Source organism: Harpia harpyja, chromosome 18, assembly GCF_026419915.1.
Source record: "Harpia harpyja isolate bHarHar1 chromosome 18, bHarHar1 primary haplotype, whole genome shotgun sequence".
Classification (NCBI taxonomy): Eukaryota; Metazoa; Chordata; class Aves; order Accipitriformes; family Accipitridae; genus Harpia; species Harpia harpyja.
The window spans coordinates 12,674,565-12,813,762 of NC_068957.1; the positions used below are offsets into that span (position 1 = coordinate 12,674,565).

The 139,198-nt window shown below is 50.6% G+C and overlaps 5 protein-coding genes and 2 long non-coding RNA genes across 11 annotated transcripts; 3 read left to right on the forward strand and 4 right to left on the reverse strand.

The window, feature by feature from the left end:
• Positions 1 to 4,909: 4,909 nt before the first annotated feature.
• MORC4 (MORC family CW-type zinc finger 4) lies at positions 4,910 to 20,502 on the reverse strand. Its single transcript, XM_052814108.1, is given in 17 exon segments — positions 4,910 to 5,181; positions 5,273 to 5,291; positions 5,384 to 5,491; positions 5,583 to 5,740; positions 9,702 to 9,762; positions 11,592 to 12,067; positions 12,139 to 12,193; positions 12,912 to 12,973; positions 12,975 to 13,004; positions 13,704 to 13,739; positions 13,741 to 13,824; positions 15,659 to 15,880; positions 16,059 to 16,218; positions 16,756 to 16,903; positions 17,686 to 17,861; positions 18,416 to 18,548; positions 19,892 to 20,502. Coding segments are annotated over 17 exon segments (2,199 nt in total). The 5' UTR covers positions 19,953 to 20,502; the 3' UTR covers positions 4,910 to 4,971.
• A 104-nt stretch (positions 20,503 to 20,606) lies between these two features.
• RBM41 (RNA binding motif protein 41) lies at positions 20,607 to 29,434 on the reverse strand. Of its 2 annotated transcripts, none has more exons than XM_052813910.1 (7): positions 29,326 to 29,434; positions 28,138 to 28,254; positions 27,364 to 27,556; positions 23,912 to 24,116; positions 22,156 to 22,523; positions 21,420 to 21,567; positions 20,607 to 21,054 (listed from the first exon to the last, which is right to left on the reverse strand). In XM_052813910.1, exons 1-7 carry the CDS (start codon positions 29,331 to 29,333, stop codon positions 20,897 to 20,899), a joined length of 1,197 nt encoding a protein of 398 aa, XP_052669870.1. In that variant the 5' UTR covers positions 29,334 to 29,434; the 3' UTR covers positions 20,607 to 20,896. The 2 variants fall into 2 exon arrangements, with proteins under 2 accessions (XP_052669870.1, XP_052669871.1); XM_052813911.1 differs by lacking the exon at positions 29,326 to 29,434 and adding an exon at positions 29,200 to 29,231.
• Positions 29,435 to 30,624: 1,190 nt separating this feature from the next.
• LOC128153931 (nuclear pore glycoprotein p62-like) lies at positions 30,625 to 41,441 on the reverse strand. 2 transcript variants are annotated; one of them, XM_052813903.1, is made up of 13 exons: positions 41,066 to 41,441; positions 39,820 to 40,211; positions 38,998 to 39,108; positions 38,407 to 38,535; positions 36,890 to 36,985; positions 35,875 to 35,983; positions 35,579 to 35,723; positions 35,115 to 35,164; positions 34,857 to 34,991; positions 34,048 to 34,159; positions 33,511 to 33,577; positions 33,104 to 33,172; positions 30,625 to 30,843 (listed from the first exon to the last, which is right to left on the reverse strand). In XM_052813903.1, the coding sequence occupies exons 1-13, from the start codon at positions 41,344 to 41,346 to the stop codon at positions 30,752 to 30,754; spliced, it is 1,788 nt and encodes a 595-aa protein (XP_052669863.1). In that variant the 5' UTR covers positions 41,347 to 41,441; the 3' UTR covers positions 30,625 to 30,751. The 2 variants fall into 2 exon arrangements, with proteins under 2 accessions (XP_052669863.1, XP_052669864.1); XM_052813904.1 differs by lacking the exon at positions 33,104 to 33,172 and having other exon boundaries at positions 41,066 to 41,440.
• Positions 41,442 to 42,993: 1,552 nt separating this feature from the next.
• LOC128153932 (nuclear pore glycoprotein p62-like) lies at positions 42,994 to 58,527 on the reverse strand. 2 transcript variants are annotated; one of them, XM_052813905.1, is made up of 13 exons: positions 58,151 to 58,527; positions 56,905 to 57,296; positions 56,083 to 56,193; positions 55,492 to 55,620; positions 53,975 to 54,070; positions 52,961 to 53,069; positions 52,665 to 52,809; positions 52,201 to 52,250; positions 51,943 to 52,077; positions 51,134 to 51,245; positions 50,597 to 50,663; positions 50,190 to 50,258; positions 42,994 to 43,212 (listed from the first exon to the last, which is right to left on the reverse strand). In XM_052813905.1, the coding sequence occupies exons 1-13, from the start codon at positions 58,429 to 58,431 to the stop codon at positions 43,121 to 43,123; spliced, it is 1,788 nt and encodes a 595-aa protein (XP_052669865.1). In that variant the 5' UTR covers positions 58,432 to 58,527; the 3' UTR covers positions 42,994 to 43,120. The 2 variants fall into 2 exon arrangements, with proteins under 2 accessions (XP_052669865.1, XP_052669866.1); XM_052813906.1 differs by lacking the exon at positions 50,190 to 50,258 and having other exon boundaries at positions 58,151 to 58,525.
• A 343-nt stretch (positions 58,528 to 58,870) lies between these two features.
• On the forward strand, positions 58,871 to 69,629 carry DNAAF6 (dynein axonemal assembly factor 6). Its single transcript, XM_052813927.1, has 7 exons — positions 58,871 to 59,051; positions 59,513 to 59,627; positions 61,357 to 61,420; positions 62,904 to 63,009; positions 65,471 to 65,567; positions 66,360 to 66,445; positions 68,867 to 69,629. Exons 2-7 carry the CDS (start codon positions 59,532 to 59,534, stop codon positions 68,994 to 68,996), a joined length of 579 nt encoding a protein of 192 aa, XP_052669887.1. The 5' UTR covers positions 58,871 to 59,051; positions 59,513 to 59,531; the 3' UTR covers positions 68,997 to 69,629.
• Positions 69,630 to 79,707: 10,078 nt separating this feature from the next.
• Positions 79,708 to 92,242, forward strand: LOC128153948 (uncharacterized). Its single transcript, XR_008239162.1, has 2 exons — positions 79,708 to 80,157; positions 91,538 to 92,242. It is a non-coding gene; the product is annotated as an uncharacterized LOC128153948 (long non-coding RNA).
• Positions 92,243 to 107,907: 15,665 nt separating this feature from the next.
• Positions 107,908 to 134,307, forward strand: LOC128153947 (uncharacterized). 2 transcript variants are annotated; one of them, XR_008239160.1, is made up of 3 exons: positions 107,908 to 108,037; positions 133,313 to 133,431; positions 134,157 to 134,307. It is a non-coding gene; the product is annotated as an uncharacterized LOC128153947 (long non-coding RNA). The 2 variants fall into 2 exon arrangements; XR_008239161.1 differs by lacking the exon at positions 107,908 to 108,037 and adding an exon at positions 113,278 to 113,366.
• Positions 134,308 to 139,198: the final 4,891 nt, after the last annotated feature.

Below are 139,198 nucleotides of genomic sequence, written 5' to 3' on the forward strand. Positions count from 1 at the left end.
TTACATGGACAAACTAAACTGCAACCACATTAGCCAGTCTGCAGAGTCATCCCAAGCAATCCAGTCTATCAGTCTGTTGTCTCCTGCTCAGGGTACACTTGAGGGCACCAACATTTCAGCAGCTGATAACCTAGGTTCATACCTAGAAGATGCTCAGACCCCAGACAGACACAGCAGAGCCCCTCCAAGCTCTCTGCTGTGCACCAGGAGTCTGGAAGAAGCAAGTCAACCCATAAGCGCAGAAACCAGGGAGGCTTCACTGGCTCTGGGGTTGCCTCTTATCTCCACTCAGGAGGTGTGCTTTGATGAAGCTTTTCCCACACCAGAGAACTAATCTTTCCTCAAGACAGGTGCCTTTTTTCACAGAACTTACAACACCCTCTATTTCTGGGATGTCCAGCCTGCTAAAAAAGGCTAAAAGCAGGACAAGACCCATGTCATAAACAGCGTGATTGCCTTGAACTCACTTTCCTAGAAAAGCTGTCTCTCTAGGTTTCTCAGGTCACTGAAGCAAAGTCCCACACCACTGGCTATACCTGGCAGGTCCTCCCAAGATTTCTGCGACAGATGCATTTTCATTACCCAAATTTTTAGCCCTTTTCTTTTGCGGGGGGTGGGAGCAATTCCAGCCTTCGGTATTTTCCAAGGTATAGAGAAGCCCAGGAAGTCTGCAGACATTACAGAGCTAAGGGCAGACCGCAGCCATCTGTGTCTCCATGACCATGATGCTCCTGTGCCCTTTGAGCTATTCCAGTGCACTTTTACAGGAACGAGGGTGCTGCCCTTTGCCTCCGGATTTTCCCTCGGCTGCAGCAGAGGCCAGGCACCGCATCTCGCAGAGCATGGGTAGGCAAGGGGGCAATTAACCTCTGATCTCCCCCATGACTGAATGCTTCCCCATTGGTCTTCTGCTCTTCCCAACCTATCTTTATTTTAATGGTGTTTCCAGATTGCAAACTGGCAGGTTGTTTCACCCCAGGCCTGGCCGCTGGCCTGTGCAAGGCTGCTCTCTCCATCTCTGTGCAGGCAGAGAAGGCACAGGCTGCCTGTGCCCAGGGAGGCCAGCAGGTAAGAGACAGCAGGTGGAAAAAACAATTAGCTCCTTGTTTTCAAGGCAAGGGGAGTAAGCACTTCAGAAGTGGGGATGTTCCTCAGTGAGGGGAAGGATCTCTCTGCTGCAAAGCAAAGCCCGTGGAAGGGGAAAGTAGGTCCCAGCACAAAGTCCCCATAGCTCAGCCCCAGGGAGAGAGACATGAAAAACCACTGCTGCCAGGAGCCTGCTAACACACGTTAAACTTCCACCTCCCCAGGAAGAGCTGGCTACAGCAGACCTGTAGCTGACGTCCCAGGGCCTGCTCACAAACAAGACTCTTGCTGTGAGTTATGGCCTCCTTCCCAAAACCAAAACATCCCCTCTCACAGATGTGCTAGGGTAACTAGCATCCCACCTAAGTTCCATGGGCTGATTTCTGGCTTGTAAGTCTGCAGTTGAAAATAGGTAAGTTCTACCACACAGGTCACAGGCAGATGCAGCTAATCCACCTAACTTCACTACTTCTGGCTGAGTAAAAGCCTCAGGGGAAAAAAAAAAAGAAATAATCAGGGCAGAATACACTGTAAAGGCAGCTCAGTCTTACACAAAGAGACAAGTTTATCCTCAGCTGTCCCTGAGCACAGCTACCCTTTCCAATGGGAGATCTTTGCAAAGCAGAGGGGAGCTGCCCACCAAATACAGCACTAAAGCTCCCAGCTCACTAGTGGGATGAAGAGAGCCGCACCACCCGCGGCACCATGAGCCAAGGGGAAATGCGGTGCGGCTCTTCCCTGGCTCCTCGCACTGCCTGCCTGCTCCTGCATGCGTCTCATGCAGCGCTGGGAAGCACGGACAGGAACAGGCTGGGTGTCCCCCGCTGAGCCTTGCCAGGGCTGCCGGCTACAGCCCCAGGACTTCACGGGGCACAACATGGTACCAACAGGGAGGATGCAGAGAAGTCTGGGAGGAGAAAGCTTTGCCAAACAGCCTTATCTTTGAGATGCTTTTCTGACCTCCTCACCTGCAATAAGTATTTATCTTCACTACACAACTTAATCCCCCCAAATTACTATGGCATCAACCTTCTGGCACAGGCACTGTTGAGTGAGCTTCAAAAGATGCAGGAGAGAAGTGCCAAGTTTGAAAACCAGGTACTTGTGATACCAGCTTATCTAAGGAAAATTAATAGCTGCACTGTTTGCCAAGTTACATCCATTTAGGAAACACTCCATCACAGAACCACTTTGTGTGTTATTTCTTTACACTGAGGAAAACAAATCAGCTCAAGAAATGTCAAAAGACCCATATATTGCTGTAAGGAGCACATATTTTGCCTTGCTGGCAATGAGAGACACAGAGAGGTGAGAGTATGAAGCCTGCTAACTATTCGCAAGCTGTTAAACACTTCCATAGGCTCATGGATCTCTGCTGATTGATGCTTGCACCAAAGCTGCCCTTTGCTTACCACCTCCTCATTCAGCAAAGCCCATTCCTATCACCAGCGCATGAGTGTCTGTTTTCTGTACATCACGCAAACACGTTCTCCTTTCCCGGGGTGGCAGGAATTAACCAGGAAGAGCTCCGAGTTGTGCAGGCTGTACCACAGCTCCCTCCCGGAGATAGGGTCTAACCCAGGGGCTCCGCACATGACATGACAAACATCGGGGATGTCTGTGAATAATCTTCTAAAATATAAGGTCAAGTAGTATTAGGAATAAAGTTCAGATCCCAGAGCTAGTTATAATGGGATGGAATAAACAAGATGTAAAGAGGAGCAGCAGCAGCTAAGATTACTAGCTCAACACGTATGTGCTGTGAAGAGCATTGACATCAAGCCTGAAGGAGGTGTAGACATTTCCTGCTTTAGAAGCAGCTTTGGAGAAGAAAATAAAGATCTGTTTCTTCCCCTGCCCAGGGTAGATGCTTCAAAGCATGACTGGCTTTTGGGATAAAACTTCCTAACATCATCAGAAGCATGACAGCTCCCCAAGATCGCTGGCTACTTTGCACCTCAGAAACCATATTTCATGCAATCATAAAAACAAATGCAAGTCTCCCAAACACTGTGAAAGGAAAACTTCGACTCATTGGGATGCCCTGGTGCAGATTCAATCTCCTCAACAGCTCTATTGAAAATTAAACGCAAGGAGGGCGTAGTCCTGTGGTTTGAGGACCAGCTAGTGAGATGTCAAAAGCAAAAAACCAAACATGAATGGAGGTAAGAATGCTACTTTCAAACCATGAATGGAGGCAGATAAGGAAGCTACCTTCAAGCTTAAATGTTACCACCCACCATACTGACCTGAAAACACAGTAAACAGCACAATCTGACAATGTCAAGAGAGGTCACAGAAACAGCTCTGAGATCTAGAAACACGAGCTGAGAACGAAACAGGATTCAACCAGACAGGAAGTCAGGAACAGCAGACACAGAGACAGCACCTACACACTGCAGAAAAAACACAGTTGTATAGACACGTCCTTTCTATCTCCACTAGCAACAGTGAAAGTAATTTATGCGGTAATGTGTGTAAGTCCAGCCATGGGGGGAAGGACGTGGCAAAGTCCTTACCACGCAGGATGGGGCACTCTCTGCCCACATAGCTGTGTTGCTCAACACTGACTTTCAGGCAACACATACTACACGTTTGGTGATACCACCTAAGCCACTGGTTTCTGCCACATGGTCTCGTGCTTTTCCAGGATAAAGGAAGTGTTTGAGTCAAAGAAGCAATGCTGTGCTGGCCACACACGCACCCTCCTCTCCTTCACACCCACCATCTGGGCAAGAAAACCCAGTTCAGAAAGGACAGCGAATGCATGACTGTAAGGCGGGTTTCTCCTCAGCTCCTTTAAGCCAGTCATTTTATACCTGGAGGAAACCATGTTTGTTTCAGGAAGCTTCTGAGCTGGAAATAAGTACAGGCTTGAACAATATTGAACTATATGCACTTGCCCTTGCCCTTAGTATGCTGGAGGCAGGACAGGGAGCTGCAGCATCCTTTGGTCTGAGTGCAATTGTTCCCCTGTGTCATGTCTGGCTGCTCTTGAACCCCATGTCTTCCTCCAAACACCCCATCATCCTCAACATTTCATAGGTTAGAAGGATGGTCATGCTGCTGGCTAAAGAAGAGTCTGAGAAAATAAGCCTAAAAAGAAGGTTTAAAGGCAAAGCTCCTATGCAGGAAAGCATGTGTTGAAAGAAGCTGGGCAGAGCCACATTAGCCCAGAGCCTTGCGGCAGATCTGACTGCAAGCCCCAGCATCACCATACCACCTACTGTTCCCATAGCTACACAGGAAGATAAATTTAGTTCAAGGAACCTTGTGTTGCTACATTATTTAACAAACAGACGCACTCAAGAGGAAAACACAGGCAGGGACCCAGTTTAGCTGCTGCATGGACTGATCAGACCTATGGACTCGACACTGCTTCCCAGAGTGAAAGAGCCCAAATCCTGAACCTCAGCACTATGCTGCTCTAGGCCAAGCCAGTCAGCTCTGTTAGCCACAAGAAGACTCCAGCACGGCCACAGAGGAGTGCCCGGGTTGCACTCTCCTGGGATACTTCCTGCACCAGGAGCCAGGCAGCCACTGCCAGCGTCTCCCTGCCCCTCTGCTACTCAACCCAGACTGCTAAGGAGCGCAGCAAAGAGGCCGTCTGGGGTGTCCGCTGGCCAGGCATGACCCAGCCTGGCTGTGCTCGGAGCCATGTCCATGCTGCAATCCCCTCTGCTCACACCACCTCTGGGTTTCCACTGCCTGGAGAACCCCAGCACCCAGCAATAGGGAGCAGAAGAGCCACGCTGGTCCTGCAAGACCAGAGGAAGATGAGGAGAACCCCCTGCCCCACCAGAATGATGACCTAGACCACCAGTAAAGAAAATAGGGGTTTATTAATGATCATGTGCAAAAGGCACAGTGGCAGGAGAGAGGAGACTACTCCAACATGAGGTTCGTCTCCTCCAGTATGGTCTGCAAGATCTCATCTACCTGATCCAACTCGAAGTTAATATCCTGGAGCTCCAAGTGGGTGAGGATGAACGAGAGAAGCCAGCTCACATTCATAAGCAGGTTCTTAAGTTTCTCTATAACACGGTGGGCAAGAGGGCAAAAGCCAAGAGGAGAGTCAGTAGTGAAAGCCCGGATCTGTTATCTCCCATCACACCCCCAGCTGCTATCCCCCTTCTTACCAGGAGTACAATGTGCACTGGGGTTCCTTCCTCTACTCCATTCTTACCTCCATTACAGACCCAACACTGTGCGAGAGATCCAGCAACAAGGTGCCGCAGTATAGGATAGACAAAGTATGGACAAAGCACCTTTCCACGGGGCATCTTTGAAGCCGGATCAATTATTTGGATTCATCTGGTGATTCCACCTCCTCACAACAGCTGGATCCTCACTTACAACCCAGTTACCTATACAGCAGGGTGATGGATACCAGGGAAGCAGTGTCCTATGGAAACAGCAGCCCACGATGACTCCTGCCCTCTCCCCCCACCTTAGGGATGACAGGGACTGCCAACCAGCCAACCCACAGCTCTGACCTCTTCAGGTCTTCTTTCTCTGGGCCTCTGCAGGAAACCTGTGCCTCCCTCAGCACCCTTAAGTGCATCTCTGTATTCTTGAGACTCTCTGTCAGTTCAGCCTTCTCCTCTGCAGACCTCGCCAGCTTTGCTTTCTGCTTCTGCCACACAGCTTGGCACTAACACGTGTATTTCTTGCTGCAGGGCAAGCCTTCTATCTTCTGAGCTCTGAGCAGTGCCAGTTCCTGTTGGCATTTCAAGAACTCTGTTTTCAGGCAACACTTTTCATGCTCAATTTTCTCCACCTGAAATGGAAGGAGGGTGCATGCACAGGAATTATATCAATCAGCAAGATAAAAAGAGCTTTGCCAGGCCTGAAGAAGTTAAGAGTCAGCAGATAAGGAAGAAGCCCACTACATTCTTTATAAAGAAGTGATTCCTCCTCAACCCACTTTGACCTGCTCTCTCCAAAACCCTCCAAACCAGCAGGGATGCACAGCCACAAATTCATTACCTTGCACTGGAGCACATCCCACACTGCTGAAATAGTCTTCAGTTCCACAAAGAGATTCTACACTGGCCTTTTCACATTCTCCCACTCCATTATGTCCTCCTGCTCCTGCTTGTCAAAGACCTGCAATTCTCTTCCTCCTCTGTCTCCACTGCTGAGGCATGGGGCTTTCTTCACCTTTGATCTGTCAAGTAGAATCAGAATATCTTGAGTTGAAAGGGACCCACAAGGATCATCAAGTCCAACTCGCTGCTCCTCACAGGACTACCTAAATCTAAACCATATGACTAAGAGCATTGTCCAGACGTGCCTTGAACTCTGACAGGCTGGGTGCCATGACCACTTCCCTGGAGAGCCTGTTCCAGTGAATGACCACGTCTTATTTTTCTCCTAATGTCCCATCTGAACTTCCCCTGATGCAGTTTCACTCCATTTCCTATTGCTGGTCACCAGAGAGAGGAGATCAGCACCTCCCCCTCCACTGCCCACCATGAGGAAGTTGTAGACTGGGATGAGGTCCACCCTCAGCCTTCTCTTCTCCAGGCTGAACAAGCCAAGTGAACTGAGCTGCTCCTCCTAAGTCTTGCCCTGAAGGCCTTTCACCATCTTGGTCGCCCTCCTCTGGACACACTCTAATAGTTTCATGTCCTTCTTACATTGAGGCGCCCAAAACTGCACACAGTACTCGAGGTGGGGCCACACCAGTGCGGTGTGGAATGGGGCAATCGCCTCCCTTGACCGGCTAGCTATGCTGTGCTTGATGGACCCAGGACACAGTTGGCCCTTTTGGCTGCCAGGGCACACTGTTGACTCATATTCAACTTGCCCAAACCAAACCCCCAGATCTCTTTCCATAGGGCTGCTCTCCAGCCTCACATCCCCCAGTTTGCATGTATAACCAGGATTACCCCATCCCAGGTGCAGAATCCGACACTTGCTCTTGTTAAACTTCGTATGATTGGTGATTGCCCAGCTCTCTAGTCTATCCAGATCTCTCTAAGGCCTCTCTGCCCTCAGGGTAGTCCACAGCTCCTCCTAGTTTAGTATCGTTGGCAAACTTACTTAAGTACGTTCAATTCCTGCATCCAGATCATTTATAAAAACATTGAAGAGCACTGGCCCTAAAATTGAGCCCTGGGGAACACCACTGGTGACTGGCCGCCAGCCTGATGTAACCCCATTTACTATAATCCTTTGAGCCTGACCTGTCAGTCAATTGTTCACCCATCATATTATGGACTTGTCTAGCTGTGTGTTGGACATTTTGTCCAGAAGGATACTGTGAGAGACAGTATCAAAAGCTTTGCTAAAATCCAAAAATCCCACATCTACTGACTTTCCTTGGTCAACTAGATGGGTGACCTTGTCATAAAAGGAAATGAAGTTCATTAAACAGGACTTTCCCCTCATGAATCCATGCTGGCTATGACCAATGACTGCATTGTCTCTCAAGTGTTTTTCAATAACTCCCAGAATAATAACTCTCCATAATTTTACCAGGCACTGAAGTAAGACTGAGAGGCCTGTAATTACCAGGGTTTTCCTTCTTACCCTTCTTGAAAATTAGGACAACATTTGCCAGCTTCCAGTTGACTGGGACCTCTCCAGACTCACAAGATGGTTGAAAAATAATGGAAAGAGGTCCCATGATGACGTCGTCCAGTTCTTTCAGTACCCTGGGATTAATCCCAATGGGCCCCATAGACTTATGTGCATCCAGCTGGAGGAGCAAGTCTCAAACAAGTTCAGGTTTGGCTGCGAGTTTATCATCTCCTCAGCCATGGTCTTCCAACACAGGGCTCTGGGGGTCCTAGGGCCCATCACTGGAGTTGAAGACAGAGGTGAAGAAGGCATTGAAGGTCTCTGCTTTGTCTGCGTCCCTATTTGTGAGGTGACTGACCTTGTCAAGTAACGGACCAATGTTATCTCTGATCCTCCTTTTGCTGTTAACATATTTAAAAAAACCCCTTTTTGTTGTCCTTCACAGTACTGGCCAGCCTGAACTCTATTCGAGCTTTGGCCACATGAATTTTCTCCCTACAATGGCGAAGAGCATCTCTGTAGTCCTCCTGTCTTGCCTGTCCTTGCTTCCAATGTCCATACACTTTCCTTCTCCACCTAAGTTCTAGCAGAAGATCCCTGCTCATCCAAGCCGGCCTTCTGCCCCACCTTCTTGACTTTCAACACTTCTGAATTGCCTGGTTCTGTGCTCTTAAGGGATGGCTCTTAAAAAGTGACCAGCATTCATGGACTCCAGTACATTCAAAAGCAGATTCCCAAGGGACCTTACTAACTGGTCAGCATATTGGACCTTCAGAAGAGGGTCTCCTATGACAATAACCTGTCTTTTTTTCTTAATGGAAGCAATTTTGATATGGAGCACAGGCCGACTTGACCTTGGCAAAACCTCTAACCTCGATGGACCATCGTCCTCATCACTGTGGTTCCACTTGCAGAGCCTCTTACCTGTTATGCAAGGGCACCTGAGAAGGTGGGGTAGTCATGGAGGAAATGTGCCTGCTGCGTGAGGCAGGAACTTGTTGCCATTCCCCCCGTCCCTTAAGTCACCACATTCTGCCAGGTGGAGAGAGGATAGGGAATCCTCCAGATCATGTGTCCTGTCTGCCCGACAGGCCTGTCCCAGGAAAGGTAGGGTGTGGTTCCAGTAATCTCTCTCTCTCTTGGACTCCCCGATATTCCTCAACCTAATCACCTCCTCCCGGAGCTCTGCCACTAAGCTGAGGAGTTCCTCTGCTGGGGCGCACCTCCCACAGGTGTACTCACTGCAGCCATCCAGTACTGGTGTAAGAGTAGGGCACGCTCTGCAGCCTGGCACCTGGGAAGGGGTTTCCTTTATAGCTGTGGGGGCTTAGCCATGGCTGCTCCTGGCACCACCCAGGTCTCATCAGCTGCTCTCGCATGAGCTGCCAGCTCCTAGTGGGTCTCTCCGTTACCGCAAGGTTTCCCCAGATCACAAAACCCCCTGGTACACTGTGCCAAAGAGTTCCACTACAGGTCATGCCAGCACTGGAGCTGCTTGCCTCATCTCACCTTCATTCCAAAAGGGAAGAGCCAAATGGGAGCTTCACAATTTGCAGCAGTCTTTGAAACACCAACTGCCACGAAGAGTTCCTTGCTGCAGTGTCACAGAGCTCCCTGAAGAACCCATCCTGGGCAGCCATGTCCAGAAGACACTTCTCCTAAAAATTCAAAACATCAGAGTCTTTAATATAATCAGTTAACCTGAAAATGGGGAAAGAGGCCACACAGGACCAGTGCTGCAACCCCAAGAGAGGAAACATACAGCTCCCTGCATCCTCTTCTAGCCAGGAGAGGCAGGAAGGAACACATTAGGACTAGGCAGGACAGGGTAAGATTGAGTGCAGGGACTGGAACTGCCCTGACCCCTGTTACTGTTAAGAGTTTTAAGCACATCCAAGCTGTACACAAATAAGAATCAAAGTCTCATTTTATATGATGCTCTGACACCTTCACATGTTGGCATCTCTCTTGACAGGAGGGAACATGAATAACAGTGAGGCAGGACTGAGAACCTGCCAAGCCCTCCAGCATCAAGCGTCAAGACTTTCCCTGTGCCAACTCCTGCAGCCTTCTCCCTCCTGCCTCACTTGCTGTTCCACACTCTCCCCAGACGATAACAATCTCCTCTTCCTCTCTCCGTCCAGCTCCCTAGACCAACAAAAGGGGAAAAAAAGAGCAGGTTTCTCCTTGCTGTCTTACCAAGGGGTAAAATGTTCTTTCACCTGGAGAACAACAGGTCAACAAGAGAAAAGCAGCAGACATCTCCTGCATGCAGGACACCCAACGCCTCTCTTTCCCCCATCCTTGCTCCAGGTAGCTGAGCTGCAAACTGGAACTGGATATACTCACCCCTTCTGGCATTTCTGTCTGTACCTGGGTCTCTTCTCCTCATCACTGTATTCCTGCTCCTAGGGTGTCAAACAGCTCCTGCAACAAGACCAGTCAACCATGCCTAAGTGTGTGAAAGAACAGTTTGACTCCTCTCTTCCACCAAAAATCTCCATGGTTTGGACACCTATGCAATGTCTCTAATCCTTCAGGATTTCAGATAAAAGAAGATCAAGAGAACAGCCGAAGAATCAAACTTAGCTTAAGTTTCCCTTTAGCTTAAGGGCTAAAGGGAAAAAGAGCTACTTGAATCCCAAAATAACAGACAAAATGAAGTACAGACTATGAGACAGAGTTCAGCACACCACTTATAATGCCAGTCATTTCTGCTTCAGTTTTGAGTTGACAGAGAAATGCATCGTAACCCATGTGGGCAGCATAGACCATTAATACCAGCTGCTTCAAAGGAAAGGAACTGTCACAGTCATGAGTTATGTGGAAACAGTCTATTGGAAAAGTTGCCTCTAAGTACCACTATACATTTGCAGTGATGTCCTGAAACACAAGATAAAAATCCTGCATATACAGGTTTAAAACAGAAATGTAACTGTTACTTTTCTGGCAGCCACAAGTACTGCATAGATGTTTTCACTGAACTGTCCAACACATTCTTAGGTCTCCATCCTCAGATGATACTGCTAACTGAAATTATCTGTACACCTAGGCAATTCTAATTACTCCTTCTACAGTACCTTACTTGCTTGCTCTGGTCTGCCACCACCTTGCTGATTGCTCAGTTGAACCAGGTCAGTCTGAAGGTACTCAGGAATCCCACAGTCTGTTTGTCTGGCTTGACAAAGAACTGTCTCCCATCTGTAATCTGTGCTGCTTCCTCTGCCAGATCACTCACTTTTAATGTATCAAAGAGCTTTAAATGGAGGCAGTCCTGTATTAGCTTCCTCCTCTGTTGAAAAGTGTCTTTATTATCTAGTTTCTAGGCTATAAAAACTTACTACTCAGCCTCCAGAGCCAACTGATTTCCTTAATAGTTTATCATGAAGGCTATCTTATCTATCTTTGTGGAATGCTGAACCTCAACAAATAACAGCAATTCAGCCGTATAAACTGGTTGCACCCTGGAATTTGTTGATCAGAGAAAAGGAATTTCCTTCAGTAATGTCCTGACAGTTGGTCTCAGTCCCAACTCTACCAGTTCTTTCTGCTTAGCATTTAAGCTGATATTCTTGGTAAGGAAATAAAGCTTTTTTATTCTCCAACAGGTCAGGAGATCTCAACAAGAAACTGTATTTTGTTATTAGCAGTTTTGCCATTTGACTGTAATTCAATCAGCACATTTAACTAAAACCCATCCAATCCTTCAGAAGCACTATAATTTAAATGGCCAGATTCCTCTAGATCAAAAGCTGTTATTTTAAAGGCATCAGGAGAAAAGGGGTCAGGCAGTGACCAAAGCAAGCATACTGTAACATGTTCCTATTTTAACATCGCCTATTTTAATGAAGATCTACATTCACAGGTATGTGGAAGGAAAGCAGGAAGTCAAGCATTTGACAGAAACCATTTATATTTCAAGGATGTGAGATGGCATGGAAAAAAGTCATCCAGGACTCAGTTCATGAGTCTCCCACCTGTATCTGGGAAGGGGATAGAGACGACAAAACCAGCTTTCTGGTAACAATGTAGAGTCAATCTGGTCAGGGAGCTTCCTCCACTTCAGACACTCTTCACATTGTACCCCTGTCTGGTCTGGTCTCTCTCTGCAAAAACCAATGCTCAGTCTGAGTATTTCAAGCGTGGAGTAAACACCAGACAAAAAAGGCTGTTCAGAACAAGCGCTGTCACCTGACCCCAAATCAATCCCAGCCCATTTGGCACAGGACATGGGATGGTCCGGGGCAGCCAACATGTCTCTGCTCTCCCAGGGACACCCAGCCCATGGTGTGGCATCCCTCCCAGTAACCACCAGGCCAAATTCCACAGGTTCAAATCTCAATTCCCTATAGGAAGGAGTCCAGTCATCCCTCGGCAGCCTCTGCTCCTCGTGGTACACTGCCACCTCACCTTGGCCAAGGGAAAGCCCCCGGGCTTTTAACGCTGGCAAAGATCAGAGCAGCAGCAAAATGATTCCTATGCTATCATGCAAGCTGCATCCACATTTCCCAAATTCATCTGTGCCATCTTCACTTTCCAATAGCTGTTGATTTTCTGTCCCAGCACAGCGATCGTCTGTCTGGAAGGAAGAACTCCGTAAGAAGGTGCTAACTTTGGGCAACTCCTACTGGTGGAACAGGCAGCACAAGGAACAACCAGGGCAAACACAAACCACTTCCCCAAGAACTTGACTTAGACTTGTGATTGAAGGTTTTAGGTTGGCACCTTAGCAGCCCTTCTGTATCACCCACCCCACAGCTGCAAAAAATGGGCCAATAATGTCACAAAAACATTCAGTCTACAGGCCTCTTTCCCCAAGTACAGCCTTTCCCAAAGTGTGGAGTGCTGCATCCCCAGGAGAGCAGGCGCTAGTGCCTGAAGGGAGGACATTGGCTGCTTCTGCTGTACCCCTTAACTGGAGGCTCCACGTGAGCGTTCGACTTTTTCTTTTGGCTTTATAGGTGTGTTCCCAGTTCAGGCGGCTCTGCCAAAGCATACATGAACACAGGCTCCATTTTATTTCAGAGGAGTCTGCTCAGGGCTGGAGTCTTGTGAGGGAATGAGCTGAAGGAACACAGAGAATGTGTCCTTTCCTCAGCCCAAGGCTATATGTTTGCACCAGACTTTCAGGACAAAATTCTCCATGCTCTCTAGGGGCACTAGAGGAGGAAAAAACAGGCCAATCTGGGGCTACTTCACAATAAACAGACCTAAGAACATGTGCAGTGCTCAGAACAAAGGCTGTATCACAGCAAAACCCTCTCCAAGCAGCAGCCTTGGGCACAGGTCTCTCTTACTGGCACTCTTTGCCTTCTTCAAACTCCTCTTTGTTGTGTGCTCGATTCAGGAAGTTGCATTCTAATTATACCAATCACACCTATACCACCTCCCTGCACCAGGGTCCAGAAATGAAGGGAGAGAGCTGCTTTAGCCAATTCTGCTCAGAACAAAAAAGAAGTAGTCCTTCGGGGAGCGCTGACACCCCAAACCCCTGGTACAAAGGTTGATGGCAACACCATGGCCTGTGCATTGCATGCCAACAGCACATATGAGGTACAAACACCTGGCAAACTCCCCTGCAAAGGTATTTTGGGCATATTATACTGAAGCTTTTTCTTCCAGAAAGCAGAGCACAGGCTGGCTTAACTAACAGACCAGAATTATCTGTGGCAAAGATGGTCACCTCTAAAGTATGCCATAGCTCTGAGATGCTGCTGCACGATAACACCTAGAGGCAAATGCTTCAGCGATGGCTTCCCAACAGAGTCCAGGCTATCCTGCCAGAGTGGATCCTCTTCTGGAAATCACCCTGGAGGAGAGGCAGGCTGCCCATCCTCTGCTAGCACCTCCAGCCAGAGCAATATTGAACAGTAGCTGGCCATCTCTAGCTACCCAAAACCTGGACAGGCACCCATTGTGCAGATGCACACACTGATCTGATCCTAGGGACATACCAGGTCTCCTTGTTCAACTGGACACCGTGCAATGTGCACGGTGAAGCAAGGACCTAAGACAAGGCTGCTCTTTGCAAAGCCCCATTCTCCCCTCTCAGAGTTAAAAAGGGGTAACAGACAAGTCCAATTACCCACCTTCCTTTGACAGCCCACCTTCTCATAGGATCTGATTGAGCCGGTTGTTGTGGTACATCATGATCCCCTAGTGGCTTTTGTTCTTGCAGGTGAATCCAAAGATGATCTTTACCCTTTTGCTCTAAGGAAAAATGTGTCAAGAAAGAAATAAACAACAAGCTCCAGAGGAGGAGTGGGGGAGATGCGCGAGTTCCACAGAAAGGAGTGACACACTCCAGAGAAGCCACAGCATCAAGCAACCCACGCTGTGTTCCTCAGCACACCACCTTCCCTCTTCAGCACAGAAAAAGTGCTCAGCCTTGGCCTGCTAACAACAACCCCATGCACGCAGCCAGCAATCACAGATAAGAACACGCATAACTGACTGAAGGGGAGTTGGATACAGCTGTACTGAGCGGAGCCAGTCTGTCACTGCCAAGTCAAAATATGCCTTGGTGATAGCTTTAATAAAAACTCTGATATGCATTTATATTACCCTGATAATAGAACAGGCAAGATCTGGCCAAAGAAAACTGCCTTGGACTATATCACAAATGAGATAACTCATGACTAAAAATTCTACTTGTAATTAAAAGATAAATGACCAATGTTTACAAAACCAAATCAAGCACATCCAGTCAGGGCTGAAGAAATCTTAACAACTAATGACAACACTAAGGTCCATCAAAGAAGAGCAAGCTCTCCTTCAGCAGACTCCAGTTTCACAAATTCCGTGCTAGACAGACCACTATTAGATGGGGAGCTGTGGGTTTAGAAGTAAAGTATTTCATTAACTACTTTTTGTCTAAATATATTTTAATTTGCTTACTTCTTAAGAGTCAGAGCTCATATGTTTGCAATGTACGTAGTCATCACGTGCTTTCCAATACCACGCTACTTTATCTGTACACTATAGGTGCTAAACTCCAAATCTCAAGGATCTGTCATTTTATGCACACCCACTAGGCAAGGCCAAAGCACCTATGAAAGCAAGTGGAAAACCACTACTGCTTGGGCACTACCACTACAGGTTTCTAACCTGCTGCATTTCTGCAAATCATGTCAAAACACAGTGGCTGTGCAATCCCTGGAGAGAGCATTAGCACACAGATGGAAACTACTGTGAAGCTACAAAAGCAGGAAAGCAGCTTTGTTGGTTCTCCAATTCCTAAGTACATAGGTATAGAATTTAAGTAACACCTTTTCATCTTTGGTCAATCTTTTCATATTAACGTAAGCACAGAAATTCACAATACAAAATGACCTTTAAAGCACGTAGGAGGAGGGGGAATAAAAGATGCTCAGGTGTAGTTTGAAACAGCTTAAGCAAAGTTTTTTCTGGAAGAGATTTAAAGGGTATATTGTTCTTTGCACTTGGCTTTACTTGGAGATACTGCTTTCTGCTCTGTGGACACTGCTCTCCAAAAGCACGTCAGCAGGTAAGCCAAAAAAGTCATCTTACTCCCAAAGAGCTGGGGTGGCCTAGGAGTGGCTGTTGGGAATGAGAATCAACGTGCTCCAGGAACTCAAATGACCAACTTCTAGTCAACTGGGAAAAGTCAGCAACCAACTGCTGATGAACAGGACAGAGGAGAAGAAAGGCTTTTCTGGTCTCATTATACATTTTGATAAAGTGTTTTTTCCACTGAATTGAATAATGCTGTCATTTAAAATACATTTCAGCAGATATTTTCCCAAGCAAAACTGACCAGTCAGCAAAAGCCTCAAGCCTTTGTCCACCTCATTCTCCCCTGACACAGCCCATTGGCCTTGGGGTATGGGAGAAACTGCCTTGTGTACAAGGTGAGCCCTGAGCCCTATCACCCACTGCTCCAGCAGAAACAGCTTTGAGGGCTCCCTCCTAAGCTTCATATCAGGATTTGGCTTCTCAAAGGTGACCAGAAGACAGGATGGAGAAGATAATTCAGCCTCTCTATTCATTTAAATCCTGGGTTTCTTTATGCATCAGACCAGACGGGCCTAAGCCCAGCTGTGAGGTTGGTCTGGAACCCCGCAGTGTGCTGAGGCTGCTGTGGGAACAGAGTGTCAAGAGGTAGCAGGAAGGATATGATGAATCTTGGCTTGTAAAAATCATATTCAACATTGGCCAGGCTCTTGGTGATCAGCTGAGTGTTCACCTTCTTCTGTTGCAGGACAATCTGCATGCAAGGCTTTAGGTACAAGATACTGCAGTATGCCTGGGAAAGCATAACAGATGGCACAACAGAAGAGGCAGGAGAATTCTAGTTGCATGTAGTCTTTTCCAGGTGAACCCAAAATCTATTTTGGATTTAAAGTCTTTCATCCCTGTAAGTCATGCACAAAACAAAGCTGGGGAAGGGCTATCCTGCTCCCTTTCAGCCCTTGTCAACTTACCTGTAATGAGCACTCCATTTCTGGGCCAGGAAACTCTGGAACCATCTTCTGAGAGTGCAGAACCTTTGTGCTGGGAATCTCCCCATCATCTGCAAGGAAGTCTGCTATCCAAATATGCTCGTCCGTATCAAAATCCAGCTCCAGCTTCCCATCTTTATTTCTGAAAAACACCAAACACAAAAATAAAGACAGTCTCCTACAATCATCAGCACCCCGGTCTGCTCTTCTGTATCAGGACCCCAAGGGAACTTCCAGAGGAGCAGATAAAACAGCATATTTCACACACTTCATGGATCTCATTAGTCAGTCATTTAATTACAGGTATTTCTGTGCAGAACACCAAAGGAGCAGAACACTTCAGAACAGTCTTAATATTTGGAAATTATTTGGAAATATGGAAGTTCCATTGCACAGATGGGAAAAGGAAGTAAATGTATTAATTGGTTTCCCCTGAAGAAAAGAGCACACCTGCGACAGACAGAACTAGACTGATCTCTTAACTTCCAGCATGGCACCCCAAGCACTCAGTCATACAGAGGGAAGCGGGAGAAATCCCCGCATTTGTTCCTCCAGTGGCCAGGCTGGATGACAGCAGGCTTAGACCACCCAGGCCAGGCGCTGTCCTGAAGCTGTCTCTGCTTTTAGCTCTTCCCCATCCTCGGGCACTGCCACCTCGTCACATGTCCCAGCCCTGTACCTGTGAATGTTCCCAATGAGGATATGTGTGCCCTTTTTGCCTGGAATGGCACTGAACTGTGCCAGCAGCTCCTCCCTGGTGTTGAAGACGGTATGCTCCAGGATGGCCTCCAGGCTAGGCACAGAGCCTTCAGTAACAGTCATTTTCTCTAAAAGCCACAGTCGAGGAGAACAGGGTTGCCCAGTCCATCTACCCCCCTTTTGCCACAGGGCACAAAAAAAATCCAGCTGCTAAGACTTGGCCACAGGCCTGACACTGCAGGGAAGTGTGACACAGGAGAGACTACAGGAGGGTGGTCTCAGAGAAAGACTGAGCCAGGACAGACATGACAGTAGGATGCTTTGAGGAAAAACATTTAAAAGTACCAAGCCAAGTCGAGGGCAGCAATGTCATACCAGCTGATAATCTACAAGCAGTGCTGGGGAGCTGTACGTTCTCAGCTCCCTTTGGCATAAAGGAAACACAGCCTGGAAGTATCCCAGCATGCCCGGTTGGCACCAAAGGCCATTACAGGTGCAGAAAAGTAGCAGAGAGCATAGCTCCTGGGCAGGGGATGTGTACATGAGTCTGCATGGTGGGGGGAAAGGGACAGAAACAGGTAGCCCATAGGTCGGTGGCATGACTGCAAAGGCTTTCCAGGAGCGAGGTTTGCAGCAGACACCCCCAAGCAGACGCATGACAAGTTCTAGCCCAAGGAAAAAGGAATAATGCTGCACGGCAGTGTGTTAACAGCAAGGCCTGCCGCAGGGACTCTCCAGGTGCAGCACTGATTACATTCATTCTCACCCTCTCCAAACATTGTGCTGTGCACACATGGCCAAGGGACAGCCACTGGCAGCCTGTGCCCTCAGCATCGTGGCAGTGCCACTGGTCCCCCATGTCCCTTTGGAGGAAGGTAAGCAGCTCAGCCACTCAGCCAAGAGAAGATACCATTCTGCTGGTTGACTGACACCAGTGGGATAATCACTGTCTCACCATGGACACAGTCCATGGAGGTCTGGGAAAGCTGCCCTACACTGAGAACCCTTCCTGTCTTGGTGAAGATGATGGCATCCTTCCCCAGCCGCATGGAGCCAGACTTCACAGCCTTCTCCGTGAACCCAAAGCTGAATCTCTTGCCATTAGCCTGCCCCGTTCTCTCTCATTGCTATAGAAAAATACTTCACATAGAAAGATGAACATGATGTAAACATATCCACTAAAGCCATAACTCATTTCAGCATCCACAGGGTAAGACAGACAAGAGGGGAAACTCATCCATAACATAAGCCTACAGAAAAGGACTCTTGGTTTGACTTCAGGCACATATGTTCAGTTTTATGCAGACATTCTCTATGTCCCAGCACAGAAGTACCACCTCTGCTTATTACACATTTTGCACACCAAGGAGCCAAATGGTTTATGTTAGGGTGGTTAATGACAAGCAAAAAGTTTGCTACAAGTCCCTAGACCACCCATTACACATTGAGGCAGACTGTGTACACATGTAAGAGCAGTTATTTTGCACCTCTACATACTGGGAAGGCAAGGAAGAAGCAGTGAGAGGTGTATACATTAATGCTGGATGCTTACGATAGGAAGCCAAAGGGCAGTGGCAATGCTTGCAGGAGAGGAGAATCCAGCCCAACAGCTGGATGTGGGAAGGCTCATAGCTCATTACCTGAGTGTGCGGTAGAGTCTGCGAGGAGTCATTCCTGTCTTGTTATCCATAAAAGTTAGACAAAGGTGACCCCTGAGCTCCACAACGTCAATGCAGAAAAGCTTAGCTGTCATGCTGTGATGCGAAGCATTGTCTACGGAAAGAAGAAATTTGGGCAGTAAGAAATAACGGTATTTCACCCTTGCTCCCTCCCAAACCCTCTTTGCCCTCAAGTCAGTTCCAAGGAGCAAAAGCAGTTTCCCAAACCTCCTCTCTTCCAAACGGGAGGTTGTGTCTGGGAAGGGAGGTGGCACGCTGGCTAAACCTCCAGGCGGCAGGGAACATCCTTCTCAGCGGTGAGGCGGGGCGGCTGTGCTGGAGCCAGGCCGCACAAAGCACGCGGGGACAGCCGCGACGCCGACAATCGGGAACCGCTGCCACGGGGCTGAGGGCGAGCTGTACAAATCCAGCCAGCAATCACTGCAGCAACTACGAATAAAATCTCCGTGATCTCCACATCCCCTCGGTGCATCACGCGCATTACGGAGAGGCTGCTTAGTAAATCCGCGTGGATTTTTTTTTACAAACACACCACATCTTGTGGCACCCCGGCCAGCCTGGGGTCGGGGCTGAAGGCCAGGCGCAGGCCATGGGCTTTCTGTCAGGGTGCACCAAGCCCTGTCCGGGGGCAAGGCCGGTGGGGCCCTGCTGGGGCCCCTCTCCCCTCGGTGCCCGGTGCTTTCCGAGCTGCTCGGCCACGGCGCTGAAGGGCCGCGGTGCTGCAGCTCTGCAAGTAGCGGGGGCAGAGACAGCGACAGCGGCGTCAGCGCCGGCGGGGCGGGCCCGGCCCGGCCCGGCCCGACCCGCACTTACGGCGCGGAGGCAGATGCCCGCCCCGGTGCCGGCCTGGCTGGCCACAGCACGGCAGCCCCTGCGTGGCGGCGCCCGGGCGGGCGGGCGGGCGGGCTGCTGAAAGCGTTAGCGCTCCGCCCGCCGGGCGCGGCGACATGGCGGCGCCCGGTGCCGTACAAGAAGATGGCGGCGCCCGGTGCCGAGCCGCAGCTGGGGCGCTCCGGCAGCACCGGGGGAAGGCGCGGGGAGGTCCCAGTGGTCAGGCCGGGCTGGCAGGGGTTGTGCCAGCACACCCCAGCCTGGGCAGGTGGCCGGCAGGAGCATCAGCCCAGGGCACGGACCTCCAGGGGCATGTGGGTCCGGACAGGCCTGGCCCTTGGCCTGGGCAACTCTCCCGGGGCTGGGGGTGAAAGCAGCGCCGGGAGCCTACCTCTGCCACGGCCCTGCTCTCCCGTGGGGACAGGGCGGGCGGGCAGACGGCGGTCTGTTTACAGCTCTGGGGTGCTGGGGCCCAGAACCACCCCGCGGCAACGCCAGCTCCTCTGGAGCTTGTACAAAAGCCTGCTGGCCCTAGGGCAAAGCTGGCGGCTCAGCAACACCACAGCCCCTCTTCTAATTTTTCACTTTGCTCTGAACCAGAATCACCTCCTTGTAGATCCGGTGCAGCCTCGGCCAGATCGGTATATCTGTGTTGCTTCAAGTGCATTTACCACAAGGACAGTTGTTAGGGGAGTCGTGCAGCCTGGAGGAGGAGATGGCAGCAGGAAGAAAAACAACAGCTTGTGGGAACATCTCTCTTCTCCACATGGCTATGTTTAGGTACGCAGAGGAAGCCTGCAACTTGGCTCAGCTGGGAAAGCTTGGGTTCCCTCAGCCACCATCACCAAGAGCTTGGATGTCGCTCTCCCAGGAGCGCTGGGATACTGTGGAAAGCATATGACATTAGCTTGCCTTGTTCACCAAAAGCGCTAAAACAGGTCAGCACATAAACCATTGCGTCTACCACAATGGTACCCCACCAGAACAACCATCCTCCACACCACAGGGCTTTATGGGGATCAACAGTGAGGAGCCAAGACATACTTGCAATCATAAAAGACCTGTGTAATTAGATACCTGTGCAGCCAAAGTGTCTGGAAGAAAAGGGGCAGCCTTTTTTCTTGTCCTAAAGCAACGTATCTGCTGCCACCAGAGACGGGGCAGCAGCCCCACCAGTCCTTGCACCAGTCAGGTACTCCAGCTCCCAGCACAGAGGCCAGGACTGAACTCTGCTGACACAGTCCTGCATCAGCAGAGTGCAGCACACTTGGTTCTAGAAGACTTGCAGAGGACAAAGTTGAATAAACACACACTAAGGCAATACCATAATAAATACATTTATTTACAGAGCTTCCTCCCTCCCTCCTTGCCATAAAGGGCTGAGAAGGCAGACACACATGTAGAACAGGAAGAAAAAGCCAGTACACCCCAACAGTGTAAAGACAGTGCCCATCTCTCTCAAGGAAGAGCCTAGTCCCCAGCTTGTTCTCTTCCCCACTTTGAGATTTATGAACCTGCATGTTAACTCCCAACAGTCCTTCACTGTCCCAGTTACAACCAAGGAGTTCCCATGGCCCATGCAAATGCACAAGGTTCCTGGTTATCCATCCCTTACTTGGCAGGGAGGTTCTCTCCAGCAGAGGAGGAGGGGATGGCAGAGTCAGCGTCTGTTGAATGCCCCTTGCTCTTCCCAAATTCAATCACCAGCGGCTTCCCCTGCAGATTGTACCCATTCACCAACAGCATGGCATCCTGGGCTGACTGAATATCTGCAACAAGAGAGCAAAATGGGTGCAGGTCACATGGCAAGTTCTGGCACAGACACATGGTGTTCACACAGATGTTCCTGGCTCATGGACCCTCAGCCTGCACCGCAATACAGTGCAGCACTGGGATACTCCAGCCAGAGTGACATGCTGAATATAAATACAGCACGTAACAGACTGCATCCCTTCTGTTTTGATTAATCCTCTTCCAATCCAGCGAAAAGATTATGACGTGATAGGAAGAAGAGGGAGTGAACTCCCTGCCTTCTCCTTGGAGAGCAGGCTTGGTGCCAGCCCAGTGTCCTGCGGGAAGATGTGGCACCTTCGTGGGCTGGGGAAGAACTGAGAGGCATGAGGCAGCAACTCACCAGGGAAGGTGATGAAAGCCTGACCCCTCATCCGACCACTCAGGAGGCGGAACTGGATCGGTGGGCTGTCCTCCTTCTGGAACCGAGCAAACAAGGACACTAGGTCCTTCACTGTCACTCGAGGGCCCAGATTCTTCAAATACAGCACCTGTTCCAGAGACACAGAGGGTCAGCTGGCCTGTGCCATGCTAACATACACTTTTCAGCCTGGTCCCAAGTCCGTACACCTCAAAGGTATGAAATAGTTCAGTCCCTCTTCCATCTCAGAGCCCTTCTACCTGCATGCTAACGGTGGAGTTTGGAGGACATGTGGGTGTACGGCAAAAGGCAGCTCTGGACTCAAGGCATCATCATGCGTGCCTGCGCCAAGTGCTGATAGCACCAGTTATTTATAAAACGCAACAAGCTCCAGCTACCAGTTAAACACAGTTTGAGTAAAGTCACAGCTGGTCTCAGTCAGGCTCAAACAGGGAGAGCACATCTTGACTAATGACCTGCCAAAGCCAGGAAGGGCTGAGGTCTGAAGTACTCGCCAGTTGCGAGTTGCCCAGGCTGGGCAACATCCCACTAGAGCCAAAGGTCCCCCTTCCCTCCCAGAGCGGAGGCTGCTCTTCATTGGCTGGGGAAGGATCAACCAAGCACCCTCCAGGCAACAGCAAAGAGGAGCCTTTGCCTGCTGAAGCAGCTTCAGGGCATGCTCGTGAGGAAGAAGAAATCCTGGTTCATCTCAATGTACCTTGTTGGGATCCCCAGGATGGTAGGAGGAGAACCTGGGTATTTTCTGGAGTTCTTCCTCTGAGAGACGGTTTTTGCAGATCTCCTCTTCTGGGACAAACTCCACAGGCTCTTTGATAACCACAAGACTTGGAGGGGAATGGTGGGGCCTTGTTGCAGGAAGACTGGGACTTCTTGCCTGTTCTTCCTGGTCTGGAAGCGATGACTCCTCAGCCACAGGCCCCTGAGGGGCCAGGGAAGGGCACGAGCATGGGTCATTCTTGGTAGGCTGGACTTCTTCAGGCCACTTCTTGCTCAGCAGCTCTTGGTAGACACTCTCCAGGTGAACCATGGGGTCCTTTTCATCTGTTACCCGCTTCTGAGTGTCATCTAATCCACAATGGAGAAACACGGTAATGTGACTACCACCAAGAACCTAGAAAAAGCACAGACTGCAGGAAGAGACACAGGAGAAACCCTGTTCCAACCCAGCCTCCATGCATCTGCCAACCAAGCACTGCAGGTTATTTAAAACAAGAAGAGCCCCAGCAGCCAGCAAGTGCTGGTGTCCCAGCTCAGGATGAATCTGCAGAGAGCAGCAGCTCCACCAGTGCTTTGTACAGAGCGCATTTCTCCCAGAGATGTCCTCGCAAGCTTATCCGCAGCCACATTTCAGCACATTCTAGTGACTCCTTCAACACAACTTCCTCAACCTGCATGCAGGTCCAGGATGTGCCATGCTGCCTTTCTACACCACTACGTGGAATAAAAACTTTTTGCTTCCAGGGACATCAGATTAAACTCCTGGCTTTAAAGAAGGTCCATGGCATGGACTGACCAATGATAACTCCTTTACTCTATTTAATGGAAATGAGGACAGAAGTGAGAGGGGAATCTCCCAGTCTACAAGCCTCAACCTTGCTACCTCTTGGTTTTGCTAAATGCTAGAACACTAACACCAAAGGAGGAAGCAGAGGCCAGAGGATACTGGGTCAGCTGGACATTATAGCCTGAACAGCATCAACACTGATCAAAGTGGTGTTTTAGGAGTTAGAAGTTTAGAAGTTCCTCCTCATCTTCTATTTAATACTGTCTTACAAAAATCAGTCTGGCCTGGAGCTTCATGCCCACACATTATCCAGCTAAAGCAGACTGGAGTAGTTTTTGCCATCTCTGGACAACACTTGACTCTCCATCCAGAAAAGTCACATTAAGCCACAGGCTCAGGGACAACACTGCTGGGGCGAGAAGTGCTGTCATCCTGTGGACACAGTACTGGGAATCAGCAGCTGGGCTCCAATTCCACTTCGGCTACTGGAGGAGCCTTTAACAAGTCACTCCTACTCTTTCCTGCTCTGTGCCTTTGCTTCCCTCCCACTCTTGTTAAGACTGCAGTTAAATCAGGGAAGGGACAATCTCTAGCCCCACACAGACACCTCGTGTCACTTGGTGCAGCTCAGTGGAGACCTCTGGGCTCTACCAAAGCATAATCCTGGCTGCTCTTCCACATACCGAGCTGGGCTCTGCAGTACATACAGCACGTCAACGAGATCCATGCTCTCCAAACAGAGATGGACTTTACAAGCCTCTATATTAAACCCTTCAGAAAGCACACTCTCTGTCGGCTCGTGTAAGAGAGGAAAATATCTCCTCCCACACAGTGCCAAAACAGAACCATGTCTTCAGGGACAAAAGGCCAGACAGAAATGTGTTAGACTCCCCCACACCCCGGCTCTCTGTGCTGAAGCAAAGGCAGGAACAGCCTTGAGCCCACAAACCTTCGTGGTAGAGCGCACGGAGGAAGGAGTGGCGGTCTGTTCCCTGAAAGAGGGCATTTTCAATCTCCATCTCCCGCCGGCTCAGCTGCTTGCTGCCAGCAAACCTCTGGGGCAGAGCGAGTATGCGCTGACGCTCTTCCATCTTCTCCTGGATGGCATGGAGTCGGTCCTGCGTGGCCTCCGGGGCTGCTCCCAGCCCAGAGCCCTGGAAGACAGGCACAGCTTTGCTCAGATACAGCACATGCCTCCTTTTCAGAGACTCGGCCAGCAGTCAAATTTCACATCCTCCAGCCCTGGAGTGGGTGCAATTAGGAACCACCCCCCAAAGAGCAGGTCACCAAGAGGTCCTGTTACTGCAAGGGTAGAACAGAAATACAACCACTCAGCAATCCTCAGTTCTTGAGAGAAGTGGAGAAACAGCCCCTTTCTCCTGACCTTTCTGTGCTGCTTTCCTTTCCCTGGCCTCACTGTCTGACGGCGCCTGTGTCCCTCTGTCCCAGAAGTCCCTGCCTCTGCCAGCTATAGCCATTTTCTAAGGCCACTGTTTTGGGTTTGTGTGGTGGGGTTTTAGTAGTGGGGGAGGGGCTGCAGGGGTGGCTCCTGTGAGAAGCTGCTAGAAGCTTCCCCGGCTCCAAGTTGGACCCACTGCCGGCCAAGGCCGAGCCCATCAGCGATGGTGGTAGTGCCTTTGGGAGAACAGATTTGAGAAGGGGAACCTGCAGCAGGCGAGGAGATGGGAATGTGAGAGAAACCCCTGTGCAGATACCAAGGTCAGTGAGGAAGGAGGGGAGGAGGAGCGGAGGAGGAGGGGATGCCCCTGCAGCCCGTGGGGAGACGGCAGGCTGTCCCCCCCCAGGCCATGGAGGGGAGCAGGGGAGCAAATGCTCACCTGCAGCCCGGGGAGGACCCCACGCCAGAGCAGGGGGATGCCCCTGAAGATGGCCGGGACTCCGTGGGAGAGCCAGCGCTGGAGCAGTCTGTGCCTGAATATCGGCCCGCGGAAAGGACCCACACTGGAGCAGTTCATGAAGAACTGCAGCCCGTGGAAAGGACTCACGTTGGAGAAGTTCATGGAGGACTGTCTCCCGTGGGAGAGACCCCATGCTGGAGCAGGGGATGAGTGAGGAGTCCTGCCCCTGAGGAGGAAGGAGTGGCAGAGACAACGTGTGATGAACTGACCCCAATGCCCATTCCCCATCCCCCTGTGCCGCTGGGGGGGAGGAGGGAGAGAAAATCGGAGTGCAGTTGAGCCAGGAAGGAGGGGGGAAGCTGTTTTAAGATTTGGTTTTACTTCTCATTATGCTTGTTTTGATTTGTAGTAAATTAAATTGATTTTGTTTTTTCCACAGGTTGAGTCTGGTTTTCACCCATGATCATAATTGGTGATTGTGTCGACCCACAAGCTTTTCTCTGTATTTTCTCCTCCCCATCCCATGGTGGGGAGGAACGAGCAAGCGGCCTTGCGGTGCTTTGTTGCCAGCTGGGCTTAAACCACGACAGCCACCTACAGTAACTGCACAAACAACCTTCAGCATTTCTTTTGACATGCCTATAGCATCCTTGAGCTCAAGTTTCCACCAAGCTTTTGGTCTATGACCCTGACGTCACTGAGAGAACCTTATTTGCTGAAAAGTGGACCCCAAGCTGCTGTTTGGCACCCGAGGGTAGGTTTATGCTGAGGACTAAACACCTGACCAGCTTCACATGAGCCAGCTCCCAGAAACCACCCAGCTACTGCAGCACAGACCTCATAGCTAACCTGGCTACAAGCAAGCATTCCTGTATAAATAAACCTCACTGCACAGGGCCAGGACACTGCTAAGATTCACCAGACTTGTGCTGCCAAAGCACAAAGACATACCCCAACTTCTGGAGGGGCATTTCTGTTCCCCCATCCACCTCTATCAGAATCCAGAGAACACACTTTTATGGGGCTGTAGGTGGATTTTCTCTCCTCAAATTCAGTTCGAGAATTACTGTGGCAGATCCTTCTGCCTCAGGCAAGAAACCAGCTTTTCTCCCTACACTGAGCACAATCTAACAAAGACGCTCCCACGAGTACCTCTCCCTTCCCGCCTGACTCCATGGGCCCACATCTGCACAGCTTCCATTCACCATTTCACGGCTTCCCTGGGGCACAAAAGGCTGTTTATATGGAAGACCAATTCTGGGAAATCATTTGTAGCACTTTGTTTTCAGAAAAGCTGCAACTTAGCAGCTGAAAATAACAGAAGCCTGCACTCAGTACTTTGCCAAGAGCTCCACAGGCAATCTGAAGTCTTCTCTGTCTCAGCTGATTCCTCCTTGGTGGAATCTTTCACTCAGTGCCTCCACATACAAAGCTGCACATTGCTACCTGACTTGGGCTTTCTCTCTAAATATTCTTCTCTCACAAGCTGTAGAAGATGTACCCTAATGTTACTGGTTCTTTCTGTCAGAGTAGTGTTTTCCATGCTAATCTTTATTTCTAAACATCCCAGAACTGATTTCATACCAAATACAACAGCTAGTACTATTTACATTAATTTTCATTCTTAAATTAACACCACCCCTCTCTAAACCAAGCTTTAATACAGGCCACACCAGGGCTGGGTTTGCACTTAAACAGCAAAGCAAGTAATGACTTCAGCTGACAAGATGCAAACCCACGACTACCACAGTTGGCTTCCTCCTGCACACAGCTATTGCTCAGTAAGAGGAGGAGACAGAGGGAAGCCAAGAGTCAGCCCAAGTCCTGTTTTGCACCTTCTGGTTTACCAAATTAAGAGTAGGACGCTCCAGTGCACCTGACACAGGACAACCCCGAAAACCCCTTGTCTCTGGAACGTGAAAAAAAAAGGTGAAGGTAGGGGAAGAGGAGAAACCCGCTTTGGCACAGCTCTACTGCAAACGGCACCCAAAGAGGAGCATGTAATTGCAATCACACACTTGGTTTAACAGCTCTGCACTGCTATTTTTACTTGGCTGTTTCAAGTCCCCTGAAACATCTGCAAGCCCCTGAGGAGAATGTACAAAACCCTCCCTACGGACAGCTATCCCAAGGCAGCCATGGGATCCAGGAAGATGTCAGAATACAGAAAGGTGGAGGTTGAGGCGCTTTGAAATGTTTCTTCCTTTTTTCTCCTCCAGGCTTTAAATCCTTCTTACACAGGTATAAACAGGTGAAATTATTTGCTTGAGACCATCAAGGCAGAGGCAGGAATATAGTCAGGTCCTGCTGTGTTCCAAAGGACCAACTCTTCTCTCCATGACAGCTGTGAGCACAAACCAGTCCACCAAAGAAAACAGGCCAGAAGAAATGCAGGATCATGCTGGCCTAAAGGCAAGAGATACATGGAGCGGCCATTCTTTACCAGAGGGCTTACAAAGGACTTGAATTTTCTACCAGGGTGCCACAGGCCATGGGGTTAGAGGGACTTGGCCATGTTCACATCAGAGCAGAGCATGCCTACCTTCCCCGTTGAAGCCTGGTTCTTCCAGAGCAGGATCTCTGAGTCGGAAAGCCCCAGTTCCCGGAGTGAGGCAGTTTCTTTGTTGCTCTCCTGCAGGGCCTGGAACTGCGACAAGGTCAAAGCCCCCGCAGCCTCTTCTCCAAAAGGCTTGTAAAAAGCTGCAGGGGCGAAGCATCTCCGCTTTGACTTGCACCTGTAACCCAAAGCAACAGAACAGCAGAAACAACTTAGCACTGAGAAACTGGGGGAATAGGAGCGGGCTGGCCTCTGCCCCCAACCATGCTTGGTCCTGCTGCATGTAGGCAGAGAAACAGTGTTTCCAAAACATGGCTGAGCCACACTCTCCCGACCCTTTTCCAAGCCCGTGAGATCCCACAGGGCAGGAAGCTGCCCCGAGAGGGGCAGGAGGCACATGGTGACAAAGTAACACCAAACACCCTGCAGGTACAAACGCAGGCCAGCCTGGTGGGGAGGAGCTCTCTAGCCTAGAAACTCACCCCTGTGTCTGGCCCAGGCAAACGGGTTATTTTCACCTAACAGGTGAAAAGAAGTTACAGCCAGCGTTTGCTCCAGGAGACAAGGAGTGCTTATCTCCTGCTGGGGTGTTTGGGCAGGAGACACAGCAAAGGTCTGCATGGCACAACAACAGCCTGTGCCAAACATCTCCCCAGGGAGTAGGCCCCAGTGAGGCAACACTGCTGCTGCCCCTAACGTGGCCAGACTCTGCTCACCAGCCACTTTGGCAACCCCTCCAGGGGCCAGACCAGGACTTACTGCTCGATGGAAGCGGTGGTATCGAGCTGGTGGTGAAGGAGGCTCTTCAGCTGCCTCTCTCCTTCCGTCTCCAAGTCTTCTAGGAGGACCTCATCGCTGGACAGGCTGCTATTGACCCTGAGGCACACATGCACAGCACAGAGGTGGTCAGTAAGGCAATGGGGAAAACACTGCTCAAAACGCACCACTACTACAGCCTCTCTACCTCCTTGACTGTTTTTACAGGATTTAAAGCACAACAAGGAACGAAAACTACCTGACCAAAGCTCCCACTAATGTAAACTAGAAACACAAACAGATTTGGGACTGCTTTGAGAACATTAAAAATACCCCAGGGAGGCTGTTTTTGTTTTTCTTTTTGTTTTTAAATCACATGCAATCTTATTTTTATTGCTGGAAAGTTGTTTTGTATCAGTCTCTACACAGACACTGCTAGTTTCAAATGAGCCAAGAAAGAAAGAAAACTGCGAGGGCAAAGAGAAACAGTGAATTTGAGCAGCACTCTATGGAAAGCTCTCTTTTTCCTTTCTGGGGTCACCTGTTTCCACGCAGACAGACACCGCATCCATCGTCACCCCGCAGACAGCGCGCATTTTGGCATGGCAGTGGGGGCCCAGCTGACCCCTCTTTTGCAAACGCCGCTGCTTCAGCGTGGGCTTCTGCCGAGCCCTCGGCTGCCGCAGGACCGGGCCACTGGCACCAGCTCGGCTCAGCCGTTGCGTGGGCTGGCAGGGGACGCCCACGCCTGTCCCGGGAAGCCGTTTCGGGCCGACTCTGCACCGGCGAGGGGCGGGCACGCGGCCCAGCTCCAGCTGAAAGCTCTCGCTGCCGCTTTTGGGACCACGGCAGCTCCACGAGGGTTTGACGCCCCCGGCGGACCCCCCCAAAAAGCAGCCTTCCGAGGCATCGCCGTCCCCACAGGAACGTCGTGCCGGGCGAGGCGCCGGATGAATCCCCAGGCCGCGCTGTCACCCGGAGGAAGGTCTGACGCGAGCCCCACGCTGGCTGTCCCGAAACAGGAGGAAACCTCGCCCGCAGCCGGCGGAGCGCGGCCCCGCTCACCTCCGCATGGCCGCGGCCCTCCCCGCTGCCCGCCCCGCTCACCTCCGCATGGCCGCGGCCCTCCCCGCTGCCCGCCCCGCTCACCTCCGCATGGCCGCGGCCCTCCCCGCTGCCCGCCCCGCTCACCTCCGCATGGCCGCGGCCCGCCCCGGCCTTCGCCGCCGCCCGCGACTCCAACCCCCAGCAGCGCCCGCGAGCGCCGCCCGGCCGCGGCGCAGGGGCCGCTGGGAGGCGGAGCGCGGCGGGGCCGAGCGGGAGCGGCCCCGCGCGCCCGCGGCGGCCGGGGAACGCCGCCGCCGAGCGCGCCCGGCCCGGCCACCCTCCGGCTCCCTGCAGGCCTCCTGGTTAGAATGCGGTTGCTCCTGGCAGCGGCTGAGGCAGGCAAACGGCTGGCTCCCAGGTGAAACCCCATAGCGAACGGCCTGGAGCCCTGGGCAAGGCGTTGCCACGCGTCCCTCAACACCCTCCTCTACAGCATGTGAGACTCCCCTCCCTCTCCTTTACAGCCCATCAAACCCGCACGCAGGAAAAGTCAGCGAGCAACTGACAAGTCTCACCTCACCTTAAAGTCAGTAAATGACTCCAGTAAGCCGGCCCTGCCCTCGCTTCCAGGGGACGATATAGAACCCAAGGCAGATGGGGTGCAGGCAGAGAAAGGGAAACATGAAGGAAAGCCCATTACGCGCTATTTGCACCCCTTCAGCATTTCGCAGAACGGAACCATAAACTGCAGAGGAGAATTGAGTACGAGGGCAGTTCTGCGACATACGTGATCATTCGCTTCCCTCTATTAGTGAAGATGCATCGGAACGTGCGTTGTAATCACACTTGATCAAAAAGCAGCGATGGGACTCTGCCTTTTTAAAAGTCCTCCCAGCAGACTTGCTGACCACGTTCTTTCCTGCACCCTTGTGACTGCACAAGCTGCGCTACACCAAATCACCACACAAGTACCATTTTTCTACTGGCACATCTACCAATTTTTAATTGCGTAGAAATTCTCCTTACAGGTACCAGCACAAAAGCAGTTTCTTGCCAAAAGTACAGAAAACAAGGCCCACTTTCAGAAGTGGAAGCATACCCAATTTAAACACAAACTCCAGCTACCGACAGGAGGAATCTGAGTCTCTCCAGCTGCTGCAGCTCCTTCTGAGGACAGCTCTTCATTAAACCACCTCTGTAAGGACCCGAGTACAAGCTTATGAGGTCCCAACTGAACACAGTCCAGCTACATTCAAGTACTGGAGAGCTCAGCCGCGGAGTCACATACTGCTTAAATCCCTCAAGGACAGCATTTGTGTATCTCGCCAGTCTGCATGCAGTTGTGAAGAACAGAGACACACACAGCACATACTTTCAGCACAAACTTCATGCGGTCTCTCAGACTGCAGCGGGTGAATTCCGGTCAGACACTGCAAAGACTGCTTTGGAACAAGCAACAAATTTTATTGCAAGAAAAGAAACAAACCCAGGTCATGATTTGAGACCTACATCCCCAACAACCTCTGTTTTCTGTGGAGATTTTAGGTTAATCCTTTAAACTTTGAGTCATTCAATCAAATGTGATCCGAAAACTGCGCTCTTGCTCCTTGCGGCGGCTCTCGCAAACCTTTGTCACCTCTTCTACCTTTCTCTGCAACACGGCTGTGGGAGAAACAAGGGGTTAATCTTACAATCACCCTAAAACACAACCTGCACAGTTCAGCCTGCAGAAGGAGAAAGAAAAACATTTTAACTTTGACGGTCACTCAGATCTGACAGCGCACAAAGGAGGATGAAAACCCAACACAAAGCACTGCTAACACTCCAAGGCAAAGAAAGAACATTGTCTAAAAAGTATTCTGAGGCATTCAGGGACTCGCAGGCAGAATCGGAAGAATCCTGGGACGTATTGTTGACGCTGTTTGCCATGCCAGTTTGTTGTAGTTTCGGGGCACTGCATCAGAGAGCAGAGCAAACCCTCCCTGAACAGGAACCGCTGGTCTGCAGCTTGAGGGAAAGCATTGGCTCTATAAACCAGTTTCCCCTACCCACCCCCCGCTAAACTCGCTTTGAATTACCCACATTACAGGTGAACCACACAATCAGTTAGAAGTATATACATATTTTCTTACAGCATTATCACACAGCCATAACAAGCTTTTAACTGTAAATACACAAAAGACAGTGCAATCACACAGAAGAGCTGCAGAGCACTTGCAGCCGCAACACAGATCATCTGTTATTTGCAGATCACTGATTTGGAAATACGTAAGCCACTGATTGATCACCAACTTTGAACGCAGCAGGCATCACAATACACAAAAACTCTTGGCACAAGCTAAAGCAGTTTCTAATTTCATTCCATGAAAGCTTATCAGAAGCTATTCAACAGGGCTACGACATTATGTCAGCCTGTGGCCTGGAGATAGATAGTCCAGGTCAGGTTTTATCTCGTACAGCACGCCAAATCCAGAATCTTCCAGTAACACACTAAGCAACACACTTCAGTTTGTCACTTTTCAAAAATTCACCATGCAAAAATAATTATGACATAAAATGGCAGTCTGCTTCACTGTCTCACAGATCTCTCTCGCCCAACTCAGAATTCAGTTGTCACTACGAAACAGAAGACCTGCTGGTTCTCTCGGGAAGAGGCAGGAGGTCAGAACAAGGCTTTGTCCAAACACTCCTTTCACTTGTGGAAGTAGCACCACCCCACATCCTTGTTCAGCAAGTCTATTTAATTGTGGCAGGATAGGTTAACAGTTGCACATAACTGTTTATCAAGTCAGACACGTTTACAGCTGCTGTGTATGTGTATGCCTAGGAAAGATCACTGGCTGTCGTGAAACACTGCTGGAGGTATCCCACAGGAAGCAAAACTGGTAACATTACCTACAGCACAGATGTCCTAGTTTTGCTTTGCAGGTTGTTGGTTTTTTTTTTTTTATATCGAAAAAGAATGTTAAGGAATGTGTTCTTCCCAGGCCCAGTCAATTTACTAATAGCAAGGGCTATGTGAAGGCTTACTTCAAAATTGCATCGTTTTCCCACTGTACCACTTTTAAGTACACAGTAGTAACAGGAATTCTTCTCCTTGCTAAGGACCCCACAGAAACAGAGAGGTACATTAACCTTTTTTAAAAACTGCAATTTCTTGGGCTTACTGCCTTTCTTGTTTGAAGGTGAACGGAAGAGGAACTGTTTCTTTAGATGTACATTTCCCAGCAAAGAGAATGAATCATTATTAACTGATAAGACAATTTCTTCAGTACTGAATGACAGAGGAAAAAAATGGGTCTCCCTTCTAGGAAAATTTAAAGGAAACAGGTTGCTATTTTCACACACATTCTGTAAAGTCAGAATTCTGATGCCACAGGAGCTGCACCAGATTTCCCAATACAGGCATGTTTGCAATGCGGAAGTTAGCACCTATGTTCCGGAAGAAAAAGCCAAATTAAATCCTGACCTAAGCCAATAATACTAGTTAAACATGGATAGCAGTATGCCTGCTTTCACCCAAGAAGTACACCAGGTGTAAGCACTTTCACAGCACTGCAGCCAGACAGTGCAACTGGGTGCTGGTGAGAGCAGCACTGCTTTATTCTGCCATGCCCCCGTGTGGCTGCTAACATCAGTTAAAATCAAAACCTGTGGAATGCAGAATTCTTGAATCCCTCACAAGGAGGCACTCCCTGCAAGAAAAGTTCCTTTTCTCTGCTTGTTTTTAGTATGGCACCATGGTATACTCGTTAAGGGCAAATCCAACACAAGAAACAACAGTAACTACACTATCAAGTTTTCACTGTCGAGTGCACCTGCTGCTCTGCACTACAGCTCAAGTTACTGCTACTGTGAAATTTCCACACTATGACTCCAGAGTTACCATGCCTGCAGATAAATGCATGCTGCTCAGGCTTACCTGGATGTGGCTTTTCTGTTGTGGCGGGCGGGATGATAACATTAAACACATACACCCTCACCAATTTTCCTATTCCAAAGGGAAACCCCACAACATTTTAGAAGTTGAAATATTTAACCTTAGTCTGATAGAACAAAGCATAAGGTTTTCAAGTCCTCTGCTTTGCACTGATGCATTTCAAGCACTGCTTTTTTGTCAAACATTAGCAGTTGCCCAGAATTACTTCTCAGCAGAGGCCTTTAATGCACATCAGGAGAATTCAAGCACAGAAGGGACTGTACCAATGAAGGTGATGAGGAGAAGATTCCTCAGGGATCTTCAGGAATTCAGTTACGTTCAAAACACACTTGCACACACACTACATGCTTTCTCTTTACACTCCCCAAAAGCTGCAAGATGACACTCACCTGAGTTCTGGTCAATCCACTGCAGCGAATCCATGTGCGCATTCAAAATTTTACAGATCTGCTGAAGCTGAGTAGACAGAGAAGGAGCAAGTCATTTGTTACACTACATAAAAACTAAGCGCGGTAAAAGACAGCCTGCCTGTCCCTGCCTTTGGAAAACAATGCATTCAAATTTCGCATACGTACAGCTCCACTAACTTAGCAGCCACTTTACAAGGGAAGTCTGTGCAGCAACTCTGTTGCTTTGCTTCTCTTTACCATTAGAAAACAAGCATATAACCAGAGTTCATAGGAAAATGAGATACTTTGAAAACCATTGAGAGAACTGCAGAGTAAGTACATAGGTCAGGCTGGCTTGTGCTGTGTTACAACACAAGTTTTACCAGAAGAGAACCAACACAAGGACAAAACAAAACACCCTTCCAAGCTTGAAACTACGGGCAGCGAAGTATCCATGACTGGACAAATGAAGAGTTAGAACTGTTTAAATATCCTTTGTCTCTTACCAACGCACAACAAAATAAAGCTTGGATTTACCGGGTCACTTGTATCTGCTGGGCCTCTTGATGTATTCAAGTGCTCAGTGATGTCCTTCAGATCTTGTGCCATGTGCTTCAACTGAGCATCTATGTTTTCAGCCAGTTTATAGCTGCAAAACGCATGGGAACCAACGTCAGAATATTTAAAGCAAACTTCAGAAGACCTGCTCCCAGTCACACCAACTTTGGGCAATCAGAATTAGCTTCCACGCCTTTCAACCAAGGCTGGCAGATAGGTGGGAACAGCACCATGACAGGCATTCTATCACACAGATGAAGTAACTCCTAACCTCTTTCTCTCTTCATAGATACATGGAGACAGACAGGCGATAGTGTGGAGGGCTTTCTGGAAGGTTTTGTCAGAACTGAAGGAACCAGCTAGCCCAGATTCTTCAAGACTCACATCTCTTGAACCAGACAAACACTCCTTTTAATTACCCTGCTACGAGTCAACACTTAAGGCTTACAAGGATGCCTGAGCCACACATAGTGCATTCTGCTCTCATCACTTCCATCGCTAAATAATCATTGATTTTTAGAGATTATGCCAAAATTAGTAACCTTTTCCCAGACAGCTGATTAGAACAACATCCAAAGAGCTTTTCATGCTCGTTCAAGGGCTTCCTGTCGCAATTCCCCTCTTTCTAATGCATGAAATCTAAGTTGCCGTGCATAAAACAGGATTACATATTTGAAAAAGGCCATAGAGAGTTCAATATTGTCATGCATCCCAACTCTACTTCTTGCTGATTGATCATCACCACATTAGCCTGCTCATCACATGTTCCAAGCAGATCTTTGTCTTACGTCCTCTCCCGTTCTTCATCTGCATGCTGCAAGTAGATAGTCCCGCTCTGTTCCTTCACAGACTCCTCCAGAGGGGTCAACAAGTCTTCAAGCTCCTTCTGCTGTGACAGAATGAAGTCTAGTTCCTGATCCAGTCTGGAAAGAGAAAATGTTAGCTACTCACCTTAGATGTTATATACATTCTACATCTGCCATACCACAACCCAAGAAGATTTTCTTTCTTTTCTTGCATCATTTCAAGCGTTCATAGTTTCGTACCTCTTCTGATCAAGCTTCACTTTCTCTACTTCTCTGTGTAATGAAGTAATCTGGAAACAGAAGACACTTAATTATACTACAAAAATTCAAAACTCAATTCATAAAAGAAGAGTGGCGGAACTGAGAAAGCCAGCACCATACAAACGTCTACTAGAAACAAGAAACAGTTACATAAAGATTTACAAACCAAAAACTGAATAATGGAGGTTTGGCTTTGAAAGCTCCACCCTAAGATAACTTGTGTAGTTAACAGTGTAAACTCACAGAACACATTTCCAAGCTTCCATGCCTAAAGGCCAGAATAGACATACAGTGAGTGAGTCTTTTACAAGCATCCAGATAAAATTCACATCTATTTTTTTTACAGGTAGAAAGTCCCACTAAATGGCTTGCTGCATCTCTAACACTGAAGGCCTTTAAGGATCTAAGCAAGCAAAATCAGGTTACGCTGCATGTCACCGTACCTTCTCTCCATTCTCTATCAGCATCCGATCCCAGGCATTAACTTGCGTAGCTTGATGGAGAAAGTGTTTCTCTTGGTCCTCCAGTTCCAGACTCCACTTGTTTATCAAACTCTCCAGCTGGGCATAAGTCATCACTGGAGGCGCACTGAGAGGAAGCATGAGACAGTACAGAACACAAGATCAAAACCCAAAATATAAACACGACAACACTCACTTCCCCTTCCTCCACCAGATACCAGCATTAATACTGCCTCTTGCCCCAATCGGGAGATAGCTGGTTATAACACAACACTCACCTGGTGGCGGTGGTTGAGGTTATGGCAGCTGTAGCAGTCACAGCTCCAATCGCACCAGTTGTAGTTAATGGCTTAAGATTCAAAGCAAAGCCAGAAGCAGAAGTAGTGCCTGAAAGAAGAGATGCAAGTCACACAACAGAAGAGGACACTTCTGCTATCTAACAAATCGAGAACAGGTCCAATAAACACTTCACCTGCACTTCACCTGGGCATTGTTCAAAGAAACACAGCCCTACACCACACACCCCTCTTGGTCTCCTTGTGTTTTAAGATTAGGCTTTAAGATTTAACTACCAGCACACCCAGTTCCTCTGCTGTGTCTTTGCAGGACACGCCACTTCCATGTTTTCACAAAACTAAGGGCATCTATCACATGGTACTGGCAGCCACTTACACAGCACTTCTAGGCATTGAGCTCAAATTCTTCACAGACGCTCCAGAAACAAGCTTTAGAAAGACCTTGAGAGCTGAGCAGCATCCATGTTACTACACTGAAAACTGACTGATAACTGCATCCGGAAAAGGATGTTCAGTCCTGAATCCCAACACTGTGCAGCAGCAAATTCCACTGCAGATTTTCACAGGAGGGTTGCCACTTAAATACAGCACTCATCTAAACTTTTTTTTTTTTTTTTTTGAAGAAAAGTTAATGAAATCCTACACTTTGAAACTTACGATATGGAAGAAACAGATTAATGGGGCAGAACTGAAACATAAAACATCTCTCCCTAGTGCTCCCTGCAAGTCTTTGGCCTCTCCCTTCCCCCATCGGGACACCTCGCCCTCACCCCTTAGAGCAATTCTGCACATACACAGGCAGGCTAGAGAAGGAGCAGCTAAGCTATTCACTTTACTTGCTCCAGACTAGAACGTCAAAGCCTACAGGCCTCCCTTCACCCAAAGTCCCTTTGCCGTGGACAGGCTCTCAGAAGTCATGAGTAACTGTGCGCTTGGGGAGATGGAAAAGAAGGATCGCAGAAAGAAATACTGTGTTATTTCAGCATCTAGTTCTTACTAGTGGCAGTGCTTGTTGCGGCAGCTGTTGTTCCAGGAGCTTTTAATCCAAACCCAAGCGTTCCAAGACTGGCTGTCCCAGTGGAAGGGGCACCAACTGTAAACCAAAGACAACATTAAGAGCTTGCATAACCTATTAAATACATTGCCCCTTTGAAAAGCTCTACCCTGCCTGCTCACCCATCTCCACCTGCTCTTTACTTGTATTAACCAGGATCACTGCTCAGGTGAAGGATCACCCAGACGCAACACTGAAAAAGGCAGGCTGAAGCTATAAAACAGCCAAAATGCTCTGCGCTTCTTCCGGGAAGCTTGATCAACCCAGGTGCCAAGCTACTGTCACTTCTCTTTACCTCCTTTGAATTATATAACATTTAACTGTTATCAAATGCTAAAATAAGCAACGGGTACTGGACACTGGCAGGCAGGAAATGCAATCTCTGCATGAGCCTGCTTGCTAAAGCAATACGGTTGCACATAGTACAGGAAACACGCTGGTCACATCTTGGTTGCCTGGAAACAACCCACCTATCGTCATCTAAGCACAAGGATTCAGACATCCTCATGAACAGAGAATGCCCATTAGCTTAAAAGCATTCTGTAACACTAAGGTTAAGGTCAGCTTTGGAACTCGAGTAGCAGGGCAAGCATTGTAGAGCTACTAAAAATACAAGTTGTTAGGCTGGTATATATGGCATCTACAAATTGCAGCTCATCAGTTAAAAGTAACCAGTGCGGCTTTAACATAAAACTTGTGAAGGTCCCTGGGAGCAGCTGCCTAAATTTTCAGAGGTAGGTGTCAGACAGCAGTACCTATGGAATAGTTGCATTAGCTCTGGTAAACATTGACTGTAGCTAGTCTCCATAACCAAAGGAAACTGAAGCGTTAACATCTCATTGCAGGTTCAGAAAGCAAGCTGTTAGGACCATCTTCAAACCTGGGCTACTGCCTTAAAGCTATCAGAAAACAGACACTATTTCCTGCCATAAAAATAGTTTTGGCAAGAGGAAACTTGCCAGTTATTACCAGAGGAACTTGGAAACATACAGCTGTGTGAATACCTGTTTTTAGCACACTGCATCTCCACTGTCACTAGACCGCTGTTCTTAAAGAAGTGCCAACACCTAATGCAAGAGTCAAAGGCAGATGCAACCAGACTCAAGGCACTGGCGTCTGGAGAAGACAGCAGCTAAAACATCACTAGAAAGCTCAGTTGTGGCAACGCTACCCAGACAGAGAAACAAAAAATTCACATACAGCTAAAACTGACCCATGCTGCTTGCGCACTCTGAATCTAAAGAGTGCTTTGGTTTGAACAAAACCCTCCATGCCTCACCATTGAAGACAGTTTGCCAGAAATCACAAAGAAGGAAGGTGGCAAAGAGAAGCGAGAAGAGCTGGCCTTTTCAATTCTCCCATATTACCCCAGCGTCTGCAGCTCCACTACTGACAGGCAGCACCAACCACGCCGCTCATTTATTCCCCACAACAGATAAAAGCTGTATATTGTATCTTACGCGAGAGGCCCGTGGTGGTAGACGACGTCGGTGCTGAAGAACTCGCTATAGACGCAAACAACGTAGGCCCCGTTGAACCAAGAATGGAGGTTGTGGTGGTAGAGGCAGTTGTAGCAGCTGTGGATGGTACTACAAACAGAAAAAGCGTCCACCTTGTACAACCAGACCGCATCAAGCTCTCGCCCACTTCAGAAGAATCATGCTGAGAATGGGACACAAATCTGCCCATCTACACCAGGTTTTTTATGGATGTGTATTGGGCTTATGTAAGAATTTTAAAATATTTCTCCTCTTATTCACCCTCAGCTCCATCTCGTTTCCAATTTCCAATGTACCCTTTAAACCCGCGGCTCCCTTCCACTACGCTCCAGCAACAACTACAGAACAGAACTTGGCACGTGGGACGCAACAAAAAATACAGGATACCAAGTTCAACGGCTGTATGACCTGTCACAGATTACTGAGGCCATTGCAAATTCACAGTAACAAGCGCTTGTAGCCCATTTCCAGACTCCGGGTCAGAAAACCGTTCCCAGAAGGACAGCAGATTCATAAAGTCTTGAGTAATTATTTCCCAGAATCACTTCCTACCTCCAAGTTTGGTTCCAAAGGACAGAGCGGGTCCCTGGCTGGTACTAGCGGTCAGCGTTGCTGTGGGTGCACTAGTGGCTGCTGTTGACGGCAACGACCCAAAGTTTAGACCTGGAACAAGTAGCATAAGTAAAAGGAAAAGACGGACCTTTTACTACAGAGACGCTGTAGTTTCCGCTGATCACAGCGACAGTCAAGTTAGAAGCAGTAAGAGTATCAGAAAAACATTAACATTCAATGTAACAAGTACTCCGCGTTAGCCAGGAAATGAACTAGAGCTAACAAAGCTCATTACCTAAAAAGACTTGCAAGAACAATTCTAACACAGATGAACATCACCCTCACCCCAGAGCTCACGACCTTTCCTCCGAGGACTGCACTGTCACCAACAAGTAAATCAAAAGCTGAAAACTCAGCTTTTGCCAGACTCTGCGGGAGGGCGCAGGTTCCTGCCGTCAGGGAGGTGAACGGTGGGACAGGCACATCCTGCGGCTCACCCTCCCCACCGCGCCCAGCCCTTTCCCTCTGCACCAGCAAACCCACCAAAAACAGTTTAAAAGCGCTTCAAATGCAGCTGGCACTTCCACGCCCACTGGCAAAATTATTTCAGCCTCACTCTCCAAACCCAAAGGCTAAATAGCAATTGTTACTCGTCACTGAAGACCCTGGACGGGCATATCAGAAAAACCACTGATTCCAGCCACTCGCTTCATTTCACACCACCAGAAGCAGGAGGCTGCACAACCTCCACACCATCCCCAGCTGCTCTCTGTGCCGACAGGCTTCCTGACTACAGCTGCCATTTCAAGCCCAGCCACGCACCTGAGGACTGCCCCCCAAGGCTGAAGGGGGTTGTTGGCTGGGCTGCAGCTCCTAAGGTGGCAGCAGTGGTGGCAGCAGCTGCAGGTGCTGTTCCAAAGGTCAACCCTGTGGGCGCTGCTTGCGGAGCTGCAGTGCCGATGTTGAAGCTGGCTGTCCCGGCCTGAGTTGTGGTACCACTGGAAAAAGTAAACCCTCCGGTCGTCCCAGACTGAGCGGTGGTGGCGGCGGTGGTGGCGGCGGTGCCAGCAGATCCAAACACAAAGCCAGAAGGGGCTGCTGCTTGACTTGAGGGCACGCTGGTTGGTACAGAGCTACCAAATCCAAAGCCCCCTGTGATTCCAGTAGCTTGAGTTGCAGTACTGCCTCCAAAGTTTAACTTTGGTGCATTTGCCCTAGAGAAGGAAAGAAAAGTAAAAAGAAAAGAAAAGAAGCCAATCTCTTTGACACCTACATCCAGTCAAGTTTCTTACAGACCATTTGCTGACAGCAGAAACCACCTTGCAAAACGGCACGCGCTTGACCAGGCTTACGTTTCAATGTTGACGAAGACTGTATCGCAGCTCCTGGCACCCGCGATCCTCTGTTAAGTCTCTTCATACTGACTCCCCCTTAACTACCCTCCACCCATCCAGGCACCAGAAGACATTTTGGCAGCGTAAGCGGAGTTGCTTATTCTCTCAGCTCCCAAGCGCCTTTTTCATCTCCCCTACACAAGACTATTTTTTTCAACTTTTACTGCTAGTCCCCACTTGAGCTCCCTTCCCACTGCTCCCATCTGGCAAGCCTCTTACACAACAGCAGTTCTGACAAATCACCTCAAAGCTTACAGCCTTTCCTAAGGACAAAACGGTCCCGCTTGGCTGAAGAAACAGGCCGAGCGCTCCGGATTCGGATCAGAAAGGACACGACATCTCACGCTCGGACGCAAAGTTTTATCGCTGCTTCACGCAAGCATCGGTACCTCAGTTACGGAGCGCAGCGTGGAACACCTTGCCCGTCTCAATGCCCGTCTGAAAAAGTCGGCATCGACAAGGACCAGGTCTCGCCGAACGCTTTTCCGGATGTGCTACAGCACAGCGGGAGCTCTAAGGCACAGGAGCAACAGGTTCGCTCCCTTGAGAGCTGCTTGCAAAGCACCTCCAAAGCAACGAGGAGGGCATCGCCCACTCGTGCTCCCCCGTGGCCGGGGCCGCTCAGCAAAGCCAACGCGCCCACCCCGGCTCCGGCCGACCCCCGGGCCTCTCACCCCAGCGGGAACACGTTTGCTGCCGGAGTCGCGGTGGCCGTGGCCGGCGTCCCGAAGCTGAAGCTGGCCGGCTGCGCGGCGGCGCCCGGCCTGCTGAAGGAGAAGAGCCCGGCGGGCTGGCTGCCGGCAGGCGCCTGGGCCGCGCTCCCGAAGCTGAAGCCCCCCGAGGCGGCGGCCGTGGAGAAGGAGAAGCCGGTCGTGGCCGTGGTGGCGGCCGTCTTCGGCGTGCCCAGAGTGAAGCCGCCTCCCGCCGCGCCCGACCCGAAGCTGAACTGGTTCATGGCGGCGGCGGCCTTGCGGGAAGAGGGACGGCCACCGTCAGGAGACCCAGACCCAGACCCAGACCCGGGCGGGGACGGCGGCGACGACGACGGCGGCGGCCCGGCGCCCGCAGCCCGCAGCCCGCAGCCCGCAGCCCCCCGCCTCCGCCGGACAGCCGACCCGCCGACCCGCTCGGCGCACCGACACCGGCGGCCGCGCCCGCCCCCAGCCGCCAGGCGCCGCGCGCGCGCAGCGATGACGCACGTTACCGCCGCTCCGCACCCGCCCCTCTCCGCCGCCTCCCAACCACCGGCCGGGCCTTCCCGCCCTCAGCAGCTATTGGCTAGTCCCGCCGCCGCTCGTGGGCGGGCCGGCCGGATTGGCTCGCGAGGCTACCGGAGGCGGGCGGAGCGGGGGGGGGGGGGGCGTTCGGGCTGCCCGTTGCCGTAGTGACGGGGGACGCGGCCGGCGGCGGCACCGGGGCGTCCGGGCGGGCCAGAGCGGCTGCTCGCTGCCGCTGGAGACCCGGCCGCCCCAGGCCGGGCCGGGCCGGGCCTGGGGCGTCTGTGGGAGGGTGGGCTGCCCCGGCGCCCGTGCCGCGGGGTCGGGAGCCGCTGTGCAGCCTCAAAGCGGCGCCGTGGTGAGGGCGGGTTTCCCCGACACCGCGTTTCCATTCGCCCTCAGCTGGGGCCTGGAGCTGGGGCTGTCCTAAGCCTGCCTGGAGCAGGGCCGCCGCGCAGAGAACCTCTGCGAACACTTCTGCCCTAAGCCAGGTCAGCGAGCAACTGACAAGTCTCACCTCACCTTAAAGTCAGTAAATGACTCCAGTAAGCCGGCCCTGCCCTCGCTTCCAGGGGACGATATAGAACCCAAGGCAGATGGGGTGCAGGCAGAGAAAGGGAAACATGAAGGAAAGCCCATTACGCGCTATTTGCACCCCTTCAGCATTTCGCAGAACGGAACCATAAACTGCAGAGGAGAATTGAGTACGAGGGCAGTTCTGCGACATACGTGATCATTCGCTTCCCTCTATTAGTGAAGATGCATCGGAACGTGCGTTGTAATCACACTTGATCAAAAAGCAGCGATGGGACTCTGCCTTTTTAAAAGTCCTCCCAGCAGACTTGCTGACCACGTTCTTTCCTGCACCCTTGTGACTGCACAAGCTGCGCTACACCAAATCACCACACAAGTACCATTTTTCTACTGGCACATCTACCAATTTTTAATTGCGTAGAAATTCTCCTTACAGGTACCAGCACAAAAGCAGTTTCTTGCCAAAAGTACAGAAAACAAGGCCCACTTTCAGAAGTGGAAGCATACCCAATTTAAACACAAACTCCAGCTACCGACAGGAGGAATCTGAGTCTCTCCAGCTGCTGCAGCTCCTTCTGAGGACAGCTCTTCATTAAACCACCTCTGTAAGGACCCGAGTACAAGCTTATGAGGTCCCAACTGAACACAGTCCAGCTACATTCAAGTACTGGAGAGCTCAGCTGCGGAGTCACATACTGCTTAAATCCCTCAAGGACAGCATTTGTGTATCTCGCCAGTCTGCATGCAGTTGTGAAGAACAGAGACACACACAGCACATACTTTCAGCACAAACTTCATGCGGTCTCTCAGACTGCAGCGGGTGAATTCCGGTCAGACACTGCAAAGACTGCTTTGGAACAAGCAACAAATTTTATTGCAAGAAAAGAAACAAACCCAGGTCATGATTTGAGACCTACATCCCCAACAACCTCTGTTTTCTGTGGAGATTTTAGGTTAATCCTTTAAACTTTGAGTCATTCAATCAAATGTGATCCGAAAACTGCGCTCTTGCTCCTTGCGGCGGCTCTCGCAAACCTTTGTCACCTCTTCTACCTTTCTCTGCAACACGGCTGTGGGAGAAACAAGGGGTTAATCTTACAATCACCCTAAAACACAACCTGCACAGTTCAGCCTGCAGAAGGAGAAAGAAAAACATTTTAACTTTGACGGTCACTCAGATCTGACAGCGCACAAAGGAGGATGAAAACCCAACACAAAGCACTGCTAACACTCCAAGGCAAAGAAAGAACATTGTCTAAAAAGTATTCTGAGGCATTCAGGGACTCGCAGGCAGAATCGGAAGAATCCTGGGACGTATTGTTGACGCTGTTTGCCATGCCAGTTTGTTGTAGTTTCGGGGCACTGCATCAGAGAGCAGAGCAAACCCTCCCTGAACAGGAACCGCTGGTCTGCAGCTTGAGGGAAAGCATTGGCTCTATAAACCAGTTTCCCCTACCCACCCCCCGCTAAACTCGCTTTGAATTACCCACATTACAGGTGAACCACACAATCAGTTAGAAGTATATACATATTTTCTTACAGCATTATCACACAGCCATAACAAGCTTTTAACTGTAAATACACAAAAGACAGTGCAATCACACAGAAGAGCTGCAGAGCACTTGCAGCCGCAACACAGATCATCTGTTATTTGCAGATCACTGATTTGGAAATACGTAAGCCACTGATTGATCACCAACTTTGAACGCAGCAGGCATCACAATACACAAAAACTCTTGGCACAAGCTAAAGCAGTTTCTAATTTCATTCCATGAAAGCTTATCAGAAGCTATTCAACAGGGCTACGACATTATGTCAGCCTGTGGCCTGGAGATAGATAGTCCAGGTCAGGTTTTATCTCGTACAGCACGCCAAATCCAGAATCTTCCAGTAACACACTAAGCAACACACTTCAGTTTGTCACTTTTCAAAAATTCACCATGCAAAAATAATTATGACATAAAATGGCAGTCTGCTTCACTGTCTCACAGATCTCTCTCGCCCAACTCAGAATTCAGTTGTCACTACGAAACAGAAGACCTGCTGGTTCTCTTGGGAAGAGGCAGGAGGTCAGAACAAGGCTTTGTCCAAACACTCCTTTCACTTGTGGAAGCAGCACCACCCCACATCCTTGTTCAGCAAGTCTATTTAATTGTGGCAGGATAGGTTGTTAAGAATATTAGTTGTTCAGCTTAAATAAGTAAGTTTTAAAGGGAATGAATCACTTAGACTTGTAATGTTGTGGGATTTCGTATGCTGTTCACCTTCTTGGCTTGAGTAGCTAGATTTGCCGAAGGATCAGCCTGCAAGCTGCAAACTTTCACGCAGATTTGCTGAACTTGTACTGAATTTATATCTATTCAAGCAAGACAAGGCCTTCAGAGGCAGCACGAACCAGACAACAAGGAGGGAACAACTGTCAATAGCAGCTGCAACTAGACAAGATAACAGCCTGCCTGGCAACAGTGAAGGAATCCAAGGAGTCGGAAGATCTCAGGCCAGAATCACTATTGGACCAAAGGGCACGTGAAAGGGGTGTGGAGGTCGCACAAAGGGCAAATGCATAGTCTGTAAGGGTATAATGGCCCAGGGATTTCTTTGTTCAGGGTCCCTCCCTGGAGGTACCCAGCTTGAGCTGATCCTGCTGCTGTACCACTCTATCCAATTATTTATTTTTATGAGATTCGATGCCCAACTCTCTGCTTTGGGAAACCTAGGGTCTGAACTGCAGAGCGACTAATACCGGATGCCTGCACCGAACTGCACTTCTCTAACAAGGTTAACGGTAATCAAATGATGCAAATTACAGGTGAACCACACAAGCTGTTAGAAGTATATACATATTTTCTTGCACCATATCACACAGCCATAACAAGCTTTTAACTGTAAATACACAAAAGACAGTGCAATCGCACAGAAGAGCTGCAGAGCACTTGCAGCCACAACACAGATCATCTGTTATTAGGGGTGCTAAGAGGAGCTGTGCTCCAGTACCAACCACTTCTGAGGCAGCTAGAACTCCTTTATATGCTGCCAATATCTCTTTTTCAGTTGGAGTATAGTGAGCCTCAGATCCTCGATATCCCCGACTCCAAAACCCCAGGGGTCGGCCTCAGGTTTTCCCAGGTACTTTCTGCCAGAGGCTCCACATAAGGCCATTCTCTCTGGCTGCAGTGTAGAGCACATTTTTAACATCTTGTCCTGCCCGGACTGGCCCAAGGGCTACTGCATAAACAATCTCCCGCTTAATTTGTTCAAAAGCTTGTTGTTGCTCAGGGCCCCATTTAAAATCGTTCTTCTTCTGGGTCTCTTGATAGAGAGGGCTTATAATCAGACTGTAATTTGGAATATGGATTCTCCAAAAACCCACAACACCTAAGGCGGCCTGTGTTTCCTTTTTATTAGTCAGTGGAGACATAGCTGCTATTTTGTTGATCACATCCATTGGGATCTGATGATGCCTGTCTTGCCATTTTATTCCTAAAAACTGGATCTCCTCTGCAGGTCCCCTTGACCTTACTTTCTTTTATGGCAAAACCAGCTTTCAGAAGGATTTGGATTATTTTCTTCCCCTTCTCAAAGACTTCTTCTGCTGTGTTACCCCATACAATGATGTCATCAATGTATTGCAGGTGTTCCAGAGCTTCACCTTTTTCCAGTGCAGTCTGGATAAGTCCATGGCAAATGGTGGGGCTGTCTTTCCACCCCTGGGGCAGTCGATTCCAGGTGTACTGGACGCCCTCCAAGTAAAAGCAAATTGTGGACGGCACTCTGCTGCCAGAGGGATTGAGAAAAACGCATTAGCAATGTCAATTGTGGCATACCACTTGGCTGTCTTTGACTCTAGTTCATACTGAAGTTCTAGCATATCTGGAACGGCAGCACTCAGCGGTGGCATAACTTCATTCAGGCCATGATAGTCTACTGTTAGTCTCCACTCCCCATTAGACTTTCGCACTGGCCATATGGGACTATTAAAGGGTGAGCGAGTTTTGCTGATCACTCCTTGGTTTTCCAGTTGACAAATCAACTTATAGATGGGAATCAGAGAGTCTCGGTTGGTGCGATATTGCCGCCAGTGCACTGTTGTGGTAGCAATTGGTACTTGTTGTTCTTCAACCCTCAGCAACCCCACAATTGAAGGGTCTTGAGAGAGACCAGGCAGGGTAGACAGCTGTTCAATTCCCTCCATCTCCAAGGCAGCTATACCAAAAGCCCATTGACACCCCTTTGGGTCCTTAAAATACCCTCTCCCGAGACAGTCTATGCCAAGGATGCATGGAGCCTCTGGACCAGTCACAACGGGGTGTTTCTGCCATTCATTCCCAGTTAGGCTTACTTCAGCTTCCAATACAGTTAACTCTTGGGATCCCCCTGTCACACCAGAAATACAGATGGGTTCCGCCCCTTTATAACTTGATGGCATTAGACTACACTGTGCGCCGGTGTCTGCTAGAGCCTTGTACTCCTGTGGGTCTAACGTGCCAGGCCATCAAATCTACACAGTTCAATAGACTCGGTTATCCCTTTCCTTTACCTGTCTGGAGGCAGGGCCCCTCTAATTCTGGTCAGAGTATCCAGTACTCAATTCTCATAAAATTGGCTCAGAAGTCCCTTCAAGAGGATCAGAAATAAGATCAGCCCTTCTACTCTGTTTGGAAACTGGAGGAGCATTTTTCCTGGTAGAATCCCCTTTTGTGGTGTTTTTTCCTCACAACTCATGTACCTGTGCATTTAGGACCGAGGCAGGTTTTCCATCCCATTTCCTCATGTCCTCTCCGTGATCACATAAGTAAAATCACAGGATACCTCGTGGTGTGTACCTTCTATATTCTGTCTCTCAGGCAGAGGAACGCTCACTCCTAATAGGTGAGACATTAGTCCTTACAAGTGGGAAGTAGGACATATCCTCTTTGATTTGCTGGACATCCTGGGACAGCTTCTCCACAGCCGAAATGCAAGCTTGCAGGGAGGAGGAGAGATTTTCTTTGTATTGCCAGAGTTGGCGAGCCACTTCATCTTTCCAGGTCATTATCGCCAGTGAGTTGGCATAGGACAATGGTGCACTCCATACAAACTTCCGCCACATGGGTCGTGTGCATGGGACTTCGTCTGGATCTTTGGGTAATTGTGGGTTGTCCAGGCCATAATGAATCGTCTCTAGCACAGCTAATTCCCTCAGATATTGGATACATCTTTCCATGGTGGTCCACGTGCTTGACTGACATATAACATCTTCCTTAAAGGGGTACCTTTCCTTCACACTTGAAAGGAGTCGCCTCCAGAGGCTGATCGCTTGTGTCCCTTTTCCAACTGCCTTGTCAATGCCACCTTCCCTGGCAAGCAATCCCAGCTGCTTGGCTTCCCTACCTTCTAATTCCAAGCTATTAGCCCCATTGTCCCAGCATCAGAGAAGTCAGGTGATAATACGCTCACCTATACAGCGGCCGAAATCTTTTCACATATCCCGCAGCTCACTCAAGGATAGGGATCAGGTGATTACCTCTGGTTCTGCCTCTTCCTTCTGTTCCCATGATGACCCTGGCTCATCTTCATCCTTCACTAAGCAAACTGATTTTTTTGTCTATTTCTTCTTCTGTATGGGGCAACTGATACTGGTGCAGGTTGGTCTGCTGGTTCAGTTGCAGTACCGCTTGCCGAGGTTTGGGTAGCCGCAGTGCCTGTTGTCTTGCTGTTAGATCCAGAGACCTTCTCTTCCCCTTGAGGGTACTGAGTGGTGTTGAACAGGGCTCGATAGGCATAGGCCAGGCCCCAGCACGTTGCAGCAATTTGTATCTCTATGGAGTTGCCAGGGTGACAGCATACCTTTTCCAAATATTTCACTAGTTCTTCCAGATTCTGCACTTGTTCAGAAGTGAATTTCCAAAACATTGGAGCTGTCCACTGTTCTAGGTACTTGCCCATACTACCCCACACACCCTGCCACTCATAATTATCCAGCCTCAGGGCAGATCTCTGGGTGATCTTCTTAGATAGTTGTTTAACCTTAAACAAGAGCTGAACCACATTCAGGAGCTTGCTAATTCCTAACAGTAGGGCTAGGACTGTGCTGGTCTCAACATCCCAAGGGTATTTAAATTTTTCAAAATTCTCAAACGCCATTTTAACTGGACTGAAGAAGGGAAAAGGGAAGAAAGGTACCCTACCCATAGATTGGCTCTCCAAGGAGTAAAGGTAAATGGTGTAATTATTAATAGTTTCCCACAGATGGCTCCCGAAGTATAGAGGTGACAATGCTGAGTGCAAATACCAGATTAATCCCACAACCGATAACTTTATCATACCATAAACCAGTGTTACACAATACATCAAAGCAAAAACCTTAATCCATCTCCCACGGATGATAAGCAGCAGAACCGGGACTACATACAGCAAGTGAGGCGATATGTAACAGAACTTTAAAAACAAGAGCAACAACTCCAAGAACACATAAATCAACATAGTGACCAGTGACTATTAGACCAATATAATGAATGCTCATAACAAATTTGTTTTAACAAGCTCTGGTCAGGTTTGTCATTATCTCAACCCTTCGGGCCCCAGGTTGGGCGCCAAAATGGACTGTCATGGTTTAACCCCAGCCAGAAACTAAGCACAACACAGACACTCACTCACTTCCCCTCCCGCTACACAGCGAGATGGGGAAGAAAATCAGGAAAAGAAGTAAAACTCGTGGGTTGAGATAAGAACAGTTTAATAGAACAGAAGAAACTAATAATGATAATGATAACACTAATAAAATGACAACAGTAATAATAAAAGGATTGGAATATACAAGTGATGCACAATGCAACTGCTCACCACCCGCCAATCAACACCCAGTTAGTCCCTGAGTGGCGATCCTGCCCCTGCCCCACTCCCCCCGTTTATATACTTGACATGACATCACATGGTATGGAATACCCCTCTGGCCAGTATGGGTCAGCTGTCCTGGCTATGTCCCCTTCCCAACTTCTTGTGCCCCTCCAGACTTCTTGCTGGCTGGGCATCAGAAGCTGAAAAATCCTTGACTTTAGACTAAACATTACTTAGCAACAACTGAAAACATCAGTATTATCAACATTCTTCTCATACATAGCTCAAAACCACAGCACTATACCAGCTACTAGGAAGACAATTAACTCTAACCCAGCTGAAACCAGGACACAGGCTTTTAACCATACCACTTTTAAGTACACAGTAGTAACAGGAATTCTTCTCCTTGCTAAGGACCCCACAGAAACAGAGAGGTACATTAACCTTTTTTAAAAACTGCAATTTCTTGGGCTTACTGCCTTTCTTGTTTGAAGGTGAACGGAAGAGGAACTGTTTCTTTAGATGTACATTTCCCAGCAAAGAGAATGAATCATTATTAACTGATAAGACAATTTCTTCAGTACTGAATGACAGAGGAAAAAAATGGGTCTCCCTTCTAGGAAAATTTAAAGGAAACAGGTTGCTATTTTCACACACATTCTGTAAAGTCAGAATTCTGATGCCACAGGAGCTGCACCAGATTTCCCAATACAGGCATGTTTGCAATGCGGAAGTTAGCACCTATGTTCCGGAAGAAAAAGCCAAATTAAATCCTGACCTAAGCCAATAATACTAGTTGAACATGGATAGCAGTATGCCTGCTTTCACCCAAGAAGTACACCAGGTGTAAGCACTTTCACAGCACTGCAGCCAGACAGTGCAACTGGGTGCTGGTGAGAGCAGCACTGCTTTATTCTGCCATGCCCCCGTGTGGCTGCTAACATCAGTTAAAATCAAAACCTGTGGAATGCAGAATTCTTGAATCCCTCACAAGGAGGCACTCCCTGCAAGAAAAGTTCCTTTTCTCTGCTTGTTTTTAGTATGGCACCATGGTATACTCGTTAAGGGCAAATCCAACACAAGAAACAACAGTAACTACACTATCAAGTTTTCACTGTCGAGTGCACCTGCTGCTCTGCACTACAGCTCAAGTTACTGCTACTGTGAAATTTCCACACTATGACTCCAGAGTTACCATGCCTGCAGATAAATGCATGCTGCTCAGGCTTACCTGGATGTGGCTTTTCTGTTGTGGCGGGCGGGATGATAACATTAAACACATACACCCTCACCAATTTTCCTATTCCAAAGGGAAACCCCACAACATTTTAGAAGTTGAAATATTTAACCTTAGTCTGATAGAACAAAGCATAAGGTTTTCAAGTCCTCTGCTTTGCACTGATGCATTTCAAGCACTGCTTTTTTGTCAAACATTAGCAGTTGCCCAGAATTACTTCTCAGCAGAGGCCTTTAATGCACATCAGGAGAATTCAAGCACAGAAGGGACTGTACCAATGAAGGTGATGAGGAGAAGATTCCTCAGGGATCTTCAGGAATTCAGTTACGTTCAAAACACACTTGCACACACACTACATGCTTTCTCTTTACACTCCCCAAAAGCTGCAAGATGACACTCACCTGAGTTCTGGTCAATCCACTGCAGCGAATCCATGTGCGCATTCAAAATTTTACAGATCTGCTGAAGCTGAGTAGACAGAGAAGGAGCAAGTCATTTGTTACACTACATAAAAACTAAGCGCGGTAAAAGACAGCCTGCCTGTCCCTGCCTTTGGAAAACAATGCATTCAAATTTCGCATACGTACAGCTCCACTAACTTAGCAGCCACTTTACAAGGGAAGTCTGTGCAGCAACTCTGTTGCTTTGCTTCTCTTTACCATTAGAAAACAAGCATATAACCAGAGTTCATAGGAAAATGAGATACTTTGAAAACCATTGAGAGAACTGCAGAGTAAGTACATAGGTCAGGCTGGCTTGTGCTGTGTTACAACACAAGTTTTACCAGAAGAGAACCAACACAAGGACAAAACAAAACACCCTTCCAAGCTTGAAACTACGGGCAGCGAAGTATCCATGACTGGACAAATGAAGAGTTAGAACTGTTTAAATATCCTTTGTCTCTTACCAACGCACAACAAAATAAAGCTTGGATTTACCGGGTCACTTGTATCTGCTGGGCCTCTTGATGTATTCAAGTGCTCAGTGATGTCCTTCAGATCTTGTGCCATACGCTTCAACTGAGCATCTATGTTTTCAGCCAGTTTATAGCTGCAAAACGCATGGGAACCAACGTCAGAATATTTAAAGCAAACTTCAGAAGACCTGCTCCCAGTCACACCAACTTTGGGCAATCAGAATTAGCTTCCACGCCTTTCAACCAAGGCTGGCAGATAGGTGGGAACAGCACCATGACAGGCATTCTATCACACAGATGAAGTAACTCCTAACCTCTTTCTCTCTTCATAGATACATGGAGACAGACAGGCGATAGTGTGGAGGGCTTTCTGGAAGGTTTTGTCAGAACTGAAGGAACCAGCTAGCCCAGATTCTTCAAGACTCACATCTCTTGAACCAGACAAACACTCCTTTTAATTACCCTGCTACGAGTCAACACTTAAGGCTTACAAGGATGCCTGAGCCACACATAGTGCATTCTGCTCTCATCACTTCCATCGCTAAATAATCATTGATTTTTAGAGATTATGCCAAAATTAGTAACCTTTTCCCAGACAGCTGATTAGAACAACATCCAAAGAGCTTTTCATGCTCGTTCAAGGGCTTCCTGTCGCAATTCCCCTCTTTCTAATGCATGAAATCTAAGTTGCCGTGCATAAAACAGGATTACATATTTGAAAAAGGCCATAGAGAGTTCAATATTGTCATGCATCCCAACTCTACTTCTTGCTGATTGATCATCACCACATTAGCCTGCTCATCACATGTTCCAAGCAGATCTTTGTCTTACGTCCTCTCCCGTTCTTCATCTGCATGCTGCAAGTAGATAGTCCCGCTCTGTTCCTTCACAGACTCCTCCAGAGGGGTCAACAAGTCTTCAAGCTCCTTCTGCTGTGACAGAATGAAGTCTAGTTCCTGATCCAGTCTGGAAAGAGAAAATGTTAGCTACTCACCTTAGACGTTATATACATTCTACATCTGCCATACCACAACCCAAGAAGATTTTCTTTCTTTTCTTGCATCATTTCAAGCGTTCATAGTTTCGTACCTCTTCTGATCAAGCTTCACTTTCTCTACTTCTCTGTGTAATGAAGTAATCTGGAAACAGAAGACACTTAATTATACTACAAAAATTCAAAACTCAATTCATAAAAGAAGAGTGGCGGAACTGAGAAAGCCAGCACCATACAAACGTCTACTAGAAACAAGAAACAGTTACATAAAGATTTACAAACCAAAAACTGAATAATGGAGGTTTGGCTTTGAAAGCTCCACCCTAAGATAACTTGTGTAGTTAACAGTGTAAACTCACAGAACACATTTCCAAGCTTCCATGCCTAAAGGCCAGAATAGACATACAGTGAGTGAGTCTTTTACAAGCATCCAGATAAAATTCACATCTATTTTTTTTACAGGTAGAAAGTCCCACTAAATGGCTTGCTGCATCTCTAACACTGAAGGCCTTTAAGGATCTAAGCAAGCAAAATCAGGTTACGCTGCATGTCACCGTACCTTCTCTCCATTCTCTATCAACGTCTGATCCCAGGCATTAACTTGCGTAGCTTGATGGAGAAAGTGTTTCTCTTGGTCCTCCAGTTCCAGACTCCACTTGTTTATCAAACTCTCCAGCTGGGCATAAGTCATCACTGGAGGCGCACTGAGAGGAAGCATGAGACAGTACAGAACACAAGATCAAAACCCAAAATATAAACACGACAACACTCACTTCCCCTTCCTCCACCAGATACCAGCATTAATACTGCCTCTTGCCCCAATCGGGAGATAGCTGGTTATAACACAACACTCACCTGGTGGCGGTGGTTGAGGTTATGGCAGCTGTAGCAGTCACAGCTCCAATCGCACCAGTTGTAGTTAATGGCTTAAGATTCAAAGCAAAGCCAGAAGCAGAAGTAGTGCCTGAAAGAAGAGATGCAAGTCACACAACAGAAGAGGACACTTCTGCTATCTAACAAATCGAGAACAGGTCCAATAAACACTTCACCTGCACTTCACCTGGGCATTGTTCAAAGAAACACAGCCCTACACCACACACCCCTCTTGGTCTCCTTGTGTTTTAAGATTAGGCTTTAAGATTTAACTACCAGCACACCCAGTTCCTCTGCTGTGTCTTTGCAGGACACGCCACTTCCATGTTTTCACAAAACTAAGGGCATCTATCACATGGTACTGGCAGCCACTTACACAGCACTTCTAGGCATTGAGCTCAAATTCTTCACAGACGCTCCAGAAACAAGCTTTAGAAAGACCTTGAGAGCTGAGCAGCATCCATGTTACTACACTGAAAACTGACCGATAACTGCATCCGGAAAAGGATGTTCAGTCCTGAATCCCAACACTGTGCAGCAGCAAATTCCACTGCAGATTTTCACAGGAGGGTTGCCACTTAAATACAGCACTCATCTAAACTTTTTTTTTTTTTTTTTGAAGAAAAGTTAATGAAATCCTACACTTTGAAACTTACGATATGGAAGAAACAGATTAATGGGGCAGAACTGAAACATAAAACATCTCTCCCTAGTGCTCCCTGCAAGTCTTTGGCCTCTCCCTTCCCCCATCGGGACACCTCGCCCTCACCCCTTAGAGCAATTCTGCACATACACAGGCAGGCTAGAGAAGGAGCAGCTAAGCTATTCACTTTACTTGCTCCAGACTAGAACGTCAAAGCCTACAGGCCTCCCTTCACCCAAAGTCCCTTTGCCGTGGACAGGCTCTCAGAAGTCATGAGTAACTGTGCGCTTGGGGAGATGGAAAAGAAGGATCGCAGAAAGAAATACTGTGTTATTTCAGCATCTAGTTCTTACTAGTGGCAGTGCTTGTTGCGGCAGCTGTTGTTCCAGGAGCTTTTAATCCAAACCCAAGCGTTCCAAGACTGGCTGTCCCAGTGGAAGGGGCACCAACTGTAAACCAAAGACAACATTAAGAGCTTGCATAACCTATTAAATACATTGCCCCTTTGAAAAGCTCTACCCTGCCTGCTCACCCATCTCCACCTGCTCTTTACTTGTATTAACCAGGATCACTGCTCAGGTGAAGGATCACCCAGACGCAACACTGAAAAAGGCAGGCTGAAGCTATAAAACAGCCAAAATGCTCTGCGCTTCTTCCGGGAAGCTTGATCAACCCAGGTGCCAAGCTACTGTCACTTCTCTTTACCTCCTTTGAATTATATAACATTTAACTGTTATCAAATGCTAAAATAAGCAACGGGTACTGGACACTGGCAGGCAGGAAATGCAATCTCTGCATGAGCCTGCTTGCTAAAGCAATACGGTTGCACATAGTACAGGAAACACGCTGGTCACATCTTGGTTGCCTGGAAACAACCCACCTATCGTCATCTAAGCACAAGGATTCAGACATCCTCATGAACAGAGAATGCCCATTAGCTTAAAAGCATTCTGTAACACTAAGGTTAAGGTCAGCTTTGGAACTCGAGTAGCAGGGCAAGCATTGTAGAGCTACTAAAAATACAAGTTGTTAGGCTGGTATATATGGCATCTACAAATTGCAGCTCATCAGTTAAAAGTAACCAGTGCGGCTTTAACATAAAACTTGTGAAGGTCCCTGGGAGCAGCTGCCTAAATTTTCAGAGGTAGGTGTCAGACAGCAGTACCTATGGAATAGTTGCATTAGCTCTGGTAAACATTGACTGTAGCTAGTCTCCATAACCAAAGGAAACTGAAGCGTTAACATCTCATTGCAGGTTCAGAAAGCAAGCTGTTAGGACCATCTTCAAACCTGGGCTACTGCCTTAAAGCTATCAGAAAACAGACACTATTTCCTGCCATAAAAATAGTTTTGGCAAGAGGAAACTTGCCAGTTATTACCAGAGGAACTTGGAAACATACAGCTGTGTGAATACCTGTTTTTAGCACACTGCATCTCCACTGTCACTAGACCGCTGTTCTTAAAGAAGTGCCAACACCTAATGCAAGAGTCAAAGGCAGATGCAACCAGACTCAAGGCACTGGCGTCTGGAGAAGACAGCAGCTAAAACATCACTAGAAAGCTCAGTTGTGGCAACGCTACCCAGACAGAGAAACAAAAAATTCACATACAGCTAAAACTGACCCATGCTGCTTGCGCACTCTGAATCTAAAGAGTGCTTTGGTTTGAACAAAACCCTCCATGCCTCACCATTGAAGACAGTTTGCCAGAAATCACAAAGAAGGAAGGTGGCAAAGAGAAGCGAGAAGAGCTGGCCTTTTCAATTCTCCCATATTACCCCAGCGTCTGCAGCTCCACTACTGACAGGCAGCACCAACCACGCCGCTCATTTATTCCCCACAACAGATAAAAGCTGTATATTGTATCTTACGCGAGAGGCCCGTGGTGGTAGACGACGTCGGTGCTGAAGAACTCGCTATAGACGCAAACAACGTAGGCCCCGTTGAACCAAGAATGGAGGTTGTGGTGGTAGAGGCAGTTGTAGCAGCTGTGGATGGTACTACAAACAGAAAAAGCGTCCACCTTGTACAACCAGACCGCATCAAGCTCTCGCCCACTTCAGAAGAATCATGCTGAGAATGGGACACAAATCTGCCCATCTACACCAGGTTTTTTATGGATGTGTATTGGGCTTATGTAAGAATTTTAAAATATTTCTCCTCTTATTCACCCTCAGCTCCATCTCGTTTCCAATTTCCAATGTACCCTTTAAACCCGCGGCTCCCTTCCACTACGCTCCAGCAACAACTACAGAACAGAACTTGGCACGTGGGACGCAACAAAAAATACAGGATACCAAGTTCAACGGCTGTATGACCTGTCACAGATTACTGAGGCCATTGCAAATTCACAGTAACAAGCGCTTGTAGCCCATTTCCAGACTCCGGGTCAGAAAACCGTTCCCAGAAGGACAGCAGATTCATAAAGTCTTGAGTAATTATTTCCCAGAATCACTTCCTACCTCCAAGTTTGGTTCCAAAGGACAGAGCGGGTCCCTGGCTGGTACTAGCGGTCAGCGTTGCTGTGGGTGCACTAGTGGCTGCTGTTGACGGCAACGACCCAAAGTTTAGACCTGGAACAAGTAGCATAAGTAAAAGGAAAAGACGGACCTTTTACTACAGAGACGCTGTAGTTTCCGCTGATCACAGCGACAGTCAAGTTAGAAGCAGTAAGAGTATCAGAAAAACATTAACATTCAATGTAACAAGTACTCCGCGTTAGCCAGGAAATGAACTAGAGCTAACAAAGCTCATTACCTAAAAAGACTTGCAAGAACAATTCTAACACAGATGAACATCACCCTCACCCCAGAGCTCACGACCTTTCCTCCGAGGACTGCACTGTCACCAACAAGTAAATCAAAAGCTGAAAACTCAGCTTTTGCCAGACTCTGCGGGAGGGCGCAGGTTCCTGCCGTCAGGGAGGTGAACGGTGGGACAGGCACATCCTGCGGCTCACCCTCCCCACCGCGCCCAGCCCTTTCCCTCTGCACCAGCAAACCCACCAAAAACAGTTTAAAAGCGCTTCAAATGCAGCTGGCACTTCCACGCCCACTGGCAAAATTATTTCAGCCTCACTCTCCAAACCCAAAGGCTAAATAGCAATTGTTACTCGTCACTGAAGACCCTGGACGGGCATATCAGAAAAACCACTGATTCCAGCCACTCGCTTCATTTCACACCACCAGAAGCAGGAGGCTGCACAACCTCCACACCATCCCCAGCTGCTCTCTGTGCCGACAGGCTTCCTGACTACAGCTGCCATTTCAAGCCCAGCCACGCACCTGAGGACTGCCCCCCAAGGCTGAAGGGGGTTGTTGGCTGGGCTGCAGCTCCTAAGGTGGCAGCAGTGGTGGCAGCAGCTGCAGGTGCTGTTCCAAAGGTCAACCCTGTGGGCGCTGCTTGCGGAGCTGCAGTGCCGATGTTGAAGCTGGCTGTCCCGGCCTGAGTTGTGGTACCACTGGAAAAAGTAAACCCTCCGGTCGTCCCAGACTGAGCGGTGGTGGCGGCGGTGGTGGCGGCGGTGCCAGCAGATCCAAACACAAAGCCAGAAGGGGCTGCTGCTTGACTTGAGGGCACGCTGGTTGGTACAGAGCTACCAAATCCAAAGCCCCCTGTGATTCCAGTAGCTTGAGTTGCAGTACTGCCTCCAAAGTTTAACTTTGGTGCATTTGCCCTAGAGAAGGAAAGAAAAGTAAAAAGAAAAGAAAAGAAGCCAATCTCTTTGACACCTACATCCAGTCAAGTTTCTTACAGACCATTTGCTGACAGCAGAAACCACCTTGCAAAACGGCACGCGCTTGACCAGGCTTACGTTTCAATGTTGACGAAGACTGTATCGCAGCTCCTGGCACCCGCGATCCTCTGTTAAGTCTCTTCATACTGACTCCCCCTTAACTACCCTCCACCCATCCAGGCACCAGAAGACATTTTGGCAGCGTAAGCGGAGTTGCTTATTCTCTCAGCTCCCAAGCGCCTTTTTCATCTCCCCTACACAAGACTATTTTTTTCAACTTTTACTGCTAGTCCCCACTTGAGCTCCCTTCCCACTGCTCCCATCTGGCAAGCCTCTTACACAACAGCAGTTCTGACAAATCACCTCAAAGCTTACAGCCTTTCCTAAGGACAAAACGGTCCCGCTTGGCTGAAGAAACAGGCCGAGCGCTCCGGATTCGGATCAGAAAGGACACGACATCTCACGCTCGGACGCAAAGTTTTATCGCTGCTTCACGCAAGCATCGGTACCTCAGTTACGGAGCGCAGCGTGGAACACCTTGCCCGTCTCAATGCCCGTCTGAAAAAGTCGGCATCGACAAGGACCAGGTCTCGCCGAACGCTTTTCCGGATGTGCTACAGCACAGCGGGAGCTCTAAGGCACAGGAGCAACAGGTTCGCTCCCTTGAGAGCTGCTTGCAAAGCACCTCCAAAGCAACGAGGAGGGCATCGCCCACTCGTGCTCCCCCGTGGCCGGGGCCGCTCAGCAAAGCCAACGCGCCCACCCCGGCTCCGGCCGACCCCCGGGCCTCTCACCCCAGCGGGAACACGTTTGCTGCCGGAGTCGCGGTGGCCGTGGCCGGCGTCCCGAAGCTGAAGCTGGCCGGCTGCGCGGCGGCGCCCGGCCTGCTGAAGGAGAAGAGCCCGGCGGGCTGGCTGCCGGCAGGCGCCTGGGCCGCGCTCCCGAAGCTGAAGCCCCCCGAGGCGGCGGCCGTGGAGAAGGAGAAGCCGGTCGTGGCCGTGGTGGCGGCCGTCTTCGGCGTGCCCAGAGTGAAGCCGCCTCCCGCCGCGCCCGACCCGAAGCTGAACTGGTTCATGGCGGCGGCGGCCTTGCGGGAAGAGGGACGGCCACCGTCAGGAGACCCAGACCCAGACCCAGACCCGGGCGGGGACGGCGGCGACGACGACGGCGGCGGCCCGGCGCCCGCAGCCCGCAGCCCGCAGCCCGCAGCCCCCCGCCTCCGCCGGACAGCCGACCCGCCGACCCGCTCGGCGCACCGACACCGGCGGCCGCGCCCGCCCCCAGCCGCCAGGCGCCGCGCGCGCGCAGCGATGACGCACGTTACCGCCGCTCCGCACCCGCCCCTCTCCGCCGCCTCCCAACCACCGGCCGGGCCTTCCCGCCCTCAGCAGCTATTGGCTAGTCCCGCCGCCGCTCGTGGGCGGGCCGGCCGGATTGGCTCGCGAGGCTACCGGAGGCGGGCGGAGCGGGGGGGGGGGGGGCGTTCGGGCTGCCCGTTGCCGTAGTGACGGGGGACGCGGCCGGCGGCGGCACCGGGGCGTCCGGGCGGGCCAGAGCGGCTGCTCGCTGCCGCTGGAGACCCGGCCGCCCCAGGCCGGGCCGGGCCGGGCCTGGGGCGTCTGTGGGAGGGTGGGCTGCCCCGGCGCCCGTGCCGCGGGGTCGGGAGCCGCTGTGCAGCCTCAAAGCGGCGCCGTGGTGAGGGCGGGTTTCCCCGACACCGCGTTTCCATTCGCCCTCAGCTGGGGCCTGGAGCTGGGGCTGTCCTAAGCCTGCCTGGAGCAGGGCCGCCGCGCAGAGAACCTCTGCGAACACTTCTGCCTGGCTTCTCAGTGCCAGGCCTGAGCCAAGGCGTCCTACTGCCCTCGCCCTGGCAGTAGCTGGAAATCCATGTTGACATGGGGTCTACCAGAGCTAATAGTCACTGTAAGGCTTGAGCTGTGATTGCAACTAATGCCTGTGGAGCAAAAGAGTCTATAATCTGATCACAGAGAGAGGAAAGGTTGATTATATTCCATTATATATGTTTTAACATCATGCATGTAAGAGGTCGGCTAAAATTTATCCTTCCAGAATACACATTAGGAAAATTGTTCTTTACAGACACTACAGAACACATTTTGTTCTTTCTTCACCTGTCACTTATCTTTTCTGCATAGGTGAGCGGTGGGTATTGATATGGACAGTGTTTCCTCAGGCTCTTCTCTGCAGTTCCTCGCCAAACTACTTCGTGATGCTCAAGAAAATGATGATGATGATGATGATGAACATGTGGTAAGTCTGTCATAAGAAATGCTGTTTCTTTTACATGTTGTACCATAGCCTAACCTTGTTAACTGAGGAGAAGCAAATCTCTCTTTTCCCAGAGTGAGTAAAAAGAGAATGAAAACCTTAGAAGGTTTTGGACTGACTGAAACAGCTAGAAGATACTTTTAGGGTAACAAGCTCTTGAGGGAGAGAATAAGGAAGATGCCCCAGGAAAACAAGAAGAGATTGTGACCACAAAACGGGAGGGAGATTTAATTTTTCAGCCTGAAGAAAATGAGAACATGTAGTTGAAAGAGCTTTAGATATTTTAGACTTCCCCCTACTTTTCCCTGAAGTCCGCCAGAGATGAAGGCAATTACAGCTAAATACTTCATATAAAGGGAGAAAAGTTGCTGCTCAATTTCTGAGTAAAGACTAAAATATCCACAGGCGACTGAGTGTACTAATTTTGTGTGTCAGCCGTTGAAGAACTGTAGAGATAATTGATCACTGAAGTACAATAGATATGTTGGTGATTGTAGAATAGGGAGGGGTGAGTAATCATTCTAAGGTGAATGATCTGAATGATTAATAAGAAATATCTTCCAGTTCTTCTATATCAATTCCTCTCAGGACTAGATGAAAATCATAGCTCTTGGAAAACGTACATTGTTCCTGCAGTATGCAACTGCTGCTTTTACGTAGGCATGCATGTGTGCTGGGGAGAAATATCCCAGGAGGGCCACAGGTGCCAACAATCACAATGTAGAAGGCCTCTGTGAAGGCTCAAAACTTTGCCAAGTCTCTCAGGATTTTGAACAAGTCAAAAGTTATGACATGGATAACAAAAATGGCAAATGCCTCAGCATTCCTTCAAATCACTCCTCAACAAAGAGCCAGCTGTCTGACCCAGCAGTTGTGCTCTAGTAGTGGCAATGCTATTAATATTTGGGATAAAAGGGGTGCATATCCCTTGAAATTTCCTTTCAGTAGGTGGTAGATGTGGTCCTTCACAGTCTACTCTTCAGCTGTTTAATGCCTGCCTTTTAAAACTAGCGTTATTGGTCTCCATCTTTGCAGTAAACAGCCTGATTTTAAAAGAATTTGTTTACATCTTATTAATAAAATGAATGACACTTCAGAGACAGAAATGGAAAATTGCCACAAGGGATGTCAATTAAGTCTGAGTCAATCTGGGTAAATTGAAATCTTTATTTTGATTTAATTTAATGTTCTGTGCATATGAGGCACTTTTATCAAACCAAGGAATCTTCATATATAGAGAAATGCCTCACGTTGGCCTATTAGCACTAAATTGTTTCATAATTAGAGGAAAATGTTGTTGCCTCATATGATCTCTACTGTCAAAAGGAATCCAAATGCTGTGATGGGGTTTTCATGTAGCACCTTTGGTTTCCTGCAATATTTTCATGGCAGGCAAAGCATGGAAATTTTGCCAAAATACCATAGAAACTAATACTCAAAAAGCACATCTGTCTGTAATACTGTGCTTCTGGGAGTCCTACTTAAACCCAGTATGTTGAGGACACTTTCTGTTGAGGACACTTTCTGCTGGGGGAGAGTGAAGAAGAGAGAATGTTCAGTGGTTTGGTCATGAAATTGTGGGATAATATTTTTAGGATTCTAGCAGGGATTTGCTTGACCTCAGATAACATTTTATATTTATTAACATTATTGTTGTTACTGAGCTGGGCTCTATGAAAATTGATTGAATTTCCATTTACCTTTTTTGCAGCCACACTGTTCTGTTAGCACCATGACTCCTGGTAGTATTGGACCAGTAAAGAAAGAGGCCACTGGTAAGGAGGAGTGTTTGTATGTTTTAGCATTCAGTCCCATGTTAGCAGACTATAACAGCTGTAGTAAGTTACTACTGATAGGGTTTGCTTCAATAAGAGAGTGGTCACTGACCTTTGAGATGGAAATAGCACTACATTTTTACAATTGCACTGTAAAATTCTTTGTTTCCTGAAAGCTTAACTGTGAAATATACAAAGAGAAGCAGAAAGGGTAACTCCAGAGCACAGCAGCCTCAAGTGGTGATGATAAACAGAGTACAGAGCACAGCCTGGTCATGGGCTAAGGGGAATCATAACTGAGCAGCAAAAAGCTCCGTATAAGTATGCTCATGGAATTGTTAATGCTCACTTAGAGCAAACAAGGAAGATGGGCTTCTAAGTACTCACCTGAAAGTATCTTCGTGGAGTAAACTGCATGGAACTGAGCCTATGCCTATAAGGAAGAAGAGCTATAACATGTACCGTGAAACGCAGTCATACCATATTCCCCCCAAAAGTTTCACAACTATTTAGACCACACATGGGAGAAAATAGAAGCTTTGTTCAGTGCTGCCCTCAACTGACCGAGAGACGTTTTTCAGTTATTCTCCTTCCTGCACATATTTCTTTGCCTGGAAACCACGGACAGTTACATGCTTCACCTGACTCCAGGTGTTCTGGCATCGTATAAAAAGGCAGAATTTCAGACAATGAGAACAGATATCTTGAAGGTTCCTAAATTTGTGTCAACACCTTGGATTGTACTCAGGAAAGAAAGGAAGACAAGTTTAGTCTTGGCAAAGTCAATGTAAAGTTATTCCTGGAGCTAATGCTGTCACATTATTGGGCAGCTTAGTTATGAGCCATAAGAAAGGTCAGCAAGGACCAGGATGAGTGTAGCAGGAAAGGAACTGTGGCAAATATAACAAATAGAGTATTTTTGCTTGGGATTTCAACAATAGCCAGAGATTCTACTATAACAACCTTCAAGTTACAGATTTACCACCTTACTAGAAAATATATTTTTTCCATGTAGGACAGGCATAAACCATAGTATTCTGCCCGTGAACTTTCATGTGTCTTCAGTACATTATCTGGGCTGTGCTCAATAATTAATGGGAAGAACTGGATTTCTGTGTGAGGAGGAGGTCCTTTTGTAAATGACTCTGCTCACTTAAAAATCTCATGTCAGGGGGCTTGGAGAAGATTAATATTTCATACTTCTACACTTTATCCATTTTGAAGTGCTAGATTTTTTTATGCCTGAAAGGAGGATTTCCTTGACATAGAGTTTGGGTAAAGGAGATTTAAGGGAAAGGAAAACATCCTCCCTCTGCAAATTCTCATTCATAAGATACTGAGGTGAAGGAGACTGTAATCATTAACTAGAATGCTTTTAATACAAAGATTTTTCTAAAGCCTAGAAAAATCTAAGTTTTCAACAAACCTAGAGGAACAGAGACATTCCAAAATATGACAGTGTGATTTTTCTCATCACTTACAGGTACTTTTCAAGTGAAATCTGAAAACAGGAAAACTATTTGGAGTGCAGAGGAGGTCCCAGAAGGATCTGAATTTGATGATACCTGGGACCCTAGAGAACAGCCAGAGTAAGTGAGCTGAGACTGTCTGCATGGGCTTTTGTTGTGGTTTAACCCCAGCTGGCCACTAGGCCCCACACAGCTGCTTGCTTACTCCTTCACAGGGGCATGGGGGAGAGAATCAGAAGGGTAAAAGTGAGAAAACTCGTGGGTTGAGATAAAGACAGTCCAATAAATAAAGCAAAAGCCACACATGCAAGCAAAGCAAAACAAGGAATTCATTCACCACTTCTCATTGGCAGGCAGGTGTTCAGTCATTTCCAGGAAAGTAGGGCTCCACTACAAGTAATGGTTACTTGGGAAGACAAAACGCCGTAACTCTGAATGTCCCCTCCTTCCTTCTTCTTCCCCCAGCTTTATATGCTGAGCATGATGTCATATGGTATGGAATATCCCTTTGGTAAGTTGGGATCAGCTGTCCCAGCTGTGTCCCCTCCCAGGTTCTTGTGCACCCCCAGCCTACTTACTGCTGGGGTGGGGTGAGAAGTGGAAAAGGCCTTGACTCTGTGTAAGCACTGCTCAGCAATAACTAAAACATCCCTGAATTATCAACACTGTTCTCAGCACAAATCCAAAATGTAGCCCCGTACTAGCTACTGTGAAGAAAATTAAGTCTACCCCAGCCAAAACCAGCACAGCTTTACATAGCATTAATGGAAATGTGAGTTAAACAGCATCTACTGCATTTGAGTGAAACAGCCATCTGAAAAGCTTGTGTCATGGAAGGAGAAAGGAAGGATACTGGTGTTGCAACTAAAGGAACACCAGAGGAGTGATTTTAACCTCTCCCTTGGAAACCTTCTGATCTCATAACAGAAACGTAGAGTTGGTTTTTCCCATCATAAGATTACTTGCAGTGTCAGGTACTTGTATAAAGTGGGATTAGGAAAGGAATTAGGCCAGCAAAATGATTTACTAGCTTTCAAATATGCCATTTGTGTGAAATACCTGTCTTTTCCTGCTGCAACCGAGATGCATTCGTTTTTCATACTCATAAATTCATAAAGTACTCCAACTTATATTTGCATTTCAAAGAATTGAGCTCTTTAGAGACAAATAGTGCTACAAGAAGAAAGGCTATATGCAGGCAGTTTTGATCTTTTAGGTTTTGTCATGCAATCTTACTTTGTCAAGGGACAGCCTAAAACCAGAGTCTTTTCCCTTGCTCATAGAAAAACAATAACAAAAACGTTCTTGAAATAGATGCAATCAGGCATGTTAGTTGTGGTTTGTAGAAGTCAGAAAGCCTTCCGGGTCAATCCACAAAGCAGCCTTTGCATTTCTAATCATTGTGTTCTGATGCCATATCCTGGAGTGCTGGAGCAGATGGACTGAAGCCCATGAAGCTGCACATTGTATGCTAGTTTGTAGTCCAGAATCCTCATTTTTCTCTGCACGTAAGTCATGCCATGAGGTGTTCAATTTCCTGATCTAAACACAGGACTGAGATTCACCTGAACTTAGAGTCAGCCTTTCTGAATTTGACATTCACATATAGCCTCACATACAGTTGTACACTTGTTCTTGAAACCATCGCCTGTGAGGTATAGAACATGCTCTCTTTGTATTGTGCGTACAACAGAAGCTTTTCTCATGCCATTTTTTGACCCTTCTCCTCCCTGCTGGGTAAAATGTGGTGCTTCTCTAGCCTCAAGCAATTATGACCTGTGTTGCACAGATGAAAAGAGAGTATAAGTCTTTGTAATAGTTCATCAAATTGAATCAAGGAAAATGGCCCAAAACGAAAACAGATGGCTAGAGAGGTGCATCCAGAGCTATTAGACAGATTTCTCATTGACTTAGGAATTATTACATATGCATATGAACACTGGAGATGTGAAAAAGACTTTCCATACACTCTTTCCAACAGCTTAGAGAAGTGACTCACTCCACTTATTTTGCTCAATTTAGTAGGAGTAATGTATGTTCTAAATACAAATTTTGTTTGTATTTCCTTACTCATTAAGTATCAAGAGCAAGGGAGTACGTGATTCTACATTTTGTAGATGTGGAGGGGTAGAAAATAAATGTTGGCCAAATGCAAAACAATTACAATCTGACAAAAGACTGTTATGCTCAGGCTGCAAGAATATGTTGAAAGACAGAACAGAACACATGTAATTGCGACAGCATCCTTTTGAAATCTGTTTCCCAAGAGTTTGTGGTGTTAACTAGTTGATAAGTATCATATGCGGTTAGGATACGTTTCCTGATCCTGCAAAGGCTGGTTAGTGGAGGCAGCAAAGTGAGTGCCTTGGAAGGTGGAGTGAATGATCTTCACCTGTCTTCTAGCTAAGTCAGTCTTGGCTCTGAACAGAAACCCAGTGCAGATGGGTTGAAGCCTTGAAGAGCAACTGAAAAGGAGGAGAGACCATGCAATGAGGATATTTACGGTCCTCTGAGAAATACCATCTCCTTTAGTCTCTTGCCCCTTCTCCGGTATTATTAGGCAACTATTTCTCTTTCTCAGGTATCAGATTTTATTCAAACAGTGTGTGGGAACAGAGGATGTCTTCTTTGGGATGAGCAGGAAAGACCCCTCCACAGCCTGCTGTGAAGACGTAGTGGTGAGCTGAACCTGTATCTCCCATCCCTTCTTTGTGCCCTTTCTCTGCCTTTTTCAATCTTGCCACCTTCTTGAGGGACAGAATGTAAACACCAAGCTGTATTGCTGCCTTTGGCCTCCTGTAGGATTTTCTTGTAGTTCTTCAAGCATTTGTAGATAATATTTACACTTGCTAACCTGAGGAACTCATGTATGTCTTCTCAAGGTCCTAGTGTACTCAGGAGAATCTGTGCAAATGCATATGCCACATACAGACTTGGGGAAAATAGAAAGTAGCTCTAAGATGAAGTTTCATCTTGGACACAGTTCTGGAGGGGAGAGGGGCTGGGAAGGAGATAGTTTTCATCTGCCTGCATTTATTAAAAGGTATACAAGTTAGCAGAATGCTACAATACTGACAGTCTTTAAAGTTGCAGGTATCAGATCCTGTCCCATTATTATATGATCAAAGACTTCCCTGCTTTCTGAACTTCAGGACAGGTAGAACTGCTGTGCAGTTTTTGTATTAGAAAAAAGCTGTCCTTGGAATACACAAAGCCAGGGGGTTTTGGTGGATGTAGAATACATGTCAAGTACATTATCAGCCCAGGATTTTGAAGAAAATAGGATATCAATACACATCACTAAGCTATTGAAAGCAATGATTTTCACTATGATATTTTCTCTAATACAAATTACCTATTCGGAATGTTGCTCTTTGACACTAGCATCAAAATATTCATGAAGATGAGATCTTTTATGGCTTGTAGGGCTACATATCTAACCACAGCTTTACCTTTACCCATCATTTCAGATTAAAATCAAGCTACCAGAGACAAAGTACTCAGACATCACATTAGATATCCAGGACAAGGTTCTTGACCTTCGAACTCCCAAAAAGTAAGTGAAACACAATTGATAGAAGTACAATTAGTATCTTGGTTGAAAGGACGTTTAACCAAGCCTTCAACTGAATGCTGTGTGGAAAGCAAAACTAAAGATGAAGATTGGATTATTAATTGCACATGAAAAATAGATATGGACTAAAACAACCATAGTCCTTCCATAGGTTTATAGTGTGCTAGCTTTGAATCTGTGATACTGTTCTAGCAAAAATAGCTTTAAGACAGATTTTGGCTACTTAAGCAGCAAGGCTTCAAGGGCCCAAAATGTCCGGCAAAAAACTGCCCACGGTCCTGAAGGACTTCTTGGGAGTTTGCTTTCTAAACACTAATTTGTACAAATATATAACTGAATATGGTCCAAGATGTGCAGATACATTTTCAGAAGTTGAAAGACAAATTGTGGACATATCCAGGCATGGATGCAGGGATGGAAATGTTACAAGGTTTCCCTAAAGAGATTTCCTTTGAGTTCTTTTTTTAATAGGGCTATTTCAAACCTACAAAGATAATCAACTGACTGATGTACTCTCAGACTTCTCAGTCTTCCTCCATTTTTCCTACAGTGTGCAATTACCCTGCCTGAGATTTCCAGATAATTCCCTTGTCTGTTTTGCTTTAAGTCCTTCTTCACAATAGAGTGCTTTCATAAGAAAGCTTAATCCTCTCTGGGCTGACTTGCTGCATTGAATGGGATGTGGGAAGATCCATATATGAATAGCTTTCTGCAAATAAATTCAAGGTGCCGGACATGGATTAAGGCCCAAATAAGTTCTGTCCCTAGTGGACTAACTATAGAAAAGCCACCTTTCTCACAGACAAAACCAGGCTGAGTTGGTTACCCGCTGCTTTGACTCAACCCAAAGATGCAACAGGAGTGGAAGAATATTTGGAAATGCTAGCTCTGAAACTGGAAAATCAGGAGGAATAATTGTTCAGCTAATGACTTGCAGAACCTATAGGTAGTAAAAGAGGTAGCTTAATGCAATACTGCAGATGTAGGAAAACTTCAGCATCCTTTTTCTTTTGCAATTCTATCTTTTTGGTGACTCAGCTCTGCCATTATCTTCTTAGTATCCAGCTGTCTCTAGTCACAAGCCTAGCAAATAAAAAGTTCGCTGTAAATCTAATGGTTGCTTGGGTACAGCCTGAGCCAGTGCTGCTTTCACAAATATAAGTACAAGTCTTCTCCATATGAAAGAAACAAACAAGGTTTCAAGTTCTACATACTGAAAAACTCCGTACTCTCACAGATGTGTAGGATGCCTCAAAGGAACTGTTTCCAACTCTCTAGTCCTGGGACTGATTCTAAGCCAAGCTGATTTTAACGACTTCTCCAAATTACAGCAAATGGCTGCCTTCAGTAGGTGTGGTGCAAAGGTGTTTTGACTGTACCTCTTTCAGCCGTGGCTCCTACAAGACAGCTGAAAAGGTCTGAAAAAGAATCAGCATGGCTTAAACGCCAATTTAAAGTAATCCCCATCTATGCTACTGTGTTGTCTTGTTAGGCTTTATAATGTTTGGCTGGGCAGATCTGTTGATTCTAAAGTGTCCTTGATTCTGTTTGCACTGTGAATAGAGTGGAGGTCCAAGACTGGCCCATCATTTATATTGTTAATATGTAAGCCTGGGATGAGAGGGGAAAGAGTCTGGGTTTTGCATGAGCAAATAAGTTTGAACTGTTGTCAGTGAGAAGAGTTGAATGGGTCCAGACTTGAGACATCCTCGTGAGGAGATAAACTGGAAGGCTTGTCAGCCATTCCAGGAAAAGCTGTATGTCTAACATAGCAAGGGACTGTGGAATAGTTCCCGAGTCCAAGATCCAGCCTTTTTTTGTGTATTATGTGCCTGAGCCACAGGTAGGGGATCACTGAATTAATCTTCAATGTAGGTTAAAATCCCAGCAACTTTATATCTGTAAGTCCATTCTCATACCTGAACTGTGCTTTGCAGTGTAGACATACCCTTTGTGAAACTGTACTGGCCAGAATCTGTAATCAGGCTGTACCACTTCTTTGTTTTTACTAGAGAAGACAGATTCCTGAAGACACTTTCAGGCTTTAGGCATTATTCAGATTTTTACCACCAGGAGAGCATTATCAATGCAGCTCCTCCTTCCTCTGCATTTAAAATGCAGCACTGTGCGAAAGCAAGAACAGTGGAGAGAGCTCACAATCCATCATTGGAAACTGTTGTCATAGCCACAGCCAAAAGAAAGGAATAGTGTTGGAAATATTTCAGGGCCTGCATAGCAGTGCACCTGCTATTGTAGGAACCCCACAACCTGTCATGAGAACAAGATATACTGAAAGAACATGCCTTGGTATACTGACTGGCAAATTGCAAGAGTAACTTGCAATGCCATCTCAATTGCTCACCCAGTCTGAGACATTGAAATTCACTGTATCCTCTTTTACAGGAAGCTGCTGCTGCACCTCCCCTACCATGTAGACAGCAAGAACGGTAAAGCTCGTTTCCTCTCTGAAGAGGAGACCTTGGAAGTTACCTTGAGAGTATCAAGGAAGTTTGATTTCATAAATTTTGTCTGATGGATAGAGAAATAGAGAAAGTTTGCAAAAAGTAATCTCTTAGTTTGAAGTCTTCTCGAAACCTAACTGGTCATGAAATAGTAGATTGTTTCCCTGGAACAGCCCAAGGGGAATATCCTTGGAGAAATTGAATGAGTCAGGAGGAACATAGCACCCATAGGTTCTTAAAGCTGAGGCTGTCCAGTTCTTGCACTGCTCTGGTTAACATTCTGCTTCCTTCAGTCTGATACAGGCTCTGTGAATCAGAAAATAGGAGATTACAGTTCTGTAAGCCAGAGAAAGTCTTTCTGTGGTTATGGTTGATAAGTAGCACAGTGAGGCTCTGGTCAATGAGTCTGGTGCTTACTTACTGTTGCAAGACTTGCAAGTGGTAGTATTCTTGCTTGGCCTCCATTGCTGTGACTGGGACCAGTTCAGAATCTCCTCTTAGCTACTTCTTGATGAGATCAAAACTCTTCAGGGATCCATATCCACATCTGAGGCTCCTTTACACTGGCAGAACAAGGTAACCAACTATAGCTGGATTGTTGAACAATTTTTGACAATGTGTTTGTTCAGTGTCATCTATTCACCTGCTGTCCCTCCAGCTTTTTCTGATCTTTCTTGATTAATAAAAGAATGTGTTCTAATGAACAGCTCCAGTTACCTTTCACTCTACCTTCTCTATATTATGTCCCAAGAGATTTTCTAAAAGTGAGATAAGAGGAACTTTGCATAACAAATCACCACTTAAAGGGCTGAAATGGGCACAAGCTTTTCTTTGGCCTTCAGGTCCCATCTAGAGCTACAGAGATGGGTAACCAAGATGTTTCTCTTACTAGCTGCTGGACTAAGATACTCATTTAATGTTGTTAATCATGCAGGAAACAAAGGTATTTGCTCAATAATCAAAGTGGAGAGGACAAGCAGGGCCTTGCATGTTGATGGACTTTAGGTACACTTAACCAAAAGCTTGTAAGCACTTTAAAAACAAAATGGCTTGGTTCCTGCATTCATCTGGCATAGAAGTAGAGGAAAATAATTGACCGGCTAGGTTGCAGACAGTACCCATGTAGCTAAATTTGTGGCAGGCTGTAATAAGGATCCTCCGTGATGGATTGAAGACACTGACGGTGAGTTTCTAGGTATATTTTTTTGTTTTGTCAGGAATTTTCAGAATTCACAGTATGTTTGTAATATACTGCATTGTAACTCTAGGACAAATTAAGCTGGTGTCTGGACATTTCAACCACTTCCCGTAGAAGTGGACCCATTGCTTGGGTCAGAGTAATACTACCCAACCTCTGATTTAGTGTTAACGCACTGGAAAGCAGATACCTCGGTTATGATTCACCACAAGCTATTGAATATGCTGATAACACTAAGGGGCTACTCCAATTTGTATTTGCTTAAGTTTCCATAAATTGCATTTGAGTGTCTCTTACTCCTACTCTACAAAGCTGTGGTGGAGGGGAACAATGCAGATGTATGAAAAGGCTGAGATCATTCCTCCTGACTCAGTTTGTACTGCCTGTGGTTGCCAAGAAGTTACAGTAAGGCTGTTTCCTGGAAAAAGATTGTCTTTGTGGTCCCTAGACAATATGCTGCTTTATTTTTGCATTTCTTATACAGATTACAAGAAAAGTGGAAGATTGACCTGTGTTTATACACATGAAGGTAACATTTGCCAAAATTCATTCAGTAAATCCATGGCAAAAAAGGGTATAACTCTGCTCTTCTGAGCCCCATTCCAGTGCTCTATCCACAATGTAGTGTTGCCTTTACAGTTGGCAGTAGTAATTTACTAAGCCTTAAATCATCAAGTTCAGCTTAATTTAGCGTCAATGCTTGATACTGAAAACGACAATGAGTTTGGCTCATTGTGCCTCTCTCCAGTGTTTTAGTTTCCTATGGAAATGAGCATATGCCACACTGGTACCCATGTCCTATTTTCTCCCCAAATATTTTTTAACCTGGGTAGCATTTTATCTGCATTCAAGAGACAAAAATCTGAGGTAAGTATGTTTTATAAGCAAGCTGGCTGTGGAATAGAAAAGGGAAATACAAATTAGCACTGCCTAAGGGGGAAGTTCTAGTGTGACTTCTTGTACCTGCTGGCCAGTCACTCTGTACACCCATAGTCCAGGCTACAGTAGGTCATCCACACCACTCCATGAGGGGAAGCTGGCAAGTTGGTGACATAGCAGGATAGGGAAGGTATTGCAGGGAAAAGGACATATGCTGGCAGGGGGAAGCTGAAATCACAGTGTTAGGGTATATGAACATAGAGGACAAACTCATAAGAAGCCAGGCTTCGTATTTTCCACTGCTCAAAATGACAAGCTCTACTGCTGTTTTCAACAGAGTAGAAATATTGGTCCGGTGGTGGGCAGTTTGCTGTTCTGATTGCGTCTATTGCCTGAATGCACCATCACCACCTGGAGATCCTCTCACATTCTTACTTTCTTCCTATCAAGGAGACACAGGCTGCCCTAGGCAAAAGGTTGGTTTGGGGTTTTTTTTCCATAGATCATCCCAAGAGGAAACTGGTCAAAAGGACATGCAGGCTGCCAAGCTTCCCAGAAATCTGGGGGCTACTGCCAGCTACAAGAGAGTTAACTTTTTTGCAGGGGCTTGAAGGCAGCTTTGCTTTGCTGAACTAGCACTGGCAGAAATCCTTTTGAAGGGGATACAAACCCCCCTTTGCCTCTGAACATCAAAGCTGTTGCCTAAGTACCACTCCAACACCTGCAGGCATCTTAATTAATCAAAATTATAAGCCCAGTTAAACAACCCAGCCATTAAGCCCCAGCCATTAAGCATCATCAACTTTATTTGGTTCCCTAAGAAACATCTTGATTAAATGTATTGCAGTTAAGTAGGGGGTACTGTAGCTGTGGAAATGAGATAGAAGATGTTTACAGTACTATCCCAATAAACTACAGGTTGTCATCTCACCTTGTTCATGCATTCTGTCCTCCAGTTGTGGTGGCAGAGCCACCATTCCCATTTTGACTTGTTCCTGCCTTCTGTCAGAACTATGGTGTTGTGCTAAAGTACACAGCCTAGCTTGCTCTGTGTTTCACCTCTCTTCATATTCCCCTTTGTCTGCATACTGACCTTCTGAGGCAAAGATATTGTCCTCATTCTACAGCCTGAGAAAGAGAAAACCCAGAAGAGTTGTTCCATATAAACACGCAAGACAGAGCAAGAACTTATTTTTCCTTTAAACCTGCAGTCTAGCTTCTGGGGTGCTTTCATTCCCATCTTCTTCCAGGTCTGTTGTTGGTATCATCATATACCCTCTGTATTTGTTTTAAAAGGAAAACTAATTCATTTTTCTGCTGTTCAGTTTAAGGTTTGCATCCACAATTTCTATGTACTTCTTTCATTGTGTGAAACGCTGCTTTATTGGTATCTGCTTCCCTCTAGATAAAGTTTATCTAAAACAACTAAGCAGTATCTATGTGTACAGAAAGATCTCTCCCCTACAGCCTGCAGAGTAAGGAAGGAGACAAAACTGGTATTGCTTCTGTCTTTCTCAACTAACCTTGGGCCCCAATGATCAGTGCATGAGACTGGGCTCCTGTGAGCAAAACAGAGCTCTGCAGCATCCCTTGCAGGCTGCGGTGCACACTGACACTCAGAGGAGTGTGAATACACAAAGGAAACTCTCAGTGAAGTAACCTCTCTCCCCAAGGCCTCCCACATTTTCTTATTCAGGTAGCAAGTGACTACTTTTAGCAGTGTCTACTCTGGATGTTTGGCAGCACAGGCTACTGGATATACAGCAAAACAGTCTGATGGGCAAGGGCACGCACCAATGCCAACCATGCAGGCAGTGCCTCGAATATGTGCAGCAGGCTCACTGCGTGCTCACATACCCATGGCTTGTGCACCTCCTCATGCTGGAGTGGGTGCCTTTGAACCTGCTGGTGTCGGCAGACCTTTACCCTCTTCTCTGCAGCACCTGCAGCTTGGATTCATCCTTATTATCTGGGATCTGCTTCAGGAGCTGCTGCCACCACAGACAGTCAGTCACTGTTGTCTGCCTATGGTCTTGGTTCCAGGGAAGGTGCCTGGAATCTGCTAGGGGTTGGGATATTTCTTTCTTATAATCTTCACAAACAGGAGACAGTTTCTGTCTTTGTGTATCTCTTCACTCTCTTTGTCTTCTCCTTCACGTAGATTTTACTTCCAGACTGTGATGCAGAACAGCCAGTCCCTGTTTTTCCTTTTCCCTCCCAATTGTTTGTTCTGTGCTGGTTTCAAATGATTCTGATCTCTTCTCTCCTTTCCTAAGTGCTTTATCTCACTTCCCTTGGTCATTCTCACATTAGGACATTTCTCACCGGTCTCCTCACAGGTTGCAGCTGACATATCTGGCCCTTGCTGGATGTGCCAAATGTTGAAGTGTGTGATTCATCTCCCCTCACTCAGCTTAATGCTGGTGAAGCACTTTGTTCTTCCTTGCAATGCGTCCAATCTGCATGCATGGAGAGGGGAAACAAGCAGGAGCACCACAGGCAGAACCTGGATCATGTTAAGGCAGTTATATTGAAGGACCACAGCATAAAAGCAGAAGATGGTGCAGGTCAAGGCAGAGCTGTGTAAGGAGTGTTGACAGAATTGAGGAGGGGCCTCTTGGCATGGGCACAACCTGCTTGAGCCTATGCTTCAAACGTAGCCAGCCCCACAGCTCTTCGGTGCAAATAGGGCTGGTGATGAAGGAATGAGCCAATTCAGAAAAAGTCAGAATCATTCAGAATTTCAGCCTTTCCCAAGGCCTGAAAAGTTTCTTTCTGCTTCCCGATGTGTGTCTCTGGGTCCCAGAGGAGTACTTAAGTTTTTGAAATCCAGTCCAGGGCAACAGTGACACAGACAACACAGGAGTGCCTTTAGTTTTGGAGTATTTCTCTCAATCCATTGAAATCTTTGACCGCTTTGAGCTTACTTATCTCAAGGTCTCCTTTTCATCTCTTTTCTCTGTCTTCACGCACTCATTTCTGAAGAGAAGATCATAGGAAGTTGCCAGCATGGTAGCGGATACTGTCTACCTGCAATCCTTAGAGACCATCTCACTTTGTGAGCCTCCTTTGTGGATCCCAGCAGCCCGGCAGCTCACTTCTGATGCTGATCAGCATTTTTTTTAATCCACACCATTTTAAATTAGTGGTATCACAACCCAGCAAAGACTGCCCAGGAAGCTAGGTTGTATTTACCTAAACAATTCTATGATTCTGTTTGGCAACCTATCTATCTCCTGCAGTTTCTCAGCAGAGAAGAAGAGAACCATAGACCTCTCCTGGAAAATCCTTTTCCTCTTGGAAAGCTGTGTAAAAAGGAAGAGGAGAGGAATGGAGATGGACACAGCTGATTCTGTTAACTCATAAGGAGATGATGTGTGCCAGACAGCAGCAGACTAGGAACTGAAGCAGATGTAAGCATCAATGCTTGAGCTTAACGATGCTGTGAGCTTTGGGTGGGTTCCACCCCTCACACATGCCCAAGTAATGAGAGTCTACCACCCCCGTGGTTTTCTCTAGCTGGGGACCCAAGTGATGGGATCTCCTGACCAATAACTTTCTTCCTGGAGGACTTAGATTCCTATAGCTGTATCTCTGAAGCAGAACCTTGAATGGTACTGTGGCAAGCTGGCAAGTATATAGACGGGAACAAGGGGTTGATTTCACCTGGCATAGTCAGCTGTACCTTGTCTCACCTGAGCTGACCCCAGCCAACTGGGAGCCAGAGAGCTCCACCCTGAAGGAGTTAAATGGTTGTAGAGCAGCACCAGAAGAAGCTAAGTAAGTAGGGGAGTTAGGGATAGTATGTGCTATGTTCATGGTATTTCTGGAGTGGAGAGCAAGTTTTATGATTACTGTACAAAAAACAGTAAGGTAGCTGGAAGATGCATGATATGTCTTGGCTTTGGGACTACCTGTGCTGTGCCTGGGAGATTCAAGAGGCAAATGGCTGGATGTGGGAAGCTCTGACAAGGTGAGAAATGTTTCTGGTTTTGTCCTGGGTCATGGGCACTGTGCGAAGGCTGGAGTGTCAGTGTGACTTAGCTGGATGTATGGCTCTTGGTCAGCAGCAACTGTCAGAACTGTAACAAGCTTTGGGAGGAACCTGAGGAGCTGTAGGAGGTCACAGGAAAACACTGAAAAAGCCCCTCTGGCCCCAAGTACAACCTGCTTTGTCATTTGCCTTTAGTAACTTGCTGCCGGATGCGGATGATGGTGTATCTGTAGCTGCTTGGAGGCTAGTGACTAATATGGGTGAAGATGTTGCAGGCTATCACTGATGTGTGTGGTGGAGGGCTGGACAAGGCTCTGAGCGTTGGTAGAGTGAGCACCAGTGGGGCCAGAGGGCGCAGGCAGAGCTCTGTGAGAATTCAGGGCTAGGGGCATAGGGGGTCATGTAGGACTGGAGCTGTGTTGTAAGGCAGTGAGCGACAGGTTAAAGGGTGTGTGTGGTGATGGAGTGAGACAGTGAAAGAGGGGAAGTGATGTACATTGGGCAAAAGTACAATTGGGAGGAGAAAGAAATTATCAAAGTTTCTTTAAAACCACTGTGCTGAAGGGAAAGGTCAGAGCAGACGGTTGATCACCCTGAGCTCAGGACAGATGGGACACCTTTGTTAGAATGTCACCAGTGCTGGAAATCCTGTGCCAAAAGAAGCTGTGGGAAGGGGACTGCCTGGAATAGCTATGAGGTCTCCAAGAGGTCGTGAGTGCTAAGGTCATGTAGATCTATTGAGCTGGGAGCCCTGTCTTGCTCTAGGGGTCAGCCCAAGGTGGCACATGGCAATTACTTTTATCACAGTGGATGAAAAGGAAATCAGTGTGGGAAAAGTGGCTGCAGTTCATGAACCCTCTCAAATGCTTACAACAGCCTGACTCTCTGTGTTGTCCTTGCTGCACCTGTTTCTGGGTAAGCAGAGTTAGCGTGTGAAGTGCCTGGGTGACAGATTGCTGTGCCATGGCCTGGAACAGTGGATGTCACATCTAGTTTTAGGCCCACATGCATACGCATTCTTGCCTCTATCCTTTTCCCTATTTAGAACAGGCCTTGTTTATTTAAAAAAAAAAAAAGAACAAGCCTTCGCTCTAAGAACAGTAGGTAAATAGGTAAATGAGGGAATGAGGGGGATTAGACTTGTTCTTACTCTGCAGCAAGGTGCTACCTTCAGACCAGTGGCATGGCATCCCTTAGATGAAGAGAAGAGTTTCATCATCTAGGAAGATCCCACAAGGTTGTCCTGAACCAGTGCTCAGATGAGATTGATGAAGGTGATCAATTGTTTGCTGTGACATGGGTCCTGAGTGAAGAAAATAGTTGAAGTAATACAAAACCCCATTTCTGTTGTTCTCTTTAACCATGAATTCCCCAGCTTATGCTCTGTAAGTTTATTTAAATAGGACCTCTGCTTCTGTTTGGAAGTAATTTTTTTGTTTTCTTGAATAAAACATCTTTTCCAATGCAGTTGCCCCTCCCCAAGCCATAGCCAAGCAGCATCTCAGCCTAGTTCCTTAAATCAAGAGAATTGTTTATGTCCTTGGAGGCTGGAATAATAACATCTGAAGAAAGCCATGAGACACAGCAGGAATTCATTTGTAAGTTAATGAAGGCTGTGCAGTGCAGCATAAGGATGATTGGGGCTGTTCCTGGGCAGCATTTACCAAGTTAGATTTCTTTCTCTTGGAATTGTTCTCCCCGGAAGCATCATGGACCAGCTTAAATACCACTTACATATGAGTTTATTATAGTATTTCTTGGTACAAAGATGTACGCTGTGTAATAGAGCAGTGTACATGACAAAAATAGGAGAAAGTGTGATATGGATCAAAAGAGAGAATCTATGTGCTTATATGCCCTACCAAAAGGAAAAAAAAAAAAATAGAGACCAGCTGGATAGTGGGGGGAGTTTATGTAGTAATTTGTCACCTGGAAGCGGATTAATGCTTTAGTACTCACTGGAGGGGCTAAGACTGAAGTGGAGATGGGGCTGACCTGTGCACTGTGTTTCAGGCATTAGCCTGCTATATGAAGTTCAGAACCCCTTGGAGGAAAGTATCAGTGATCATCATGGGACTGAAATCAGAGCACCTGTGGGGTGAATGGCTGAGCAAGATGGGGTAATGGACTGCAGGAAGGAATCTGAGCAGCTCTTTCCACTTGGTGCTTGATTTGGAGCAGTCCTGGTGGGCTCTGACCTTGTTCCTCAACTGAAGGGCATGCAGGTCCCTGGGGTAGAGGGTGGCAGTTTAAAGCCCTGACCCTGTGTTCACTCCCCTGCTGGTTGCTACAGCCTTGGCAGAGCTCTCTAACTGTGTTATGGCTGCATTTTTCTGTTGGAGACACTAACTTGCAGGACTCTCTGCTGGCCAGTTACTCGTTGTACATTGTATCTACAGGCATAGAAGTGGTGAGGGCTATGTCTTCCCTCAGAAGGGTGCTTCCGTGATAAGCATTACATGCTGTGGACACTTGAGCTGGTGGGACTTGAGGCCTCTCTATGGAGAATATCTATTGAGAACAAGTTAACTCACAGGCCTACTGTGCACCATGCCATTCAGCCCCCACAGATCAACAGCGCTGCAGTGGTGTTTTGATCTTTATAAAATAAACACTGTCAGTCAAAGAGGGGGGAAGAAAGGGTGTACTGTGAACCTTTAACATGATACAACACTGGAACTTATGATGGGGGAGACAGTTGTCCCCTGCATGTGAGCCTTGATGCAGCCTGTGTGATCAGCTTGCTTAGTGCTAGGAGATGGAGAAACTTAATGCCAGATTTGTGGGCACAGAGGCAGGAGATATCACTGCAGAGGACAGGAGGGGGAAGAGGGTGTGCCATATTAAACCCATCTTCAGAAAGTGAGTTCCCTGACTTAGGAGGTGGCAGAGCATTCAAGTGCTGCTGGGTGACAGCTTCTCCTTCTCCAGAGTGTGTGGTGCCCAGTGAAATGAAAGCTGGTGTACTGCATCATGCCACCAGAGAGCCATGTTGCTTGGTCTCTCCCAAACTGGGCATCACTTTCTTCTGTGCAGTGGAGATTTTACTTTTGGAAGCTGTAGAATAGCCAAGTCCTGCCTTTGGGCTGGGGAGGTCAACTCTCCCAAGGCTGCAGAATGGGACTGTAGCAAAGACAAAAGAAGTGGCCCACTGATCTTGAGGTGTTCTTGAAGGGATGGAGAGCATCTTATTCCTCATCACACAGCCAGCTTCTGGCACTTGCTGTTGACTCTGACAGATGACAGTGGCTGTGGCTTTTGGGACCTGGATGCCTTTCCAAGTACAAATGGGCTATTCACTGGCTGATATTAAACAAGTCATCAGATAGTAAATTGAGCTTTGCAAATAATTATTTCCCACCCCCCACCCTTCAAGACCAGTGGCACAACTGAAAAATTCAACTTGGATCAAGGGTGGGGGGGCGAATATGAGTTCCTCTTTCCTTGCCAAAAGAAATTTTCTGCTGTTTCCCACAACTTGAAATCCTTCTTTTGGTCTGAAGGAAAATCAGCTGGTTTGAGGTTCCTTCAAGGAAAGCAAGGGAATTTGGAGACTGGACTCTTGAGACTGGTAGCAACTGCTTTTCCACCAGCTAGTGTGCAACAGGGTAGTCAGAGAGATGGGAGGTGTATTTGCACTGTTGCCTGCTGATGTTGAGCTGTATGTCTCACATATACATATACACACAGACAACAGCACTCTTTTTACTCATTCGTTTATTCAAAAAAAAATTCCGGTATCTATCTACCCACTTTCTGAGCAAGCATATTAACTACGGACTACTGGCACAAACAGGGACTAATGGCAACTGCATTCCCACCTACAGAAGCCAGAATACAGCTTTGAAACCCCCAAACATATACTTTTCCAGCAAACATGCAATATGCTGCAACAGCCCAACTCTTGTTTGCATTTAGTGAGTTTAGGAATCAGCCATTGCAGTACACAGCTCTTGATGAGAATCTGCCTCTTCCTGAGGCAATGAGACCATGCTACCTTCCAAGTCTAGGGCAGGGTTCATCAAACCTGCAGAGATTTTTACTTTATTGGAAGTATGTCAGCTCAGGTGACCTGCCTCAGTGTAAAACAGTGCCACTGCAGGGATTTTGCTGCTTTTGTTGTTAATGCAGTCCCTGCTTTCAAAGGGAGTGTGCAGAGAGAGCACTACTAGGGTTGTTCTTATGACAATGCCACTGTGCATGTCTGGCCTTATTGGAGTTGCACATCAGGATTTCCTGGAGCATGCTAATGCTAGTTGTTCTTACTCAAACACCTGATAAAACCAAAGCACACACAAAGCCCAAGCCCAACTGAGAAACACTGGTAATATTTCCCTGAGAGAGCTGGGAATGAGTTTGTGTGCAAGATCTTAATCGGAAGACAAGCTGCTACAGTAAGCAAGGATAACTCTCCCCCTAGATTTGGGATTGCTTTTTTGGTGGGAAAATGGGGTCCTAGAGTAAATATGGACATGAATGCTAAAGCTCTGCCTCAGTGCTTGGGCAGGCAGAGCAGGCCAGTGGTGGTATATTACAGCATCGCTTGGGCTATGAGTCAGATCCAGACTCGTCACCATCATGTGGCTTTCCAGTCACAAGGACGTGTTTGTCCCCTCATACTTGCGTTGCTGTGTGTCTTGAAGAAAAAGGAGCCAGAACTCAGTTCTGTGGCTTACTCTGCCATGGGTCTGGAACAAGACATTCAGTGCCCAAAGGAACAGACCTGCTTCTGTTTTCCCTTTCTGCAAACCCAGGTGGCAGTGTGGGGATTGAGATGCAGGCAGCCCATGGCCAGCTGCCCTCCCGAGTCACAGGCTGGAAAAGACCCTGGGGTTGTTAGCAATGCTCTTCCACCCAGAGAGGGTCCCGTGCTCCTTCCTGGCTATGGGTGCCTGGGAAAAGACCTTCAAAATGTATTTCAAGTACAGTTAAATTGAGTCAACTTTGCATGTGTGGACAACTTGCCTCAAATGAGACCAATGAGCTGAGTTAACAAAGCCTAGTTTCTATGGATTTGTCTTGCAGTGGACATAGCAGAACCTAATATGGGCCTTGGTGATCAGAGCTCTTGAGGAGCAGGATGTGCCTGTCATCCACATGGATTCAGATGCCCGATAGAGCCTGAATCAGCATGCTGGTTTCCCCAACAGTGGGAGCATCGGTAGGCTTATTTTCCATCTAGTTGCTTGTTGATACGCAAGGTGTAAAAAAACATCATTCCAGCCAACACTGATAAAAGTGTAGAGGTCTCATAGTAATTAACCACTGAGCTCAGCAGTTGCCAAGAGTGGGAGGGGAGAGGAGCTGCAAACAGCACAATAGTATCAGCTGCCTCTTTTCTTAAAAAAAAAAAAAAAAGGAAGTCTGCCACACAAATTTAAATTGCATAGAGAGCTCTGGGAGTGGGGAAACAAAACTGAAATTGCTTGGGGAGAGGAAGAAAGAGAAAGATTTGTGGTACTGTAACAGAGCTGTGAAGAACCCAGATCAGAGTAGGTAGAGGTGATGTACATCATGCTTGCAGTGAATTCACAGACTTGAAGGGGTTAACCATGCTGTTAACCTTTCCATTCCCAGCACCTTAGGCTACGTGGTAAAGTTGGATTCCCAGGAAACACCCATATGTCCAAATACAGGCAAGGAAGCTGTAAGCTGCAGCTCTTTTTTGGTAAGAGGCTAATCCTTGAAAACCCAAGTGCCTGTACTTCCAAGGCTGATCATCAACTTGATCCTCAAGAGAAAGACAAAAACCCAGCACCTGAAGCCCCTGTAGTAACAGGTAAAGAGGAGATACTGGCTTTTACATTCACTGCAATACTACTTTTTTTTTTTTTTTTTCCTAAGGGAAAGAAGAGTAAGTGGATTTACTTGGGCCAAACTTTACAGATAATGGGGTGGCCAGTTTGGACACTCTTCTCCAGAACTGGGCTGCAGTGCAAGTGGGGGTGGCATGGGTGGTAAGTTAACTGCCATCTTCACTGACCCAGAGCATTCTCACTGGTCTCAGTCTTGCAGACTCTCAAGTTGCAGCTACACCTAGCACAAGTGAGGCATCCTAAAACAATGTTTTATTTTTCTGTCTCTGTTTTATCTTACTGAGATCTGTTCTCCTGACTTCTGGCCTGACACTTGCTGCAGGCTCATTCAGGTTGCTAAGGGAGGCAGAAACTCCTCCCGAAGTCTTAGCTGCCCATTTGCTGGTGACGTCTGAACTCGGAAGCAGCGTTCGATTAAGATAACGGACTAGCTGGGCAGGGACCACGGCTGCCGTCTTGTTGATGCAATGCCAAGCGGGCTGTGAGCTTTCAGTAAAAAGTAATTAATGGTAAAGCAGACTCCTGCAGTCCTGCAGAGTCTCTTCTATTTCTGTTACTTAGGCTTTTAAAGGCAACAGGATCACAGTGGCTTGACTTTCTTCTCTAGCCAAAAAAGGAAGAGCACTTAATCTAGTGACCTCGCATTTATCTTCTGCCCTTCATTAGCGCCATCTGTCTCCCTCTGCCTGTTGAAAGACAACTGTGCCTGTCCTCATTGCTGGGACAATACAAATATTGCTCAATTACAGCAATGCTCTAAATGCAATTACTCAATTGCAATAATAATTGAATTATTTGAGTTTAATTATTCCATTAGGAATTCTGTCAGTACAGCCTCAGTTGCTTGCTTTCTCTCTAGGCTAGTGGCACAATGCAGCATCTGGCCACACAGGGAAGGACTGGTTTTACTCAGACAGCCCTAATTAGGCTGGGGAAAGTCTGGGACTGTTCAGAAATGGTGCTCTCAAGTTCAGGGACAGGTGTCGAGGCTGCAGGGGGGATCTTTCCTTCAGTCAATAATTTCCAGGCACAAAAATACTTGCAAGCAGAGAACAGTGACTATTTATGCAGAAGTAATTTTGCAGGAGAGCTAGTGTCAAAAATACTTGTGAGGGTTTTGTGAGTGAAGGAATCCGTCCTAAGAGATACTTGGCAGAAACCAAAAGGACCAGTTGCACAACATGAGCCTGTAGTTAAGACCGCATATAGTTAGCAAGACAGTTGCTAAGGGCTGCTCACAGGCCATGTAGGGGCTGAGACAGGACTGCAGGGCACAGCTCACCAGCTCTTGTGGTAAATTCACCTGGGCAAACAATAGCTGTTTGGGTTTTGTTCCTGATTCATTTCTGGGAGAAGTAGGATGAGAAGAGTTAGCATTAGGAAGACATGGACCTGTATGCCCTTAACCCCCTTTGAAATTCCCACGCTGTATGCATGCAATACTAGAAGAGGCTTTCCTGCTTCCCTAAGGCAAGGACAGCTGCTGCCTCTGTCCAGGGAAGCCTGGATCTCCTGTCCCAAGATCCTGCCACTATCACTGGTTTCCCCTCTCTCTCAACATCATCAGGAGCCCTTGTCTCTTGGCTCATGGGGCTTATGATTAAGAAGGGTACTTAAATTTTTCCTTCCCTTCAACCATATGAGCTCCCTTGGTTGAATTAAGACCTGCAGCACCAGTTTAGAGCTGTGACAGGTGGACTGGAAATAGCCCTGCCTATCCCAGTGGGAGCTCTTCACCCACAGCCTCTTCTGTTAGGAGAGCTCAAGCTGTAACACACGTGTTCTGCAGCAGCCCAGGACTCTGAATGCCACATCCAGCCCTGGGCTTTGTAGTTAATGTCTATGCTGCACTTTGTAAATGTCTTTAATTAATATTTATGCTGTGTTAAAGGCCCTGTCCTTGCAGTTTTGAAAGCAGTAGCTCCTGAGACTTGCAGGTTGAGGTATCACCTTTCCAAGAGACAGCAGCATGCAAGGCAGAGATCTCTGAGGTGGTTTTCTTGGTGTCATGTATCAGATAGACTTTCCTGCTGGGATAGCATCCCTGGCACTGTGGAACCCTGTGGGGTCCAAGTTGCTGAGACAGCACTTGCTCTGTCCTTGGTGACTGGTGATCCCAGGGACTCCTTTTGTCTGCTTGGCCCCCTGCACCCCTCCCTGTGCCTGCCCACTCACCTGTCTGCCACAATGTAAGTGCAGCATGGTAAGCTTTATGGACCCATTGGGGCATAGGAGAGGAAGTAGAGGTCAGGGTTTGGGTGTTAAATGGCAATTTTTTGATTACTTCAGGTAAAATGCTCTGACCTAGAGACCAGGAGTATCAAGGGATCTTGGTTCAACACAGATGTAGGGGGATTAAGTGGTGAAATAGTTGTGCTTTAAATATTTTTTTGCGAACGTGGTCTTCATCTGCCATGTTCCTCATTAACAGAATAGAGATTTTGGCACTTTCATCCTTGCTGGTGTGTTGGGAGCAGTTGGAGTTTGAAGGTGGCAGGACCTCCTGTGGTTGTCAGTTCTCAGTCCCTCTTTGCACACATCCCTCCCTCTCTTTCCGAAGGAGAGGTGGTTTCCTTCACAACATACCAGATCTTTTCCAGCTTTGGTGAGCACTGACTCCACCAGACCCTCCTGGTGAGGTTCAAGCCCTTTGAGTCTGGGGTGCTTGGCTGCAGGCATGGATGTGCCTTCATGCACCTCAGCACAGGACTTCCCTGGTCCCACGAGGCTGCTGATGGAGCTGGCTCCAGCACAAAGCTGGGGCTGAGCAGCTGTGCTGGCCCAGGATGCTGCAGTGCCGGGGAGGCAACTTCACATGGCATTCAAGGGCATGACCAACACTGTACCCAGCCAAAGCACCCGAGAGACTTCACAGAGCAGACTAATTACAGGTCCTAGCTCTCTGCCAGGATGCTGATGAATAATGGCTCCATGCTCTCACCGTAACAACATGGCAGGGGGGGTATGGTGAATAACATGGATGGGACTGATGGGGCAGTGCTGGAGCAGCAGCTGCAGGGCTGGTGCAGCTCATGTACAGAGGAGTGCAGCTCCCTCCTGCCCTCATCCCCTGGGATGAGATTGGAGACCTGCTTCTAGGTGTCCTTGTGTTCTGCTGCTGCAAGGAGCTGGCTGAAGATCTGAGGCCAGGAAACCTGCCTTCCTGATGGCTGTGTGATCCAGGCCTCTGTCTTCCACCTCAAACAAATGGAGAGGTTATGCCAAGAGAAAAGGATGAGCCTCTCTGGGGAATGGTGGGGGCTGAACATCCTGCAGAATAGCTGCCTAGAATTGCAAAAATAGCTCCTAAAAAGCCTCAGAATGTGAGTGGTCCTAACAGCTGCTCCCCATGTCTTGGGCATCACATCTCCCTTGTGTAGCTGCAGAGCACTCGAGATGCCTTCAGCCCATTGCATAGCACTGGTTGTTTGAATTTCCCAGGCTTTTTTCTGTATTAATTTCCATATTCTCCAGTATTACACTTATGGGCTCTCTCAGACATCTTCCTCTACGTGCCCATGTGTGCACACGAGTGCCATTCTGCATCTCCAACCTGCAGCTTCATCTCTGTTTGAGCGATGTTACCCTATCAGCATTATCTTCAAAGCCCTGACTTTTTCCAATTTAAGAAGGAACTGGATTTCCATGCCTGCAGTATCTCAGCATCTCTCCCCTCTGTACCTGCTCTGTTTTCCTGCCTGCTCTCCAGGATGTCTCTGCTGTTCTGGCAGAGGCTCCTTATTTCATTTCTGGCAGATCAGGTCTGTGAAGCTCAATCTTGCAAAGCTGCTTTGGTGCCAGTGGATGTACCAAGGCACTGACTGGGGCTTTTCACACGCACCTACAGCAGCCTCCTGCTGAGGCTTGCTGGCTCTTCCTGTGGCAAAATGGAATGGACTAATGGGGAAGGCAATAGTCTGGCACTGGGGAGCCTTCATCCATCATCCTCCTCTGCCGCAGGTTCTGTGGGGAGCTCTGAGCCCTGAAAGCCCCATGTCCTGTTTGAAATGAGAGGGAGCTGGAGGGGGCTCTGAGCATCACCAGGGACCTGGCATTAGCAAAGGGCAGAGCAGCAGCACACTTAGCACAGGGCTGGAGTTTGTGGGTCTGCACTTGCCTCCAGCAGGCATGAGATGCGGGCTCTCAGGGACTGAGCAGGAGCCGCCTCCTGTTCCCTGCCAGCACTGGCGCCCGTGCTGGGGCAGGTTTGCCATAAATCCATATCCGTTTACGTCACAGGCAGTCAGAGCCAAACCCTGAGGGTATTGGAAAATGGCCTTCAGATGTGTAATTTTGTTCTTTTGACTCTAATGCCTCATTTAATATTTCACAATCTTGGCAATGCATTACTGTGCCAGAGACGCCCACAAAGACTGGCTGGAGGTTCAGTGACTGACATTTATGTTATTAGGCTGGAGCTCCAGAGCTCACACGTGGCAAGATGAACAGGGCTCTTCCTTTGCTCCTAGCTGGAAATACGGAGTTTGCAAAACCTTTCAGCACTGGCTTTTAGCACTGATCCAGCTGATAGTTATAGATGGCAGACAGGAGTCAGGACAATGTTGCTTTTGGAAAACTTGCCTGAGGTTTTCTTTAAATGGAAAGTCTGGACTAGGGTGAAACCATCGTGAAATGTGTTGGGCCCTCAATAAACACAATCCTGAATCAGAAGCTGTTCCCCAGCGCTCCCGTTCTGAACTGCTTCCAGATCCTCTAAAGACACAGGTTTAAATAATTGCCCTTCAGTTTGGAAAAATTGGCTCTTCTCTTTTATCAAATAACACCTAATGTCACTATTGCTGAAAGCAAGTAGGATAAAATTGCCTGCCTTATTTTTCCCAGTGTGTTGGCTTTATGCATTTGGCAGCATTTGGACTCAAATCAATCTTGCTTTCTTCTCCTGGACAGGTACTTAGTTTTGCTGATGTCAGGATACAGCTTTCATGCAGGGAGGGGAGAGGAGGCAAACTGTGGCTGAGAACAGGGGGGAGGGGGTTGCAAAGCCCCACAGGCTGGGAGGGAAGCTTGAGGCTAGTGCATACATCTGGGATTTGCTACATCTGCCTCCAGCTCCTGCCTTGGCTGCGAGCATCCCTTGGGCAAGCTGCTCTGTTCAAGCTGCTTATACACTCTAAGACCCTAATCCCACTTGCAAGCTAGTTTCAGATTTTCAAGGGGATCTAGATGCCTACAGAGGTATCTACCTGCTATCCAGGCTTCATGGTATCTGCCTTGGCTTTCAAATTGTTTCAGCCTCTTTATGTACCTTGGGATGGGAGGGACTGAGGTGATGCTTGTGTTTGAAAATCCCCTGGGCCAGGGGTGAGCAGTCATTCCTGTTCTCCAAGGTAGCAACCCAATGCCCTGTGTGGCCAGAGCACCAAGGCAGTGCCCCCTCCCCTGGAGAGCCCAGGGAGGGGAGCAGGGCTGAGGTGAGAAAATGCTGGTGGCTGGAGGTTGCTGCTTCCCTGTGGTGGTTGGGGTTGGAGCTAGGCATGCCGCAGCAGCCCCAACAGTGTTCCTTTCCCCTGGATTCTGCTTGTCAGCAGGTCACAGCCACCACTGGGTGCGTGACAGACATCCAGCAGTGCGCTCAGACCCCTTGCGTGCCACAGCTGCTCTGGAGCTGTGGGCTGTTGGTGCCTGCTGGGAGTGTGCCTGCTGGGAGCATCCCTGCTGCTGTAACTGCTTTTATGTGTTTTGTCCCTTTGCTGCTTTAGACTCCTTTGATCTCACTTTTGAGGTTTTCTTTTTTTTATCCTGGTGCCTCAGTTTCCCCAGCTGTGAAACAGGGACAACACTGCTATCTTCTGCAGAAGAGGGCTAGCAGAGGTCTAGGGACCTCAGGCTTGTGAGTACCGAGGTCCTGTCATGCTTGGGGACATGTACCCACTGCAACTGATGAGGTGTTTCTCACCCAGTGTAAAGAAGCTATCCCTGTGTCAAAACTGATTGGCTTTCAAGTAAAGAGCACCAGATGTCCTGAAGCAGAGTTGCAAGCGACAATCCCCCTCACTCAAGTACCTTAGGACCTGTGTGGACTCCTGAACTGCAGATGGGGTGGAAGATCATCTTTGAAGGAGGCTAACATCGCAGGCGCACGCACTCTGCTTGCGTCAAGCCACGGGACTCCCATCGCTGCCAGCACAACTCTGGCACATGAAACACGTGCACAGCATCCCCTGTGCTGCATCTAACTAGTGCTGCGGCTCACTGCTTGTCAGAGCTTTCCTTTCCTTACCCGTTCAGGCTCTGTCTCTTCTCTCCATTGCTGTAGATGATTCCTTTCATTCTCTTCAAGAGGCCTCCTGCTGCCTCTTAAATCTTTTCAGTTCACCTCATTTAAATACTGCAGCCTACTACAAAACCTGATAAGGCTGAGTGAGCACAGTGAAGATTACATCTTCAAGAAATGCTTTCCCTCTCAGCCAGGAGGCTGGGGATCACTCTTCAAGTAGGGGTGCTGGGACTGGTGAAGGGCAGTTGGGTGGCAGCTGAATGGTGCTGCTGCTCATTGGATGGGGTCCTGCCATGGGTGCTTGGGATGGCTGGGGAGTGACCTCCCAGGGTACACAGATCTTTAGGAGGCTGCTGCATTGTTCAGCTGGCACTGATGTGAGCCTTTTTCACCCTTTGGGGCAAAAATGAATTTATCTGGGTGGCACCCGGGGGAAAATGCCTGCAGGTGAGGCTGCCAGCACTGGATTTCTGGTCTCCTTCCAGCTGCAGCATCTGCATTTCGCTGCTCCTTGGGCTGGCTCACTGTCCCATAAGCAATGATGGAGAGAAATCTTCCTCTTCGGTTTGTGTTTTCAGTGCAACTGCAGCCAGGTACTCCCTCAGATGCCCAGCCACTGAAAAGTGCTGGTTTTACAGTCACAGCAGGAGGAGCTGTGTTGGGTCTGGCTGAGATGGAGTTAATTTTCCCCCTAGCAGCCCTCAGAGTGCCGTGATCTGTATTGGTAGCTAGAAAGGTGTTGATAACACACCAGTGTGTTGGCTGCTGCTGAGCAGTGCTCCCACAGCATCAAGGCTGTCTCTCCAACATTCCCCCCTCACCAGTAGGCTGGGGGTGGGTGAGATCTTGGGATGGGACATAGCCAGGACAGCTGACCCAAGCTGACCAAAGGGAGATTCCATACCATAGGACATCTGCTCAGCAATAAAAGCTAAGAGAAAGGAGGAGGAGTGGGGGCATTTGTTATTATGACATTTGTCTTCCAGAGCAGCTGCTACACCTACTGAAGCCCTACTTCCTGGGAAGTGGCTGGACATGGCCTGCTGATGGGAAGTAGAGAATAAATCTTTTGTTTGCCTTTGCTTCCATGCACAGCTTTTGCTTTATTAAACTGCCTTTATCTTCACCCAGGAGGGGTTTTTTCCATTTTATTTTTTCCCCCTGTCCTTCTGAGGAGGGGAGTGATAGAGTGGCTTAGTGGGCACCTGGCATCAAGCCAAGGCCAATCCACCACAGGAGAGTAATCTCCATTCATTGCTTTATTAGTGCAGTAACTGCTTTGGGTTACATTTACCTTTAATTACTGGCTCTGCTGGGGCTGGCTGTGCCTCTTCCAGTGAACAGTTTGGAGGTCCTTGCTCCCAAACAATGAAACCACTTACCATCACTTATCTTTTAAATTAGAGCTTATATTTAGCTGGTACCTTCCATTCAGTCTGTTTCTCAACACCTGCGTGGAGAAAAGCTGTGCAATCATGCTGTTCACAGAAGGATTTGAAAGCTAGCCTCCAGCCCTGCTGCTGTAGCTGAGTTGGAACACAGCATCAAGGAGAACATTGTGTCCCATAGCATTTGCCTTGCTGTTGAGCTCAGTTATGACACTTCCTTCACTTTTTTGCATCGTTATAGAGTGAAAAAGTTTTCCAAGCACAAATAAAGTCATTAAGGTGCACATAGCCACTGAGCAGAGGAGGGAGCAGCTGAAAGTCCCCTTTACTATGTGAGTGTGAGATGAGCTCTGTGTCTCTCTTTCATGGGGAGTGAAAGGCAGAGCAAGGGGAGAAAGTGTCTGCTCAGGATCCCAAAGAGCTGGAGACTTCTTCTGAAAAGGAGTGCTGTAAACCAGGAAATGGGATTGTTTGCCCTGAAATCATTATTCCTTGGGTTTAACACCAGCTGAAGGGAACCGGGAGCAGCCCTGGCATGTCCCAGACTGTTTCTCTACACACAGCCTCAGGAACAGAAACTGCTGCAACATGTCTTCAGTGAACACTGGCTCCACCACCAAGAGCTATGCTCTCACCAGCACTGCAGAAACTGAGGCAGTGGGCAGAGAAATTGTCCTTCCTGCTGATCCCCTTCCAATGACCATGGCTTTGGGACGGCTGTCCAGAGGGACAGTGTTTGAAGAACACAGTGCCTTAAAACAAGACATGGCACCATTGCCCCCAGTTGCTCTTTTGACCCTGAGTGACCTGCATCTAGCAGAGAGAATGCTTTGCCCCTTAGCAAGTCCAGCCATGCTGCATCATGTCGGAGCTGGTGGGTGACTGAAGCCACTTCACACCATTTCCCATGTGGGAGGAGTGTTTCGGGCTGCAGCAGGAGAGCATGTGTCCAGAAGATGCTCTATAGCCAACTGCCCGGCATGGCCAGCTGGGTCTGCAGAGGACCACATGCCATGCCGTCTGCCTGAGCGTGCTCCATGCAGAATGAGATGCCAGTGAGAGGGCAAAGAGCCCTCATCTAATTACTGTTGCTATATTTATATATGAGATAGGGGAAGCGAGCAAGAGACACACACTGGTGCTGGGAACTCAATGGCCTTAGGTGGGTGAATTGAGATACAGGGCACTCCAATTAAGTTTTTTCCTTTTGCACATAATTACTAGCTTTTCCCTTGCCTGCCTGAGAGGCTGGACTCCCTGCAGTGTGGCAGGAGGTGTCTCTGTGGGAGCAGGGGTGTGTGTCCCTGGGCAGGGAGCAGGAGGGACCCTGTGCAGTACAGGAGGGGTGCAGGGACCGGCAGGCAGGGCCAGACAGAGAGCACCCTTTTAGGTGGAGTGAAACAAAATGCACCATTCTTTTGACCGGGGTTTCAAAATGCCATTAAGGGATCAGAGTGTGCTCCAGCCCTGTGTGCCTCGGTGCTGGCAGCAGGCAGGGGAACGAAATAATTGATTGCTTTCTCCCTGCGATCCAAAATGGTTTCGATGTCAGGCCATTCGTTGCGGTAGCTGGAATACTAACACAATTCATTTGAGCTGCAGCCCTGCAAATGGGTGGCTTTACTAATGGCTAATCCGGGATGATGGATGAGCTGGGGGGGATGCTACTGCTGAGTAAGGAGAAGGCAGTGAGAGGGAGGCAGCAACAGGCTGGGACCCAGCAGGCACTGTCCCAACTGTCCCCCAGCCAGCATTGGAGCTTGAGGGGGAGGAAGCAGGCAGGCAGGTTGGGCAAGTATCCGTGTCCCAGTCCCCTCTGGTGCGGTCACATGAGAGGTAACGTCAGAATTTAGCCATCTGATTTTTGCCAGGTCTGGACTACAGATTAACAAAGAGATGACAACTCTTCTTTCCATCCTTCCTGCAGCCCTTCTTAAAAATTAGGTTTCTTTATTTTCAGTTAAAAGTGCCCTGGGGTTGCCAGCATGCTCAGGTAAATGAAAGGCAAAGCTGAATGCGAAAGAGAGGGCAGCAAGAAACAATAAGATTAGCGATCCCAGGGGAGAGCAGTCGTGCTAATTAGCAGCAGGCAGGGGCTGGAGTGTTCCCCAGCATGCCAGCCTAAGCTTCCCGTGGATACAGCGACTGGTCCCACCTCCCCAAGCAGAAGCACATCACTGTGTTTCAGGAGTGTTGCTCCTGATTTACAGAGCTGAGTGGGAGGAGAGGTGGTGACCGTGGTGTCCCTGCCCTGCTTCAACGCAGGGGAAGGGGATGCCCACTGGGGAAGTTTTGACTCCATCCCACCTCCAAACCATGGCTCATTCTGAGGATTCAGTTCATGGCAAGGCTGGTGGCTCAGGGAGGAGGACTCCTGGGAGGAGGTTCGATCTGCATGAAGGGCACCGTGCTGGGCTCTCACAACAGCACCTTTCCACCCAAAAAGCAGCTTCCACCCCTGCATGCACGTGAACAGACGGACTTCAAATTGTTGCAGATCAAGAAGGAGCCTCTCTCAGTTATCAATCACCTCCTGATTACTCCAGCACTTGGTATTCAGCTTGTAAATAAGATTACAGGGTAAATCTAAAAAGGAGGCAGACAGATGATAAGATTCAGCTCATTTACAATAAGCTCAAAGAAATTTTCCCCCTCTGCACCCCCTCCAGCTTTATTATGAAGTCCAATAAAATACCCTGGGGACAAGAAGGAAGAGAGAGGAGTGATTCAAAGGGAACATCAAAAGGCACCTCTATCCATTTTAGCACGTCAAGTAACAGGCAGAGAGATGCTCCCAGACAAACACGGTGGCTGCTCCAAGCGCAGCAGCCTGGCGCCCTCCCTGCTGCCCCCCAGTCGGCTCTGCTCAGCCCAGGGCTTCACCTCCTCCATGCTGGAAAGACAGACCCAACCCCATGTGTTTTAGTAAGATCTCAGATAAGTTTCTATTTTGATGGCAAGTGTTTGAAGTGTTAGATGGGGAGTTCAATGCAATAGGCTGTTCTCACTGTTTTCAGCCCATCTCTGCAAAAGAGGAAAAAACAAAATGCTTTGCAGCTAAAAATAATATATTCCTCTTCTTTCTCCATGCTGCTGCAGTGCTCTGCTTTGGGTTCCTAGCAGTGCCAAGTGCCCTGGATCTACCAAGACAAGCTGAAGGAGGCTGTGATTCAATGGCAGGACATTTAAGAGCTATGCACACCTTTGCCAGCTCTGGAAGCATCAGTCATGTGATATCAAGTGGCTGAAGTAAGCCCCAGCTCCTTGAATGATGGAAATTATTGAGAATTTTTAAATATGGAAGAAACATAGTCTCTTCCACTGGACAGCCACGGGAGGTGTCCTGGTTTCAGCTGGGATAGAGTTAATTTTCTTCCTAGTAGCTGCTACAGTGTTATGTTTTGGATTGAGTATGAGAAGAATGTTGATAACACACTGATGTCTTCAGTGGTTGCTAAGTAGTGTTTCCACTAAGTTAAGGATTTTTCAGCTTCTCATGCCCAGCCAGCAAGAAGGCTGGAGGGGCACAAGAAGCTGGGAGGGGACACAGCCAGGACAGCTGACCCAAACTGGCCAAAGGGGTATTCCATACCATGTGACATCATGCCTAGTAGATAAACTGGGGGGAGTTGGGCTGGGAGGGATTGCAGCTCGGGAACTAACTGGGCATCGGTCGGCAAGTGGTGAGCAATTGCATTGTGCATCACTTGTTTTGTATATTCCAATTCTATTATTATTATCATTTTATTACTGCTATTATTATTATTTTCTTCTTCCTTTCCTATTAAACCGTTCTTATCTCAACCTATGAGTTTTACTTTTTTTCAATTCTCTCCCCCATTCCACTGGGTAGCGGGGGAGGGAGTGAGTGGCTGTGTGGTGCTTGGTTGCTGGCTGTGGTTAAACCACAACAGGAGGTTTCTCCCAGCTCCGTCCTTTGAGGGCAGGGAAAGCGTCTCCCTCCTCTGAGCAGCAGTCAGGACATCACCACAGGGAGCTGTGCAGGCACTGTGCAAAAAGCAAGGATCCTCTGGACCTTCTTTAGGGCTGCCACTGCTTTAAGGAAAGGAACAATCTCCTTGTTTTGAGTTAATTTAGGACCTGGCACCATCCAGCTCCAGGTGCTCCAGCAACATCACTCAGGGGTGGACTTCCCCGTTTGCAAAAGGATGGGTTGCTCTGGCTTTCCCATGTGGTGTCTCAAGGAGACTTGAGAACATTTGGTCTAAATTTTGCCTTTCCCCATGAACCTTTGCAGTGATCTGCCCTTGGCAGGAATTATGCCATTTTATTACCCTTCAGTGCCGTGTTGGGGAAAGCTGTAACCCCCACCCCAGCCCTCCTCTGAAGGATTTGGACCCCCCAGTACTTATAGCAGCTCACGCCCTTGCTGCTGGCAGTGGGGCATCTGCACTGCACCCCTGCTGGGGTTTCACACCACGTGCCAGCACTGACACCAAGCACAGAGTGCTTTTGCAGCGAGCAGTGGTCCTTCATGAATCAGGCTTTTAAATATAGCAAGATTGACTTGAAAACCCCGATTCATTCATTTTTAAATACCAGCTGTTGGATTCTTATCCTCTGCTTCTAGGTGTGTATCCCCAAGCCTCCGTGGGTGTTTATGAGATCTTGAAATTTAATCCTTAAAGAATACATTAAAAATTCTGTTCCTCGTGCAGTCCTGTGATTTTGGAGGCTGAAGTCTGAAGGAAAGAACAAACATCATGAGACGTGGTGGGACAGTGAGAACCATCAGCGTTTCGTGTTGGTGGGATTGGGATGTCAGGAGCCTGGTGCTGATCCCTCTGGGGCAGTGACAGCCTGCGCCAGCCCTGGGCATTTATAACGTTGATTGAAAAAGAGCGATGCTGAGCAGTTCTGCTGCAGGAGGAGCTGGGGCTGCAGCGCTGGGGTGAGCACAGGGTCACTGCTGTGTGGGAGCAGGGATGGGGCAGCAGGGTTGGCACCCCGCTGCCTGCCCTGGCAGGGCAAAGCCAGCCTCGGCAACCTCTGCGCTCCAGCAACCCACACTCTGGTCTTGACCTCTATGCATTAGAGACTGCCACAAGCCCTGGAGCACGAGGTGTACGATCCCCTCAACTTTCGTGACCCGTTGTCGGTGACATTAGTGCACATGTACACCCCTGCTTGGGACCTACAATAGTGCCAGCCACGTGCTTCCCGCAAACCCCAAGCTTTCCACTGCATGAACCGATGGACCTTGTGCTTTCACAGCCTTTGAGTAGCTACTGATGTTCCCCTTTTTCCCAAGTTAAGAGGAGGCAAAAGCCTCCACTTTCTTCAGGGCAAGGACTTCTGCTTGTGATCCACAGACCCAGGGTGTCCGTGGATTACTGCTTGGGGAAAGGAAAAATACAAAGTATCTGAAGTCTGTAGATGGGTGGGGTGAATTTCCAGAGGGGATTGTGCCTCCTGGGGAAAATTGAAAGGCATCTACAAAGCTTCTCACATGCAGTTTCTGGCTGCCACGGGATGGGGTAGCCCCTGAGCCATGGAATCATTGGCATGAAGCTTCCAGATATTTGCAAGCCGAGCTGAAGGTCCCTTCCTCCTTTGTATGTTTTCAAGCCCATGGCCTCATCCAGCTGCTGCGGAATCTGCAGGTTTTCAGCAGACCGCCCAAAAGCCCACCCACCACCCGAGGCATACCTGTCACACTTCACAGCCCCTCTGCCTGCTGCTGCTAGGCTGGAGTGGCTGGGGAGGAAAACCTGCAGTCCCATCTCCCCAGCAAGAGAAGTCCTCTCTAGCCTTCACAAAGGCACAAACTGCCCACAAGAATTCACACCTATGCTGACAAAAAAATGCCATCTCCTATGCAAAAAGGTGAAAAGACAGGAAAAAGTTACAAACAACTCCGAAAATGACTGCTGAGAGTAGAAATACGTGTGTAACCACGGCTTCCTCTCTGCAGTGCATGCCTGAAATGCAGATGCCTACTGCTGACCTTGCTGTGCTGGAGCCGGAGCCAGGGAAATCGCCCAGGAAAACACTCTGCTCCTGGGGTTGGGGACGGTGCTGAGGACAGCGGCATCCTCAGCCCAGGGTGGGAGTCCCTGTGTCAAAAGTGGGGAGCACTTGAGCGAGGGGCAAAGAGGTGAAAGCTCAGGAACACTAATAACCCCTCATCCCAGAGCTGCTTGCATGAGCTCAAGCCTCTCTTGGGGTCTACCAGAGCCAGCCCCCTTCCCCGTCCTCAGTGAAGGGGCCTTCCTGGGTGATATTACTTCCACCACCTCCCTGGGAACGCAGCTATAGTCCTCGTGGGACAGGCAAAAGCCACTTCTGACCCCAGATACATCCTCCCTTTCAGCCCACTGCCCATCAGGCGCCCTTTGATTCATGTTGGCAGAGAACACCCGGGACTAGAGGCTCATGGCACATACCAGACCCATGTGTCCCGCTGCCACCAGCGTTCCCACCCTGAAGGGTCCCTACCGTGGAGGGATTTATAATGTAGGCAGGGAACTGGGGCAGAATGTGTGCTAAGACTGAGAATGCCAATATCTGAATGCCTTCAGTTCCTTCCTCCAAATAAATCACCAGATGACTCTAATTATCGCGCTTGCCCTGGGTACACACTGGCTTAATACAGAAAATGAGTGTGGAGGATTTATTACTGCCAATCCTTGATCTTTCATTTTTGATATTAAAACATGTTTAATTCATTGCAACATAGATTAAAATAAGGAAGGCCACAGGCAGCCTCTGATTTTGCTTAGGAAGAATTTGGTTGCTTGGGCTCCAGCAGTACTGCCTGCGCTGGGAGCTGGACCGTGCTGGCTCCTGTGCCGTTCCATGCTGACTGCAAGTCCAGGTGTGGCTGAATCGTATTTGATTTCATCACCACACTTTCTCTGGCTGTGGATTTGTGATTGTTGAGACACCAACACTAGAGAGATGGTGTTGTAAATGTGTTATTTTCCCTGGACAGGCAGGTTACAGCAGAGCTTACAACCCCACTAGATACAACAGGAGTGAGAGGTTTCTGAGGTTTTAAGCTTTCCTAAATAAACGGCCATCTCTGTTGGTATGAATCAGCTCTTGCTTTCAGAAAATGTCTTTTTTATGCTACAGGAGCCTTTGGCCTTCAGTGCTGAGTTTGCATTGAATCTTTAACTATCGTGAAAGCATTTCTCGCACAGCCTGAGAGCATGCTGCAGAGCCGAAACATTTTTTTCCTGTTTTGCTTTTAAAGACAGGAGCACAGTACAGCTTTGCAGAGCAATGGCACCCTGGCCATTTATGCAGGGCCTCAGCAGCTGCCCTGGTGCGAGCAGGATGCTCAGCAGGTGCAGGAGACAAGCTAACAACCCCCACTGCCCACGGCTACGTCAGAGGCATGCAGGAGCATCAGCATCCGCTGTGAGGGCAAAGACACATCCAAAGCGGGGGGAGCGTACACACGCATCTGAACACCTGGACTGGCAGAGCATCTCCCAGGACCACCGTAGCCCTCAGCTGCGGGGTCCCAAAGGGCTGTGTGGGGCAGGGGAGGGAGCACAGAGGTTCCAGGGATGAGAAGACATGGAGCAGGCACGTGTCCACTGTGTTTATGGTTCCCCCCAGCCAGGGTAGCACAGGCCAGATGGGGAAAAGACTAAGGATAGGGGAAGGCAAAACCAAGGCAAGGAAGCCCTGGGCAGGAGGGGTCCCTGACTGCACTGATGCCATCCCACACAGCGCTGCCCCAGGCCAGGCAGCCTGGCTTCTTGCACATACACCTTCCATGACCATGCCGAGCTGGGCACAGGGGGTGAACCAGACGTATGCTGGCAGTGTCTGCTCCTCTGGCATTACAGGAGCGATCCACATCGGCTCCATCCATCCACCAAAGCATTTTTCCCATTTCTCTGATGTGAAGGTGCTGAGTACATCCATGGCTGCAGCTCAGGCATACGTGAAGTGCGGCTTATGCAGAGTGAGGCAACTGGGAGACAGCGGCTATGCTGAATAATTCATCACCCCTGGGAGCCCAGTGTCCCCCTCCCACGAGCAGGCACTGCGCCATGTCACTACAGCCCAGGGCCGAGGAGGGGGATGTCACCTTGGGCTGCGTGTTGCCCCTGCCTCTGGCTGGAGGAGGAAGGAGGGTCTGCACTCCTCCCTTTGCCAGGGCATCTCCAGCCCCATGGCATCAGGCCGCCCCTCCCAGGGCAGCTGCATGCAGCTCCGCAGGTCAGACACCCTCTAAGCCACCCATGAAATACAGAGGGTGGGATCCATTCCTCTGATCGCATCTGGCCAGGACATGTCTGGATTTTGGGGCACATGAGGAGGGGGGACTCCAGGAGGAAACCCTCCTTGTTAACCAGCTGGAGGGAAAAAGCACGGGCAGGCCTGCAGCAGCCTAGCTGCTCTCTCTTCCAGTCAATGGCTTGCCTCTCATTTCCTCCCCTCTCAGCTCAAACAGAAATTGCTCTCTGGTGCATGAGAGCATTTTGTCTTCCCAGGCCCCATCCGCAGCTCTGCAAAGCCCGCTCTTCTCCTGGCGACGCTGATGCACATTTGATGGAAGCAGAGCTGGTCCAGCCACAGGGCTGGGAAGGGCAAGAAAGGGGAAGAGAAAAGCACGGAAAGGAAAGAAAGGGAAATGGAGAGAAACCACTTGGCTCACCCCAGCACCTCCTTCCCCCAACTCTCCAGTTCCAGCAGCTCCCTGAACCAGGAGCGAGGCCGGCCAGCGCTGAGCACTCGCTTGTGGCTGTGCTGGCGGGATAGAGAATGCAGGATGTGCCCCAGACGTGTGCAACGGGAGGCACACTGAGCCCCAAACCTGCCCCAAGGGAAACCTGCTGCCTGGGCAGCGTGCTGTCCCACAGCTGGGACAGGAATGGGGAGGTGGCAGTGCTTTGCATCCCCATGGCAACCCGCAGAGGATGGCTCCACCTTGTGCATCCTGCATCTCAAGGATGAGCCTTGACAAATCAATAACCCCTGCAGGGACGGTGATGGGCTGTAACGGGGTTGAGCTGGGGGTCCCCTCCAGTGGGGTTGGGGACAGGGGTGTCTCTGCCCTCTGAGCACCAATTTGCTAATCTGTTCAGGAGCAGTTTTGCCCCATACCAAAACGGCTGAGCCAGAGGTGCTGTTTCTGCGCCCACAGTGGCCCAGCCCTGCCAGGGGCACCCGTGTTTCTCTGCACCTGTATTTCTTCCCCGACTCTATTGCGAAGTTTGTCTCCTGATGAGGCTCTTGGTGGAGCCCTGGTTAGCGCACAGTAATTGAGAGACTGCGTCATACAAACTGATGGGGAGCTGGCATCCCCCACGCTGATGGAGCTGGCTGATTAGGAAAATGCTGTTGCATTTCTAACGCTGCAGAGGTCTGGGCCAAGAAGTTCCTTGGAGGAAATCAGCAGCCTTGAGATGTTCTTGCAAAGTGCAGTGTTTCTGCCCCAGCAGGCAGCTCCGGTGGGATGTGCTCCCATCCTCACGCTGTGTGACACGCATGTGCCTGCCTCAAGGTGTCTGCTGGTGGTTCAGTGCCTCTTTGCACCTCCACTCTCCCGTCTCGTCATCAGGGCCCCGCATGGGACCAGAGCACGTGTGGGAGAGTGGGGCTGCCCAGCTTCACCCCTGCCTTTTCTGAAGCCACAGATCCATTGGCACCTCCTGGAAAAGGAGGCCCCGATGAGCCTTATTTTGGCAGAAAGCCCTGGGGGCTGGATACTGGCAGCACTGCCTGTTGGGTTTCCCACCTTCCTGGCATCTGCCTGTGGGTAAGGTCCTGCCTGGTCAGCCTTGCCTGGCCCCGGGGAGCCACTCTGCCCCAACACATCCCTGGGACACGGTGCACATCCCAGGGCTTCCCAGCTGCCTGGCATGGACACAGTGCTGTGCCTGAGGCTTTCCCAAAGCAATGGCCAGCGGTGAGCCCACGTGTGATAAGTCTGTGTGTGCTCAGCATAGGGCAACATCCTCCAATCCCTGCTGGTGTCTGCCAGTGGTTGCCTTTCAGTCCCAGCTGAACCATGGGACCATTTAAAACATGGATGAACATGCCATCACTCCCCGGCAGCAGCTGAAGACTGTGGCCACCCTGCTGAGCTCACTGTCCCTTGCTCAGGGCCAGACCTTTGCCTGTGGGTGCCAGCCAGACCGCTGGCCACCACTGCCCTCCCCTTACCTGGGTCTGCCCCAGCAACCACTTACAGCCTTCCCCCAGCACCCACACTTATTTGGGGTTGATTTGTGCTGTGGCAGAAAAGCCATTAAGGCGCTCTTGTTAATACAGAAGGAAAGAGGTTTGCTGTGTGCCCATGGCCACTTTAGAAAGCTGGGACGAGGACAGTAAATAAGGTTTCACTCTATTACAATGATTGGAAAGTCTTGAACGAGAACAGTGGGCTGGCACAGCTGCAGAGAAGGTGTCCTCCAAGGGGCAATTGCCGAGCAGCAATCTGCCAGCGTGGCGCTTTGCTCTCCATTTATCTTTCTGCTGAGCCAGAGATGGTTTCAAGCTCCTCGTGCTGCCCGGGGTAACTGAGGTGGCCGCAGGTGCCCCTGGGGTTCTCATGTGGGACAGGGGAGGATGGAGGTCTCCTCCAGCAGCAGAAGTCTGGCATTTGGCTGGGTTATGGACAGCAAATCTGTTTCCCAGAGATCATGAAGCAATGGAAAACACAGGAAGGGTCTGTCCCGCCATGGGTGGCATGGAGCCGGAGCAGTGGCTGTCCCCGGCTGGGATGCAGGGGGTGGTGGAGGTCTCCACTCCCGCTATCTCCCTTACTGACCTCAGTACCTCTGCGTGCTGGCTTCATCCCCAGTGCAACAGCAGCTCAGCTTTCCACTCCTTGCTGGGTGTTGGGAGACTTAATTCATTAGCATTAACAAAGCATGCCTGGCTCTGCTGCAGGGCATGGTGGTACGGCTCAGCTGAAGGTGTCTCCAGCCCCAGGGAGCTGCTCAATAGAGGGGACACGCTGTCAGCACTGGGTGCTTATAGCCCTCGGTTTCCCCTGCTGCTGAGTCACAGCTAGGCTCAGTCACAAAACAGGCTGTAAAGTCACTGGTTAGAGTTTATGGGGTCCCTGGTCCATTACAGCATGTCTGAGCAGCTCCAGTGCCCCTGCAATGGGCCAGGCTGGCAGCAAGGGCTGATCTCAGTGGGGTCCTGCCCCAGACCCAGAGACAGAGGCTCTCTCCCCCAGCACTAGGAAAGGAGAAATGCACACGCAAGCCCTTGCAGTGCTTAATTCATCACTCTGAAGGGCAACACCAGGTGCCTAAAATTAGACTCCCACCTCCTAATTTAGGTACTTCAATAAATAGATTGATTTGCTGCTGCTTTTCTCTTCCCTAGCACTTACTGCTCAGGACCCAGGGGCTTCCAGGGAGGTGCTCTGTTCTTGGGCATGTTGGAGCAATCCAGCAACACCAGGTGTAAGAAGCCCAAATCCTCCTGTAACCCTGATTTACCCTGGGATAGAAGTCAGGGCCTGGAAAAGGAGGAGCTGCAGCAGTTCCCCCATCCCTGGAGGGGAGATCCCTCCTAGTGCTGCAGGAGCCTGGTGGCTGGCAAGTGGCTGCTTCAGCAGCTATTAATTAACATTATAAATAAGCAGCCTCGTACCTGGTCTCAGCATCCCCAGGGTGGGCTGGGGGATGCACCTCAGCCTGGTTACTCCCCAGGGGGTTTCTGACACCCCAAAGTAGTGCCCCTGTAGCACCTTCCTGCTGCATGTGGCCTCCCTAGCCTCCAGGAGGGACCAAAGCAGTCTGACCCCTCTCAATCCCGTGATAGGTAACTGATGCTGTAGGAACACGTTGGACACAGCCAGCAGCATGGGGACCTAGCTGGGGCTATAGCCCTGCGTAAAGGCAGCCACAGGGGCAAAGTGATGCTATCCTGGTCCCTGCCCAGGGGTGCTCGCTGCGGCGAGACCTGCTGCTCCCTCCCCGAGCCTGGAGAGACGGGCGACTGCCCAGCAGCTCCCCGCATGAGGCTGCAGCCGGAGCAATCTTCCTGCACACGTTTCATAGTACACGTGTCCCATTAAGAAAAAGGTCAGAGTTCCCGGCAGCTAAAAATAACACCAGGCAGTGGAGTTTGGTCAGGAGACGGTAAGGGAATGCGGGGGTGTGGAGCAGAAGGTGTAATTTCACTGCTGGCTCCTCCGGTAACAGGGTGCGGGGAGAAGGGTAATGAATCAAGCTTGCCATCGTGGAGGTAAATTGCTGCTGAATGAGCAGCGTGCATGCAGTGCTAATTCAGCTTCATGCTGCGTGGCTCCTTGTCTGACCTGCAGCGGGTGCAGGGTGCTGGGGGGGGGAAGCACAGCCGGGTCCCCAGGGTGCCCTGGGGCTGTGCTGGGGTGCAGCGGGGAAAGGGCAGAGCTGCCTGGCTGCTGGAGGCTGCACGCTGCCAGGATGCCTCCCAGCAGACAGCGGTGTTGAGATGCTGGGGCAGCAGCATCTCAGTGAGATGGGGTGTGAGCTGTAGGGCCCTGTAATTTAGTAGTGACAGAACTGCTTTTGAGTATGGCAACCTCTGGTGCTAAATGAAAGAGTGAGTGCAAACACAGACTCTAATTACCACAGCTCCTCCAGAGCCAGCTCTGCCTGCTCTCCCCAAGCTGTCAGATGCTCTCTAGCAAATGCCTCCATCTCCTTTCCATGGCCAAATCAAAGCTATTTATTCTCTCAAGATCCAGACGCTTCTGTTTTACCACTAGTTGAACAGCAGGGAGAAAGAGCAGGAGGAGTGAGGAGGGGAGAAGCCCCTGTAGCTCCTTGTAGGAGGATCAGTAGCACTGTGAGGGCCAAGCCCCGTGTGACACAGAGGGGCAGAGGCCACTGACCCTCTCTGCCAAGGGAGCACCTGGCCCGCAGCAAGCCTTGCTGGGGGAATGATCCCCATCAGTGGGATGGGGAAAGGGGTGGGCAGAGGAATTTGCTCTTCAAGGTAATTTAACGCCTGGCCCTCCAGGTCTTGCATCCCAGCGTGGGTGAGAGCACCTGGCAGGTCCCTAATAACCCCAGCAGGCTCCTGCCACAGCCTGGAAGGAAAACAACAACAGAAAGCCATGGTAACAGGTCCAATTAGCAAAGGCATTTAGCTTCCCAGCACCTCTCCCCATTGCCGCTGGCTTTCGGAAGGGGCTGGGCGAGATCACTGGCAGCCCCAGCAGCTTTGTGCAGATGGACCAATCTAGTCAGGTGAGGAGCTGGAGAGCTGCCAGCTCTCTGGCCATCTCTGGTGTTTCTCTGCTCTTTAATTGCTGCTGCAGGTGGGAGCAGACGGCCGGTATCTGTCACCTCTCCTGCACCCAGCCTGATCCTGCCGGGGCCTCCCAGTGGGTCAGCACCCGTGGCAGCACCACGGAGGTGCCGTTCCCTGGGTGCTGCATCCCTGCAGGGGCCAGACTTGGAGCCCCAGCTGAGCGGCTTGCTCTGCCCTGGGGCTTTGGGCTGGTGCTCTCCTGGCTTTGGTGGTTTGTGCTTTCTCAGCCTGGCTTCCCCGGGTGGCTGTGCTGCCTGGGCATGCTTTGCCCCCTGGCCTGCCCTCAGCTTTGGGGTGAAGTGACATATCAGGTTAAATCTGAGGTCCCAAAGATGATACTCGACAGGTTTCTTGAAAATCAGCAACTGAGTGGAAGACAGAAACTGCTTCTCTTGCCCTCCATGGTGGGGAAAAAAATCTGCTGTGTAAGATTAATGAGTCCATAATAACACCAGATGGGAGACTTTGAGTGTCCCCTTCTGTCCTGGTTTTGGCTGGGATAGAGTTAATTTTCTTCCTAGTAGCTGGTACAGTGTTATGTTTTGGATTTAGTATAACACACTGATGTTTTCAGTTGTTGCTAAATAGTGTTTAGACTAAGTCAGGGATTTTTCAGCTTCTCATGCCCAGCCAGCAAGAAGGCTGGAGGGGCACAAGAAATTGGGAGGGGACACAGCCAGGACAGCTGACCCAAACTGGCCAAAGGGGTATTCCATACCATGTGACATCATGTCCAGTATACAAACTGGGGGGGGGGGGGGGCGTTGGCCAGGAGGGTTGGATCGCTGCTTGGGAACTGGCTGACCATTGGTCAGCAGGTGGTGAGCAATTGCCTTGTGCGTGACTTGTCTGTCTTGGGTTATTTTTAACTTTTTATCTTGCTTTTCATCATTATTATTATTATCCTTATTATTATTATTAATTTTTATTTCAATTACTAAACTGTTCTTATCTCAACCCATGAGTTTTACTTCGTTTTGATTCTCCACGCCATCCCCCCACTGGCAGGGGGAGGAGTGAGCGAGCGGCTGTGTGGTGCTTAGTGGCTGGCTGAGATTAAACCACGACACCTTCCAAATAAGCTTCACTTCAGGCTGACATCTTCAAGGGAGGCTGATTTCAGGTCTGAGAGACAAATCCACAGGGGAATGGCCTTCCTTGATACCTGTCAAACCCCTGTCATTCTACTCTGTTCATTTGGCCCAGACATGGGCGACTGCAGCATCACTGGTACAGAGCATCCCTGTCCTGTGAGGAGTGTGAGATGTGAATCCAGGGCTGTCCCAGTCTGTCTGCACCAGAAAGGCTCCCTAGCACACCTATAGCAATAGCATCGAGCTGACAACTACTGTATAGACCCAGCCAAAAATGTCCACCTTACTGTGATGGCCAGAAGTGAGTGTCCATTGACTTAGACCCAAAGCTGTGCCGCAGTCACATGTAAAGAAGCCTTGTGGCACCTGTGTGGCAGTGCCCAGGCTGCTGTAGATGCTTCCCCACAAGGAACAACATGAGGCCAGGTACAGCTCCTGGGGCAGGAGTCAGCCCCCGGCTGGACTGATGTCCTGCCAAACAGGAAGATATCTCTTTACAGACAAAATCCCCCATCTTCTGCTGAAAACATGGGGCTTTGCCTCCAGTGAGCTCCTGTGGGCATGCAAACTTGCACTCATCTAGCTAAATTGCTGTGTGAAGAATGCTCTTTTTTTTCCAGTTTGAAGGGTTGTTTTGCTGTAATTGGAATGCATTTCTAATTGTACGTTTAATTGAGGCCTTTGGGGACTGAAGAGGAAGATCCTGGGCTGAGGAACGTGTTGTGGAAGATGGGGTTTGGGCACGTGGAGAGACAAACCTGGGAGAGGCAGGAAAACGATGACCTGGAGGCTGGCTGTCCCTATGCCATGGCCGCTATTGGACTTTCCTCCCCAGGCCTGGACTGGGCACCTCACTCCTGTGAGCGGGACAGATGCTGCTACCAAACATCCCCATGGATCTTCAAGAGTCACTCTGGGGACTCCCGGTCCCCAGCTTGTGCAAGGTGCCTGCCTTGCAGGTCCCTTCAGCCTGGCTCTGTGCATGTCCCAGGTTCCCCAGCTGTGAAAGCTGTGGAGCAGGTGGCTTGAAAGCTTCACGCCCTCACTGCCTGTCAGTGACCCTGGGCAGAGGGAAGGAGAAGGGAGAAGCCTCCTCACAGCTGCAGCTTTGAAATTGCCAGTTCTGGGCTGCCTGGGGCTTGCCACTCTCCTCGGCATCCCATGCAAAGGACCATCTCCATAGTGCCCAGAAATAATTGCAGGTGCTAGTGTGCCCTGCCTGCCGGTGACAAACCCTTTGGAAAAGGCAATGGTCTCCCCCTGCTCCTAGCTCTGCTCCCTTGTGCTGCTGCTCTCCTCTCAGCTGGTGAGCCTGTTGCTTATATAAACTGCTCGCTCTCAAGCGCTGATAGAGCTGTTTGCTTCCCACCCCACTGGGCTCTGCAAGCTCATTTTATTTTTTTCTTGGCTTAATGGGATGTTTACTCCACAACAGCCTTCCCTCAACACCCAGCAGGAGGGACTCTGAACCATCACCCCAACAACGCTCTGGCTTTCCCACGGAGCCAGCAGCAGACGCGAGCGAGCTCCCTGCTGCAGCTCCCAGTGCTGCTGAAGTTGAATGCTGGTCCCCAAATCCCACCGAGAGGGCTTGTGCCCAGCTGAGCTCATTTCTGCCCAGGGAAGAAGCTCCTCATTTGGTTTGGAGCCTGAGGAGTCTTCAGCCTTGAGCAGGCAGGGCTGAGGCTGGGACGTGCGCCAGAGTCCTGCCATGTCGTGACAGTGCAGCTATAACCAGGCGACAAGGATCTGGCTTGACAACTGTCAGGCTTGTTTCACGACAACTGCCAAACAGCCATCAGGTAGTCGTGATTTCTCCTACTCGCTCTGGCTTGGAGCGAGGGACAGAGTAGGAGGGGGCTGCTCTGCTTTTCTTGTGGAAGAGAGAAAACCCAGGTATGCAGATATCCCTTTTCCATCTGTCCCCCTTACACGAGTGTGACACGTGCTCTGCTCCCCACCTTCCATCCTCACCTGATTCCTGCTGTCTGCTGCTCCCGGGGAAGTGAGGGTTGTACCATGGCAGGTGTTCTTAAAACAGCAATTGGTACCACCAGCATCACTAGTTTGATCAGTGGCTGTACACACTGGCTCCATGATACCTCTGCCACATGCTGGTGTCATCTTCCTTTACCCAAGCCCCCACCGCTGGGGTAGCCATGCCTGCCGGTAAGCAGTTTCTTTGGAGAACAAGAACCCCCTTGAAGTTTGCTTCATGCTTTCCATGAACTCTGTGGTGTACATGTGTCATCTCGGTCTCACCTCCATTCTGCTGTTTTTTCTGACCACCAAAAGCCCCAGCAGAGTCTCATCTGAGGTTCCTCCGGGATTGCACTCAGCAGTGAAACCCCTCATCTTGACATCACGGACAGAGAGAGTCCCGGGGGGGAGGGCAATAAAGCAGCTAATTAATGAGAGGCTAATCCAGCACTGAGCAGAAGCATGGAAGAGTGGCAAGTGTTGCAGCACAAACCCAGCAGTCTTTGTCTCATCCTGCAGCAAGGAGGTAGGGACACACGGCACAGAGCGCTGTACCGGCGCTGCGGGCGAGCCCACAGCATCCATGGGAAGCATGGGCTAAGAAATGGATAAGGTGTGTGGTGGTCACATTGTGAGATTAGGAGATGCCAGAGGAGGGTCTCTGAATTAACTGTACTTGGCAGTAAGCCTTAAAACATTTGAAGAGGGCAGAGAATACCCGTGGAGCAACTATTCAGGCACCAAAGGAAGAGACATAACTTTGTGTTTCATTCCCAGGCAGTGCACAGGGCAGGGAGCAAGTCGCACATATTATAGTCTCCCATCGCTTCCCAACTCTCACCTAACACCAACTGCAGAACAGCCTTCTGGAAAACAAGCTGTGCAAAAGTAAGGAAACTTGGCCAAAGAAGCAACTGAAAGAGTAAAATTCTCACAGATGATACTGCTACTCTGAGGCACTTAGCTCCTGCTTTTAATCAGGCTTTATACCAGCATCCAAACTGAAAGAAAGAAAAAGTGACAGGTGTATATAAGCAGGTGGGTGCAAACAAACAAACCCTAATACTCTGCAATGAACAGCTTATGTTTTGTGAGGGATGTCTTCACGTACAGACAGGCAGAGAAAGGGGCATGGTTTTTTATGGAATAAATTCTGATACTAAAATCTAGAAAACCATTTGAGCTTTGTTATATCTTCTCAATCTTCATTCCAGAAATATTTTTTAAAAGTTCTTTTCGTAGCTGTATCTGTAAAGGGCCAAAAAAATGCCAACAGGTTTAAAATAGCCACGTAAAGGAGACAATTATATGTCAACAGACAGCCTTCAGAAGATGCATATTGTGTTCAAACAAGGAAAATAGGAGAGGACATAAATTTGGGTGAGGTAGATGCCTCTAGGACGAGACAAGTTTTAAGGTGGGACATGCTGAAAGCATAAAAACATGTAATGAAGGCTATACCGATGTCATTAGAAGGAAGGCAGCCAGTACTGCGCTGGCTTGTTGGGTTTCTGTGGCTGCGAAAAGCTCTGAGATAAGGGCATCGCATAAACCCCAAATTAATTTCTTTACAGCAGTATCTGCCATGGAGGATGTTGGAAAATTCACATACTGTGCCCTTTCCTATGGCAGATAAATCTGAAGAACTCTCTCAAACTGAAATCTCAAAAGAGGGTTTTGGAAAAATACTGGTGAAATGGAGAGCAAGGGATTGCCCAGATCAGGCAGGATTTCCCTAAGGGCTCTGGAGGAAGAGCAGCATGGAGCTACTGAGCTACCAATGGGGCCGAGTACCCTGCTGCTGAGCTGAGCACTGGTATCATACAAATGGGAGGCAGCAAGTGTGACTGCAGTTTTTGTAAAAGCTTGGAGCCAGGAAACTATAGACAAGTCCAACTTCTGTACAGTGCAAGTGGGTTGCTTGAAGCTCTGATAAAGAACAGAACGGGGAGATTTGGAAAATGATATAATGGAAGCCAGTCAGATTTTCAAAGGAGGGATTCGTGGCTTGCAAATCTGTTAACATTCTTTCTTGAGGATGTTAGCCAGCTAATAGTGTCCTTGAATTCCCCAAATCCATGGTAACCTCCCTCCCAGCCCTTGTTTCCCACTCTTTTCACAAGAAATGCACACAAACCTCCATTTGTACATTGATAACGTAGTTTCCTTAAGAGCTTTTGTTGATCCCCCCCCCACCGATGGAGAGGGATGTTACCATGGAGTTACCTGTGGGCAAGCAGACAATCCCATGCATTTGGAAAAGAGGACGAAGAGTAAGGTGTCAATGTTTACACATCGTACATAATGCCTAAAGGTAATAACAATTAAAACAAAAAGCTAACGGAGCGCTGCAGAAGGGGCTCATGACGTTGAGTGAGCGGATGACAAAATGGCAAGTGGCATTCGAGGAAAGTGCCACGGGCAGAGGGGCTTGCAGGCGGAGCAGGGCAGGCACAGCGGTGGCCCTGAAACGGGCTGGTGCTCGGGGAAGGAGCCTCCGCCGCCGCGGTCCGGTGCCTGGGCAGGCTGGCTCAGCACCCAGCAGCGGTGGGAAAGGCACCCAGGCTGCTCGGAAGGGGAGCGGGAGCCGAGCGGAGGTCTGCGGTGATCGCCTGCCGCTCTGCCTGCAGGCCTGCCTCCAGCGGTGCGGGGCTGGAGCGGGGAGAGCCCGCAGCAGGGACCGCAGAGATGCTTCGGCTGGAGATGGAGCTGGCGGCGGGCGGCGTGAGGAGGTGGGCGAGGGGCTCCTCCGGTGACCGCTGACGGAGTCCCGGTGCCCACCGAAGGTGACCGTCCAGGCGCGTCCGGAAGGGAGAGGGGGGCACTGCCCGCCGCCTCCCCCGGCGGGGCGGCCGCAGGCGGGCGGACCCCGCAGCCCCCCCTTGGGGGGGGGGAGCCGGCCCCTTTGGGGGGCTGCGGGGTCCGCCCGCCTCCGCCCGCCCCGCGCCCCGCCCCGCGCCGCCGCCCGCCCGCCCGCCTTCACCCCGCAGAGCCGCGCACAGCGCCCGCCGCCGCCGGCCGGCCGGGGGGGGGGGGGGACGGGGAGCACCGGACCGGGCCGGCATGGCGGGGGCGGGCGCTGCGGGGCGGAGGCAGCAGAGGCGGCGGGCCCCGGCTGAGCGCTGAGGGCGGCGGCGGCGGGCCATGGGGGCGGCGGCGGCGGGGGGCTGCGGGTGCCCTGCCCTGCCCGCCCGCCGCGCCGCGCCGCCCGCCGCGCCGCCCGCCTGAGGCTGCGGGGGGGGGGGGGGGTTACGGAGGGAGCGGCGGCGGCGGAACGCAGGTGAGCCCTCGTCCCGGGGCGGGGGGGGGGGGGGGAGCGGGGTGCCTGCTGGGGTGCTGCGCGGCACGGCGGCGGGGAGACCCGTCGGTGTTGCGCTCCGTCGGGGGCGCTGCCAGTTCGCGGGAGTTGGCCGGCTTCCCCCGGGGATGCGCTGGCTGGAGCAAGGGGATTGCGAGGAGGCAGGAGGCCTGCCGGCTCCTCGCCGGCACTCCCCAGCACCCTGATGCCCGGCGGCTCCGTGTTTCCCGCGGCGTGTCGGGAGGGATGCCCGGCTCCCCGGGGCTCTGGGCGCCCAGAAGCCGCCGGTAGCGCGGAGGTGCTGGAGCCGGGCTCTGCCTCGTCCTCCTGCGAGAACCCAGGCCGCAGGGTCAGCTGGAGACGTGCGTGTGGCCTTCTGCAGGCGCCAGGGTAGTGATGGGGGTGTCCCCTTCCCCGCCGTCCCGCTGCTCTGTCTCCCTGTCACAGCCTCGGTGGCCCCCGGATGGTGTATCTGCGGGAGGTATGCGCCTCGATGCACAGGAGGAGGAATCTGGTTTGGGGGCTCGCGTGGTCTGAATCGAATCAGTGGTGCTGAGCACCACTCTCACCTGAGACAGCTTTCCCCATCCCAGGGCCACCAGGCAGGACAAGGCTGCGCAGAGAAAGTGAGGTGCAGGACAGGGAGCTCTGCCGCTGCCCCCCAGGTCACCTTGGCATGCTCCTGGGTGGCAATGTTCTCAGTGTTAGTCCGGTATCGTGGCAGTTGCCGTCACAGATCGTGGCTGATTGAGCTGAAAGAACAGAGATGAACGCACTTGGCTCCTGGCTTGGGGCTTGTCTGGGGTTTTTTTTCCTCATTTCCCTGTTCCAGAGTGATGTGGATGGGATGAGTTTTCCTCCTTGCCAGCAGCAGGACTGGTAGAGAGACATGGCTTGCTTTTGGGGAAGAGCGATCTGAAAACATTTGCATCTTTTTCTTCTTTCATGACAACCAGTGAGCTGTGTGCCACCTTCCACCTTCCCGTGCCTCAGTTTCCCCAGGTCTACAAGGGAAGGCTGGAGGGGAGAAAAGCTGGTTTGCACCAGGGTGGGCTGGGATGTGTGTTCTTATGCATGAGAACCTCGCCTGGCACAAGACTGCCTCGAGGGCAAGAGTGGTTCTGGGTCAGGCCCAAGGGAGGCTGAGCCTGTGGCCCGTCTCTGGGTGGAGGCAGGCGCTAAGGGCAGGGGAGGGCTGGCACTGCCTCTTTTCTCGGCAGAGACCCGGGCAGGGTGCTTCCCTCTGTTTAGCAGCCCTCCATACTCATCCATGCCCCTGCGTGAGCGGCTGGCATCCATGTCATCCTGCAGTAAGGAGTTCATGCCACACCTGAGCAGCAAACAAAACCCCATTTTTTTCACAATCTTTTTCTATAAATTTTTTTTTTTTTTTTAAGAAGGGACTGCTCCGACATCCCCTCTGGTCATCGCCTGCCCAGACGGTGCCCTCTCCCTGTGCCTTTGAGCACTGGCGTGTGGCTGAGCCTGCAGCCTCCTGCTCTCCAGCTGCTTGCTGAGGACCTACCTGCTGCCATGCTCACCCCCCCGCCGCGATGCTGAACTTTCCCTTGCGTTTACTGACACGCTGTCTGCCTCCTTCCAGTGTGGCTACCGCCACGCAGCCGCCGAAGCAGTGGGGACCAGCCGGTGCTCGTGTGTGTAAACAACTGCCGGCTGGAGCTGGCGTGCGATGGTGCAAGGCTGCGGTGGGGTGGGGAGCGGGCTCTGGGGGCTGCGTGCACTGAGGAGAGCCTGGTGCTTGGTGAGGGCATCGGTCGAGAGCAGCTGAGCTCTTCAGGCTGTGTGATGCTGCTGCAGGAGCCCACGGGGGAAAGCAGGCCCCCTCGGCACCCTGGCATGGGTCCATCTCCAGTAGCATGGCTGCTCTCCTGGTTTGGCAGTTCAATGTGCCGACTGCCCGCTCGATTGGCATGGCAACAGCCACCATTGTGCTGCAGCACCACTTCGAAGCCCCAACTTAAGCACTGTTGTGGGCAATTGCTGCAGGATCCACCCATGAAGGGGGAACAGGGTGCTGCTGGCTGGGTGGTCCAGTGTGGGTAGCACCGAGCCGCTGGCGCCCCACGGTCGGAGCGCGTCTGCCTCTTTCCAGGACTTCAGCACCGCTGGCACCAAGGGCTGTCCCTGCAGCAGCCCCGGCTGTTGCGGCTTGTCCTTGTGTGAAGTCCCTGATCCCGTCCCTGTGGCCAATGCCACTGGCTGCCGGCAGCTGACCTGGTTTCCCAGGAGGCTTTCCCAGCGCGGGGGAATTGGGATCATTATTTAAGGAAGGGCCTGTGGAGAAGGTGCAAAACCACATCCTCTCTGTACAGTGGCAGGTGGGTGGAGCACACTGGGGATGCAACTGAAGCAGGCTGAGGCTTGTAAGCCAAGGAGCAGGGTGCTGGAGATAAGCTCGGGGAAGGGAAGAGGTGCCACCCATGGAGTTAGGGTGGACAGGGACCCGTTGACTTCAAGCTTCGTGGGGCAGGAGGGCAGCCTGACGCTTGCAGAGAACAATGGTGTGCTTGTAGTGAGCTCTGGAGCTCATTTCTGTCTTGAAGTAAGCTAGTTCGATCTTTGAACTGAAGCCTAAAAGCATAAAGCCCAGTCTAGTGCAGAAGTCCCCGAGTGGGAAGCAGTTGGGAGATAAGGCAGTGTTTGCACCAGCCACCTTTGTGTTTTGCTTCACCACCTGATCTTATGGGACCTGACCTGCACACTGCGTGTGAGTGGGAAGCAGGGCTCTGGGACTTGCCTGCGGGTCTGCAGAGTTGGGATTTTGCCTCCAATCGCAGCCCCGTGATACCAGGAAGATGCTTTTATGGTTTGCTTGGGAGCTGTTCCCTGGCACTCTAGGGCAGAGCCTCAAGTCCTCAGGTCTTCCTTAGCACTGGTCCTTCCCCCCTCCTGCTGGAATCAGCAGCAAGCCTCTCTCTTCATTTGTACCTGTGAGTTCAGTGTCATTTCCCAGGGCAGCTCCAGCCCACAGGCATGACATTTCTGTAGTGGAAAAAGTGTTTATATAATCATCAAGTTGGCTGCTGCCTTGAGGAGCCTCCAGCCTGGCTGGAACAAGGCTCAGATCGTCTAGGGGTCTTCCACTGAATGAGCCCTCCCACCATCGCTGGAGCCCGGGGCAGCAGGACTGCTCCCCTCTCTCCTGCTGTGGGGCAGAAAGCAGCCCAAATCTCCTGGGGCTGAGATGTTTTTTGATGCCGCCTTCCCCTCCCAGGGCTCAACCACGGCATTGCTGGGTGATGTCTCAGAGTCTGCGATGGGAGGAAGGAGATGAGCTGTTCTGATGGGGCCTTTTGCTCCCTGGCAGAGCAGGGCTTGTTTGGATGTGCTCCTGTCCATCCAGCACCCATCCACAGCACCGGTGCTGTTGGGTTGCTCTGGCTTTGAAATTGGGGGACAGAAACATGGATCCACATCAGCCAGGAAGAAACGCTTGGGAACATGGAAGGAAATGTGGCACGATCCATCCTCAAGATGTGCAGCTCGGGGAGGTGGTGGCCTCGGGCACTGCGGGCTGGAAGATGCCCCTGGGTTGTTGAAGGACACATTTTTTTCCAATTGATCCAGCCTACCTAAAACAGAGTCTTTCTTCTTCTGTGGCTCCTGCTGGGAGTCTGTTCAGATCCTTGCTGCTTGGAGGGCTGGAAGTCTCTGATCTGGCTGAGTATTACCTCTGGGCAGTGCAGTGGCAGTCTGTTGGTGTGGCAGTGCTGTCCTTTAGGTTCAGCAGTGCTTTCCCTTCTGTCATTCTCCCTCAAATGCTTGTAAGGGATGGCTCTCCTCCACAGGGAGGAGAGGGATGGCTCCTTCACAGTCTTCCCGTGCGAGGCTGGGTGAGCTCTGCTCATCCCCTGCTCTGACCTGTTCTGGTGGGAGTTGTCCTTTCCCAAAAATGGAGGGCCAGAGATGGGTTGGGGGAGGCCCTACATGCATCACAGCAGAGACTTCTGCAGCCAGGACAGAGACATGGTGGCCAGGAGCCGCCTTTGAGGGCTTGGCAGACAACAAGCCCCTTCAACCCACTCAAAGTGATGATCAAAATACCAAGGCTGGGTGTGGGATGGTAGAGGGGTTTCAAATCTGGCACAGCCACAGCTGGACTCAGGGAATATAATGTCCAGTTTTAATTTGTGCATGGCATAAGGGCTCACACGTGTTCACAGATGGGCCTTTTCTTCCCCAGGGGTGCATGGATCCTCAGTTGTGTAACAATAGGCACGTCTCTGCCTAGCCATACCTTGTGGTCTCTGCTGGATTTAAAGAGACCAAGGCTCTGGTCTCAGGTCACAGAGGTGTTCGGCAGTGGAGTTGCGTCCCCCTTAGAAGATGGGTCCCTGGACAGTCCCATCCTGTTGTAACCCAGAGACAGATGGCCCAATCCATCCCTGGCCCAATCCATCTCCGCATGCACAGCCTGAGCATGCAGGACTGATGCTCAGTGACGTTGGGAACACTTCAGAGCTCCCTCGCTGTTCTCTGTATCTCTCATTCAAGTTAATCAGGAGCTGGCCTCAGCAGCCAGTCAATAGTGAGATTTATCTCTTAAATAGCATTATTGATTGCCTAGGAAGCCTGTTTTTGTATTGATAGATACGTACACATGCAGACAAGCCCCGTGCCAGGTCCCGGTGGTGAAAGGTACAGTGTAACGTGTGGAGATGGCTTGTTGCAGGTGGGGGGGGGGGGTGTGTCCACGTGAGGGAGATGCAGCTCCTGATTAGAAAGCAAGGTGAGGCACCCCAGGGTCTTTGGGTACGAACCCTTTCGCATCTGTCCAGCATTATTGTGCTGCCTTGACCACTCTTCAGCTTCTGCCCCTTTCTTCCTAATACATGACGTTGCAATGCAAACACCTCTGCCAGCTTGCATTGCCTCTTCATTTGCAGGTAGGATAGGATGCTCTATCCTTCCTTAGGAGAAGTCATGCAGACGTCTGCCCACAAATTGCGTGGTCTCCTCAAAGGTCACTGACCCTGCAGGGATTCTTCACGTGGGAGACTTGGGATAGAGGTGCAAAACAAAGTCTGCCGTAGCATTGCCTGGAGTGGCTGGTTAGAGAGGAGGATGGATGAGATGGGCTGGACCCATCCTGCCAGGGAGGGTTTTACTTTGTGCCGCTCCCCGGGCTGGCAGTGCGGGCCGTGAGCCGACGCATGCGGGAAGCACGGTGGGATCTGGCTCAGCTCCGAGCAGGTGGAGCCGTGGGAGTGTGACAGGGGAGACGGCTCGCTGCTGTGTCTGCTCGGGGAAAGGCAAAGTGTGCTGCCACTCTCGAGCCGTCTCCCTCCAGGTAACGGGGAGTGGGTGGAGGAGGGCTCCCGTGGGCTGTGGGGACTTTGCCGGCTTCGTCTCCTCAGGGCTGAGAGTGGCTCTTGTCCCTCGGAGGTGGCAGAATGCTTGCAGCAGCTGGAGTCATGGCACTCTGCTCAAGGTTCCCGTTGCCTAGCTGCCTGCACTGCACGCGCCTTTGTAGAGCAGGCAGCACGGTGTGCAGGCAGCCCCTAATGCGGGGGGGGAGCGGGTGTTGGTAGCACTGTAGGAGAGGAGCCAGGGACTGGAGCTGAATGTGAACCAAGCTGTTGTCCTTTTGGTTTTGGGCAGCACTGCTAGACTCTCCCTGAAGCAGCAGCATGTGCTGGGAGCCTGGCTGCTCTGTCCTCCAGGGTCGTGGAGCACAGCCAAGGTGCAGTGATGCTCGTGAGAGGAATTGCAAAACCTCCTGCCAGGTTTGCCGTAGCAAAGTTCAGGCTGTGGCCGTTTTGCATTGGTGCGGCAGAGCCCTGCTCCCCAGCCTTGCCAGGGGCTGGGAGCCCTGCAGCTGCCACAGCAGCAAGCCTTGCTCGCCTCACCATGCGTGCTAACTCACGCTCGCTCCGTGCGGCATGACAGAGCGTGGCCCCATGTCCCGTACCTTGTGTCCAGGCTTGCTTCGGACGGCGCTGCCTGATGCTGTGCTCTCTCCTGGGATTAGCTAAGGCTGAGGAAGGTGTCACCTGCGTTGGCACAGGCAGCTGAAATGGCACAGATGATCCGTAAGGTTGGATCGCCGAAGCCCGGCGGATAGGGGCTTGGAAGACCTGTGGGTGTGTGTCACTGTTTAGCTAATCAATGGGCATAGGAAGTTATTGGGTGCTGTCATGCCTATGTGTACGTGCATATATATATAAGTGTGTGTATGTGTGTATGTATATATACGTATATGTGTAGCACTATAGCATCTTGCTACTGTTTGGACCCCGTAAGTGTTTTTCTAGACAATGCCTGCCCGCAGCGAGCGCCCGGTCGCCTGATCTTAGCAAGCCAATCTATGCAGGGATCTCGGGAAAGAACAGTTGGGGTTTTATGAAGCTAGCATAATTTACAGCTAAAATAGCACACCAGAAATATGTCCAATCCAATCTCCTTTGTAATCTTGTTTTCATTTAAGCCTCCAGGGTGGTGATGGGGGGAGTAAGGAAAGCAAACCGCAAAGGGAGTTTATTACCCGTGCCAGGGAGTTTTGTGTGATGCTCTGTACCGAATGACCTCAATTTGCAGAGGTTAAAGCTGGCTGTGGTGCTCCCTGGCTTGAAGGGGTGTCTCCTGCCCATGCTGGGGGCCTTGGCTGCAAATCCTTTTGCAGATGGCTACATGGTGTGCTCGGTACCATCCATGCCATGGAGCTGTCCCGATGCCTGTTCCCGCGACTGGGCCGAAAAAGCAATAGCAATGCATCAGTGACCATCATGTTTGTGTCGGCTTGGCCTGCTCACCGGGAAAAGGAATGAAATTATCTCGCTGCTGCCGCCTTTGCAGGTTGCATTTCTCTTTAGTTTTCAAACCACATATTGTCCCAGATCTCCTGCCAATAGCAGGGAGCGAACTGATAATGCAGCTGCTATTAATAAAGCAGCGTTGTTACATATTCATATCAATCAGACTTCTAATTCTACAATATTTATTAAAAAAAAAAAGGCAGTGCTTCACCGAGGCGATGGAGGAAAGCGTCAGGTGGGATGGTGCTGGAGATGTGTTTCACCAGTGTTGGCAGAACCTGCTCCCCTCACATTTCTTCTCTTGGGGATTCCCACACTGAGCTGGCCCTGGAGTCCTCACCCACTGCCCCCTCGGCCTTCCTTCTCCCCGGCAGCTCTGAGCTAACAGGTGGGATCCCAAAGGCAGTTGCGGGATCCCCAGAGCACCAGCACCATGAGGAAACGGGAGCGGTGCGAGACGGGGGAGCGCTGAATCCAGGCGGGTGGGTTGGCAGGAATGGCTTGGTGCTCTTCTCCATTTTATATAGAAATTTTCACATATTATGTAAATTAAAAAGCAAAGTATGGAAAATCTGGGTATAAATCTGGGATGTGTATATGTTTGTACAGCCATTAGAGAGGAAAGTATACCACAGAATCCTGGCCAATGGATAAATATGCTTACTCTGCCATTCCTGCAATAAAATATGCTTTTTGCCATGCTACAATATAAAAAAAAGTACTGTCTCCAAAACTGTAGCATTTTATGGTAAACCATAAATTGGAAGAGATACCTAATTATTCATAGAGTATTACAGAGGTGTCGGTAAATGACTTCACCATTAAGGCTGCATTGAGACTTGCCTGTTAAGCAAAACCCTCTCTCACTTCTTCATGATTGAATTCGATGTCCAGACTTGGCCAAATAAATCTTGCGAGGCCGAGTATGTTTTCTGTGAACGCTAGTCTGGAAACTCGCCCTTACCCTCTGGCCGGGAACGTTTTGAAACACAGCCGTGGGATCTCCGAGTCCTCCAACAAGGCCCATGGTCCCCGAACCTTTCCTGGCTCTCTCGTCCCCAGTGCATTTCTGAGCTGCTCCCATCTCATTTCTGCTTCCTACAGCTCCCAACGCATGCCAGGACAGGGAGCATGGCTGTTCTGGGGGGTTCCCAGCACCGGCAGCCCCGGGAAGCGGGCTGGCGTCGAGCCCTCCCGACAGCGCCTTTCGGTCGCTGCAGCAAACAGTTTCCAAGCAACTCGGAGGCTGCTGGTCTAAAAGGACTCTTGATAGAGGCACGTAATATTAACTATAACTGGAGTTATTAAAAGGAGCAATGCTAGAAACAATGCGGGAAGGGCAGCCGACGTGGTGTAGCCGATATCCTTCTGCCATCACTCATAACATAAGTGCTTTAACAAATCTGGAGGCATGTCTCAGCTGAAATGCCTATAGAGGCCCAGCAAGACTGCAGGCAGCTCTGGTTCCCAGCCTGCTCCTACGAGTGCTGCGGGCGGGCTGGGTACAGGGCGCTGCTGTCCTGCCAGCTCTTCAGCTGGGCGCTGGGACAGATGCAGAGAATGCAAAAGACGTGGTCCCTACCCCAAAGAACTTTTATCTCCAGCCTCCATCCAGCTTTGGGACCTTTTTTGAGCAGATCTGTTCCCTGGCGTTGCCCGGCTGTGGCATAGCCTACAGCAAGTGCTCTGCTCATCTGGGAACAGGTGGGAGAAGACCAAGGGGTGGATCGGATGGGTCCGTCTCCCTGTGTGGATATCCAGCCTCAGTCCCTGCCCTGCCGTGTGTTTCTTCTCTGGAGGCTTAACTGCTTCTTTCAGGTCATATTTCCTTGCTCTTCTCTTTATTTCCACTGTTTCGACACTCCCTTGCATCCTGCGCCCTGTTCTGTCACAGTCTGCAGCCACCTTTGAGCATCCATCCCCTCTCTTCATCTTTGTTGTTGCTTACTCCTGTTGACTTTGGGCTGCAATGGAGGGGTTTGCCCGTGCGAAGACCGTGGACTGGTCAGTACTGAGAATTGCCATGCAGCACTGCGTTCAGGTGGAGAGAGCAGCAGGAAGGCACTGTCCATGGGCACCTGAAGCAATCTGTTCCTCCATGGGGAATGGTTTGGAGGGTGCTTTCTCCATTCCTTTACAAGCACGAGCTGGAAATGCTCCTCCTGCTGCTGCCCACGGCCCAGGGAGGCTGATGCGGTGCTGGTGGGAGGTCGGCAGGAGCGTGCTGCCATCAGAGTGTACAACCAGCCCTCCTTGGCTGTCACATCCTTCCTCCCAGCTGCTGGGGTTGGACCCAGGTCTCTCTGGGGAAGACTTGAGATGGTGTCTGGGTGGTTATCTACCAGGGCTGGCTGCTCTCCAGCAGCATCCCAGGGGCAGACAGAGGTCCCAGCACTGCACTCTGGCCAGGGACTGGGAGTGATCTAGCAGCCCTTTGTTGTACGAGTGATGGGTGTCTCTAAGTGGCTGGCAGCAAAAATCCCCAGACATCTCCAGAGGACCAAGATGGTGCCTGGAAAAGTTCAGATACAACCCAGGGGGATCTTACTGCCTGGATGCCTGAGCTGTTTTTCCTGAGGGCAGCAAAAATACAGGCTGCAGCTTGTTGGCCTGGGGAGGTGGGTGGTGTGTGGGCAGCTGAGCGGTTTGGGTGTCGGCAGAAAGCCCCTGTAGCTTTGCTGTATGTTCACAGGAGGAGGCACAGCAGGATCTCTGCCTTCATCCCTGTCAGCAAAAGCATGAGGAGGAGTGCCAGGATGCTTCCCTGGGCCCAGCTGGCATCGGTGGGAGAGGCCAGCAGCATCAGCAGGGCTCCTTCCAGGTCTTCTGAGCTCCCAGGAGCCTGAGCCTGAGGGAGGAGAGAGCCCATGGCAGGGCTCACCAGGATGTGAGCTCTGATCCCCAAAGCTAAGCCCTTTCTTTGGCAGAGCGAGTGAGTGTGGCTGGGAGGTGACAGGCAGCCAAGAACAAGTCCACCTTGTCCACACCTGAGGCTGGAGCTACGATCCCACCAGACAGACCTGCACACTCCTCCATAGGCCATCTCTGGTGTGAAGCCACACAGTGCCAGCGTGCCGGAGCAGTGTCCTGCTCTTACAGCACTGGCAATGCTGGGGTGCTGGGGGTGGCCTAGTGGGGTTGCTGGGGGGAAGGACAGTGGTGGAGCAGCCTGTGGGATGCTGAAGCAGGCAGGAGTGGAGTGCTGGATGGGAGGGAGGAGAAAGCAGGCACTGCCACCCAGTCACTTGGTCCCCAGCATAGTGTAGCAGTCAAGGCCAGGCTTGTTCCACCTGAAGTGGGTAGAAACTGAGGTTAGTCCTGCTGGGTGGACTGACACCTCCAGCAAGCCCCTTGCTCCCCCAGCAGAGCACAGGATGCTTGATTTTGGGAGTTATGAGTTAGAGCTAATTGAGAGAAGTCAGGAGCTGTATCAGTAGCAGGTGGGATTACTGGTGTCACAGGGGATCTGCAAAGCGCCTGCGCTGTTTGCTGTGGTTATACGTAGCAGGAGGCATCTGGCTTTCCTCACGTTGTCCACGAATTTAACTTTCTGTCTTTCCTGAGGTAGTATGAGCTCAGGATGGGGGGGGGAGATAAGGAGGAGGTGGGTTTTTTTGCTGATCAAAAATCCAACACATATGTTGTTGTGACAAATACTAGCATTGCAAGAGTGCCAAGAGGCCAAACACGGCTTTCTGTGGTGGAGGAGACCTGCCCAAGGACAAGGTAGGGTTGGGAAGGGGCTGGGCAGCCAGGCAGGGGCTTGCAGAGCAGCTGGTGGTGAGATCCATCTCTCCCTGGGCATGGGAAGAAACTCCTGGATTCTGGAAATATCATTGGGGCACTCAAATCCAGAGATGGATTTGAAGAGGCAGCTGCTGTCGTGGTCCAAGTGGGCAAAGTCCCGGTCCTCAGGCAGGCATTTCACCATGGAAATGGAAAAGGCTCAGCTGACTTTGCAGCTCTTCCTGATGCTGGCTTGGGTTGGGCTCTGTCCTGCTGCCTGAGCCCCTGGGGCAGTTACCTGCACCAGGGCAGCAGCTGGAGGTGCCACGTACCTCCTGGGCAAGCGATGCCACCGGTCTACACGTGGCACCACCTGTGTATGCGATAGCTGCACCAGGCTGTTCGCAAACAGGCTGTGCTGGAAAGGTGCCCAAAGAGGGGCTGTGACAAGAGGAGGGAGGGCAGGGTCTTCCTGCAGGACCAGGAGCACAAAGAGTTGCCCTGTGGTGTGGGGTCCCACGTGCCAGGACTGCTGGGCCATCAGGAGCAGCCGAGGAGGGGGCTGTCTGTCTGCTGCAGTCCAGCATCTCCTCCGGTGCTCCAGGGCGGGTGGGGACCCAGATTTTGCAAAGTCCACTTCATGGGTCCCCTCCACCCTGGAGCACTGGAGGATATGCTTCACTATCTCTGGCCAGACAGTGCTGGCAGTGGGAGGGGGTCACTGGTGCTGCCCACGGAGACACTCGCACTGGGGATTTGCTCCTGCCGCTGGCCGCAGGAGGGGATGCTGGGCTGCCAGACCGGCGCGGCAGTGCCTGCGCTGCTACCGTAAATCTGCCTGGCATTGGTGCGTGGGGACGATGCAAAGAGCATTCCTGCTGACTTATGGCTTCCTTGCTCCATGGGGATAGGAATTAGCGTCGTGTGGCTGGCTCTGCTGGCATTTACTGTGTCATGAGTCGTCCTTCCTCCCTGTGCAACGTCAGTGGGACTTGGCGAGTGACTACTGCCAGGCAGGTGAGTGTCCGTGGGGCAGGGGCCAGTGTGCCGGGAGCTCAGACCCGCGTGAGGGTCTGGTGGCTCCAGTGACGTTGTGAGAAGCAGTCGTTCCCGTTCAGGGATGCTGCATGGTTATGGCACGGCAGTATCGTATCAGCTGTCCCTGTTAGACCCACCTTGCACCGGGGGAAATGTGGTGGCCAGGCGTGAAATGGTGCCACCGCTGCTGTGCTGCCTGATGGCCCCTGTCTCATGCGTCACCCTCCGTCCTTCCAAATCAGCACTTGATCCTTCCAAAGCTGCCTTGCTTGCAAGGCTGAAATGGCTTGTCAGGGTCCTCCGCCGCCACCAAGGATGGCACCACGCTTCTGGCCCGCTCTGCTCTCAGCAGCAGGGTGGCCACGCTCACCCTTGTGGCCCTGACACCAGCTACGCAGCCTGCTCGAGGGCTTGGGGTTGCAAAATTGACCCACCGTGTCAGCGAATGAGGCTGGAAGAAACAGCAGAGGAGCATGGCCAGGGCTGTGCAGCGGCGGGTGGCATGCTGAGCCCTGCTCCTCTCCCTCTCGAGCCGGTAACGTCAGGCCTTGGGAACACCATTGCCTCTGTGCCAGAGAGCGTGTGCTGAGGCAGGGCAGTCCCTGCCCATTGAATCAAGACTCATGGGTGCCCCCTTAGCCCTCCCCGAACCAGCCTCCTGCCTGCTGTGGTGGCTGCTGCTGTCCCAGCCCATCCTGAGCAGCCCACAGTATTTTTCCCCAACCCCATGCTCTTGTTGCCTCTCTCAACACCTCCGCTCCACGCAAAGCCGACACTGGCAAGTCTGACCCGTCACACCACAGCAGTGAATGCCAGCTGCCCAGGAGCGCTCACGGGGGGAATGGGAAGCAGTGGGTGCCCCGCTCTGTACCCAGCTTGGGGCGTCCCAGCAGCAGCACCTTAACCTCTTCTCTGTCTCCACACGCTGGGTCTCAGTGGCCAGGTGCCTTCTCCATCTGTGCCTCGGTTTCCTCATTCTTCCAAGGGGAGCACCAGTAACAGCTCTGAATTGCTTTGGGAGGGAAGGGAAATGCTGAGCGCTGTCTCTGTCTGTGGTGTGACGGTCAGTGGGCTGTGGTGGCCTCCTAAAGCCCCTCTGCCCAAGGAGGCCCCTTGCCGCCTCTCGGTACTTTGAAGAGACATGATGGAGCTTTTGGCTAAACGGATTTTCATTCTCCGTGGCTCTTTTCTTTCCTACTCAGCATTCAGGGAGCATCATTTTGGTAACCAAGGTATTTGCATAATTTGTATTTTGTGGTAATTGCTCCCTTTCAGAAGAGGTGCTTATCATCCCATCAGTTTGGGGGGAGCTTGTGCTCTTTGAGGCCAGGTGAGGCTGTGATCCCCAAAGGGGGGTGGCTGGGCTGCTGCCCTGTGACTCGGGGGATGCCTCCCCCAGGGCGGAGAGGCTCAGGGGAGCCTTTCGCCCATGGGCTTCTGCGCCATCAGTGATCTCCTGCTGCAAGTCCCTTCCTCGCCTCGTGCCCTCACCTTGTGCCCTCAGTTTCCCTTTAGCCCCAGAGCCTCCGAGCTGAGCGGGGGGGGGAGCAGATTTTCTCACACCGCATGCCTCCATGCAGCCGGACACGGGGTCTCCGTCTCTGCAGGAGCTGCCCTCCCAGGGCTGCTCCCTCTCTCCCTGATGCCGTGGAATGGGAAAGCAGCTTCTGGGAAATGCTTTGCAGTGCTTTAGCAGCTACCAGAGCGCAGAGCAGGGCGGGAGGCATGGGGCTGTCACCCAGCCGCGGGAGGTGCTGCTCCATGGGAACAGACTGACTTTCTGCCCCGTGCCACCGTGGCGTGGCACCTGGTGGAGTGGGGGGTCTCGGGGGGCGAGCGGTGGCCGGTGCCTGGCGTGCCCGCGTGCCGCCCTCGCCCGCCCGGCAGAGTGACTCACTCCCCAAGCGGCAGCTCCCACGCGGCAGCGTGTCGTCTCCAAGAGACATGGGAGATGTCTCTGAATGGCGACGGCGGAGCGGGGAGCCCGAGTCCTTGTCCCTGAAGCCTGGGCAGGGCATGCGTGTTCCCTTGCCACCAAGGAGAGCCGGGAAGCGGCCGGCTGGGGGGCAGGACCCCTGCACCTGGGGTGGGAAACCAGGCAACCTGTGTTGGAGCGGAAAAGCAGCAAAGCCTAGTCTTGCCCAGCGTTGGCAAAGGTTGGAAAGGCCGTGAGGAGGCTGCTGCTTGCCGGCTGGGATGTGGCAGTGAGCAAGGGAAATGCCTGGCTCCGAGGGCTCAGCCATCCACAGTCCTGGAGAAGGAGAGGCAGGCAGCAAGCTCTCCGCGGGCTTGCAAGCTGGCTCTGGGGTTTGCTGCCCATTAAGCGGGGGAAGCAGAGCCTATTCTGGTCTTGAATTATTTCTGTGTCTTGCTCTTGTGAAGCCCACGTGTGCTGTCCGCAAGTCCTGGGATGCCTGTGGGTCTGGGACAGGCAGCAATGCAGAAACTAGCCTGGCCCACGGTGCAGAGGTTAAACCATCCCTGCCCTCTCTGACTGCAAAAGAAAATCCAGCGCGTCCTCTTCCAGGCGCCCAGGTGGCGTTGGTGCTGCCTGACCTGACTGCTAAGCAGGGGCTGAGGTTTCTTGCAGCACCGATATCAGTGTGTGCTGAGCTGTGCCATTCCCCATCCTTCTCTGGGTGGGAGCAGGGCGCTGCATCTGCCCCTGCTCCCCTGCGCCAGCATTGCTCCCAGCGTGGCTCTGCCGTGCAAACTCAGCTCCTCTTTATTGCCTGCTTTACCCTCCAGGCCTTGCTTCTGTGCTGCCATCAGCCAGGTAGTGGAAGCTGCTCCTGCTCCGGCACCGATCATCTCCCTGGCTGTATTAAGTCTCAGTTTATCTGTATAAAATGTCATTTTTCTTCCTAAAGGCTGGCAGGTAATTCTGTAATCACTGTCCCTCCTATGGTGCTGGCCTCTCCTCTCCCCCTGCTAGTTCGATATCCTCTTCAGGTTTAATCCCCTGGGAGTTTACATTGTCTTTGCAGTCCCCAAGGAACGATGCTGCTAAATCCGGATCCCAGTGCCAGTCTCTCTGGGAAGCCCTTAATTCCCTTTCCCATTAGCAGGATGCCCAGTTAACAACCCCTCCTGGCTCCTCCTGGTCCTTCTCCCCGCAGAAGTGCTCCGGCCGCAGGGCCTGGCTGCGTGGGGCGCAGGGGCTTGGCTGTGGTGGGGTCCATGCCTTCTCCTCCTGGCAGCTCTCACCTGGCCCCAGCGCACAGCTCTGGCGGAGGGTCCCCCCATCGCCAGGCAGCCAAACCCAGGGCCAGGTGAGCCTGGGGTGCTGGGACGCTGCGGCAGTGTTTGCCCCACACCCTGCAGATGCCCAGCTTTGATTCCTTACAGGGGGAAGCGGGTGATACCTCCCGCATGAGGTAGGGCTTCAAAGCACTTGGCACCCAACGCCTTGCCTCAGAAACCCCATGGACCCCATGGAGGTTTCTCTCTGCAGCCCCCTTGGGAGGCGGCTCGTTACCATCTCGCCAGCAGAGTAGGTGGTGGGACACGAGGCGGGGGGAGGCTGCCCTGGGAGCATCTCACAGGCTGTGAGCTCTCATGGGCAGAGGATCCTTTCTTCAGGTTAGACAGAGGATGCTTTGAAGTGGTTCAGTGCTCAGCTGGTAAAAACTAAAGAGTGCTTTCCTTTTTTTTTAACTCCCTTTAATGGGAATTGTATTCTGTGCGTGGAGCAGCTGGTAATTCTCCTCATGGCTGCTGCCGCATCACCTCCAAGCAGCTCTCGTGAGACTCCTCTTTCCACTGGCTGTACAGAGAACTTGAGCAGAAGAGCCTTGGGTCTGCTCCTGCTGTAACCCTACTGACTAGAGAGATGTTTCTGAGAAGGTGTTAGATACCTGGTCCTGCATGGGGTGGGGGCACAGAGAAGAGACCTTGCGAGCAGCATCCCCACCCCGTTGGCTGCAGTCATCAACCTGGGGTTCTGTACGATCGCAGACAACACAGCACAGCATGTGCCTCACTGGTGCTTAACAGCAATAAAATGCTGATTTTTTTTTTTTTTTTTCTTTTTTAAAGTGCTTTTCCCTAGTCAAAATCGTCTAGTCCCAGAGGGGACCCAGGCCTGAGCTGGGAGAGGGAAGGGAGTGTTCTGCAGGGAGTTGGGGCCATCCCAGAGCTGTGGATTCCTCCAGGGAGGAAGAAAGACCTTATGGCTGTGGGAGAGAAGCTGGATGCTCTGGTCTCAGTTCCCATCCCTTGGCTCTGTATGAGGAGGATGCCGGGGTTTGCTTTGTCTCAGCTCTTCATAGGAGATCTCTTTATGGCAATGCCTTCCCTTGCTACCTGTTCACACAGGATGAGATCCAAGTTAGACAGTCTCTGCTAACACTGATACTAATAACTTGCCTGTGTTTACCTGCCCCCGGCAATATTCTTGCAAATGAGGTGTCAGCAGGGATGCTGGCACGTGCGAGCTGCTGTGTGGGGGTTTTACAGGACCAATAAAGCAAGGCTGGGGTGTGTGGTCAGGAGGAATCACGCTGGCATCCAGCCAGAGAGCCAGTGGCGTGTGAGGAAGGTCCATCTCCCAGGCCGGTTTGAGATGACAGCGTCTCATCACTTGCTCCTTCACCTGGCGCTTGTTCAACAGAGGGTCCTTGTGGAAGTGGCTTGAATTCACATGTGCTAACCACAGCTCCTGCAGGCTCCTCTGCTGAGAAAGTGGCAGTTTATTACCCAAGCTTCAGTGCAGGCTGCTTCCCCAGGAATCACTCTGCTTGGCATGACGAGCAAAGGCCAGGTATAACACCTGTGGGTCTCCTAATCCCTGTGTGATTTGGCTGCAGAGCCTGCTCCTGCCTGTCCATGAAGGAGCTGGGCCAGATAAGTCTCCGATCTCCCAGTCCCACACAGGGTGTAAGCAATGCCCCCAGCCACAGCTCCAAGGAAACTAGGAAGCATCTCTCAGTCAATAATGCTACGTCTCTGCCTCAGTGGCCCTAGGCGTTATTTGGAAACTGCCCCTAGACCCTAAGCCTCTTATTGCCTGTAGCCTCTGATATACCTCGACCACTATGTCTGCAGCAGCAGGACTGGCAGGGCCATAAGAAGGTGACCAAGGACTTGGGAGCATCTCATCTCTGTCCTGCAAATTTGCGGTACCACCTGTCGTTACCAAAACCACTGCTGTGTAATCCATCCCCAATGTGCAAACGGGCTGGCGGCAAGCCATGCCTCCAGGAAATCTGCTCCTCCTTCCTCTGCCGTGGGCGCTGGCTCCAGGATTTGCAGATGCTCTGGGTCAGAGGGTTTTGTCTCTCCTCCTTTTTAATTACAATGAGGATAATTGGTTTTGTGGTTGAGCACAAGTGCGGGAAGCCTGTGAGGTCTCCTTCCTCCCCAGCACCCATGCAGCTCCCTGCCAGCAGTCAGGCGTGACCGGAGGCTTCTCTCCCCCTGTGGCTCGGAGGAGCTGGCTAGCTGAGTGCCAGGGGGCTGCCAGAGCATCCCCGTGTGTTCAGCAAGGGTCTGTGCTAGCCACCTTCCCCTGGAGCCAGGCAGGCTGCCTGCTCCCTTCCAACCTCATTGCGACCCCTTCCCATGCTTGCAAAGAGCCCGTTATCATGCCTAGTTAACAGGCAGGGGGAGAAGCTGGTTTGTATGGATTTAGCACCGAGACAGTGGGCCTGGAGCCCAGCTCCTCTTTCCTGAGGTCTTGCATGCACCTCCCTCCCAGGGCACCTCTGCCCGGTGGGTGGCTTTCTGAGTCTGAAGAGTTTGGGGGGCTGTGACTGATCTTCTCCCAGGGTGCCCTTTGGGTTGGTGGCTTTCCTCCCAGCCATCCTGATGGCCTTCCATCCTTTGTGCTTCACTGCTTAGAGCTATTATGAAAAACATTCCCCTCCCATGAGGGCTTGGCCACCACTGCAGTCATCGCTGAACCCCAGGGCAGGAGCTGAACCCCCAACCTGTCTCTTCCCACTCCCTGCCCCAGGAGCCCCCCAGATTTCCCAGATGGATGTCCATCCTAGCCCCAGGACAGAGCTTGTAGCTCCTGTCTCCCCATGACAACGAGCTGCTGGCAGCCAGGAGGTATTAAGGACCAACTGGCTCATCTGCTGAGAGCGTTTGATTGTTGTTATCATTTTGATTACCTTTTTTATAGGCTACCAGAAGAATTTTAATCTGGACAGTGAAGTAGGAAATGGGAGAAGCTGTGCCTGGAGCTTGCTGAGGAGGCGGCAGGGGCTCTTTGTCCACGTCTCTGGGAGGTGATTTTGATGTTCTCAGCCAAACTAGGAGTGTCAGGGAGAGGCATTCCTGGCCTGGCCTCATGGGACTGCAGCTGCCCCTTGTGTTATCCATGGACCAGCTGGTGCCCAAACAGCCCATGATGCTTAACCCTGGCCTCACAGCTGCCTGGAGCTGGTCGCTGCCTCAAAGCATTGATCCGAGCAGGCAGAGGAAGGGGCGGCAAGCTCCCAAGGCCAAGCTTCAGCTCTCCCTCCCATTTCTTGTGACTTAGGACAAAGTAATGTGATGTGTTCCTGCCAGCGGCTATGAATTGTCATTCACCAAAAGTGCCAAGGTGACAGCTGTGGAGAGCATGGGCAGTGGTTTTGCTTGCAGATGAGAAGCAGCATAGATCCTGGCTCTGCGATGCTCTCCAGATGCTAAAACAGCCGGTGTGAATGGGCAAGGCAGTTTAGGGAGTTGTCGCTGCCGTGCCGGGCTGTGCCGCCTCTCCTCTGAGGCTTGGCCACTGCCCGGCAGCAGGTTCAACCTGCTGCAAAATGGGTTTGTTTCAACACGCCTTGGTGAAAGTAAAGTAGTGGTGCTGTAGGCAGATCTGTTTACTTCACACTGCAGTGGCTTGGGGGCACAGACAGGGGCAGATAGCAATTGGCAAGGGAGGGGATGGGGATGAGGAGCGGGGCTGTGTCCCAGGGGACTCCGCCAGCCCCACCGAGGCTGGCATGGGGAGGTGTCTTGCCCCATCCCGAGCCCTCTGTGCCACCACCAGCTTCCTCACTGGGCACATGTTTCTGGAGGGCTGTTGCAGTGTGGGTGTGAGGTGGCCCAGGGCTGTCACACGGGACCTCCATCACTCCCCCTGCTGTACTCACAACCCTGGCCCCCTGTGCCAGCCTCAGCTCCAGGTGCTCGAGTGGCAGCCAGTTGGTTGTTTCAGCCTGATCCCATCGGTCCATCATGGTCTGCAAAGCCCATGGGCAGCAGCCTGTGGGCATCCTGCTGCAGAAGAGATGCAAGAGGCCAGGTGACAAAAGCGGTGGCCGGTACCCCTTGGCTAGGCGGCTGCCCAGAGAGGTAATGGAGGGGAAGCAGCATTCCCACACACTGGGGGCTCTGGGTGCTGCAGCATAGCAGAGGTGCCACAGCCCCGTGGTAGTGCAGGTTGCTGTGCGGTAATGTGTTGCAGCTAATGCTGTGTGACAGTTTGACAGGCCCTCCCGGGACAGCCTGAGCTGACATGCCATCTTCAGAACTGTCACTCTTTGGCTTCCGCACTACAGCATTTATTGTAAACAGGCAGCGTGGGTAACTGTTTCCCCAGTGTATAAGGAGTGAGAAGGGCTGTGGTTTTATTTGCATGTTCTCAGGAGGATGCTCAGCCCTGTGTTAATTGGCACGGGGCTTAACTGGGTTACTCCATATCCTCCAGAGATGGAGCGGGCTGGTGGGAGGGTGGAGAGGAGGGGGGGTCTAACATTCCCCTGGTCTGAGGAGGTGATGCCGAGCAACTCCCTTAGAAGATTCAGGGCTCTGGTAGGAGCTGAGCATTGCTATGCCCTGCTCTGGGGCTCACCCCCACCCAGCCCCAGCGAGGGGTTTTGCACCCACTTGGGCAAGCCATGGCTGCCACAGCATATGGTGCTCATGGTGCCGTGGCTGGGGACCGGGTGGGGATGTCATCGGCTCCTTGGGGCTGGGGTAGCCACTGACCCCTGCCAGGCTCAGGGATCTGCTTTAGGAAGGAAGGGGCTAAAGATGCTCATGTGGGGGCTCACCTAGAGAAGGCACTTGAGGCAGCTCCTGCCCAGCCCCACAGTTAACCCTGGAGGTGGATGTGGAGTTTCACATGTAAAACACAGGAGCAGAAGGACATATTGCTGCCTTCCCCAGCCCCCTGAACTTGACCCAGGATGTAAGCAGCATCCTGTACGGACCACTGTCCCCCTGGCAGGAGCTCTGGGGCATGAGGTGCCATCACAGACCACCCTGGGGGGGGATGCCTACGGTCCCGTGCCTTCCATTTCTCTGCTGCACCGGGTGCTCTTGATGCTCTCCAAGAGCAGTGAGGCTCCCAGTGCTCAAACCCTTTCACTCTCATAGAGAAACAAACTGGGAACACGCACGGCAAAGCAGAGCTACTGGCATGTCTGGAGAGGCAGGGAGCTGGAACAGGACAGGCTCTGACAGCTGCTTTCAGGACGTCTGCAAGAGACTGAGCAACATGTCAGCCACGCATAGCTCGTCCTGCAGAGCATCAACCGCTGTTTTGCCCGGCTGCCTTTTGGCACGCACAGCCTGTCCACGTCCCAGGAGCTGCATCGCTCTACCTGTCCTGGCTGTGAAATGCATTTGGGGTGGGCACTGGGGCAGCAGCTGTGGGCTGCTCCCTCGTGGGACAGTGGCTGAGCAATGGGGACGCACTGGTCCCGGCGGTGAGGCTGGGCAGTAGCATGTGTTTCCAGGCTGAGTCATGCTGAGAACTGTGTCTTGTTCCTTGTTAAGAGTCCAGATACAATATTTGCTTGGCAGAAGTCAGCTCATCATCCACCTCTGCCCACCTGTCTGTCTGTCCGTCCGTTTCTCCCAGCTCCTTCACATAGCAGCAGGGTAGCATCTGTAAGGAAGAAAAAAAAAAAAAAACCTCCACCTGGAAGATTTGGGTTACTCTGCAGGGCTGTAAGGTCGGGAAAGCAAAAGCTGGTGCTTGCTATGCAGAGCACGGAGCCAGCATGCTGGGCAAGCAGGTACTTACTCAGCTGCAGCTGCGAGGGCCGGCTTTGTACTGGGGTGGGGGCTTGCATCCATGGGAGGGGGGAGATGACGCTACCAACGCCACAAGGGGAGCAGAGGAGATCGAGACAGGCTGAGCTCCTGGGTGGGACTCGCCGTCCCCCATGCCATCTGGCCAGCCAGGCAATCGGAGCTGCAGAGGGGGACAGGGCATCCGCACTGCTCTGTCCCCCCCTCGCCACGTTGTCTTTGCTCAGCTGCTCTGTGCCTAGGTTATTTCAGCTTTGATTCAGCTCTGAAATTGCTTTGGCTGAAACTCTGTCTCTATTGTTTTCAGTCTGCAGGAGCATCATTGAACGTGTCAAAAAGATAAATTGGAGAAAAAAGAGAAAAAAAAAAAAAAAGAGGAGAGCAGTGCAGTTGGTGGGGAGAGCCGTGCTGGTTGTGGTCTCCCAGGGCAGCTGGCTGCTTCAAGCACATGCTCCCTACCCAGAGGCAGCTCCTGGCCCTGCTGCCCAGCTCCCTCCCCACAGCCCTGTCCCCTTCTCTGCAGAGCTGAGACACCCTTCTGGATGTCCCCCTTCCCTTCTGCTGGAGGGGTTTTTCCCCTGGGCAAAGCTCATTTAGACTTAGCATCTGCCCTGTGCAAGCCTGGTCTGGGAGCAGCAGGAGTGACTGGAGCACAGCCTCCGAGACCTGCTCCCTGTACTTGCCCTGGCTGGGGCTGAGATGCCAAGTCCAGCCCAGTGGACAGTGAGCTAAAGCCCCTGTAGATCAGCTGAGAGCACCATAGCAGGGCTCTGGAGATGAACAGAAAAGAGGTAGGAGGGAGCGAGACAAACCCAAGCAGGACAGACAGCGAGAGGGGTCCTGGGCCCTGGGCGGGGGCTCCGGGCAGACCTGTGTGCGTCCCCAGGGGTTTCACTCGCTGGTGGGCTTGTGCATGTCTCAGGGTACGACATGCTAATACACCTGGTCCAGGGTCCATGGAGCTGGGGAATGTCTGTGCAATGCAGACCCAGTCTGCATGGGTTGTCTTGGGCTCCAGCCCAGGCTCTCTAAGGAGTTCAGGGGACCCCTGTTCCAACCGTTCGAAAAGAGTTCAGGCTTCTGCATCCCTGGAAGGATCAGGCCTGAGCAATGAGGTTTGGGGGTTATCTGTCCATTTGGCGTTATCAGTCAATGCTGGAAGACATGGCACCGTCTAAGGGCTCCTGGAGCCGGTGCTGGGGATGCGGCATTGAACAGCTCAGGGCAGGTCGCTCTCATAATGCCTTCGCCACTGCTAATGCGATCAGCCTCCTTCAGGACACAGCTATAAGGGCAACCCCTGCCCTGAGGGTTCATTAACTGCCAGGCAGAGAACGACCGTGTTCCCAGGGGCATCGGGAGGGTTATATCCCCCCGAGGCACCGGGACCCCTGGTCTGGCTCCTGGGAAAGGTGCTCGCGGCGAGTTATGGGAGGTTGAAGAGGCAGTTGTTACTGCTGCTGGGGACACTGGGGCAAATGAATAGCCTATTAAATAAAATGTCAGCCAGAAACGGATAAGAACTGGCATTGCATTTGCAGCCTGCACTTTACAAAATGAATCTCCTTGTGCGTGGTTGATTTGCATATTCAAAATAGGCCACAGTGGAGGGGCTCTCCTTCTGAACCCGCTGACACTAAGGTCTAAATTGTGTAAATTTGCTTATCCAAATGCTCCTCTGAATGACTGGAACAATCTAACGACATAATCCATTGCCAGAGGAGATGGGTTTTCAGAGCCTAAGCCCCTTTGTTTCTGGAAACGACGTCAACTTGTGTGTGAGAAATGAAGCCAAGAAATTGCCGGCGAGCACTGAGCTGAGTCCTGTGCTGGGGCAAGTGAAACTGTTCCCTGCCCCAGTTGCCTTTCACACCTGAAATGGGGAAGATTGATCTGTGTGAAAACTTCAGGAGGCAAATACTGAGTAGATCCCATTGAGTAAGGCTGGTTTCAAATAGAAACTGATTTGCCTGGGCTGATCAAGCTAATTACTACAGCAGAAACTCAGGAAATCATCAGATTCTTATGCAGCAGGACTGCTGAGGTCTGCTGCTATGAAGCTTGGTGCGTAGATGCCTGCCAGCATTACTGTGCCTTCAGCAGTAGCCACACGGGCATCTCCGTCAGGAGCCGTGCATGGGACGTGGCAGGCGTGCTGGCTCTGTTTGAGGTGGTCGCTGCTCGCCTGCCAGCAGCAGCCTGAGCTGTTGCTCCCCCTCATCTGACAGGGGAGGCAAACTCATGACATCGATAATTTATAAATCATTTAGTCTGGTTTAGAAACCTGTTGGGGTGTTTCTCTGCACTACCGATGCTTTCCAAAGGCCGTGGTATGTGCAGAGCCTGACGCCCCACGGAGCAGTGCCTGCTGGCATGGGCAGAGCCAAGCCGCTGGCGGTGGGGGGCACCCACACAGCACATGGGTAATGAGCATCTTGCTCTTGCTGGTAATTTGGTCCCATCTGGTACGCCGGGGACCGAAAGGCTGCGCTGGCATCTGCACTCCTTTCTGCCAGAGCAGGGCAAGTGGGACCTTGGGTGCTGCCTGGAAGCCGTGGCAGAACACAGGGGCCGTGTGCCAGTGGGCAGGCAGGTGAGTGGGTGACCGGCAGGGATTTGTGCCGTGGGCAAGCCGTATCTCTTTGGTAGCATTTGGCCTGGTGGAAGGGAGGTCCCTTGGGCGTTCCCAGCACCCCTGCCTGTGTCCCGCAAGGGACCGTGTGTGCACGCATCCCATAGGAACCCCAGGTGCCTGTGTCCCGTGGGGGACCATATGTGTGCACATCCCAGAGGAGACCATGCATGCCTGCATCCCACAGGGAAGCACGCTTGTGTGCATCCCACAGGGACATGCGTGTCAGGTCATGCCACCGCAGGAGCAGCTCCGCATCCCCATGCCCGCACCATTTCCCCAGGCGAGCACCTTCAGGTGACTTGTGGGCAAGGACACGTGCGGCTGGTGAGATGCGTGTCTGCTGTCGACAAACAGAGAGACGCCGTCTCCCGAGGCTGCTGGTTCAGCGCAACGTTTGTACACACATGTGTAGAAAACAGAGTACGTGTGGGCGGGTGTGCTTCTAAATATAGGCTTGGCTACCTGGGAAGTGTGCTGCACTCGCAAGCCCACTCGCTGCAGCTTGCAGAGTCCCTTCCTCACCCTGCACCCCCGGGAGCACACTGGCACAGGCAGCAGAGCTCGGAGCAGGTTATAAAGAGATTATAAAGAAGTATAAATTAAGCCTCTCTGGTAGAAATGCTGGCAGCCCCAGGCTGAAACATCGCGCTCAAAGGCTCCCCCTGCTCTTTTGCTTTTTTCTTTTTTTTAATGGTTTTGCCTTTATCAGGCATCAGCTCAAGAGCTTTACTGAGCCTCAGAGCGTGGAAAGGGGTCCCAGAAAAAGCAGGGGTGGAGGGGCATCCAGTGACGCTGTGTTTGTCAACTCCCATAAGTGGGTTCCTGTGTAACTCTGGTGAAGGCTGGTGACAATATTGGTGGCTTGGTGGGACAGTCCTCGCTGCCACTCAGGCAGGCTCGTGGGCCAGCTGTCGTGGCTTGCGGGACCTTCTCGCCAATGTTGTGCTGCCAGAAATGCTCCAGGGTTTGCCACCTCTACATTAAGGTGAGCTCTCGCCCTGGAATGACTGGCAGGGCTGAGCCGTGGGTCGCTGGACCACCCTGGGAGGTGCTGGGTGAGTTCACTGTGTCCAGCTCACGCTCCCTCTGCACCCAGGGGCTGTCACGCAGCCGTCTGGGCTGGGAATATTGCTGTCATTTCTGCGTCCTCTGTTGGCATCCCTTCCCCCAGGCCACTTGCCTGCTCTGCGCTGCACTGGGTGGAGATAGCAGTCCCGAAACCTCCAGCAAGTCATCAGCTGAGCAAATTGCTCTCTGTAAATCCAGAGTGAAAGTCCTGGGATTCGTGAGGGCCCAAAGGAAAGTGCTTGATTGGATTTTCAAGCCTCTTTCTGTGGCACTGGGAAAGAGGGGTTGACAGCCTCCCTGAATCTTCCTCACTGTCGCCTTGGAGGGGGTGCAGACTGTGCCCTCTCGCTAATGGGATGTAAAGGTTCTGTAACTCTCCCCCCTTCATTTAACTCCCCTCTGGACTTTGTATGCAGCAATAAACTTCTCCTCCTGCAAATCCTTGGAGCAAGGCAGGCAGCTACGGGGTCCCTCGCCTGGTGCCCAGGCAGGCGTGGAGGGAGCTGTGCTCCTGCTGCCTCGCTGCCAAAGAGGAGCCGCCACACCATGCAGCAACCAGAGCCTGTCCCTGAGGACCACGAGGCTCTAGGGACACGCTGTGTGCATTTGGGGTCTCTTGAGTGAAAGGCTTGGTTTGAGTTCAAGCTGCCCGTGCCAGCATGAGAGGGGCAGGAGTGCCTGGGGCTGGCACCCGTCGCCCGGTGTAAGCCCCCTCCTCCCCATGGGGCCCAGAGCGTTCATCTCCAGTACCGCCAGAAAGCAAAGTTAATACAACATGAAGGTCTCCCAGATTAAAATCAGAGAACTCAGAAGCTGAGTGGTTCAATCAGCAGCAGTAACTGAGTGGCAGAGAGCGGCCAGGCTTTGGTGGGGAGTTGGTGTCACTCCAAACCCCCATCACGCAGCTGAAGTGTCACGCAAATAAAGGAGAAGAGTGCTGCAAATTTTATTCCATTGCTCCTTATCTCTGATTAATCCTCTTACGTGTTCATCTCATTTTAGCCCAGTGTTGACTGTCTGTTTACTGTATTTCTATAGTCCTCGCAGAGATAAAAATCCCTCCGAGTCTGTAACGTCTTCCCCAGCGCTGCCCTGGCTGGGCAACAGGGGCTCCTGCCTGCTGACACCGGTGGAGCGCCGCGGAGGAGAGGACCAAGGTAACGTGCCTGTGGTCACCGCGGCGGATGATAGCAGAGGAGGGGCTGGAAACCAGTTTCTCCCAGACCTTAGATTAGTGCCCAGCCACTTGGGCATCCCTGAAGGGAAAGAGAAATACCCTAAAAAAATTGTCCCATGGCATGGCTTTGCAGCCCATGCTCAGGGCATGTGCTTAACGCACTGGAGAGGAGACAGGCTTTCCTCTCACCATCCCTCTCCCATTGCAGGCAGATTTGTTAGAGCCCTGCGAGGGAAGCCCTGCCTGTCCCAAGTCCCTGTCCTCCGGCCCAGGCTCTCCAGCTCAGCTCGGTTTTGCCGGCAGCCCCAGGGTAGCAGCTCCCGTGCCTGCTGCTGGGTGAGGCAGGAGCACAAGCCTTCTGGGCCTGACCTTGTTGCTAAAGGATTTTGCTTTGATCCTCTTCTCGGCAAGGTGCTTCTTCAGCTGGGGAGAACAGAAACCCTTTAAACGGCCAAAAATTGTAGGGAAAATTGGAGGAGAAAATGGTGGGAACCCCCAGGTAAAAAGAGTTTGCATTTATAGAACAGTGTCTGTAACAGCGTGGAAACCCGCACAAATGAGGCAACCGGCTGTCTTTGGGGGGCATTCAGACAGGATGCACAGCACCCCAGCGTGTCCCCAGTTTGTGCGGGCAAGGCCAGGCTGTGTGTGCAGATACCCTGGAGGTCTTCATCATCTCACGCTCAGCATCCTTCACTCCCGCAGGTACCCGATGCCCCGCAGCGCTGCTGCCGAGTGCCTGCCCTGGAGCCCTGCAGCCTCCTGAGGGCACCTGGCAGCACGCTCAGGCACGTGCAAGCGGGGGTCCCATCTCTGCCACGCTCACGCACGCCTTGGGGAGCCCATGCCAGTGGCCTGACACGCAGGTGGGTACGCGTCCCATCGGTGTGCCGGAGAGGTGGGCTCAGGTCCTCTCCCCTGCTGAGTATTGAGGGAGAGGGCTCATCCCAATCAGACTCTTCTTGGTGTAAATTCTCCCAGGATTTGGCAAGCTATAGCATGGGAATTTTGGAGGGCTCTGGCTTGAGTAGCTGAAAATTGCTTTTCAAACCCAGTTGAATTTACAGCCTCCCCAGCATCCTGTGATGGCGAGCTCTAGGCATTAACTGGCTCTTGGGTGGCAAAGTCCTGCCTTTTCCATGTGTTAAACCTCCTTCCACAGGTGCCCTCCAGTTCTCATGTGGTGGGTGCTAGCTCCCTGCCCTATGTCAGGCTTGTTTTAGGAGCCCCATCACAGTCCCTCTTCCTCTTCTTTCCAGGCTGGAGAGCCCAAGTCTTAGATGGGGAAGATGATGTTTGTGAGTGTTTGCCTGTGGAAGGTGCAATCCAGGCTGGGCTTCAGATTCTCGGTGGTGCTTCTGGCTTTGTCTCACAGGGCTTGTTTCAGGACAGTCTCTTCCTGCACAGAAGCTGTTTCTTCTGTTGACCTGATCATGTCTGGATGTTGGGGTGCAGGGTCTTTGTTAGCCATGCTCACAGTGTATTTTCTGTTAATAAGCAGCATTACTTTGGGAATGGCCCCTCTCGCCTTCCAAGATGCAGCTCTGAGCGCCAGGTCAGGATGGTCCCACTCCCTGCCAGGGGCCTGAGCCCCTCTCCATCCCTCTCTGCCACCCCTGGGGTATCACAGGTCCTGGGATTTCCACCTGGCGCCCATCCTTCCCTGCCCCTCTGCCTGTGTTAATCTCTAGCTGAGATGCCAGGACCATTTAAAAAGCTGCAGGCTGAGCAGCAGAGAGCTGCGGCTGCTGCTTGGAGCCAGGCTGCGGCTGCTGCTTCATTATTTACAGCTGCCTTTGGCTGCTCGCTGGCTTCTCCAGCAGCTCAGCTCTGGCGGTGCTGGGGGACACTGCTCGCCGTCTGCTTGTTCCTGCACTGAAAGCCCAGGAGTATTTTTGCCCTCAAACGGTTGCCGTCTGGCACCCGACCTCTGTACCAGCAGTGTACCTGGTGTACCTGCCAGCTCAGGACAGACCCAGTGCCAATGGTAAAGCTAACCCTTGCTAACCCTTTTGAAGAGCTCTACTGATTTTAAATTGCTTCCTAATATTGACAGCAAATCCGAGCTGGAGCACAGGGGGTAAAGTCCTGTGCCATATGGCAGAGCCGTATGCGGGCTGCAGTTCTCTAGGCTGGGTCCATGAAGGACTTCAGCCGTGAAGGCCTGGGTCATGCTGCTGCCTTTAACGTTGGTCTCAGCCAGGCTGGCACCCCTTGGTCCAGCCCTCCTCGCTTCAGCCAGCTGTTAACCGCTGCCAAAGCAAGGGCAGCCATTACCAGGCCATCAAATGCTGCCTCTGTGTGCATTGCGTGTCTGAGCAGCTTCGTGGTGGTCTGGAAATGCATCTTCTGTTTGCCCTTGCTGGGGACATCTGACATGTTAACGTGGTCCACATGGCATCTTCCAAGGTGACCTGATGCTTGCTGGGCACAGATGTGCAGATCTGATGGAGCAGAGATGCATGTCGCAGTGGATCCTGTACCAGCCAGCTCTGCCCCCTCTGCTTTTGTCCCCGCTGTTCGTCCCCCCGCGCCCTGGCAGCCCTGCGGGCTCCGTCTGAGATGGAGACCAGCGTGCAAGGCTGGAGCTGCCATATGCTCGCCATAAAAACACTTCTTGGCCCATTCCCCGGCATTTCCTGCCGCTGCCACACGTGCTCAGGATCCCACATGCCTCGCAAGGCGTTCACCAACTGCAGCCCAGCAGATGGAGGAGCTGGGCACAGTTTTGCCGCAGGAGAGACAGGAATCTGCAGGCTCTGTTTGTTCTTGGGGTGTTGATGGCAGCAGAGGAAGGGGGAGGAGAGCTGGCACCCACCCCTGCAGCACTGTCTGTGCAAAGTGCCCCTCCGCAAAGGGCTCAAGACCTTTCCGTACCCACTCATCGTCCTGGGACTCAGCCATAAGTTAAAGGTGGTTGGAAATGGTGCGAGTGTCCTGGGTAGATGGAGACCATCGCTCCACCCAGGCAGGTGGTACTGGCTTGTTCTGGTGGTGTTTCCCACTAGCAGAGATGGTCAGTCACCACTAAAAGCAAAGGGAGAAAAGCAGTCCTCAGAGGGAGCAGAGATTTATTGCAGTAGGAAATTAAAAATGTATGCATCAGCTTTTGGAGTAACTGTTGCTCTGCCTTTACCTGTCTGTGGGGGAATAAGAGCTCTGGATTCAGCCCTGCTCTGTAGCGCGGAGGTCTGAAGGTGCTCAGGAAGCTGAAGGCACATCCTTTGGTGGCATATCATGGTGGGGAGTGACTGGACGGAGCTGATGTCTCTCTTGCCTTGGGCAGCAGAGCATGACTGGATCGGTGTCTGAGCTCTGAGCGCAAAAGATAAGTGCCTAAGCCCCAGGAGAGGGGATATCTTCATGCCATGTTGGTCAAGACACTGTGAAAAGCCAGCTGAGGAGCAGATGCCCTCCCACAGAGGCACATCCATGGTGGGCTCCTACTGCTGATGGGCACAGGGGGGTTTCTACTGGTGAGTCCTTTCGCCTTGTGCTGAGCCATTTTCCAATGACCTTGTGTCTCGGTGGCATTGCGCCATGGTGGTCCCCGGGGACATGAAGGGACACGGTGCAGCCTCTCAGGCTGCGGGCGGGCAGCAGGCAGGCAGAGACATAGGCAAGGTGGGGACACAGACGTGAACGGCCATTTGCTCCCTGTGGTGGGATGGGGTCAGCGCTCGTATGTGCCCACTGAGGGGGGTGGTGGGTGTTTTCCAAGCAGCGTGGCCCAGATCACCAGCCACTGAGCCCAGGATGGGTCTGGGTTTGGATGCTGCTGATGGGGCAGAGCTGCTGAACTCCGGGGGTTGTTTTATAGCCCCAGGTCCAGGCTGTGAGAGCAAGGCTGAGAGATTTGCAGCCCAGTGCACTTCTATGCTTGGGAATTAGAAGAAGAAACACAAAAAAGAGGCTTCGGGGAAACAGTGGCTCCTGCGGTCCTGGGGTGTAACCAAGCTGTAATTACCAGTGTTAGGGAGAGTGTTACCTGCTGCTTCTGCTGGTTTTCTCTGACCTCTAGCTCTGGTCCAGGGCAAGCACATGTTGTGCCCCAAGCCCAGCGTGCAGCCCAGAGAAGGCATGTCGTACCTGCTGCTGAGCACATTACTGCTTCTCTGGGAGTGGATAAGTCCTGCTTACGAGGACACTGCTCCTCTTTTATTTAATTTCCCAGTAATGCTTCTGCAGCGTCAAAGTCTTATCAGGAGAGGAGCAGCTTAAGAGCCTGGTAAAAGAGTTTTATTGTCAGTATCCAGCTCTTTATTCCCCTCTTCCCTTTAATGCTGGACAGCAGGCTGGTTGTGGCTGAAACGAGGTGTGCTTTCTTTTCCTTTTGTCCATTTAAGCTGCTAAACTTTTCTGATGGTAACTCAGCTGCATGAGAGGCTGCTGTTCCTGGGCAGTCATCAGAGGGTCATGGCTTGGTTGCAGGCTCCGTGAGGAGGAGCGGGGTTGAGACCCACTCCCAAATTGTGCACAAAAGGACAGATGTGGGGACACAACAGCTTTAACTGGGCAGCTGTAGTCCAGGACTTGTCATCCACTTGGCTGTGACTTGGTGAGCAAACCCCTGCCTCGGTTCCCCAGAGCAGTCGCACTGAGCTCAGCCACATCTCTGAGGCATCCCAGTGCCTTGAGCCCCACAGTTCATTCTCACATTCATGCACTGTGGGGGCTTGTTGGATGGGGGGGCTGGAGTTGCTGTAGGCAGTTTGGGGGGAACGAAACGGGGGGGTCTCCCCTGGGAAGCCAGCAGCTTGGTGGCTCTGCTGTCTCTTGGCACCCAGCTCCAACTCTGCAAACAGCTGGCATTCTCCCCAGCCATGCCAGGCATGCGGAGACGCAGCGCTATGTTCAGTCCCCTTTTCAGCCGCAGACAATGGCTTTGGATAACATTCATTTGAGAAAATTGGTTGAATCGTGTGATTTTTTTAATTGTTGTTGCTGTTGTTCTTTTAAATGCTCATGGGAGTAGCAGAGCAGCTAATGAGATGGCGTGTAGCCAGTCACAGGGGAGATGGTCTCACCTGCGCTTTCCCACAGCTGCACTCTCCTGGCAATGCAGCCGGCCCTGCACCCCGCGCCTGTGGGTGCTGCACCCCCGCTGGGACCGCTGGCGGGTGCAGGACTCCCCACGGCCCTGGGAGATGCCCGCACCCTTCTGCTCCTCAGCAGTTCCCTTCCCTGGGTCTCACTGTTTTGCTTCTCCAGCCATGTGCTGCTGCATGAGGGAGGGGAAAGCCACACGTACCCGTCCAGCTAGGCACCGGGGATCAGTGGGGGTGGACCCAGCAGTGGTGGCATCCCATCACCACAGAGCGCAGCTCATCCACAGCCAGTGATGTATCCCTGACACTGGGTGGAGGCACCTGGTGCTCAGAGCCCTCCTGGCTCCCATGGGAGACAAGGCAGCAGGGACAGGGACAGACCCTGCTCCCGTAAAGGATGTCGGGACAGGTCACCTGGGGATGAGGGCCGGCACAGGGCCGTCTTTCCTGGCAGCAGTGTGCTCAAGCCCGAAGCTGTGCGTGTGCTGGCATGGAGCTGCAAGAAAGTCCCGTCCTTTTTTGGCCCCGCGTGCCATCCCTCTTCACTCTGCAGCGGGTGCCAACATGCAGTGCTGGGAGCGGGCTGGGGGGTGTCGGAAATGCAGACAGATTGCATTAGATGGATGATGCATCAAATCCTAAACTGGTAAGAGTCAGAACAATTGATATGTTGCCAAAAGGCCAGGAAAGATCTTTTTT

Excerpts from the sequence above, each read along its gene's own strand:
- LOC128153931 (XM_052813903.1), bottom strand. The coding sequence starts at position 41,346 with ATGAACCAGTTCAGCTTCGGGTCGGGCGCGGCGGGAGGCGGCTTCACT. Across the intron at positions 38,536-38,997 it reads CTTTGGAACCAAACTTGGAG|TACCATCCACAGCTGCTACA; the intron begins GTAGGAAGTGAT and ends TTCTGTTTGTAG. Across the intron at positions 34,992-35,114 it reads GTGAAGCTTGATCAGAAGAG|ACTGGATCAGGAACTAGACT; the intron begins GTACGAAACTAT and ends TTCTCTTTCCAG.
- DNAAF6 (XM_052813927.1), top strand. The coding sequence starts at position 59,532 with ATGGACAGTGTTTCCTCAGGCTCTTCTCTGCAGTTCCTCGCCAAACTA. Across the intron at positions 59,628-61,356 it reads ATGATGATGATGAACATGTG|CCACACTGTTCTGTTAGCAC; the intron begins GTAAGTCTGTCA and ends CCTTTTTTGCAG. Across the intron at positions 66,446-68,866 it reads GACCTTCGAACTCCCAAAAA|GAAGCTGCTGCTGCACCTCC; the intron begins GTAAGTGAAACA and ends CCTCTTTTACAG.
- LOC128153932 (XM_052813905.1), bottom strand. The coding sequence starts at position 58,431 with ATGAACCAGTTCAGCTTCGGGTCGGGCGCGGCGGGAGGCGGCTTCACT. Across the intron at positions 56,194-56,904 it reads CCTTGGGGGGCAGTCCTCAG|GTCTAAACTTTGGGTCGTTG; the intron begins GTGCGTGGCTGG and ends TACTTGTTCCAG. Across the intron at positions 50,259-50,596 it reads GTGGATTGACCAGAACTCAG|GAAAATTGGTGAGGGTGTAT; the intron begins GTGAGTGTCATC and ends CCTTTGGAATAG.
- RBM41 (XM_052813910.1), bottom strand. Across the intron at positions 21,568-22,155 it reads ATCCTGGGGATCCCAACAAG|GTGCTGTATTTGAAGAATCT; the intron begins GTACATTGAGAT and ends TCTCTGGAACAG. Across the intron at positions 21,055-21,419 it reads GGCTTTCATCACCTTCCCTG|ATATTCAGTCAGCCCAGGAT; the intron begins GTGAGTTGCTGC and ends CTCTTGTTGCAG.